The 142,895-nt window shown below is 44.5% G+C and overlaps 4 protein-coding genes and 3 long non-coding RNA genes across 13 annotated transcripts; 3 read left to right on the forward strand and 4 right to left on the reverse strand.

The window, feature by feature from the left end:
* Positions 1–3,429: 3,429 nt before the first annotated feature.
* Positions 3,430–72,339, forward strand: GSN (gelsolin). 3 transcript variants are annotated; one of them, XM_083423058.1, is made up of 18 exons: positions 3,645–3,814; positions 14,343–14,398; positions 48,774–48,975; positions 50,452–50,606; positions 53,462–53,623; positions 55,231–55,380; positions 57,544–57,633; positions 58,562–58,694; positions 60,127–60,215; positions 61,396–61,611; positions 63,041–63,174; positions 64,730–64,820; positions 66,043–66,213; positions 67,300–67,474; positions 68,220–68,344; positions 69,487–69,564; positions 70,926–70,986; positions 71,950–72,339. In XM_083423058.1, the coding sequence occupies exons 2-18, from the start codon at positions 14,369–14,371 to the stop codon at positions 72,117–72,119; spliced, it is 2,232 nt and encodes a 743-aa protein (XP_083279184.1). In that variant the 5' UTR covers positions 3,645–3,814; positions 14,343–14,368; the 3' UTR covers positions 72,120–72,339. The 3 variants fall into 3 exon arrangements, with proteins under 3 accessions (XP_083279185.1, XP_083279184.1, XP_083279183.1); XM_083423059.1 differs by lacking the exon at positions 14,343–14,398 and having other exon boundaries at positions 3,430–3,814; XM_083423057.1 differs by lacking the exons at positions 3,645–3,814; positions 14,343–14,398 and adding an exon at positions 39,828–40,121.
* A 1,746-nt stretch (positions 72,340–74,085) lies between these two features.
* LOC310669318 (stomatin-like) lies at positions 74,086–84,196 on the reverse strand. Its single transcript, XM_083423205.1, has 7 exons — positions 83,968–84,196; positions 82,035–82,147; positions 80,315–80,387; positions 79,443–79,525; positions 77,861–78,064; positions 76,266–76,346; positions 74,086–74,473 (listed from the first exon to the last, which is right to left on the reverse strand). Exons 1-7 carry the CDS (start codon positions 84,023–84,025, stop codon positions 74,291–74,293), a joined length of 795 nt encoding a protein of 264 aa, XP_083279331.1. The 5' UTR covers positions 84,026–84,196; the 3' UTR covers positions 74,086–74,290.
* A 5,538-nt stretch (positions 84,197–89,734) lies between these two features.
* On the reverse strand, positions 89,735–92,632 carry LOC310669345. Of its 2 annotated transcripts, XR_014507119.1 has the most exons (3): positions 92,495–92,589; positions 91,509–91,640; positions 89,735–90,420 (listed from the first exon to the last, which is right to left on the reverse strand). It is a non-coding gene; the product is annotated as an uncharacterized lncRNA (long non-coding RNA). The 2 variants fall into 2 exon arrangements; XR_014507118.1 differs by lacking the exon at positions 91,509–91,640 and having other exon boundaries at positions 89,735–90,415; positions 92,495–92,632.
* Positions 92,633–94,707: 2,075 nt separating this feature from the next.
* LOC310669312 (stomatin-like) lies at positions 94,708–100,093 on the reverse strand. Of its 4 annotated transcripts, none has more exons than XM_083423193.1 (7): positions 99,912–100,093; positions 99,306–99,409; positions 97,986–98,055; positions 97,482–97,564; positions 97,097–97,300; positions 95,751–95,885; positions 94,708–95,076 (listed from the first exon to the last, which is right to left on the reverse strand). In XM_083423193.1, exons 1-7 carry the CDS (start codon positions 99,949–99,951, stop codon positions 94,882–94,884), a joined length of 831 nt encoding a protein of 276 aa, XP_083279319.1. In that variant the 5' UTR covers positions 99,952–100,093; the 3' UTR covers positions 94,708–94,881. The 4 variants fall into 4 exon arrangements, with proteins under 4 accessions (XP_083279319.1, XP_083279321.1, XP_083279320.1 ...); XM_083423195.1 differs by having other exon boundaries at positions 99,677–100,087; XM_083423194.1 differs by lacking the exon at positions 99,306–99,409 and having other exon boundaries at positions 99,677–100,092.
* On the forward strand, positions 100,020–102,674 carry LOC310669358. The gene is made up of 3 exons (XR_014507136.1): positions 100,020–100,151; positions 102,072–102,213; positions 102,603–102,674. It is a non-coding gene; the product is annotated as an uncharacterized lncRNA (long non-coding RNA).
* Positions 102,675–109,330: 6,656 nt separating this feature from the next.
* LOC310669346 lies at positions 109,331–111,119 on the forward strand. The gene is made up of 2 exons (XR_014507120.1): positions 109,331–109,426; positions 110,809–111,119. It is a non-coding gene; the product is annotated as an uncharacterized lncRNA (long non-coding RNA).
* LOC310669317 (stomatin-like) lies at positions 111,088–134,242 on the reverse strand. Its single transcript, XM_083423204.1, has 7 exons — positions 133,771–134,242; positions 124,913–125,016; positions 124,094–124,166; positions 123,340–123,422; positions 116,609–116,812; positions 115,882–116,016; positions 111,088–113,478 (listed from the first exon to the last, which is right to left on the reverse strand). Exons 1-7 carry the CDS (start codon positions 134,126–134,128, stop codon positions 113,284–113,286), a joined length of 1,152 nt encoding a protein of 383 aa, XP_083279330.1. The 5' UTR covers positions 134,129–134,242; the 3' UTR covers positions 111,088–113,283.
* Positions 134,243–142,895: the final 8,653 nt, after the last annotated feature.

Genomic DNA, 142,895 nt, shown 5'->3' on the forward strand with positions numbered 1-142,895 from the left:
GTAGCCCAGAATTGCATTGGCTTTTTTAGCTGCCGCGTCACACTGTTGGCTCATGTCAAGTTTGTGGTCAACCAAGACTCCTAGATCCTTTTCACATGTACTGCTCTCAAGCCAGGTGTCACCCATCTTGTATTTGTGCCTCTCATTTTTTTTGCCCAAGTGCAATACTTTACATTTCTCCCTGTTAAAATTCATCTTTATTAAAACTGTTGCAACAGGGTCCTCACTCGCGACATGCAGGAGGAAGGAGGAACCCAGAACAATGGTGTGCAAGCCCTTATATAGACTTTTGAAATTGCCCACCCTGTAGCTCAAGACCATCCCCAAAAACATCATACATACATCACAGAAAGAGGTGGGTAAAACAAAAATCCTATCTGCCAGGATACCTGACAATGGCCAGTGATTGCTCACTTGGGCAGCCTGACCATCTTTTGTGATGGTAAATACTTTAATTCCTCAATCCAGGTCACAGGCTCCCCTATTCATACACAAAGATGCCCTAAAGACCAGTAAGCAAAGGACAATGGAGCGGCTTTCCCATTTCCTTCCTCCTTGCAGAGAAACATTTGAGGTCAATTTGGGAGCATCAAAATAGTTTCAGGATTGTTCTCCTGTACTATTTCAGACAAGTCGTTTACAAACTTATGTATGTGTTTGCCGTGTAAATTTATGAATATTTAATTTACAGTCATACCTCGGGTTGCGAACGTGATCCGTGCGGGAGGCACGTTTGCAATCTGCAGCATTTGCAGCCTGAAGCACCATGTCTGCGCACACGTGTGATGCAATTCAGTGCTTCTGTGCATGATGTTATTTTGTGCTTTTGCGCATGCACGAGCGCCGAAACCCGGAAGTAACCCGGTACTTCCAGGTTCCAGTACTTACGGGTTCAGCACGGTCCGCAACCCGAAAACGCACAACCCGCAGCGTTCATAACCCAAGGTATGACTGTACAGTGGTACCTCAGGTTAAGTACTTAATTCGTTCCGGAGGTCCGTTGTTAACCTGAAACTGTTCTTAACCTCAAGCACCTCTTTAGCTAATGGGGCCTCCTGCTGCTGCCACACTGCCGGAGCACAATTTCTGTTCTCATCCTGAAGCAAAGTTCTGAACCTGAAGTACTATTTCTGGGTTAGCGGAGTCTGTAACCTGAAGCATATGTAACTTGAGGTACCACTGTATATATTTGAGACCTTAAATTCTTATTACAGTGTACATACTGAATGATTATTTAATTGCTGCATATTTGCACCCTTGCTGTCAGAAGCAGCACATGAATATTCTGTCTCTTTTCATTTCTGTGTGATAAACCAAACTTTTTCTAAGGTATACATGTGTTTTTAATTGACGGATAGCCTGGCTCTACACAAAAGAGTGTACCCTTCTTAGAACTATACGTACATTGAGTTTACATGTTAAGTGGATATATACCTAATAACACATCCTCCCCCCCCTTATCTAATAAGTACATATTTATTACATATATATCACATCTTTCCTCCAGTGAACTTACTGTGGCACACAGGGTTCTCCACCTTCCCATTTTATCCTCACAACAACCCTGTGAGGAAGGTTAGATGATGATTGGTATAAGCTTACCCAACGAGCTTTATAGCAGAGTAGTGATATGAATCTTGGTCCCCAAGGTGCAGGTTCAACCACTAGGCCACATAATAATAATAATAATAATAATAATAATAATAATTTAATATTTATACTCTGGGCTGCTTCCAAAAAAATACTATCCCTCTGTCTTTAGAGGAGAGGGGAGGATAATGCTTAATGGATCTGATAAAGTGTTTTCTTCCAGTCCACTAAAACTTAAGGCATAATATATCTGTTTGTATTAAAGATGCAAGAAACCTCTCTGTTCTTTTTGCAATTCCAGATTAACTAACATTCATGCATGGGCCAGATCTGGACCAGCTTAGCTGCAGCAAACTGAGCCTATTTGTGATGAGGATTCTTGAGATCACACTTAAATTAAACTATGGCTTAAAGGTATATGCTCAGCATTCTAGGAATTATGAAAGTGGCAGATTTATTTTCAACCCGCTTCCAATTATGGCCTACTCCTATACATAAGCATACCAAACTATTTTTGACATTTCTTTTATCACATGTAAGGGTTGCCAACTATTTTGTGTAGCGCAGCGCCTCTCCCTTCAACAGCCAGAGCTTTTCCTGGGGAACCTGCACTGGCAGACCTTACACCAGCTGGATTTCTGCCCTCTGCTGCTAGCCACTCTGTCCCATGTCCTGCAATCTGAAAAAAGATAGTGCAGCAAGTTAGTGAACTGTGCCAACACCACATCCAATTTGTCTCAAAGCAAGAGATTCCTCACCCCAAGAAAACAGATGTTTGCATTACTATTCTGAGAGAGGTGCATCAATCAGATCCTGGGGCAAAATGGTAATAAACACATAAATAATAAATAAAAAATTCTTGCCTTTAGAAAGGTAGCACATTTCACTCAGAAGTACTGTACATCCAGCTGAGCTGGTGGTACCTACTCTCTCTAGTAAGTGGGCACAGGCAGTTCCATTCTTACTTGGAAGGCCCAATTTACTCAGTTGAGGACACACCAGATGCTGAGTGCCATGCGTCATGTACCTCCCTTTTGTACATGTATGATGCCGGTTTGGCTACATAAGGAACCACCTCTGGAGAACTGAGTTTGCTGTTAGTATAAACAGGGATGCTAAATGGAACCTCCACAGTCAGAAGCTGTCTACCTTTGTACTACACACTTGGACAAAAGAAAAAAGGAGGAACACAGAAAGCTGCCCTACTGAGTCACACCAGTGATCCCATCATGCTCAGTATTTTCTACAGGTGACTGGAAGCTGCTTTTCTTAGGGTTTCAGGGATGGCTAGTTTCCAGCCCAAGGCCAGGGATTGAACCTGTGACCTTCTGCATGCAAAGCACATGCTCTGCCCCTCTAGGCCACCCAAGGACCAGAATCATTGAAACTAAGTAGGAGGGGATCCAAGGGGTTATCAAAGCTAGTCTGAAGGAGCGTCTCCACCTCCATCGTTCTGCCCGGACACTGAGGTCCAGTGCTGAGGGCCTTCTGGCAGTTCCCTCCCTGCGAGAAGCCAAGTTACAGGGAACCAGGCAGAGGGCCTTCTAAGTGGTGGCACCTGCCCTGTGGAATACCCTCCCACCAGATGTCAAAGAGAAAAATAACTACCAAACTTTTAGAAGACATCTGAAGGCAGCCCTGTTTAGGGAAGCTTTTAATGTTTAATAGGTTATTGTATTTTAGTGTTTTGTTGGAAGCCGCCCAGAGTGCCTGGGGAAACCTAGCCAGATGGGCGGGGTATAAATAATAAAATTATTTATTATTATTATTATTATTATTATTATTATTATTATTATTATTATTATTATTATTATTACTGAGTTCCGGAGCGGGTGGGGAAAGGGAGGCGCTTTGCTGGACTAGACGGCTCTGACTCTTAGGGCTCTCTCGTCGCCACGTCTCTCCCGCCCACATGCCCCTTCCGAAAGATCAGCTACCGGACGCTCAGGACCAGCTCTCTGCAACACCAAAATGCTCCACCCCTAAGCACTTCTGAGTGGCCTGTAGGTCTTCAATGCGCTGGGCGGGGCGCACAGAGGCGGGGGAGGCGGAAGATGCCCTGCCCCTCCCAGCCCAGCCCAGCGCTCCTTTCCTCCCTCCCTCTCTCTTTTCTTCTTCTCTTCTTCCTCTCAGCTGAGCTCAGTTCGGACCGGCCCACTCGTATCTTACTTCGGTGGGTTGGAATCAGCTTGAGCTCCTTTTTGCTTTTCCATTGCAACCCGAGGTAAGACCCCTGAGCCGGCCGCTTGGAAGGGAGAAAGAGAGGGAGGGGGCGGAGACGAGCGCAACAGATCCGGGTTTGGGGTCCCCGTCCTCCTCCTTTCCCCTCCTCCGGGCGATCTGACGTGTCGGTCCCTCCCCTCTGGGTCTGGGAGATGCTCTCGATGGGGTGGGAGTTATGTGGGTTGGGGGCGCGATCTTGCTACTTTGGGGGGGTGGGCGGTTCGAGCTGTATCCGCAACTTGGAAGAAATCATCGAGGCTTTGACCAAAGAGCCCCTTAAAAGCGAACAGATTTATTGCGGAATAGAAGTTTTCGCGGACTCCCACGGTCCATGAGAACCAGAAGTTTAGGGAGTCGGCGTGTACTAGGCAGGGAAGAGGCAGAGTGGAGGGCGGGCGGGGGGTGCGCTATACGCTTTGCGGGGGGCGGGTGATACGTGGATTGGGATGGTCGTTGTTTGCAGGATTTCCAGTTTAGCACTCTCTTGATATGGGACTCTCTCTCACACACACACAGCTGGGTCACCTGTCCCTTCATCACACGCAGCTCCTTAGCTTATCTGCAACACTTGCTGAGGCTTCTGTGAAAGAATCTGGGGCTGTCAAAAGGGTGCTGGAAGGCTAGGAGGAGCGGCCAATCAAATCGCTCGCTCTGAGGTTTGAGCCCGTAGGATACAAGTTGCTCTTCGATGTAGTGCAGAGATCCTTGGTCTTCCGTGGGGACTCAGAATTGCACCAAAACATTTTCTTTTCTTTCTTTCTTTCTTTCTTTCTTTCTTTCTACCTCTTTTCTCTTTCTTTCGCCTCCTCCTTTCTGTTTCTTTTTATCTCCCTCCACAAGACTTCGCCACAAGAAGGAAGGAAGTAAAGTTATTCTTCCTTTCTCCTCATACGAGAACCAAGGGCTGTCCAGCGAAGCACTGGGGACCTTTAAGTTTAGAGAAGAGGCAACATGATAGAGGTTTATAAAATGATGCGTGGTGGGAAGAATGTAGACACAGAAAAAATTTCCTCCAGCTCTCATAGCACTCTCAGCAATGAAGCTGAGTTCAGGACAGATGAAAGGAAGTCCTTCTTCACAAAGCACATAGTTAAACTATGGAACTCACTCCCACTGGAAAAAGTGATGGCCACCAACATGGGTAGCTTTAAAAGAGGATTAGACCAGTAGTTCCCAAATTATTCCCTCATCACTTAAAAATCACGGAGGGTCTTGGTGGACCACTTAATGAATTTTCTGCTCATTATAGCAGTTGCAATGTGTTGGGCTAGATGCCACATTATCTTCTTCTTTTATTCCCTTCACACTGCTATTTTTCTGCGTTTTATGGAATTCCAATTGTAATACAATAAAATAAAATGCAAGAAACAGAAGAAACAGTAAAAATTGCATGTAAAGTGGTACCTCGGGTTAAGTACTTAATTCGTTCTGGAGGTCCGTTCTTAAGCTGAAACTGTTCTTAACCTGAAGCACCACTTTCTGTTCTCATCTTGAAGCAAAGTTCTTAACCCAAGGTACTATTTCTAGGTTAGCGGAGTCTGTAACCTGAAGCGGGTGCAACCGGAAGCGTCTGTAACCCAAGGTACCACTGTAAAAGTTGGTGTGAATATGTAATGCGGTGGGTGTTCCATCTCCTGTCTTCAACCTGCAAAACCAGAATCACGTTGGGGAGCTCCTGAGCAAACCTTGCAGACAAGAGTTTGGGAACCCTTAGAATAGCATGGAGAATGCATGGAGGATAAGGCTGTTGATGGCTGCTAGCCACGATGGCTGTGTTCAGCCTCCACTGTTGGGACGCAGTCAGCTTCTAAATGCCAGTGTGCTATTGCATTCAGGTCCTGCTTGCGGACTTCCCAGAAACATCTGTTTGGCCACTGTGAGAACAGGATGGTGGACTACATGGACCACTAGCCTTATCCATCTGGGCTCTTCTGTTCCACCTCCAATGTTAGAGGCAGTATACTTCTGATTACCAGTTGCAGGGAACCACAGGAGGCGAGAGCACTGTTGCACTCAGGTTGCCACTGTGAGAACAGGGTGATGGACTAGATGAGCCACTGTCATGGTGCAGCAGGTCTTTCTTGTGTTCTGTCTTGTGTCCTTTCCTACCCTTCCTACTACTATCCTTCTTTTTAAGAAAAGAAAGAGGGAGGAGGGAGGGAGAAGAAACTGGATGTCCAGATTCAAAGATAGATGTCCTCTATCCAAGTTCCTTAATTTTTATTTACTCACCTTGAAAATAATCTGGTTGAAAGGCAGGTAACCCCCCCCCCCACATTCAATAAGAAAATAAATACTTGTGTAGAAGAATGCATTCTGATACAGCTGTCACAGTTAAAGAAAGCTTAGATGAGTCATTTATTATTATGCTCAGGACAGGTTACAACAATTAAAGCACAATTTTAAAAACAACTTACAATCACAGAAATAAGGCAGGTGCTGAAAATATTCAGCCTGGGTGTCAAAAGCCAGGGTAAAGAGCTTAGTTTTAGTCAATGAATTGACTGTATGAATTTGCATAGCCAAAAAAAGCACTCATTCTTTTTTAAAAAGAGGAAAAACTTTTCCCCCCAAGAACTTGTTATTTGAAAAACAAAATCGCACTTTCCTTATTTTTAGAAGGTGTAACGCACAAGTTTTGCTTGGGGATGAAAAAGTGTCTTAGGTCGATATATGGGCATTTGTGGGATCATCGTCTTAACAGCTTAGTTTGTACTGAATTGTATTATTATTATTATTATTATTATTATTATTATTATTAATCTTCCTATGCTGTTGTGTTTTTGATACTACAGGGGTTGTCATGTTTGTTAGTGTATTGATGTTTTTATTGTGAGCCACTTTGAGCTCATCCTTGTTGTTGGAAAAGCAGGGTACAGATATTACATTAAACAAATCATCCAAATTGGGTACAACAACGCTGTGTTGTGCTGTGCTGACATTACCCATTCACTATAGCCACAGCCTTGCCCTATGTAATATAGGTATAATAATGGAAAATTCTGTCTGCATTGACATGCTGGCAGGATCATTTGATAAATGTGGGAGGCATCACATTTTTTTGTATGAAAGAACACCTGAGTTTGAAATATCATGAACTCCGGTTGTTGTTTCGCTACTCCTTTGTTTTCGAACTATACCCCCCAATTACAGCTGTTACCTCCCCCCCCCCCAAAAAAAATCCTGGATACTTGAACTGTTTTGTACAGGGCAGTGATCACTTTTCCAGCACAGGAGACGAGCATAAAAGCCTCAAAAGCAAACCAAGAAGTTCCTTCTTTAGAGTGTAGAAGACAATGGGTGTTTCACCCTAGCTAGCCAGATCCCCTTTCTTAAATGTCACTCATTGTTCAGACTTAATTCACCAGCTGAAAACACTGTTGAGATAGTAGCTGGAGTGGAGGTTGGCCCATTCAGGCAAATGGGGCAGTGCTCTACCAACCTTGGTCCGCTCTCAGCTGCCCCCTCCCCACTCACCTGCCCTCCTTCCTGATAAGAACCAGACCAGGGAGTGGCATTGGCTGTCAGCTTCCTCTTCCACCACCACTTCCTCCCCATTTGCAAAGCTCAATGGGAAAGAGGATGAGGACAAAGCTAAGATGAGTTGACTCTGCCTGCCATTGGCTTTGGCACTGGCTAATGTTTGGGCTTCCAACCTTCTGGCCCACCAGTCACAATGGGCGCCAGCCATCACTGAGTAGCTGGCTAATTTTGTGCAAAAGAAATAAGGAGAGTTTCACCTGTATGTTTTGCCTCATATCTCAGGTTTTACTGCTGGAAATTTACATTAAAAATAGAAAAGCCAGCTAGCTAGGAATTTAGGGATTCTGGTATACACATGGGGATTGGGGGAGCAATTGCCCCCCTTGCCCACTCCAACAGACACCCATGAGTATAATCTTCCTTGCCTCCTTCCACTCCCTTTCTCATTCTGGGAGGGGGGTGACATGCCAGTAATGGGAAAGACCAGAGGAAAAAGTGGACAGAGGAATGGATGCAAATTTTGCCTTTTTACAACTATATTAGTTTTATGCATGTTCATGCACCCCTCTCTGTCTTCCATCCAGTCAAGCAAGGGGCATTTGCAGAGTTCCAAGGACACTTTCAAAAGCACCCAAGCAGAATGTGAAGCAGGGCCAGTGGGGGGGGGGGGAGTGTGACTGAGGAAGGCATGTGGTCTGGGGAGAGACCCAAGGGCTCTAGGCTCCCAGTCACTTCCCTAAAAGTGGATCTCTGAATCCCCAAAGATCAATAATAACACTGCTATATTCACTATTAGAAAGGGGGGCTTTGAATACAAAGCAGCAAAAGTTGGGGGAACTTCTAAATTAAGAACTCACAGAAAGCTTTTTAAAAAATGTGAGCTGAAAGCGGAGACACAGTCTGGGGTGCCACACCTTTCTGGAAGGGAAGGTTTTGTGAATTAACGACTTCCCAAAGTTAAATCAAGGCTGATAATTTGTGCAAAAATGTGTGTTTTATGGCTGCCACAAGGCTAAATAGCAACTGGATACCTCTCTTTTTTAAGTAAACCTGCAACCTCTTCTGCTGCTGCTGTGCATTTAAGGACAGCATGAAATCCAGTGCAAGACATTGAAATAACCGGTCTGATCAAGCTGGTGGCCATACGCGCATGGAAGTTTTCTTCTATACATCCGTCTCTGGATGCCCAAATGTCTGTGATCGCTGTGGCTCCTCTTCCAGATCCAGCTGCCAGACTGCACACAGGAAATAACTTGGTAAAAAGCAGTCATAGTCAGCGGAAAGTAGTGCATTGGAGTGAATGGGACAGTGCCCCACCAACCTCAGTCTATCCTCAGCAAACTCCCACCTACCTGCCTTCTTACTTACCATATTTTTTGCTCTATAAGACTCACTTTTTCCCTCCTAAAAAGTAAGGGGAAATGTGTGTGCATCTTATGGAGCGAATGCAGGCTGCGCTGCTATCTCAGAAGCCAGAACAGCAAAAGGGATTGCTGCTTTCACTGCGCAGCGATCCCTCTTGCTGTTCTGGCTTCTGAGATTCAGAATATTTTTTTTCTTGTTTTCCTCCTCCAAAAACTAGGTGCGTCTTGTAGTCTGGTGCGTCTTATAGAGCGAAAAATACGGTGCATCTAGTGCAGATAGTGGCCTGGCTGCCAGCTTCCTCATCCTTATGCTCAGTGTTGCCCCTTGTAGAACTCTTTAGGGAGGAAGATGAATGCTCTGCTTGCCATTGACTCTGGCTCTGCCTACCATTGGCCTCTCTGCTGTCTGCCCAAAGGGCACCAGACACCACTGGTAATAACACCAGTCAGGAGTATGGGAGCGGGCTTGACCTAATTCTCCCATTCCCCACTCAGCCAAAGGCCAGCACAATTGCTGCTTTATCTGAAGGAGCTCCCTACATGTAGTCCTCACTACTACATGAACACACTGATGGAAATGGGCTTTATTCAGGTTCTGATTGGAGAAAAGGAGGGAGCCAGCAACTGGTGGCAATGACAGCTGCAGTATTGCCCGCCTCTTATTCTATGCAGTTGTCCCAACCCAAAGTGCAACAGGAGTTTTGTGTTTGAAATCCATTTGCAAGTCCAGTCCTGAGGTCTGTTGCACAAGTGAATCCTGATGGTGCCTGGAGTTGAGTAGCACTGCATCCAAACCACCCCCTCTGCATGCACACAGGCAAAATACGAAAATAAACTCTTAAAAAAGAAACAAGGAACGCCATGGTCCATGGCTCAAATAGATACAGAAACCACAGAGCCTAGGACTTGCCGATCGGAAGGTTGGCGGTTCAAATCCCCGCGACGGGGTGAGCTCCCATTGCTTGGTCCCTGCTCCTGCCAACCTAGCAGTTCGAAAGCACAAAGTGCAAGTAGATAAATAGGTACCACTCTGGCGGGAAGGTAAATGGTGTTTCTGTGCGCTGCTTAGTCATACTGGCCACATGACCCGGAAGCTGTACGCCGGCTCCATTGGCCAATAAAGCGAGATGAGCGCCGCAACCCCAGAGTCGGTCACGACTGGCTCTAATGGTCAGGGGTCCCCTTACGTTTACTAACTATAAATTAGAAGCTACTGTAGAAATCACCAGTGTTCCCATGGGCACAGTGGGAATCCCCACTGCTTCTTTGATGAGAAGTTCAGTACTTTCCTTTTTCTCCTTCCAAAGGCACATAGAGCGGCAGGAGGAAGTTGGAAGAACGACTCTCTTTCCCACTTCCTCTTTCCACTCTATGCGGTTTTGAAGGCATTGTTATGTCTGCTGGATCCAACTTTTATGCATGTCCCATGCAAAAGCAACATAGCATGTGCACACACACGTTTTCTCTTGTCTGTCTATCACCAGGGCTGGGGTGCAAGGCAGGAGAGAAAGAAGTGACCGGTGGAAGGGAGGGAGTGTTCACAGTATTTGCTCAAAAATCAAATTGTGCCCATAACCTAAATAGATTGGTGGCTCTTGAGTGACATCTGTTGCTGCAGATGCTCAGAAGCTTCACATACAGGAATGTGATTCTAGTCCATGGGTAGGCAAACTAAGGCCCGGATCCAGCCCAATTGCCTTCTAAATCCGGCCCGTGGATGGTCTGGGAAACAGCATGTTTTTACATGAGTAGAATGTGCCCTTTTTTAAAAAATGCATCTCTGGGTTATTTGTGGGGCATAGGAATTCGTTCGTCCCCCCCCAAATATAGTCCGGCCGCCCACAAGGTCTGAGGGACAGTGGACCGGCCCCCCTGCTGAAAAGGTTTGCTGACCCCTGTCTAGTCCTTGTGATCACATACATTTGAGTGTTTGGGCTTAAACTGCTTTGTGAATTTAGTGAAAAGAAACATGTTCCATAGGATGTGTAGATGTACACGTGTGTGTGTGTGTGTGTGTGTGTGTGTAATTACACCAGGTATCCAGTTTCTCTCATTACACCAATGACTTTTCATTTGGGCGAGGGGATTGGATTGAGACCCAAAAGATCATACAGTCCAACCCCCTTTTATTCAGTAGGAACCCATTCAGTCTTCTCTTAAATGTTTGCAGGGCTAGTTCCCCTGGCAGCCCTGCAAAATTTCAGGAGACTTTTCTTTCTAGCTGCTACAGGAGCTATGAGTCCAATCCAGCCAAATCCTCAAGAAGAGGAAGGAGAGAGATAGAGAGAATATGAGTCACTGCTGCTTGTAATTTGCACACCCACCCACCTCAAGGCTTATTATAGAAGGGGGTTCCTGATCACTGGCAGGCTGAAATCACCAGCCACTGTTAATGGGAGAGACAGGAAAAGACAAGCCTACAGAAATCAAAACTTCCCTCTTAGAAAAGAACATGAAATTAGACAGTTGTTAAAATCCAGTCATTTGGGAGTGTGCTATCATCTCAGGCAGAGGATTTTGCTACACGGAACGTCAAGGTTTAGCATAGTTGGGCATCTGCCAAGGCTCAACTCACCAGCCTGGGAGCTCGCACACAAGAACCCCCTGGACTTCCTACAGTGAGGAGGCAGATTCTTCCCCAAGTTCCCTCCAATATCTGAAGCTGATATGCTAAATCATAGTTAAAACTGAGAGTTCTGCCCTCCTCTGAGCCTGAAGAGAAAGAAGGTGGAAGCTGACGGCCAGTGCCACTCCCTAAACTGGTTGCAAGTAAGAAGGGCAGTGTGGGGCCAGACAGTTGGTGGGGCAGTGCCCCGTTTGCCCCAGTGGACCAATCTCCATTGAGTGACAGCCAGTCTCACCCCTTTTAACAGCTGGATTCTGAACACAACTGCTCCATATCTCAAAGGCAGTGGGCACAGACATAGGGAGGAAATGATGTTCTGTGGAAGGTAGGACCCAAAAGCCCTTTGGCAGTGTTTACGCTGGAAGTAATTGCAGTGTGCAGATGCTAGAGTCATCACCATAGGGATGGGATGAGGTGCAATTATTCCAGACAGGGTGGGGGTGGGGAGAGAGAAACAGGCACACCCCATCAAACACTAAGCCTGGTAGCTGTTCCATTATTCCAAGCTCTGAGATGCATCAGACTGCATGCCTGGTTACAGGAAGGCAATGAAATATTTCTTCATATGAGGGCAGGGGAAAAAATATCAGAGTTACTTTGAGAATATTTTGTGGTTTACAAGATTAAAGAGTGAGGTTGCTGTCAGGCTCGCTGTTCCATTCCTCTCATATTTTTGGGCAGCCTATAATATGACCTGCTTTCTTTGCATCCAAAAGTGCTTAAGCTAGAGTGTTCATCTTTGAAAACCCAGGGCTGCAGCCTCTCATTGTGTCAGGGCACATTTCTGGGTTGCCAAGGTAATAGCAGTGGTTTTTTTCCTAATAAACTCAAGAAAATCACCATTTTATAGTTCAAATTGGGAAAAATAAATACAGTAAATAGACAGAAGTACAAATATTCACAAAATGTTTAGGAGTATGCGTACCCCTGCGTTCCCCCAGGAAACCTGCGAGAAGTGAAGTTGCAGGGAAGCAGGCAGAGGGCCTTCTCAGTAGTGGCGCCCACCCTGTGGAACGCCCTCCCATCAGATGTCAAAGAAATAAACAACTATATGACATTTGGAAGACATCTGATGGCAGCCCTGTTTAGGGAAGTTTTTAATGACTGATGTTTTAATGTATTTTTAATCTTTTGTTGGAAGCTGCCCAGAGTGGCTGGGGAAACCCAGCCAGATAGGCGGGTAGAAATAATAATAATAAATAATAATAGTAGTAGTAGTAGTAGTAGTAATACTGGAGCATTGGTGGTATAAATGGATTTCAGCAGGAAGTTATGGGACATGCACCGATTGGAAAAGAAGCAGTATGTCTGCCCCAAAACATTTGCCAAGCAGAAACAGTGGAGTGATGTTTAACTGCCCCAATATGATAAAGTACCCTTCGCATCATGAATGTACAATCAAAACGATGTCTCAAGGGACTCTTGCTCTATTATTCATATGGATTTCAGTCAGATTATTAATGATAATATGCATTCTTTGTAAGCACTTGTATTAAAAATAATAATTGGATAACCTTTTTAGTCAATTAAGGCTGCAGTCCTTCCTAAGCATCAAGCATATTGAACTTGACAGGATTTACTTCTTCATAGCCATGTGTAGGATTAAGCTACAAGGATGCAGTTCTGTGTACTCTTAGTTAAATCTTATTAAAATCATGCATGTTTTTGAGTAAGCATGCCTAGCATCACTCTGTCAATGTTTCTTTCTGGAAGCAAACCCCAAAGAACACAGTAGGACTTAACTTCTGAGTAATCATGCATAGGATTGCATTGTCAAGTGAATTTATAAATCTACGCAGCTGCATTGTCATATCTACTCAAAAAGATAGATCGGGTGTCAAGCAAAGTATGTTTCCAATTTTAATCTAGGACTCTCTCTCCACACACACACACAGACACACACACCACTTCCCTGCATTATCAAATGTTTTGGGGAAGCTGTTCTAGAGGAATAGAAATCTGCAGGGCTGCAGTTAAAGTTGCATAAAGAGAAGCATTTATTTTTCTTTGCCGGTGGTTTTTTCCTCTCTCCTCCGTTGCCTTTGCTTTGCCTCCTCTTCTTGGTGTGCCATCAGCTGACCAGAGGGCGGAACAGCTGATGATGAGATGAATGGCAAATCCTTGTTTCCTACTGGTTTTATGACCAATTTTGGCTGTCTGCCAAAAGCTGGTAAAAATAGCCCAGAAGCACTTGAATGCCAGGAACACAAAGGGAGTTACTTGAATGCACTTTTAGATTAGGGCTATAAGCTTGGGATTTTTTTTCCTTTTACCTATAAGCGCGTTAATGAAAGCTGTCTTTGGGACCCAGTCTGTACGCTCACAAAATGAGGCTCTGTGCATTATAAATCACCGGGGTTGTTTCCATGCTAGTCATATTCAGAGCAGACCTGCTGAAAATAATGGATATTACTGTTAGAATTCGTTGGAATTCCTATTAGATTCCTTAATTTAAGTGAGTCTTCACTGAGTAGGACTTAATTGGTCTTCTGCTGGTGGGATGGAGATGGGCAAATTCAAATGGGGGGGAGTGGCCCTCCCGTCCTCTGTGCCCAGCCCTTGGAATACTCCCCAGGCCATGCTCTGCCCCAAGTGTTTTTGCCTAGATGGAATATGTCCTTGATCTCCAATAATGCTTCTTGCTTGTTTGGATGGAGGAGAGAGAGGACGTGTGAAAGTATGGGCAGAAACTCACCTGCTGTACAAAGGTTAAATTTACACTTGTTGCTTTGACCACTTTTGCCTCTGGCTCTACCCATCACTGGCATGTGAGCCCTGGAAGGTTGCCCAGAAGGGAGTGTGGCCCTTGGGCTAAGGAAACAAAAGGTTCTCCACTGCTACACTACCAGAATTTGCCCTACTCTCTGAGAGAGAGAGAGAGAAAGACTATATATACATATCAGAAATAGAAGCCCAAATGCATGTTTGGTTTAGATATGTGTCTCAGTTCTGAAAACACTGTAGACTACTGTTAGTAAATAATGTAGAAATCTGCAAGAGAAAAGAAATCAAATTAAAAATGTAGCGACTTAAACTTTATTTAAAATGTTTCCTAGGGAGTGTTATTTTTTAAAAAAAAGTTATGGGGATGACTTGTGTCAAAGACGCCAAGGTAGGACGCAAGACCTACTTTAAATAAGCTGCTTGGAATGTTAACTTGCTTTTTTATTTTTTGGATGTTATGAATCAATCTTTTGCTAACCACAGACTCTCCAACTTCCACTCCCAACTTCGCCCCCTTTCTATGCAGTTGTACTTTGTCTCCCTTCCCTGGTCATCTAAATTTCTCTCCCCCCTCCTCCAATTTTCAAAACCTACTTATATGCATGATTGAACACTTTGTCCTTGGGCATGCCTGGGGAGAGGGAGGGGATTTCTTATTCAAAGAAACAATGTGGTGAGGGAGGTGGGGAGATGTATCCTGGTACCATTGTGGGCCCCAGGCAAGAGATCTGTGGTAGTCCCCTCTCTTCTCTGCCCCATACATACAGGACTGAGACAGCTGGGGCTGACCATCTGCCCCGGCACCCTACCCCTCTGGGTTTTTGTCTTGTGCAAGGGAATTGCAACATTTTAATTTTATTCGTAAATACATGTATTTGCTCCAATCCTCCAATGTGTCCAGGCCCAAAACCAGGATGCACATCTTCCAGGCCACATGCCCAGGTGAGTCACATGACCTGCATGAGATCAAAGCCCTGGAAGAAGCACTTTTCTCAGGTCGAGATCACCCAAAATAGCCGCTGTGCACAAGTGAAAAAACAGGATGCCCTGGTTTTCCCGGGACAGATGTTTCCCGGGGGTATGTTACTGCTGTTCATTAAGAATATCGGAGCAGTTTACAACAATCATTAAAGCCATATAGTAAAAACCATATAAAAAATTACAATCCGAAACCATATAATTATTATGGAAATATGTACTCTTAATGGCCTGCACACATCTGACAGAATAGAAGAGTTTTTAATCAGGCATTTAAAAGTTGGAACCAAAGGTGCCTGCTGAATCTCTGTTGGTAGAATTCTGTTCCAGTTGGAGCTTCCAAACATGTTGGCTATTGGAGCCAACCCTGCTGAATAAGAACAGGGATTATCCTATCATTATGATGATGATGATGTTTATATCCTGCCCTTCATCCGGAAGGAGCCCAGTGCAGCAAACATGTCAGTAATAATAATAATAATATTAAAAATAGTGTTAAAACAGTTAACAATATTCTCTCAGCCAGTGATTTCAGGGTTGTCAGGACCAGTGTCTTTCAGCCATCAAATGCCTAGGTAAACAGGAGTGTTTAAAACTTTCTCCTAAAAGTCCGTAATGAGGAGGGTATTCCACAAATGGAGAGCCACCACCAAGAAGACCCTGGCACAGGTAAATAAATTCCCAGTAATACTGACTAAAGGCAGGAATGTGGTAAGGATGGGAAATGAGATAAGGAAGTGATGTCAGACCTGCCTGAGCTTGTTGGAACGGGACTGGAAATTTTGACTGGAGGGGAAAACGCAGGCATGTTAAACCTGTTTGTGTGCCCCGTAAATCAAATTTCAGTTGAAATGAGTTTGCCTCAGGCTTGCAACATGGTATGCAAAAGCACGACTGCATTCTTCCTAAGCACAACTGCAACCTAATTTTGAATCATGATTACACAGACATTTAGTCTTCTGAATCGATACCAGCTTAATGTTTAAGTGAATATGCATAGGATTTCGGAGCCTTAAAAGGATGCAAGCCCTAACCAGACACTACTGTACATCTTATTAAAAAATGATTCAGCAGTGCATAGAGAATCTGTGCATCAACTTGTATCAAGAACACACCACTCGAAGATAAGTGACTCAGCAATTGCATAGCCCCTATTGGAGCCCTCCTCATGGATGAAAGAAGACAGAACCAGCTGCAAAAATGATCTCAGCATAATTTATGGAATTCCCTTCCCACGGAGGTGCACTGAGCATCTTCATTGTGCAACTTCCATTGCATGCTGAAGATACATCTCTTTACCCTGGCATTTGACAACTGAGATACGTGTTTTAAGAACCCATCATGTTGTTCTAATGGTAACTTGTTCTAACTGATTTTGTATTGATGTTTTATGTTTTGGTAACCTGGCTTGGGACCTTATGGTGAAGGGCAAGTGAGTAACAACAACAACAACAACTGCTTACAACCATTGTACTGCTAGTTACCATTTAGAGAGCAGTATATGGCAAAGGTAAAGGGACCCATGACCATTAGGTCCAGTCGTGGCTGACTCTGGGGTTGTGGCGCTCATCTCGCTTTATTGGCCGAGGGAGCCGGTGTACAGCTTCCGGGTCATGTGGCCAGCATGACTAAGCCTCTTCTGGCGAACCAGAGCAGCGCACGGAAACACCGTTTACCTTCCCGCCAGAGTGGTACCTATTTATCTACTTGCACTTTGACATGCTTTCGAACTGCTAGGTTGGCAGGAAGTATATGGCAAACGACTGTACAATTCTTCATGGTATTTGACCTCATGATCCCCTATGTGAAATTGGCAATTCTTGTTCCCATTTCACACAGGTAGAGCTAGAGGCTGGATGCCAACTTGTTTCAACAGCATACAAAGAATCTTTAGCTAAAGCAGGGGTTGAATGAACACCAACACCACTACCTAGTTCTTGCCTTCCTAACTCAATTGCCCCTTATTTTAGATACATTTTTAAAGCAGAGAAGGTAGCCACAGCTAATAAAAGTAAGAGTTCAGTCTTGATCTCACTTGCGCAGATGGCGTGTCCTGCACACGTAATCTCTCTCACACCCACACACCACTCAGCAGTCTCCTTTCTAGACTCCCAAGTATGTCATCAGTGCAAAAAGCTGCTTCACTGAAGGCAATAGACTTGCATGGAAGTCCACTCTTTGGAGGTGCAAATCCCCTGGGTTGTTTTTTGTAAATAAGCTATGAACTGCAGATGTCCCCATTTTGCTGAGTGCATATAAGCGCTTAGGAAGTAGGAGCACAGTTTGCTCATTCATTCATATGTGCCTTAAGGGCTAAAACCTTGATTCCTGTCTGCTTGGCATAGAAACAAAGGAAGCTGCCTTATAACAAGTCTGACCATTAGTCTTTCTAGCTCAGTACTGTCTATAGTGACTAGCAATGGCTCTCCAGGGTTTCAGGCAGGAGGTATTTCCAGTCGTACCTGGAGATGCTGGAAATCAAACAGGGGGTCTTCAGTAAGGTGCTTTGCTCCACCAACCTTAGTTTGCCCCAAGCCAGACCCTGCCTCATGCAGGATTCATTCACTGTTTTCCATATGGCAGTGATTTGCTTGTAGGGAGTTTCAGCTTCTGCCAAGTGGCCCTGATATTAATAGTCAAGATCATACAGAAGAAAGAAGGGGAGGAATTAGAGCGCTCTCTTGACCATCTTTGGGCTTCATCTTGTAGTTTCCCAATTGTTGGGGATGACCGCAGTCACTTCCCCTGAGGCTCAGCTTAACTGGAAACAGTTATAAGCCAGGGAGGCGTGGCTTAGGTCAGTGTCGCAACCTCCCTTGGCCATCCTGAGTGCAGTCAGTGGAAGGGAAACTACTTCTTCTTCTTCTTCTTCAAAGAACCTTGAGTTGATACTGGAGGCAAGGAGCTTTCTTGTGGCTTAACAGCTTCCCAGTTGAAAGGGGGGGGGGAATAACCTAGTAGCAGCAGGTGGAAGAAGACAAATCAAAGGAAAACAAAAGTTTAGCAAGTAAGGGCTAAATAGAAAATTTAGAAACAAGAGTTGCTTTTCTGGATCTATCATCCAGTTTCCAAACTTGCTAGGTTGATGCCTTTGGGTACAAGATTGATGCCCATCCCCAGGGATTTGTCCCCAGCTTCCACTTCATCAAGGTATACTGTCCCTGTATGTGGAGGTTTTACCACTTCTCCACTAAGTGTTACTGATAGGGTTTGAGGTCCGTGGTTTGTTTTTGTTTTAAAAGTCATGACATCTCAGCTAGTGGCCATCTGGCGGATTCCATAAATTAAGAGTGTTGAAAAGGAGGAAGAATGAACCTGTCATTTTTTATTTCTCTCAGTTTTTCCTTTGTCCAGTCTTCAGTTTGGTTCTCCATGTGGCCACATCAGTTGTGTATGTTTGTTTTTAAGTCCTCATGAAAATTCCCCAGCATTTTAGTGTAATTTTTTCGTAATGTACACACACATCCCAAGCAATTTCCCATAATATAAGGCATTTTTGTTTGTTGCTTTCCATAATATTTGGATACACACCTTCCTGTAATATTTACATTTTTCTAAACATTTGGCTGGAGAATTGCATTGCAAAATTCAGACAAGTGTGAGTTCTGAATGAAAGGTGTGTTTTGGTTCTGTAGATGAAGCTGCTGTGTTGTTAACAACAGGCCAGGCAGGTTTTTTTCTGGTCACTGGGTACCCCAAAGATCCTATTACTGTCATATAAGAACATAAGAAAAGCCAATTGGATAAACAAATGGCCCATGTAACCCACCATCCTGTTCTCACAGTGGCCAGCCAGATGCCTGTGGGAAGGCTGCAAGCAGAACCTGAGCACAAGCAGCCCTCTCCCCTCCTGTGGTTTCCAGCCACTGGTATTCGGAAGCATACTGGTTCCAACCATGGAGGCACATCAAATTCCAAAACAGTTCCACCAAAATAAATATGTGTCCTCTCCTTTGAAATAAAAGAAACATTTAGTTAAACTGTGAGCCCATACACTTCTTAACTGTAGCTCAAAATAACAAGCTTCCCAGCCAGGGTGTCTGAATAATTTACTCACTCGCCATAAACCAGCCAAGCAAGTGGCTATGTTTTGTTGCAAACTGCCCTGTGTGCCGATCTCTGCAAGAATGGTGAGATATTAAAAAACTCTGAAATAAATATTTACAAGCTTCGATTAAACCAGCTTGTTTCTGCCCAGGCTGAGTATGAACTTTGACACAGCAGTGGCTGGTCTTCAGGGGAGAAGGCAATTTATTTGGAGCTCACCATTGCTAGTGGGTCTTCTCCAGTGGTGCAGCCCCAAAGGGGAAGCACCGAAGTTGTTCCTTCAGAGTGTGATGATGAGGATTAGGGTGCTCCTGCAAGGCTGAATGCTTCTGGATGGGCTTGGCTCCTAGGTGAGAGACTGGAGCAGTTGGGTAGAGGGAAGCAGTTCTGGAATTCCAGGGAGCTTCATCTGTGCCAAGAGCATGTATAAGATAACCTTTTCAGCACTTCAGGCAGGGAGTCTCTCCCATTCCTACCGGGAGATGCCAGGGATTGAATTTGGGACCTTCTGCATGCAGAGCAGTGCGCTGCCACTGAGCTTCAAGTCTTCCCAAATTGAAATCAATGGGCTTGAGCATTCCTGTTCTTGCATTGAGTCAGGCTGACAAGGGTGCAAAGGATGAAAAATTATTCAAAATAATCTGGTCCAGTTGTGCAGGGTGCATGGAAATTACATTGAATTGCTGTCCTGTTGCATTGCTTTGAGGGCAAACAGACATCTTTGAAGGATTCAGAATCGAATCCACAAGAGACCAAGCCTTATCCTCACTTCTCAGATAAAATTAGAGCTATGCAAGAAGGAGGGAGAGAGGAGAGAGAGAGTAGAAACCCAGAGGCGTTGGTGATTATTAGCAAGAGGGCTGCGAAATGTCCATGCCAAAACTGAAAATTCTGTGGCAAGGGATCCCATATTCCACCTCAGTAAAAGTGGAATTCTGTGACCTGCAGAAATCATGCATGTTTAATCATAGAAAGGGGGGAATTGTTCCGTGGAGAACCATAGCCTCGCTTTCTGCTGGAACTCCTTCTCATAGATTTTCTCAGACGTTTTGTTGTTGTTGTTTAGTCGTTTAGTCATGTCCGACTCTTCGTGACCCCACGGACCAGAGCACACCAGGCACTCCTGTCTTCCACTGCCTCCCGCAGTTTGGTCAAACTCATATACTGGTAGCTTCGAGAACACTGTCCAACCATTTTGTCCTCTGTCGTCCCCTTCTTCTTGTGCCCTCAATCTTTCCCAACATCAGGGTCTTTTCCAGGCAGTCTTCTCTTCTCATGAGGTGGCCAAAGTCTTGGAGCCTCAGCTTCAGGATCTGTCCTTCCAGTGAGCACTCAGGGCTGATTTCCTTCAGAATGGAGAGGTTTGATCATCTTGCAGTCCTTGGGACTCTCAAGAGTCTCCTCCAGCACCATCTCAGACATTACCACAACACATTTATTTGCATGTGCCTTATGGACAGGAAACTGTGTGCAGCTGTTTGTTGCAGGAGCCTTTCTCAAAGGAGAAAACAACTGGCAAGAATAAAAGTTTCTGTATGTTTGATTGCTTCTTCATTAATTCATGTATGCCTTAAGGGCTAAAAGCTTAACTTCTGTCTGCTGTGCTTGGGAAGCTGCCTTATACCAAGTCAGACTATTATTAGTCCACCTACCTCAGGACTGTCTACTACACTGACTGGCAGAGGCTCTTAGCTATAGCCTTTCCCCATCTGTTAAAGCAGTTAAAGGAACAGGCTTGGCAGTTCTAAAGACTTATGCATGTTTCCTTCTGGTTGCTCCTTTCCTGAGAATTCTTAATCACTGCGTGCCAACCCTGAATAGGCTGCGTTCCCCAGTCTTGCTTGGAAATAACATGCTGGCCTGGAGGTGGTTGGAGAGAGTGACTGTAGTTCCGGATCATCTTATACCACCATCCTGCCAAGTCTGACACAGCTGACCAACCAAGTTTGTGAGGAATGACCTGGCATTGCAAATAGGCAGACATTATCATCAACACCGTGCTTTGCAGGCCAGCCTCATCTCAGGACTGAGGAAACAGTTCAGATTCCTGTCTGCCAGGGCTCAGTCAGGTTTTAAGTGCTGGCCAGTTAGGTGCTTGAGTGATATTTTACCAGCTCCACATAGTCTTCCTCTGTGCAGATCATGCAATATTTTGGAGATCAAGCTGACGGGGCATTTTCTAAATCACCGTTTCCCAAATTCCTGAGAGCTGAGCTACATTTAAAACACACACACACACACACACACACACACACACACACACAAATTGAATTAAAATGGGGTAGAGGGCTCACTTGTACACCAGGTGGGGGGAGGTTTTCTTCTAGACTGCCTTTAGAGAAAATAACCTGCCCTCAAAGGAGCCCACCCTTTGATGTGTCTGCTTGAGTCTCTGTGATGGACATGCCCCTTGAAGCATTGGTTCATGCAGAGATGCAACAGAGAGCTTCCTCTGCGACAGAATAATTCTGCTAAGTCGCTGCTTTGGAACTAGTTTAATTATTTAATCATGCCCAGAATTATCTGCTCTTGAGTAGAGGCTAACTGGCAGGAAGAAGGTACAGAACAGAGACTCATAGACCCAACTGCAAAAGTCCTGAATGATTCTGACGCATCTCAGCCCTGGAAACTTCAGCTGTCTTTGCAAAGCTGTCACAAAGGAGAGTTCAGTAAAACCACTTGCCCATATTAGGAACTTGTGAGTGAGGCTTTAGGAAACTATCTGAGAGAGGTTGCATTTTAAACACACATGCTTAGTAAGTGTTTCCACCAAACTGGGAGAGAGGGGGGGGAGGAGTATTCCAGCTGCTGAATTCAACTCGAAGTTCTGGATAGACAACATTGAGAATGGGTTGGCAGCATAGATGCTAACTCTAAGGGGCCCATGTCCCTTCCCCCCCAAAAAATATTTTGGGGTGAGTTGTGGAGGAGGCTGAGCACAGAGCTGAGAGTGGCATGGTACAGCTTCAGTGGCTGGCAGCTCCTCCTGCTGCAGAGGGAAAGGAGCAGCCCTGGGCCAATGGCTGTGGTAGGAAGAGGAGATCGAGCACCAGTGCGAAGAAGCCGCCAGCCATTGAAGCTGGCTGCTGCCCCCTGACTCCTCCCAGCACCCCTGCGTCATATGCACGTCATGTATGCATCATTGCGCACGCACCCCCACCCCATCTTCTCAAGCCGGCGCCTCTGGAGGATAGATGTTTCTGATTTGAAAAGGTTTCTCCTTGTTGCAGAATGTCATAGCTCAGAGGAAACAAGGGATATTTATTATTGGTGAACACTGTGACTCTGTGGATTGATTATGGCCAATTCCCATCATCTCTCTCTCTCTCTCTCTTTTGCTTTTGGAATCTAGACCCAACAGAATCTCCCATTTTGTGCCTCTAAGCCTTTCCTGCATTGTGTGCCGTCACAATTTGCAACCAAAACCCTCATTCTGAAACAACATTGGACTCCCTCTTTGTATAACATTCCTAAAAGCTGCAGATCTGTTTAGATTTGCAACAGTTCGTCAGTTCTCTGTGTGCATACTGTCTCTCTGTGGGATTTGCCTGTCCACCCTAGCCTGTTTTTGTTTTAATTTAAGTTTCTGACTCTTGTGACTCGGGAGTAAAATACTTAAAAATCTGAATGGTAGGGCTGAAGCACTACAGTGGTGCCTCGGGTTAAGTACTTAATTTGTTCTGGAGGTCCATTCTTAACCTGAAACTGTTCTTAACCCGAAGCACCACTTTAACTAATGGGGCCTCCTGCTGCCACCATGCTGCCAGAGCACGATTTCTGTTCTTATCCTCCAGCAAAGTTCTTAACCTGAAGCACTATTTCTGGGTTAGTGGAGTCTGTAACCTGAAGCGTATGTAACCTGAAGCGTATGTAACCTGAGGTACCACTGTACCTCTTTCCCTACTGACTCTCTCAGGTACTAAGATAAACTGTGAGGCCCTCTTGGTAGTTCTGCTGCCCTCAGAAAAGGGCATTCACTGTGGCAGCCCCTTAACCCTGGCACACCCTTTCCCACAGAGGTCCATCTGGAACCTTCGTTATAAAATCTTTCTTCATTGGTGCACCTCTTTACCCTGACCTTAGATACCAGAAATGTATATACTTTTGGAGCCACCCTGTTCTTAGGATTGTAAATTGTTTTAACTGATTTCAGTGTTGTATTTTTAAAGTGCCGTAACCCTCCCTGGGACTGCATGGAGAAGAGTGGCTACTTTTAATAATAATAATAATAATAATAATAATAATAATAATAATAATCCATGTAGCAGTTAAAGGGGATTTGGTGCTCTTTCGCAACAAACCCTTAAAAAAAATAAATCCAGGCTTTTTGCATTAAGGAAAGCGATGAGAAAATGCACTGGAATGTGTGGTGTAACAGTTGCTTGATGTGATGTCGTCTATGCTCCCTGCAAGCAAATCAGAATGAATGGTCAAGAAACAGCCAGAGTTATCTAACCTTCCTGCAAATGTTGCACAATAAATAAATGAATCAGGATGAATGCTCAGTAAACAGACCAACTTTAAAGTGACTCTAGGAACTGTGATCATACTTCCTCTCCTGCCCCTACTCAAAAAGATATTGATTGTAATTTCACCAGGTGTGTTTCCAGATAACATTGCAGGTGGAGGAACCAGACCATGACTGACAGTTCCCCATTCCGGCCCGTATAGCTGACTTTGAACTTTGTGCTTAATTGTCAAGTTTGATTCCTTTCTCAATTTGTTCAGAGGGTGGATCTACTCTGTGGTTGGCTGACTCAGTGAGCTCCTAACGGTGACTGTGGTTTTAGGGTGTGAGCCTCGGACAGCTTTTGCTGTTGTACTAGGATGTTTGCTTAGGCTCTAAACCAGGCGTCAGCAAACTTTTTCAGCAGGGGGCCATCTACTGTCCCTCAGACATTGGGGGGTGGACAGACCATTGGGGGGGAATGAATGAATTCCTATGCCCCACAAATAACCCAGAGATGCATTTTAAATAAAAGGACACATTCTACTCATGTAAAAACACTCTGATTCCTGGACCACCCAGAGGCCGGATTTAGTAGGCGATTGGGCCAGATCCGGCCCCCGGGCCTTAGTTTGCCTACGCATGCTCTAAACCCTTTAAACCAGAGGGCACTATGTCTGGGGCTATTTAGTGTTTTGTTCCTGGTTTGGGGTTATTGTATCTTTGTTTAGTGAAGTGGGTTGGATGAACACAGGCGTATAAAATTATGCAGTGCACAGAGAAAGTGGCTAGAGAAAAAAAATTCTCTTCCTCTCTTGTAACACTAAACTCAGGGACATCCAATGTAGCTGAATGTTGGAAGATTCTGCAAAGATAAAAAAGAAAGCACTTATTTACACGGCTCATGCTTAAATTATGGGACTTGCTCCAACAAGAAGTAGCCATGGCTTTAAAAGAGGATTGGACGGATTCATGGAGGAAGCTAAAGCTACTCTCCACAATGGCTATGCTGTGTCCCCACGGTTAGAGGCAATGGCCCTCCCAATATCAGTTGGTGGAAATCACAAGTGGGCAAAATGCTGTTGCACTCAGGTCCTGCTTGTGGAAACTTCCCATTTGAGCATCTGGTTGGCCAATGGGAGAGCCAGTTGCTGGACTAGATGGGCCCCTGGCCTCACCTTAACAGCAGGACTCTTCTGAAGTTTTTCGTTCTGCATTCTTATCACACTGTTTCTCCAGCATTGTGCCAAATACCTTTCGTGCTGTTCGCACACATCCAGGTTTTCTGGGTACACATTCTCAGATTCACCTTTTCCTGGCAATAGGTTTTTATTCTGAAAACTGTTTGAAACTGCAATGAACAAAACCTCTTTTTCTTGTATGCTGAAATCCATAAATAGTCTTTGTGTGCCCTCTGCTGGTCTGAAGCAGAACTGAAGTATTTGCAGCTGCAGCAGCTAATTGGTTTTGAAAAGTTAAAAAACTTCACAGTTCCTCAGTTGTAAAGATTTCTGAGAATTTCAGAATGCCTGGAATTAAGGCATAAGATAGAACCTTTTAATTAAGCCCACTTTATGCTAAAAAAACACAAAAAAATAACAGCCAACAATGTATTCTACTCCATTTTGGGTGGTTAGTTGGCTGCAAATTGGTAGGATATTGCTTTTCAGTACAGTCCTGTGTGCATTTACTAATAAATAAGTTCTGTTAAACTCAATTGGACTTACTCCCAGGTTTGTGCATATAGAATTGCTGCCCAGATTATTGGGAGAAAATAATAACAATAAAATAATTTTTTAAATTTTTATTCAACAAAATTTGTATACCACTTAATTATAAATAAATCCTCTAAGTGGCATGTGAAAAATATAAACTATAAATATACAGTAATGTATACAGTAAAACCCCACAACATTTAAATCAAGTCAATAAAAAACCAATTGCATTTTGTTGTTTTGAAATTGTGCCCTGAAATGCTTCTATGTATCTTTTGGAGTCATTGTCTACCTTTTTGTCTTACCCTTACACAATTCAGTATTATTGCCACTAAGTGCACTGTGAATAAATAAAAAAAGCAAGATGAATAAAAACATCAGTTAAAAGTATACATTGCAAGTTGGAATGACAGGTTAAAATATACATTGACTTTACCTGTGTAGGTATCCTTGCCTAAGCAGAATTTTTTTTAGCAGGCACTGAAAAGAATGCAGCAAAGGAACCTGCTTAATGTCAATAACAATATAACTTTAACCAATTATTGTTATCATGATTACTCGTATGAATATTATGAATGATCCCATTCTTTTGCTGACATTCTGAGTGGCATAACAGCACAGATCAGAGACAATAATCATAGAAACTAACAATATAAAACAGATAATAATGCATTAATAGTAAAATCCCCAGACAAAGTACAATAGCTGTTTAAAAAGCTAGATGGGCGGAGAGTACTATAGCAGATACCAGTGTAAGTTTCAAAACTCTTTTCAGAAGCCTCTGGGTGGGGTTACAGCAAGCTAAGCAAGCCAGTGGGGCATAGGCCTATTTTTTGAGGATTCTTTGAGCTCAGATGAACCAAGCTAACCAAAGTCTGGAATAGGTGCAAGTCTCTGCTTGACCTAGCTGTCCTGATTGAGATCTGTCCTTGAACTGTGATCATACTCCCTCACTGCCTGGCTGGAAGAAAGAGAGGGACTGTGTGAATGTATGTAGAAACAAGAGTGCTGTACAAATATTAACATTACATTCATTGCTCTGCATACTTTTGCCTCCGGCTCTTTCCACCACTGGCATGTGGCCCCTGGAAGGTTGCCCAGGAGGATATATGGCCCTCAGAAGGAAGACTCTTTAATTTTCAGAGAAGGGGGATGCTGGCACCACTGGTAACCTCCTGAGACAGAGCTTTCCAAACTGTGTGTCGCAACACATTAGTGTGTCAGACGCAGTGTGCAGGTGTGTCACTTGAACACTCCCCACGTTCCTTCCAGGGCTGGAAAGGAGTTCATTTAACTTCTGGTTTGCTAGTAAAACTGAATTACCATGTCACGAAATGATGCATGTCTACAAAGTGTGTCACCAACATGAAAAGTCTGGAAAACTGCCCTAAGAGGAACTCCTAGTTATGAGATTTGTATTTGTGTCTCTGTCTGAATTATGCAAAATAAGAATATTTGCACGCACACCCAAATTCTGCCACTCCTAATAGGGAGGGCCTTTCTTCCATAAGGACTAGTCTCTTGTATTATTGTTAAAGTTGATGTTGCCGACATGTTTAATTTTGCACTCAGGACCACATATTGGGCTTGCACAGATTGCAAATCTCATACCAGAGGAAGGTAGGAGAAACCATAAGAGAGTACAAAACTGTACTTCAGATAGGTAGGTACTGTCTTGTCCAGAAGTAAGAGGACGCATAACTGAAAGTTTAATTGACTTCTACAATGTTGTACAGCAGGAAAAACCAGCCGATGGGAGTTACCAGTGACGTATTGATGTGTGATGCCCAACCATGTTTTGGTCCTGTGCTAGCAAGTCTGGATTGAGCCAGGCTCTTCTGCATAATCCTTCCCCTCCTACATACTCAGTGAGGGCTGGTGCACATTGGAACTAGTAGGGTAGAAGGCAGGGAGACCACCAGTAGGGGGAGCCAGAGCCAATGAGAGGCAGAACCAGCACATTCTAGTTTTGTCTCCATCTGCCTGCTGAATTCTACAAGGGGTAACACTGAGATTGGACTGGATGAAAGTAAGAAGGCAGGGAGGTGGGGGCTAGCTGGGGCAGAGTGGGGCTGGTGGGGCAGTGCCCCACTAGCCTTGGACCAGCCTCCCCTGTACAAACCGTCCAACATTTTCCAACACAAAACCAGGGCACATGGCTTCTGCACTTTATTCTACCTCTCTTTTAAATCAGAACCAGTGAAGGCGGTGAATGTCCTGTGTGAGTGTCTGGAGGCGGTTGAAGGATGGATGGCGGCTAACAGATTGAGGTTGAATCCTACAAGACAGAAGTACTGTTTTGGGGGGACAGGGGCAGGGTCCTCAATGGGGTAACTGAAGGACTAGGTGCGCAGCCTGGGGGTCATTTTGGACTCACAGCTGTCCATGGTAAATTCTGTGTCCAGGGCAGCTGTCTACCAGCTCCATCTGGTACGCAGGCTGAGACCCTACCTGCCCACAGACTGTCTCGCCAGAGTGGTGCATGCTCTAATTATCTCCCGCTTGCACTACTGCAATGCGCTCTATGTGGGGCTACCTTTGAAGGTGACCCGGAAACTACAACTAATTCAGTATGCGGCAGCTAGACTGGTGACTGGGAGCGGCTGCCGAGACCACATAACACCGGTCTTGAAAGACCTACATTGGCTCCCAGTACGTTTCTGAGCACAATTCAAAGTGCTCGTGTTGACCTTTAAAGCCCTAAACAACCTTGGCCCACAAACGGTCTTCACCCCCAGCGTTCCCTCATTGCAAGAAGTGAGGTTACAGGGAACCAGACAGAGGGCCTTCTCGGTAGTGGCGCCCACCTTGTGGAACACCCTCCCTTCAGATGTGAAGGAAATAAGCAGCTATCCTATCTTTAAAGACATCTGAAGGCAGCCCTGTTCAGGGGCGTTTTTAATATTTAACGCAGTACTGTTTTTAACACTTGATTGGGAGCCACCCAGAGTGGCTGGGGAAACTCAGCCAGATGGGTGGGGCATATTATCTTGTATGGCACCCAAAAATGTTTGTTTTGGGACACCGTGCAAGATCATGGCCGTGAAAAAAGCGCCTTTTCAGGGTGCTAGAGCATGCAGGATTGCCATCGAGATCTTATGCGAAGAAAATTGAGTGTCCATTTTTTCCGGGGCACTTGGAAACTTCCTGATTTGTAACAGACCTACACAGACATTGACATCACATGGAGAGAGAGGAGGGTCAACCCTGCTATCATGTCACTTGCTGGTCCAGTCTCCATTATATCCATGCATTTGTGGTATGTTTGCAGCTCACACAAGGTTCCAGCTCACGGGGGGAGCCTATGTAGGTTTAGCAGGCTTCCCCTTCCGCAGACGGGTCCTTCAGAATTTGTCCGTTTGTGTAAATGCATTTCAGAACAGCTTAATATTTTAAATACTCTTAAGTGGTATATAAAAATTTGATAATAGAAACAGGTAAAATACAAAATCAGTAAAAACAGCATTATAAAATCTTATAAAGTTCAGAAGTAGTAATGCTTCTGAATACCAGTTGCTGGAAAACCACAGGGGGGAAGAGTGCTCCTGTGCTCAAATCCTGTTTCCAAAAGGCAAGTTTCCAAAAGACATCTGGGTAGCCATTGTGAGAACAGGATCCTGGACTAGATGCACCATTGGCCTGATCCAGCAGGCTCCTCAAGAGCTGTTCGACAGTGGAATTTGCTGCCAAGGAGTGTGGTGGAGTCTCCTTCTTTGGAGGTCTTTAAGCAGAGGCTTGACAGCCATATGTCAGGAGTGCTCTGATGGTGTTTCCTGCTTGGCAGGGGGTTGGACTTGATGGCCCTTGTGGTCTCTTCCAACTCTATGATTCTATGATTCTTATATTCTTATGCATGGGCGTAGCATGGGGAAAAGGGGGGCCATATCCCTGAGTGAATAATAATAATAATAATAATAATAATAATAATAATAATAATAATAAATTTATTTATACCCCACCCTCCCCAGCCATGGCCGGCCTCAGGGCGGCTAACACCAAATATGAATTACAATAAAATGTAATAGAAAAACAACAACAACAAACAAACAAACAATTAAAATATGGCTTAAAATATAGCTTAAAATGCAGCCTCATGTTACCTTCTACCAGGGCTAGCCCACCCATGAGGTAAGGTGAGGCGACCGCCTCGGGTGGCAGCGTGCACAGGGGCATCAGGTCCCAATGGAGATATTTATTCCCTCCTTGTTCCTAATGTAGACCTTCGCTCACGCCTCCTTCTCTGGTGGGGAGGGGCACCATTTTGTGCTTTGCCTCAGGTGCCACAATGTCTTGAGCCAGCTTTGCCCTCTACCCAATCTAAACATATATTTCTAAAGATTTTAAACTGCTCGCATTGTAACACATCAGAGCAGGGTACAGAAAGCAAAATATAAGTATAAGAGAAAATACAGGTAAAGTCACAGAAGTACACCACCTAATAAATGGATGAAAATTAAGAGAGCCTGTTTGGCCAGAGAGCTAAAGCTGTTAAAAAGCAATATTTTAAGATGGAAACCCAACCAAACTTGATCCAAGTGTGTCCCTCCCCCCAAGGATCCCTTTCCCACCCTGCCTGCTCCAAGGGTTTCTGAGGCCCGGAGCCCAGCCTGGCCTCGCCACTGCGCTCCCAGCCCCCTCACTGAATTGGCCCCCCAGTCGGCATCTGGGAGATTCATTCGACAAGGGCTCTGTCAGGCAGCTGGGCTCCCCCCTGCCCCGGGGGGTAGGCAGCGCAGCACAGCTCTGGTGGTGAGGACAGGGCTGGTGTGGCGGACCCTGTGAACCCTCCAATTGCCGCCCCTCCCTAGCATGCAAGTCCACATGCACCCCAGGGGCCAACAAAGAACACAAGGGTGCTGTTTTTATGTTCACTTCCAGATGAGCTGTCACTGAGCATTCATCAGCGGAGATCAACATCTTCTAAATGGTTGCCTTCCCACCCTGTCTGCAGGATAGTATCTCTTAGGATTCAAAACATTTGCTTGTGGTGAAAACTGTTTTTACCAAGCCGTTTAGCAAAATTAGCTAAAATTAAGGCCTTTGAGTATGAGACAGTATTCTTGAAGGCCCTCCTTTCTAGGGGATTCAGTCGCTGCAACCGAGCTCAGCTGATTTGAAGGAGGGAGTGGTGGGAAGCATGCCAATAATTTCCTCTTGACACCTGCACTCTGGCCAGTGTTACATGAGTCACCCTTTCCCCTGAATTAGCAGTTGGAATGCTTATGCACATTCCATTGCACCAAGGTAAGTCACCCTGTGGGAAAATAAGATTTCAGCTTATGGGCAGTAGCTCATGTTATTAAGCTGATATATATTCATTGGTGTTTATATGTATTTTTAAACCCTCTTATTCTGGGCTCACTGGAATGGGAGGAGCATGTGAGCTGTGCAGACAAGAAAACTCCCTATGGAATATGAAAGTGCATCTTTTGGTGTCTGGTTGCATCATAATGTCCACTGTGTTGCCATATTGTTCCTTGAGTAGAGTGTATTGTGGGAAGCTGCCCCCTTGGCTTACAAACAGTGACCCTTCAGTAGTTTCTCCTGCCCCATGGGAGATGGGGGGAAAAGACGACCAGCAGGACCAAGGCATTAGCTGAGAAGAAAACTCTTGAGGACATCCAAGGAAGCTTTTATTTTTGTTTTGTTTCAAGAAGTTATTATTACAAAAGGTCTTGGACAGAGTTACTAGCCGCCATTTCTCTGCCAAAAAGGAGAGCAATTTCATCAGCTCAGCAGGGAAGAAGTTGAGCAAGATGAACACGGTGTTCTGCTAATATCCCCCTGGGAAGAAGCAGTTCCAGATGCTTTGCTTGGACCCCGATTTGCTTCTGTAGGAGGCCAGTCCTCATTGCCTGACCTCCAGTCTCAGCCCCACACTGTGCTACGTGCGCAGGGTATTTCTGTCAGGGTATTTCTGGATCAGTTGGAGAGTGTTATGCAACCCTGAGCTAGTCCAGTGAAAATAAAGGTTGCATTTTGTTGCCTGCTTTGTTTTTTTTTTTTATAATATATTTATTGAAGTTTTCAAATAAAGCATATATTAGATAAGCACAACTTGTCATTGTCCATTTAACATCTCTCAATTGTTACATGGGACTCCCCCACACCTCCCGCATACACTTACATCATTATTAAATTAATTTCAAACAAATTATCATTTAACTCATCTTAATTAATAATCTTAATTTGGTTTGACATATAATTCAGCCTTAAATCTAATTTAATGGTAGACAATTATCTGCACTGGCATCCAATTCAGCACTCAGCCAAATTACAATATTTTTGTAAATAAATCTTAAATTCCCTCCAATCTTCTTCCATCCTTTCTTCTCCCTGGTCTCGAATTCTGCCGGTCATCTCGGCTAATTGCATATAGTCCATCAGTTGCATCTGCCATTCTTCCACAGTGGGTAGCTCCTGAGTTTTCCAATTCTTGGCAATTAATATTCTTGCTGCTGTTGTTGCGTACATAAAGAATGTTCTGTCCTTTTTTAACACACTCTGGCCGACAATACCCAGGAGAAAGGCCTCTGGTTTCTTAGTAAAGGTGTATTTAAACACCTTTTTTAATTCATTATATATCTTCTCCCAAAAGGCCTTCACTCTAGGGCAGGTCCACCAGAGGTGAAAAAATGTTCCTTCATTTTCCTTACATTTCCAACATTTGCTATCAGACGAATGGTATATTTTAGCCAGTTTAACAGGGGTCATGTACCATCTATACATCATTTTCATCACATTTTCCTTCAACGCATTACATGCAGTGAAGTTCAGCCCAGAGGTCCACAACCTTTCCCAATCTTCAAACATAATATTATACCCAATATCCTGCGCCCATTTTATCATTGTTGATTTTACCATTTCGTCATGTGTGTTCCATTTCAGCAGCAAGTTATACATTCTTGAAAGTACCTTAGTCTTAGGTTCTAACAGTTCAGTTTCTAACTTTGACTTTTCCACTTGGAATCCTAGCTTTTTGTCATTTTTAAACACTTCTTTAATCTGAGCATATTGTAACCAGTCTCGCACTTTGTCTCTCATCTTTTCTAAACTCTGCAATTTCCAGTTGTCACCATCCTTTTCTATTATCTCCCAATATTTTGGCCAGTTGGCCTCCATATTGGCTCTTTTCCAAGCCTTAGCCTCCAGGGGTGACAGCCACCTCGGAGTTTTATTCTCCAGTAAGTCTTTATATTTTGTCCAGACATTAAAAACTGATTTTCTGACAATATGGTTCTTGAAGGCCTTATTTATCTTAGCTTTATCATACCATAGATATGCATGCCATCCAAACGCATTATTAAAACCTTCCAAATCCAAGACATCCGTATCTTCAAGAAGTAACCAATCTTTTAGCCAGCAGAAAGCTGCAGCTTCATAATACAACCTTAAATCTGGCAGGGCAAAGCCCCCTCTTTCTTTCGCATCTGTTAATATTTTAAATTTGATTCTGGGCTTTTTGCCCTGCCAGACAAATTTAGAAATATCTTTCTGCCACTTCCGAAAGCACTCTGTCTTGTCTACAATCTGCAGTGTCTGAAACAAAAATAACATTTTTGGCAATACATTCATCTTGATGGCAGCTATTCGGCCTAACAAAGAAAGATTTAGTCTTGACCAACTATCCAAGTCTCTCTTAATTTCTGACCAGCATTTTTCATAATTATCTTTAAATAAACTCAGATTTTTTGCTGTTATGTTTACCCCTAGGTATTTAACTTTTTTAACCACATTTAGTTCTGTCTCTTTCTGAAGCTGTTCCAACTCAGTATCTGTCAAGTTTTTCCCCAAAACTTTAGTTTTTTGCTTGTTTAACTTAAATCCTGCCACTCGACCAAAGTTTTGAATCAGTTGTAGTACTCTTTTCAAACTAGACTCCGGCTCCTGTAATGTCAGAACTAGGTCATCTGCAAAAGCTTTAAGTTTATATTGTTTCGCTCCGACCTGAATCCCTTCCACCAACCGGTCCCCCCTAATCATATTCAGGAGCACTTCCAGAACCGAAATAAACAGTAATGGGGAAATCGGGCAGCCTTGTCGTGTACCTTTTTCAATTTTAAACTCTTCTGTAACCACATTGTTAACTATCAGTTTAGCCTTTTGTTCTGAATATATTGCCTCAATCCCGTTCTCAAACCCCGGTCCCACTCCCATTTCTTTTAAATTCCCCTTCATAAATTTCCAAGATATGTTGTCGAAGGCTTTCTCCGCGTCTATAAAAATTAAAACTGCTTTAGTGTTTATGTTTGTTTGTAAAAGTTCCAATATGTCTATAATGTTCCTCGTGTTAGTAAACATATGTCTGCCCGGGAGAAAGCCTGCCTGGTCTTTATGGATTATCTCACTTAAAACTTTCTTAAATCTTCGTGCCAAAACATCTGCAAATATTTTGTAATCCACATTTAAAAGGGAGATGGGACGGTAGTTCTTGAGTTGTGTCTTTTCAGTTTCTGACTTTGGAATCAATGTGATAAATGCTTCTTTCCACGATTCAGGCGCCTTCTTCCCCTCCATTATTTCATTACTGACCTCCAACAAAGGTTGTATCAAATAATCCTTCAATGTCTTATAGTAGTTAGAGGTCAGTCCATCTGGCCCTGGTGATTTGCCCTGTTTCAGACTCTGGATGGCCTGTTCAATCTCTTGTCGTGTTATTTTGCCATTCAAAATTATTCTATTTTCTTCTGACAGCTTTGCTAATCCATTTCTCTCCAAAAATTGTGTAATCTCTATTTCATCTTGTGGCCCTTGAGTGTATAACTTTTTAAAATACCTCTGGAAGCACTTTCTAATCTCTCCCGGGTTCTGAATGTTCCTTCCTTCAACCTCTAAGTTTGTTACTGTATTTAATCTTTGTCTCCTTTTCAACTGCCAGGCTAGCAGTTTCCCACATTTATTTGCCGATTCGAAAGTTTTTTGTTTCATTATTTTAATCTTCCATTCTATTTCCTGATTTATCAGTTTGGAATATTGTGCCTGATAAAGTTTAATTTCTCTCAGAATCGGTTGGGACTTCGGGTTAGATCTTAACTTCTTCTCCAACTCTTTGATACTTTCCAGAATTTTATCTTTCTTTTCATTTTGCAGTCTTTTCTTTAAAGAATTCTGTTGAATCAAGAACCCTCTCATCACAGCTTTACTTGCATCCCAGATAGTTCTTTTTTCCACCGTAGTGTTCAAATTAATCTCAAAATAGTCCTTTAAAGTTTTTTGGGCCTTCTTTACAATTCTTTGGTCTCTAAACAGGCCATCATTCATCTTCCATCTAAAGGAGCCGGTTGGGATCAATGTCATATCCATTCTCAAGGCGTTATGGTCGGAGCATGTTTTAGGGCAGATTTTCACCTTCCTCACCTTAGGTGCCAGACTTCTAGTTATCCATATTTGGTCGATTCGTGTCCAAGTCAGTTGAGCTTCAGAAAAGAATGTTCCTTCTCTTCCCAAGGGGTTTCTAACTCTCCAGATGTCAACCCAGTCCATATTGTCAGTCATTTCAAAAAAGGTCTTAGGTAGTCTTCCCTCTTTAGTAATGTTCTGGTTCTGTGACTTATCCATATTTGTTGATACGACCCCGTTCATGTCCCCCATCATGATGACGTTGTTGTAATCCAGATAATCCAGCATGGTCTCGTGCAACTTCTTATAAAAATCCGATTTACCTTCATTTGGAGCATAAATTCCTAATATCAAAATTTTTTCTCCTTGATACTGTACTTCTATTGCGAGGATTCTTCCACTTTCATCTTTAAAAAGAAATTTTGGTGAAAGGCTCTCTTTTGCATAGATCACTACACCTCTCTTTTTAACTGTATCCGATGATATAAATTCTTGACCAAGCCTTTTATTTATTAACACCTTTCTATGGAGCCTAATCACATGTGTTTCTTGTAAGCATATAATGTCCAATTGTTCCTTTTTTAAAATATGAAAAATTTTAAACCTTTTTTCAGGACTGTTACAGCCATTTATGTTCCAGCTCAAAAGCTGCAGAGACATCCTGGATAAGTCTGGTTATTCTTTCTGGGGTGGTACCTTGTTCTCCGGTCCTTGAGGATCCGAGGGGGCGGGCTCCCCTGGAAGTTCTGGCGCTGGCAATCCAAGTCCTTTGTGGAGGTCTTCTCCGTGTGCTCCCAAAAACTTGTCTCTATCTTCCACTGTTTTGATTTTGATCTTTCTCCCTCTGTAGGTAAAGGATAATCCTTGTGGAAACTCCCACCTGAAGATAATTGCGTTGCTTCTCAACAGTCTTGCCAATTCCGTGTAGTTAGATCTAAGGTCCAGCAACTGCTTAGGAATGTCCTTGTAGATTTCAATTCTCTTGCCCAAAATGCCTAGTGACTTTTCGTAGTGCAGGCCCAAAATCTTGTCCCTTTCCTCCTTTGATCTCAGTGTTATCAAACAATCTCTGGGCTTCTCTGTCCTTCTGACTCTGCCAAGCCTGAAAGCAGATACGATTTTAAAGTCTTTTTCCTCTAACTTCCAAAACTTGGCAAATTCCTTAGTTAGAAATTCAATAAAATTATCTTCTTCCACCTCTGGTATTGACCGTATCCTCAAGTTGGTCTCCCTGTTTCGCAGTTCTGTCATCGAAAAGTAAATCTGATGTTCTCCAACTTGTTTGCTGAGTGGTCTTACTTCTTTCTCAAGTTCTTCCAGTCTTTGACTAGTATCTTCAGCCAGTTTACGATTTTCACCTACAGCCTCCTTTAATTCTCCAATAGACTGGGCATTCTGTGCAACTTGTCCAGTCAGCTTATTCAAGCTTTCTGTGTTCTGTTCAATTTTAGCTGTATGCAAATCAGCCTTCTTGTCCAGAGCCTCCAGTTTCTCCAAAATTTTCTCCAAGACAGAGCTACTTGTCCCTGAAGCCATATCTCCCAGGTGCAGCTCCTCTGTCTCACCCTCCCCTGCCTGTATTAGGGAGGCCGCCTCTATGTCTGGAGGCAAAGTGGAAGGCAAGGCCGGCACAGAAGATCTACGCTGTGAGGCTGCAGATAAAGTTAGAGTTGTTTGTTTGGTCCTTCCTCTTCTCCTTGCGCCACTCATTCCAAAGTTATCTGTAATCCAAGGTCAATCCAAGTTGTTCCCATGAGAAAACAGAGTCCCAGATACAATAGTCAAACAGAGGCCGGGAAAGGGAAAGTAAAACAAAGTCACTGCTGTAAATCCAAAATCCTCTAGAGGGAGCTTAATACGTCTTCAGGGAAAAGATCAAATCCAATACGTCTTCAGGGAAAAAATCAAATCCAAGTTAAACTTATAAATTTAAATTTAAATCCATGTCCATCGCCTCCACAATGTATTATTTTTAGCAGAGTAAAACTTAAAGCAAAACAGTGTTTCTTACAGTGCCTTGACTGCAACAGTGTCAAAGTATCCAGTTCCAACTCAGAATGTTTCAAAACCTGAATTCAATGTATCCAAAGTTGCAAACTGATGTTCATCCAGGCAGCTCCAGCACCAGAGATTCTTATTTATTTTGTAATCCACTGGTGCCACAGAAGAAGGATATCAATGCACCCCCAATATGACCAGCAAAAGTCAATAGCTCAAAGTCTTTCACTCAGAAAACTGCTTTAACAGGGTGCCAGCATTTAGTTAACGCATAACTTTTTGTCTCCACTCCTCCTGCTCTTTGCTTAAAGTTCAGTATAGCGGGAGATGGGCTTCCTGCTTATCCTCACTCCGTTTTCAGCCAGATTTCAACTTTTTTAAAAAAGTTTTAAAAGTTTCAGAAAGTTCTCAAAAAGTTTCAGAAAGTTGACAAAAGTTTCAGAAAGTTTTCAATGTCCAAATTTACTCACGGGTTGTAGTTTCCAAAGTTCAGAAAAGTTGCAGGAAGAAAGGACAGCGCTGACCGGCCACAGCAACGCGGCTTCACTTCGCTGTTTGCGCAACGACCCACAGCGCCGCTACCCCCTCCGCGATCCGGAGCCCCTTACGGGGTCCCTTCAACGTTTTGGGGGCTGCTTCTGGCGCCCGCCGGGTCCCGAGACCACAGGCTTCTGCCACCTGTGGTTTTCCTGAATGGGTCTCCGCTTCGCCGTAGCGGACGACCCGTTTACAGCGGAGCTCCCTTCTCCTTACTCGGAGAAGGCAGCCATTACCGGTCGCGCCGCCTCCGGAAGTCTGTTGCCTGCTTTGTTGACATCCATCTGTCTTGAGATGGACACCACCTCCAGCGGTGAAGTCAAACTGCTGTTGTTAGCTGCACCGAAGTGAACTACCCGGGGCGCAAACCTAGGCAGTGTATATGGAGGACCTGGGCTGCCGAGATGACAAGACCCCTCTCATAGCCTTACTGATGTGTTGTTCCAAAGGAAAATAGAGCGATAAATTTGGTACCAACCAGCTTGGCTGCAGGAGTTGCCAGAAGGAGGCGTACAAGGTGTCATTCAACTGTTTTAGGGGCTCCACTCCAGATTTGTGTAGGGTTTGCTCCTTAGCCTTTTCTTCTCCTGAAGATATCCTTCAAGGCAACAGACATTTAGGATCAGAGTTGTCCATCTCCTGGATAGGCTATCTTCCCAGGTTAACAAACCCCATCTGACCCTCACTTCCTGTTGGACCCACTACTGGTCTCATCCACTCAATCCACCAGAGCCTGTCTTCACATGTAGGCAAAGACTCTAACTCACTGAGAGTTTGAGACCCACTAGCTACCCCCACTTGGTTTAGCGGGGCAGTCAAAGCCACTGTGTGGCTGCTGTTGCATGCTGGCAGCTTCTAGGAGCCACAGGTGAGAGCTAAGTGCAGGTTAGGAACCAAAGGTGGACAAACTACCCCAGAAGGAGCACAAAGTCCCTCGCCAAGGTACTACCCTTACACCTCATCCACCCCTGCAGGATAGGGGTGCCATCTAGAATAAAAGATGGGGAGGGGAGATAAGCCCTGCCCTGCATAATCTATCACAAGGTGTAGTGTGTGCACATCGTTTGAATGGCAATGTCCATCAACTTTGGGGAAGCCTGACCGCCTCAAATGTTTTTTTTTAGGGGGGCAGCAAAATGACCTCAGTCCCTATGAGTTGGCTCCTTTGCCTGCAGGATCACAGAATCATAAAATGTTTGAGTTGAAAGTTGACTTTGTGGGCATTGAGCCCACTCCCCGGTTCAATACGGGAATTCTGAAACTACAAGATTCCTGACAGATAGCCAATCAGCCTCTGCTTAAAAGTTTCCCATGAAAGAGAGCCCCCTACCCCCTGAGGCAGACTGCCCCACTGTCAAACATCTCTAACCATTAGGGAGTGTCTCCACTTTATCTTTTCTTCTGGGTGCTAAACATCCTCAGTCCTTTCAAGTGTTCCTGATAGGAACTGGTGTCTAGACTCCACTCACCTTCCTAGTCGCCATACTCCTGATATGCTAAAATTTGTCAGTGTCCTTTCTGATGCACTTAAGTTTATCAGGTCCTTAACATCTGGCAGGGCTGGACACAGGAGCCTGACAGTGCAGGATAAAAGCTAATGACCCGAACAAAGTGTTTCTGTTTATGCAGCCTAAAGATTGCATTAGCTTTCTTAGCACATGCATCACTTTGCTGGCCCGTGTTCAGCTTGCGATCAGCTAAAGACATCTGGAGCCTGTGATTTGTCCTCTTTTTGGCTCCCTCCCCTCCCCCATCCCATTTATGGTTGGAAGTGCAACAGCATAAATCATTCCATTTGCAGAATAAGAGTTAATCCTGTTATTGATAAAGTCAAGAGGATGGAGGACCATCATGCTTGCCGAGGTAGCACATGGGCTCTGGAAGGTTGCTGATGAAGTAGTAGTAATAATAATAATAATAATAATAATAATAATAATAATAATAAATTTTATTTATACCCTGCCCTCTCCGACCAGAGCTGGGCTCAGGGCAGCTAACACCAGTAAAATTACAGTAAAAACATAATAGAGGGGGGAAACCAATTTAAAATGCAGCCTCGTTTTAAAAGTAGCCCATAGATCAAAACCATAAGGGGAGGGAAACATAAGGGTCAGACTGAGTCAAAACCAAAGGCCAGGTGAAACAGCTCTGTCTTGCAGGCCCTGCGGAAAGACGTCAAGTCCTGCAGGGCCCTGGTCTCTTGTGACAGAGCGTTCCACCAAGTTGGGGCCAGCACTGAAAAGGCCCTGGCCCTAGTTGAGACCAATCTAACCACCTTGCAACCTGGGACCTCCAAAATGTTGTCATTTGTGGACCTTAAGGTCCTCCGCGGGGCATACCAGGAGAGGCGGTCCCATAGGTACGTAGGTCCTAGGCCACATAATGTGACACCCCCTGGCTGCCCCCCCCAAATAGTTCCTCACCCCTCTGCTAAGGCCAAGGCCATGTCCCTCCATTCAGATGAGCAATCTCAGGCCCTGACTTAGGCCTACAGCTGGCATACTGTGAGTCTCTTCACTGCCACTCTGCAACAAATGTCCCTTTGTCACCTCCTGACTCAAACCCAGGCTCCCCAGCCCAGTTTTCCCACCAAACGTGTTGCTCTGGTCTTATATAATTTCTTGGCCAAACGCCACCAGTGGCTGTGGGTTGCTTCCAATGGCTCACAGCCTGAATGTAATAGACACCACATGTCAATGTGTTATGATGGCCCTGAGAGACGTGGCCTCTGACCCCTGCAAAGCAGAGCCTGTACACAGAGGCGTGGCTGGCTGCTGCCTTCCAGCTGGGGCAGGGCGTGCCTGGGATGGGCTTCCTGACAATTGTTGCACACTGATGGGAGATAAAAGGCAAGCCCCAGGACTCCTCCAGCCTCTCATTCCTCCAGTAGCTTCCCCGGGAGAGCAGACCAAGGAGAAGGCCGGGTCGGTTCAAGTTTGAGCAGAGGAACCTTCAGCTGCTTAAAAGCAGTCAGGTGAAGCTATCCGAAGATGACTTCCCTTTGGGGATTTGCATCTCTGCTCTGGGCTGTCGCTGTGTTTTTGGCTGCGGTGAGTGACAAAGACCTTTGGGGGTCAGCAAAAAGAGTGTTGTGGTCGCTGAAAGACTGACAAATCTATGGCAGCACAGGCTTTTATGGGATCCTTTTTGTGCGGCTCTGGGCACAATTTGTTGTGCGTGTTTAAAACAACAACAACAGAGTAAAAAATTTGGGTGGTTGGTGTGGTGTGGTGGTTGATCGTTTGAGCTGTTGGCCAGATTGCTAAGTTTTGAATCTTGTCTCAGCTCCAGGCTCCATAGTTTGCAGTGCTCTCTTAGGCTCAGGTACCCCATCTGTTAATGTGTGGATCAAAATGTTGACCTTATAGAGTGTTGCAGAAAATACTGTGTGAGTGTGCAGTAAGTGTTTTGCCCACTAAAAAAACAGGTTATTGGTATTGTCAGTGCTATTGTCAGTGCCTTTTAAAAAAAAATATGTTTAGGGGTACTCTTTTCCTACTTATACAGTGGTACCTCGGGTTACATATGCTTCAGGTTACAGACTCCACTAACCCAGAAATATTACCTCAGGTTAAGAACTTTACTTCCGGATGAGAACAGAAATCGTGCAGCGGTGGCGCAGCGGCAGTAGTGGTACCTCAGGTTAAGAACAGTTTCAGGTTAAGAACAGACCTCCAGAACGAATTAAGTTTTTAACCCGAGGTACCACTGTATTGAAATACTGCCCCTCAATGAGGCCAAACTTAGATTCACAAAATGTTTAGGGGTATGCGTACCCCACCCCAGGAAAAAAGCACTGGGTACTGTTATGATTAGCATGAATTTTGGAAAAGTCTGGGGGAAATCTGCTTTAGTAATATTAATTCATTTGATTAAGGCAAAAGATGTTTTAACATACCAGGAATTAAAACTGGTAGTCAAAGATTTTCTTTAGATTAATATTTTCAGCTGAGAAATTGGGTAGAAAATTGATCTAAGAAAGGAAGCAACTTTTGAGAATACATTTCAGCAGGGAAAGGCAAAGATTGATACCTAAGATCTATAATGCATTGGTATATATTGATGGTTAAGATGGAATAAATATTGCAATAAATGGAAGGCAGAGTTATGGAAATGTATCCCAGATAAGATGTGGGTATCTATATGAAAACAAAGTAAACAGTTATCCTCTAAACTAAGTTTGACTGAATCGTTTTCAAATATGGACCAGATGGTATATTAGGATTTTGAGGATGTATTGCATTAGAAGCAGAAAAAAGTAATAATTTATTATTCATTGATGGTAACTAAACACTAAAAGTTCAAGATTGAAGAGAAAGCAAGTTCCAAAAGTGATAGACTGGGAGATGGTGTGTTAGAAAAACAAGAAAAGTTTGGGAGACTGAATTATTTTAAAATATTATGCTAACATTAGGTTTTAGAGAATATAAATTGGAACAAAATAATATTAATTGCATATGTATTTGTAGATAAAAATAATTAAGAGGAAGTTGTTTATAGCTGGGGCTATGATTAACTGTATTTATTGATATGTGTACTAAGATTTGTATATATATATATGTTTTGTTTAGGTGTATGTAGAGTGATTTAAGTTCTGATTTTAATTAATTTTTTATAATGTTTTTATAATGTTGCACTATTTTAGTGTTGTTAGCCGCCCTGAGCCCGGCTTCGGCTGGGGAGGGCGGGATATAAATAAAATTTATTATTATTATTATTATTATTAAAACTAAAAAAAAAATTACACAACTATGGCATCACAACATCATACAAAACAAAATTACACAAAAGTGCTTTAACATAGCCATAAGAATACAGTGCAGAACAATTTACTACATGTTAAGATAGGGAAGAAACACAAATACATAATAGAACAATTGAATTGTAGAGTTGGAACCCCCTGCAATGCAGGAATATTTTGCCCAACGTGGGGCTCCAGCCCATAATAAGAGTCTCATGCTCTACTGACTGAGAACTTGGATCCACTTAGCAACTACCACCAAGGGAAGTGTCCAAGTAATACAGTGGTACCTCAGGTTACATACACTTCAGGTTACATACGCTTCAGGTTACAGACTCCGCTAACCCAGAAATAGTGCTTCAGGTTAAGAACTTTGCTTCAGGATGGGAACAGAAATCGTGTGGTGGTGGCGTGGTGGCAGCAGGAGGCCCCATTAGCTAAAGTGGTGCTTCAGGTTAAGAACAGTTTCAGGTTAAGAACGGACCTCCGGAACGAATTAAGAACTTAACCAGAGGCACCACTGTACATCTAACCAAAATATTTTCTGGAGAAGTGGCAGTTATATTACACCTCTCTGACCGGCCACTTGATGCAAGACCTTTTTCTTATCTGTCAAGTAGAGCAATGCCCTATTGCAATAGCTGTAATAAATGCCGGATGCTGGACTTGAATTGATTTCCTTTGTTTTGAACAAAGTGGAGTACAGTGGTGCCCCGCAAGACGAATGCCTCGCAAGACGGAAAACCCACAAGACGAAAGGGTTTTCTGTTTGCAGAGGCGCTTCGCAAGACGAATTTGCCTATGGGCTTGCTTCGCAAGACGAAAAATGATGAAAAATTTTGAATTTTTTTCCCGCTCCAAAACCCCTTTTCCTGAATCGCTAAGCTGCTAAAAGCATTTTAGCAGCAAAACCGCTAATCCCCCAAGCCTTAAAAAGCCGTTTTTAGCCTTTAAAGTGCCAATAGCGCTAATAGCGCTACTCCGTCAATGGGCTTGCTTCGCAAGACGAAAAAACCGCAAGACGAAAAGACCCGCGGAACGGATTCTTTTCGTCTTGCGAGGCACCACTGTAGATATAAATTACCACATCCTTGTATCTGCATACTTGGTCCCCCTGCTTTCACTCACCATTACCTTACGTTTTTGCAAATGTTTTTGAGACAGAGCAAGGGTGATTCTTCGATGATATAATGTTATTGTTTAAATGCATTAAAAAAAATAGTAGGCGAGATCTGCCTGATGCTGTGTATGCACCAGGTATCCATTTAAAGCACATGACTTTCCCTAAAAAATCCTGGGAACTGTAGCTTGTACAGTGGTACCTCGGGTTAAGTATTTAGTTTGTTCCGGAGGTCCGTACTTAACCTGAAACTGTTCTTAACCTGAAGCACCACTTTAGCTATTGGAGCCTCCTGCTGCCGCCGCGCCGCCAGAGCACGATTTCTGTTCTTATCCTGAAGCAACGTTCTTAACCTGAAGCACTATTTCTAGGTTAGCGGAGTGTGTAACCTGAAGCGTATGTAACCTGAAGCGTATGTAACCCGAGGTACCACTGTACTACAGTTCCCAGAATTATTTGAGGAAGTCACATGCTTTAAATGTATGGTGTGTATGCAATTTGGGATCTTGACTTTGGTAGTGCTTGGCTTTTGAGCAGAAGCTCAGTCACAGAGCATGTGCTTTTCCTGTAGATCAGGGATGGGGAACTTGTGGCCCTCCGGCTCTTCCTAGACTCAAACCCCCATCACCCCTGACCATGCTGGCCAAGGCCCATGGGATTTGGAGTCCAACAACATCTGTAGAGCCACAGGTTCCCCATCCCTGCTGTAGAAGGACTCGGTTTCACCCCCTACCATCTCAAGGTAATGGGTGGCAGGAAAGTCTTTTCTCCACCTGAGACCCTTCGGAACAGCTGCCAGTCAGAGTTGACGATATCGGCCTAGAGATAGACAAATGATCTGATTCGGTATAAGGCAGCTTTGTATTGTTTGAGGAGTTTTATAGTTAAACAGGGATTCAAATCTGAGTGATCCAAAATATTGGTTGGCTTTAGAAGCTGATTGCACAAGTTCGTGGAGGATAATAAGTCTATCAGCAGCTACATGCCCCTGAATACCAGTTGCTGGGAGCAAGAAGTTGCTGGGAGCAGGTTCTGCTTCCTAGAGGCACCTGCATGGAAGCAGATTCTCTTTATCAAAAGGGGAACCTTGTCTGTCTTGCCGGTGGGAAACAACAGAGCCCTGAGGCAACTTAAAGGCTCTTTGCGCTCCTTGTGATCAGTTCACCAGCTTATCCGTGCAGCGCTGTTATCATTCACTGTGTCTCCTGTGGTCTTCCTTAGCTGGGGGGTCGGGGGGGTGTTGTACATTTTGCATCGCCCTCTCATAATTGCATTATTCCAACATTGCGTCAGAAATGCTGACTCACTATTTGGAAGAGGCCATAAAACAAATCATTCATGGGTGTAGCCCAGGGAGGTGCGGGGTGGGGGGCAACTCCCCCCACCTAAATCAATAAAAGTTAATAAAAATACATAGCAAACTGAGGTTTTGCTCCCCCCGCCAACAAAAATCCTGGCTACGCCCATGAAATCAGTTGTTGATCTTTAAAATCACAACCAGGTGAAGAGTTGAAATTCGGAATCCAGTGGACCACTTTGTAATTCTCAGATGTTCCTCTTAAAGCTGTTGTTTGCTGTTCCACTAGAGGGAACACAGCTGTGATATTTAATTTGGATATGGGGAACCCCTGGCCCCCTAGCACTGTAACTGTTTTTAGTTCATGTTGCGAACTACCGTATTTTTTGCTCTATAAGACTCACTTTTTCCCTCCTAAAACGTAAGGGGAAATGTGTGTGCGTCTTATGGAGCAAATGCAGGCTGCGCAGCTATCCCAGAAGCCAGAACAGCAAGAGGGATTGCTGCTTTCGCTGCGCAGCGATCCCTCTTGCTGTTCTGGCTTCTGAGATCGAGAATATTTTTTTTCTTGTTTTCCTCCTCCAAAAACTAGGTGCGTCTTGTGGTCTGGTGCGTCTTATAGAGCGAAAAATACGGTAACTTGGATCCCTCAATGGGAGAAAGACAGGGTGTTGTGGTTGCAGTTGTTGATGATGATGATGATGATACAGTATTATTATTATTATTATTATTACTACTGATTTATTAATTGCCTTCTAAACCACCGTCTCAAGGCAATTTACACATAAGATAATTAAACCAGTTAAAATCTTGAAAGCAACAAATACATTTAAACAAGACTAATACCCTAACAAGTGGTCACTTGTAGTACAGACCCATTTATCCAGCTAGGGAAGCCCATCAGAACAAACATCTCTCCCCCCCCCCCCCAAGTAAGTGCATACAGGGGGAGCCTGCCATCTTGACAGGAATGCTATTCCACAGAAGAGGGGCAGCCCAGCTGAAAGCCCTGGTCCATGTTGCTATGGGGCTGGCTTCTGAGAACTTGCAGAAGAAACTCTCACACATCTCTCAGCAATCTTCTGGGTGTATAAGGGAAGAGACAATGTCTCAGATAACTTGGTCCTCAACTGTTTAGGGCCTTCACCTTGAACTTGGCTTGGTAGCATATTGGCAGGCAGTGCAAACCCTGCAAGCAGGGAAATTAATTAATTAAGCTCCAACTCACCATCTTTGACCATTGACTAGGTTGGGTAAGGATAATGGGAGTTGTAAAGGTAAAGGGACCCCTGACCATTAGGTCCAGTCGTGACCGACTCTGGGGTTGCAGCGCTCATCTCGCTTTATTGGCCGAGGGAGCCAGCGTGCAGCTTCCGGGTCGTGTGGCCAGCATGACTGAGCCACTTCTGGCGAACCAGAGCAGCGCATGGAAAAGCCGTTTACCTTCCTGCCAGAGTAGTACCTATTTATCTACTTGCACTTTGACGTGCTTTCAAACTGCTAGGTTGGCAAGAGCAGGGACCGAGCAACGGGAGCTCACCCCGCCGCGGGGATTTGAACCGCCGACCTTCTGATCGGCAAGTCCTAGGCTCTGTGGTGTAACCCACAGCGCCACCTGCGTCCCAATGGGAGTTGTAGTCAGCAACAAATGGAGGGTTACAGGTCCCTCTCCCACCAGTTTATTTGATAGTTTGTCTAGATAAACACACACACACACACACACACACACACCCCACACTTTGAATCAGATAAAATCAAATAAACCTAACTTGGTGACAACAAATGTCTGTGGCATCACAGACTGAGAGAAGCTGGATCAAACAGGTGGAGTTAAATAAGGGTGTGGAAGCTGTCCCTAGTGTTGCTCGACCTGCTTAGAGTAAAAAGGCTCCTTGTTTTTGACAGTGCCCAGCAGAGCTGATCAGGAGCGGCTCTTTCCATGGGCAATGGCTGGGTTGAATTAGGTTTTAAGTAACCAGAGCAACACAATGAAAACACCACCCTGAGTCACTCCTACTGTATGCAAAGCAGCTCTGCCTAACCTCAGTGTGGCTTACAGTGCTGGGTGCTGACTTAAAGTTAGGGTGCTCTTTGCCCAGAGGAATCTTATAATATCCCAGGAGGCTTTTGCATAGTGTACGCTGGGAAAAGGCCACAGTTTAGCGATTGAGAAGATGCTTTGGAGGCCAAAGGGCCCAGGTTCAAATCCTGACAACTGTCCATTATTATTACCATATTTTTTGCTCCATAGGACACACTTTTTCCCCTCCAAAAATGAAGGGGAAATGTGTGTGCGTCCTATGGAGCGAATGCAGGCTTTCGCTGAAGCCTGGAGAGTGAGAGGGGTTGGTGCGCACCGACCCCTCTCGCTCTCCAGACTTCAGGAGAACCCCAGCACCAGCCCCACAAGGTTGGGGGACAGCGGGGAGGCGGAACGCCGCCATCCCGCTGTCTCCCGATGTAGTTTGGAGGCTGACGGCGGGGAGACGCGTGCTTCTCCCTGCTGCCAGCCCCTTAAGGTCCAGGGACAGCAGGGAGGCGCAGCGCGTCTTCCCGCTGTCCCCGGACCTGGTCTGAAGGCAGGCGGTGGGGAGAAGAGCGCTTCTCCCCGCTGCCTGCCCCACAAGCTTCAGGGACAGCAGGGAGGCGCAGCGCGTCTTCCCGCTGTCCCCGGACCTGGTCTGAAGGCAGGCGGTGGGGAGAAGAGCGCTTCTCCCTGCTGCCTGCCCCGCAAGCTTCAGGAACAGCAGGGAGGCGCAGCGCGTCTTCCCGCTGTCCCTGGACCTGGTCTGCATGCGGGCAGCGGGGAGAAGAACGCTTCTCCCCGCTGCTGGCCCCACAAGTGCCTGGGGGGGGGAATAAATTTTTTTTTCTTTATTTCCCCCCAAAAAAACTTGGTGCGTCCTATGGGCCGGTGCGCCCTATGGAGCGAAAAATACGGTATTTCATTACAGTCATAAAGGTAAAGGTAAAGGGATCCCTGAGCATTAGGTCCAGTTGTGACCGACTCTGGGGTTGCGGCACTCATCTTGCTTTATTGGCCAAGGGAGCCGGCGTACAGCTTCTGGGTCACGTGGTCAGCATGACTAAGCCGCTTCTGGCGAACCAGAGCAGCGCACGGAAATGCCGTTTTCCTTCCCGCCGGAGCGGTACCTATTTATCTACTTGCACTTTGACGTGCTTTCAAACTGCTAGGTGGGCAGGTGCAGGGAGCTCACCCCGTCGTGGGGATTCGAACCGCTGACCTTCTTGTCGGCAAGTCCTAGGCTCTGTGGTTTAACCCACAGCGCCAACCTTGGGTTAAATATGCTTCAGGTTGAGCATTTTCAGGTTATGCTCTGTGGCGACCCGGAAGTAACGGAGCGCGTTACTTCCGGGTTTTGCCGCTCGCGCATGTGCAGATGCCCAAAATGACATCACAGACATGCGCGAAAATGGTGAAATGCGACACACGCAGGCGCACAGTCGCGTGTTATGTTCTACTCAGGATGCAAACGGGGCTCCGGAACGGATCCTATTCGCATCCAGGGGTACCACTGTATATTTAATTCTTGCTTTTCCCACAAAAGCGTCCCAAAGCAATGTGCAGTATAAAAACAACATGCAGACCAAATATAAGAGTGAGAATAAAACAAGAGCTCATAACTGTTCCATCTGCTTTCGACTCCAGGAGGGACCATTTTTGCATCTGACCTCACCTGTCACTGGCATGTGAGCACTGCAAGGGCATCTGACCCTTGAGCTGGAAAAAGGCTCCCCTCCTCTGCTTAAATAGAAATATAGTAAATAAATTAAAGAACAGGAAAGAGCAGAATGAACATCAGAGAGGGTGGGTGAAAGGAAAGGAATTGTAGGTGGGGAGGTCTGTTGCTTTCAGGTCTTCCCAGAGCCACCTGGTTGGCCACTGTGAGAACAAGATGGTGGACTAGTTGAGCTCTTGGCCTGATCCAGCGGCACTTTTCTTATGTTAAGCTCTAAAGGTAAAGGTAAAGATACCCCTGCCCTTACGGGCCAGTCTTGACAGACTCTAGGGTTGTGCGCCCATCTCACTCAAGAGGCCGGGGGCCAGCGCTGTCCGCAGACACTTCTGGGTCACGTGGCCAGCGTGACAAGCTGCATCTGGCGAGCCAGAACCGCACACGGAACGCTGTTTACCTTCCCGATAGTAAGCGGTCCCTATTTATCTACTTGCACCCGGGAGTGCTTTCGAACTGCTAGGTTGGCAGGCGCTGGGACCGAACAGCGGGAGCGCACCCCGCCGCGGGGATTCGAACCGCCGACCTTTCGATCGGCAAGCCCTAGGCGCTGAGGCTTTTACCCACAGGCGTCCCATATGTTAAGCTCTACTATATAACTAATCCAAGTTTATGAAGCCTGAAAGACTGGAAAGAAGGACTGGATCTCTGGAGGATACCTGGCCAACCCTGTTCCAGAGGCAGGGCAGGGATATGATGCAGTTGAACAAAGCCTTCTTTGTGCTGCCCAGACTGAACTGAGTCATTTATTTCGTTTTTATTTTTGCAAATTATTTCCTTCTCTCTTAGCCCATCAGCATGGTGGAACACGCAGAGTTCTTGAAAGCCGGGAAGGAGCCTGGTCTTCAAATCTGGAGAATCGAGAAGTTTGACCTGGTCCCAGTGCCCAGAAATCTTTATGGGGATTTCTTCACCGGAGATGCCTACGTCATCCTCAACACCATTCGACAGCGCAATGGGAACCTGCAGTATGACCTTCATTTCTGGCTAGGTAAGGTTGGGGTTTTGTGCAGGGACCCCGCAGGTGGCTCAGGGTGAAGACTTGTTGAGAAATCAGTACAGGAAGCCTTTCACTTCCTATCCCTACCATTGCTAGGTAAAGGTAAAGGTAAAGGGACTCCTGACCATTAGGTCCAGTCGCGGACGACTCTAGGGTTGCGGCGCTCATCTCGCTTTATTGGCCGAGGGAGCTGGCGTACAGCTTCCGGGTCATGTGGCCAGCATGACTAAGCCGCTTCTGGCGAACCAGAGCAGCGCACGGAAATGCCGTTTACCTTCCTGCCAGAGCGGTACCTATTTATCTACTTGCACTTTGACGTGCTTTCGAACTGCTAGGTTGGCAGGAGCAGGGACCGAGCAACGGGAGCTCACCCCATCGCGGGGATTCGAACCGCTGACCTTCTGATCGGCAAGTCCTAGGCTCTGTGGTTTAACCAACAGCGCCACCTGCGTCCCTCCTACCATTGCTACCATTCCATGATTTTAAACCTATCTCTGGTTGCTTTCTGCATTTTCAAAAACTTGTTTTATTGTTTTTATTGTATAATTGTAAATTTGCTGCCATGAAATTGCTTTGGGGGAAGGGATGTAGTTCAGTGGCAGAGAATCTGCCTTGCATGCAGAAGCCCCCAGTTTCAATCTGTGGCATCTCTAGGTAGGGCTGAGAACGTCCTCTGCCGAGATCCTGGAAAGCCGCTATTGATCAGTGAGCTAGTTGAGGCAACTGTTTGACTCAGAATAAGGCAACTTCCCATGTTTCTAATATAGATGAATAAATTATTATTATTATTATTATTAATTCACCTCATTGCAATAATATGGCTATCAGTGAGTGCTAGCCATAATAGATATGCTCTGCCTCCACCTCTTCTGAATACCAGTTGCTGGACACCAGTTAGTTGAAACCACATGAGGGGAGGTTGCTCTTGTGCTCAGGTCCTCCGTGAGGGGCTACCGCAGGCGTCTGTCTGGGTGGCCACTGAATAGTTGGGCCATGGGCCATATACAGTGGTACCTCTGGTTACGAACTTAATTCGTTCCGGAGGTCTGCTCTTAACCTGAAACCACTCTTAACCTAAGGTACCACTTTAGCTAATGGGGCCTCCCACTGCCACCGTGCCGCCGCCGCTGCATGATTTCTGTTCTCATCCTGAGGTAAAGTTCTTAACCCGAGGTACTACTTCCGGGTTAGCAGAATCTGTAACCTGAGGTGTTTGTAACCCAAGGTGTTTTTAACCCAAGGTACCGCTGTATCCAGTGGGCTCTTCTTATATTCTTCCTTTTCAAAAGTGCTGCATAGTTCACTGTTGTTTGTTTACTGACAATAAACCAAAGCAGTGAAGATGCCACTTCAAGATTGATATATTCAAGATTAAGGCTTAACCTAGGAGTAACCCCTATTGAACTTTGTGGAGTTTATTTCTCAATAGGCATGCTTCTCTCTTTTCTCTCCTTTTCTGATTCCTAGGGGACCAATGCAGCCAGGACGAGAGTGGATCCGCTGCCATTTTCACAGTGCAGCTGGACGATTACCTTGGTGGGAAGGCAATTCAGCACCGGGAGGTACAAGGGCATGAATCGTCCACTTTCACAGGGTACTTCAAATCAGGCATCAAATACAAGGTGGGTGTATACAAGTTCAGTTCCTTGCTTGGTAGTACATCTGAACCTCATTAGCAAAAGCATTTCTGGACTGCCTGCCATCCAGGAATATAAATTCAAACCAGGTGATTTTTTGATGAGCCAATCCTTGGAATCATAGAGCTTCCATTACTCCTTAATATTCCCCTAAATTGTGGAATTGTTGGAGCTTCAGACCTGCCTGCGTTAAGTCTCCCAAAGTACAGGAGATCTACGGGCACTATTCTACTAGTAAGAATTTCCGCTTGCTCAACAATTGGATCTGTTTTGTATAAATAGTTCCGTATTTTGGGGGTTTTATCCTTGTTTTGACTATTGGTTTTTGTCTGTCAGTTTCATGGGGTGGGGGGAGAGCAAGCAAGCAAACAAAAAATCTCCGGTTGTGCCATCTCCACTTGATCAGGCTGTTTTAGATGGCTAAATTGTACAGTGGTACCTCGGGTTAAGAACTTAATTCGTTCTGGAGGTCTGTTCTTAACCTGAAACTGTTCTTAACCTGAAGCACCACTTTAGCTAATGGGGCCTCCCGCTGCTGCCGCCACGCCGCCGGAGCACAATTTCTCTTCTCATCCTGAAGCAAAGTTCTTAACCTGAAGCACTATTTCTGGGTTAGTGGAGGCTGTAACCTGAAGTGTATGTAACCTGAGGTACCACTGTAGTTGAATTGCATGAACAACAACCTAGGGCACAGGTAGACAAACCAAGGCTCGAGGACTGGATCCGGCCCAGTCGCCTTATAAATCCAGCCCATGGATGGTCTAGGAATCAGCATGTTTTTACATGAGTAGGATGTGTCCTTTTATTTAAAATGCATCTCCGGGTTATTTGAGAGTCCTGCCTAGTGTTTTGACATGAGTAGAGTGTGTGCTTTTATTTAAAATGCATTTCTGGGTTATTTGTGGGGCATAGGAATTCATTCATTTCCCCCCAAAAAATATAGTCCTGCCCCCGACAAGGTCTGAGGGACAGTGGACTGGCCCCCTGCTGGAAAAGCTGGCTGACCCCTGTCTTAGGGTGTGTGTGAATTGACACACTACCCTTCTCAGCTATCTGCTATCCTCCTCCTCTCACCTTGCAAAACTCTTGCTAAGGCAATCACAAAAAGATCACAGCTCATCCTCTTCATTTACATTTCCCTGTAAACAGGGAATTTTTAAAATACTCAGGCCTGACCCCAAAACTCCACCAGACAATGACAAGGGCACAGCTGTTGTGTAAGCTTACGAAGAACAAAAAGGGCATGCAGTGCAGACTTTTCAAGCCACAGTGACCATTTCTCCCAGAATAAATGCAGCAATTATAGAAGGAAATGATAAATAGATAAAGAGGTACATTTGAGGTTCCTCCAGACTGACAGGATTTTGTAGGAGGGAATCAAGTGCATATCAAGGAAATTTAGGGAATTAAAGTGCAGTGGTGCTCTGGAGCTATATGTCCACTATGAAAAAGAAAATGGTTTTTATTTTTATTTTTGCAATTAGGAATGGGCTCCTCCAGAGGACCTGTTTCTTGAGCATTCTTCTTGATTTGCTTGCACAAGCAATATTAAATTATACCTGGTTTATATCCGAATTCTACATGGCAAAGAACATCCATTCTGATTTGCTTGTGGGTGCTTAATTTTCCCATGAAGCTTGCATTCACCCAACACTTTCCCCTGTGCATGTTAGCATTTCCTCAACATTTCCCATGCTATAAAAATTGAAATTCCTTGTATTTGTTTTGCAGGGCAGTGTTTCTCATACTTGAGTCTTTAGCTGTTTGTTGTCGGACTACAGTTCCCATCATTCCTATCTAGCATGGAGTTGGTAGTTCAACAACAGCTGGAGACCCATGCTTGAAAAACACTGTGCTAGGGTGACAGAACACTTTGATCTACTTTAATTGTGCAAACCTGAAGTTCCAGCATGCAGTTGAATTTCTCCTTTGAAATAGGGACAGTATAAAGCCAGACAAAGTGACAGGGAAATGCACTGAAAGGTATGGAATGAATGTTTAAATGGGATGATGTATAACCACCATGCAAGCAAATAAGGATGAATGCTCATTGACATATAACTCCTTCAAAGAACTTAGAACAAACACTTAATAAAGATGAGATAATAATAATAATAATTTATTATTTATACCCCGCCCATCTGGCTGAGTCTCCCCAGCCACTCTGGGCGGCTTCCAATCAAGTGTTAAAAACAAAACAGCATTAAATATTAAAAACTTCCCTAAGCAGGGCTGCCTCCAGATGTCTTTTAAAAAGAAGATAGCTGCTTATTTCCTTCACATCTGAAGGGAGGGCGTTCCGCAGGGCGGGCGCCACTACCAAGAAGGCCCTCTGTCTGGTTCCCTGTAACCTCACTTCTTGCATTGAGGGAACCGCCAGAAGGCCCTCGGCGCTGGACCTCAGTGTCCGGGCTGAAAGATGGGGGTGGAGACACTCCTTCAGGTATACAGGACCGAGATCGTTTAGGGCTTTCAAGGTCAGCACCAACACTCGGAAACATACTGGGAGCCAATGCAGATCTCCAGGACTGGTATTATGTGGTCCCGGCGGCTACTCCCAGTCACCAGTCTAGGTGCCGCATTCTGGATTAATTGCAGTTTCTGGGTCACCTTCAAAGGTAGCCCCACGTAGAGCGCATTGCAGTAGTCCAAGCGGGATATAAACAAATCTCTTCATTTCAGGATAAATTCTTAGTGAATAGGTTGTCTGCAGCAACTCTCACTCAGCTGCTAGGGACAGCTTTCTCATTGTGATGATAATCTGTCTGATACCCAGGTAGACCCAAGCAAGGTGTTCAGCTTGGTGGATGGCCAGTCAAATTGTTTCTTTGTTCTTCTAGGCTGGTGGTGTGGCTTCTGGCTTCCGCCATGTGGTTCCCAATGAAGTGACTGTTCAGAGACTCCTTCAGGTCAAAGGAAGGCGAACTGTGCGTGCTACAGAGGTGCCCGTCACCTGGGACAGCTTCAACACCGGTGATTGCTTCATCTTGGATCTGGGCCAGGTGCGTTTCTTGCAAGCCCTGAGAGTAACTGGAATTTGTTCTGTTTTCTTAAACAAACAAACAAACAAAACTTATTCGTTTTCCTTAGATTGGAATAGCTAAATCTGTCAATTTCAGTTTTGCTCAGTTTATTACATTTTTGCTAGTCTTAATTTCAGTTTTCCACAACTCAACATCGGTTTGTATTTGTTTTTGTTTTTTTAAAGTCTCTTGAACATTTTAATTAGCATTTTATTGAAAAATTCTAATATACACATTTTTTCAAAGCAGTTTTCCCATACATAATGCATTCTTGTTTCTTACTTTCATCAATATGTGCATTTTTATACACACTTTACCTCAGAATATGCTTTTTTTTTTTTTTTTTTTTTGTATGTTACATGTCTGGAAAACTGCACTGCAAAATTCGGAGAAGAGTGAATTTTGTAGGATAGTTGTATTCCGGTTCACACATTTTTTCAGAAATTACAAATTAAGTAGATTCATCTTTAAATGTGAACTGGATCTAGTTTTTCCACCATCCCTATGCATCTCTGAACCAGAGCATGACATTTTTTTGAGTTTCCCTTGGTTCTGTGCTGGTCCCCTTTGTTATGGGGCATGAAAAGCCTTGTAGGAGGTAATAACATGCTGTTAGTCCAGGCCTGATACGAATGTGTCCTGCCAAGCAAGCACATTTTCCTAGCTGATTGTACAAAGTGCTCAGCTCCAGCCTGAAGCTAGCTTTGTCTGTGACACACTCCCAGTTTGAGGGCAGGCACAGGCTTAAAGTGGACACAACTGGTCTGGCCCCCTCAAATAAATTATTAAATTATTTTGTTATTTTGTTATATTGATGATTTTGTGGAAGCTACTTTGAACTGTGGAGAAGTAGCATATAGGTGTTGTCAATAATCCAATCATTACCTTATTTAGGCTGTGATCTGGTTTGCACATAACACTAAACTATGATTTATATAGAGTTATGTGTGAACTGTGATTTGTTAGCTATGATTGCTCATTCATAAACCTTAGTTTATAAACCTTAAAAAGGTAAAGGTACCCCCTGACAGGTCCAGTCGCGGACGACTCTGGGGTTGCGCGCTCATCTCGCTCTATAGGCTGAGGGTCCCGGCATTTGTTTGCAGACAGCTTCCGGATCATGTGGCCAGCATGACTAAGCCGCTTCTGGCGAACCAGAGCAGCACACAGAAACGCCATTTACCTTCCCGCTGGAGCGGTACCTATTTATCTACTTGCACTTGATGTGCTTTTGAACTGCTAGGTGGGCAGGAGCTGGGACTGAGCAATGGGAGCTCACCCCGTCGCAGGGATTCAAACTGCTCACCTTCCGATCAGCAAGCCCTAGGCTCTGTGGTCAACATTAATTATAGCTTAGTATTGTTTCATGTTCTCATTGGTGTTTTCAACTGTTATGTGTTAAGTGATCAGCTGCCAGGTGCCTCAGTTTTAACTGCAGTTCATTAAACCATGGTTTACATTAACCACGGTCTAATGGTTTGTGAGTACAAGGTCACTTCTTTGCATCATAAGAAATCTGACTCCCGCTTCCTGCTATATAGTCATAGTATTTGCCTCTTTAACCTCCTTCTTTCTGTGCCCTGCAGAATATTCATCAGTGGTGCGGCTCACAAAGTAACAGGTTTGAAAAGCTGAAGGCCACCCAAGTCGCCAAGGGGATCCGGGATAACGAGAGAAGTGGACGCGCAAGGGTCTATGTCATAGATGACGGTGCTGAGCGGGAAGAGATGCTTCAGGTCCTGGTCTATTTACTTTCTCACAAATCCATACGTGCTACTCAGCTGCAATCCTATATGCAGTTACTTGGGAGTAAGCCTAACACAGGGAAACTTACTTCTGAGTAACTATGGGGGTCAACTTACATGTTTTGCAGAGAATCCATGACTAGATTTTGCAGGGAACTTAAATGCAGTTGCCGTTTCTGCCTATTTGCTTGCATCAGCAGAGGGACAGGGCATTCTGTTAATTTCCCAGTCTCCCGTGTGGAAGTCCAGTTGAGGATCCTACAGATTAAAATCCAGCCTCTTCTGAATATCAGTGCTCTTCACCAAATGTGGTGGGTGAGAGAAAATGGGGCAGTGTTGCTACATTCACACAGGTACCGTTTCAGCATGTTGTTGTTAATCGAAACATGAAAGCTTCAGAGCCCAGTTGATGATGAGTGTGTAAGAGCTGCCTCCTCCCACCAACCCCTTGCACATTCAGTAAAACTGCACCGGGATACTGTAGGAGAGGTTTGAATTCTGAATTTGTATAACAACAACAATTTATTATTTATGCCCCACCCATCTGGCTGGGTTTCCCCAGCCACTCTGGGTGGCTTCCAACAGAATATTAAAATACAATAATCTGTTGAACATTAAAAGCTTCCCTAAACAGGGCTGCCTTCAGATGTCTTCTAAAAGTCTGGTAGTTGTTTTTCTCTTTGACATCTGATGGGAGGGCGTACCACAGGGCGGGGGCCACTACCGAGAAGGCCCTCTGCCTGGTTCCCAGTAACTTGGCTTCTCACAGGGAGGGAACCGCCAGAAGGCCCTCGGGGCTGGACCTCAGTGTCCGGGCAGAACGATGGAGGTAGAGACACTCCTTCAGGTATACAGGACCGAGGCCGTTTCGGGCTTTAAAGGTCAGCACCAACACTTTGAATTGTGCTCGGAAATGTACTGGCAGCCAGTGTAGGTCTTTCAAGACCGGTGTTATGTGGTCTCAGTGGCTGCTCCCAGTCACCAGTCTACCTGCCGCATTCTGGATTAGTTGTAGTTTCCAGGTCACCAGAGAGGAGGGAGGTAAACAATCCTGCTTGTGGTTATCTGGTTGGCCACTGTGAGAACAAAATGTTGGAGTAAATGCACCTACGCCCCCATCCTCCTCCCTGCTGAGTTCCACTAGGGCAGGCATGACCAACTCCCAAGAGACTGCGATCTACTCCCAGTATAAAAAAACTGGCAGTGATCTACCCATTGTCATTGGCGGGAGGAGGAGCAAGGAGGAGCCTGTATGCGTGGGGTGGGTGGATTGCCCAGAGTTGTGGATCCCAAAGTTGTTTGTTGAGCTTTTTGGAGGTAAGGTTGCCCAGAGTTCTTCAGCTTTTATTTGTTAACTCTTAGCAAACTTTATTTACCGTATTTTTCGCTCTATAAGATGCACCAGACCATAAGACGCACCTAGTTTTTGGAGGAGGAAAACAAGAAAAAAAATATTCTGAATCTCAGAAGCCAGAACAACAAGAGGGATTGCTGCGCAGCAAAAGGAACGATCCCTCTTGCTGTTCTGGCTTCTGGGATAGCTGCGCAGCCTGCATTCGCTCCATAAGACGCACACACATTTCCCCTTACTTTTTAGGAGGGAAAAAGTGAGTCTTATAGAGCAAAAAATACAGTAATCCCCAAATCGATAAGGGTCACATGACCTACCAGGATCAGCCAGGGGTGTACCAGTAGATTGCCATCTACTGGCTGGACATACCTGTACTGGGGCAACATTGCGACTTAAGGAGGGAACTTGCAACCAGTACCACTCCCTGGACTGTTTGCTAACATGAAGGCCAGTAGGCAGGGTGCTGGCTAAGGGCAGACTTCAGTTGGTAGGGCAATGCCCCATTTGCCCTAATGGACCAGCCACCAATATCAAAGCCATGCCCTTTTCACTGGTCAATTTCCATAAGGTTTTGAATTTGGCTTCGCCTTCCTGTCCTCTCCATTTTCCATAACTATCCTCTTGTGCAACAGGCATAAATCAGGGTTAAAAAAAGAGAGTAAATGATTATTTTTCCATGTGGGATCCTGTTTATTTCTTCAGTTAAAGCATCTGGCGAGCAGAGAGCCTGTTTAGTCAGCATACACTCCTCTAGAAACTTTTATATATTATTATTAATAATTTTTTGCGTGTTTGCTTTTCAGGTCCTGGGACCCAAGCCCACCCTGCCAGCAGGCACTACTGATGACGGTGCAGCTGACGCAACCAACCGAAGGCTGGCTAAGCTGTACAAGGTATAACAAGATCCAGATGGCCAGTGAGCCAGAGGGAGGGAGCCCTATGAAACAGTGGAGAGAGACAGCACTCAAAGCAGTATTTTTTTGGGGGGGTGCTTTTTATCTCCCAGGGAGAACAAAGAGCTGTTTCAGCTTTGCCTGTCAGTGATTGACTTTGGTTAGAGTGCATGGCGGGAACAGTGTCAACGCCATGAATGCCAACCCACCCGATAAGCTGAACTTACATTTTATTTTATTTTTTCGTTTTGCTTTTGCAATAGAAACCTGTCCAATGGAGTACTGTATAACCAAAAATATTAAGATAAGTGGAACCTGCAGCAAAATGTTGCAGAATATCCTCATCCCTTAACAGAAGTGTTGGGGGTATGTGAAAGAGTTTATACTGTGCCGTTTAGTTGTTTAGGGTTCCAGTCAGCTGGACGTGCATTCTTCCAGGAGACTAGAAGGCCACATTTACACCGTACATTTAAAGCACTATCACTTTTAACAGCCATTGCTCCCCACAAAGAATCCTGGGAAATGTGGTTTGTTCAGGGTGCTGAGAGCTAAATGTACTTAAGCTTTGTTTTAATCAGGGTTGGCTGACTGGGGTTAAGCCAACACATTTGTGGAGGAGGAGATTTGAGCCGTGAAAAGGAGAGAAGTGGCACTATTTCTGAGAGAGGACAGTGGAGATGAAATGTGGTAGCTGGCTAGAGGGCCTCTTCAGACTGCTTTTGGGGTTTTTTAGTGGGCGGATGTATTCTGCCACATGTCATTAATGCAACAATAGGTTTGTATCAAACTGAATTTCAATCAGAGTAGACCCATTTCAATTAACGGACCTAAGTTAGTCATGCCCATTAATTATGGCTGGTCTACTCTGAGTAGGACTAATGCTGGACACACCCCAAGAATAACAATCTGTTCTGCTGTACTGTTACAGGTATCCAACGGCGCAGGGAATATGGCAGTCTCTCTGGTGGCTGATGAGAATCCATTCTCTCAATCAGCCCTGAGCTCGGATGATTGCTTCATTCTTGACCATGGCACTGATGGCAAAATCTTTGTCTGGAAAGGTAAAAGGAGAGAGATATACAAAAGTCATATGGCTGACACAGGCCATGTTCACACTACACACTTAAAAGTGCTGTTATAACACGTTAAACTGTTGCGGCTTCCCAAAGTGTGTTGGGAACTGTAGGAGCTGTTAGGTGACCCCTATTCACCTCAGAGAGCTACAATTCCCAGAGCTGGTTTAAGAACCAACTCCTCTTCCCATGAATTGTAGCTCTCTGAGGGGAATAGGTGTTGTCTAACAACTCTCAACAACCTTAACAAACTACAGCTGCTTTGAAGGGAGACCATGAATGTTTAAAGTGCCATCATTGTGCTTTAAATGTATTTTCTTTGTGTGTGCTAGTGAAATACATGCAGCTGTGGAATCAGGGGTGGGTTCTCAATTTCTATGGAGAGTGTGCCTTATTGTTTTGTTGTAGGGGTGTGAATTTTCTATAGGGGTTAATAGGCAGCATTAAATACACATAAAGACACCCACTGTAAACAAAAGAATGAGTGTACAACAGATTTGGGGAATCTGTGGTCTTCCAGATGTCATTGAACTCCAGCTCCCATCAGTCTCAGTTGGCATGGCTGATGGAGGTTGGAGTCAAACATCTGGAGGGCCAAAAGTTCCTAATTCCTGGTGTACCAAGAAGCACACCACCTGATAATATTACTTTATGCTCTTCTCTAACTTGATGTTACATTGAGGGATTGTGGAGGGTGCTGTTTGTTTGTTTGTTCAGGTTTATTTTAAAAAAATTATCCCACTTTTCTTTTTGAAGAAACATACTAAATGCCATTTTTGGCAGCAAATTTAAATGTATTGTCACATCTAACTTGAGGGGAGAAATTGGTGAGGGTGTGTGGAACAGCATAAGGCCTTGCCACTAGACAAGATTTGAAGGTATAATTAAAAGATGGCAAATAGTTATTTCATTTGTTGCTTATAAATTTCCCCACCATGGTTTGTGTGCATGCACACACATATTTTTTTGCTGCAGGCCTCAAAATGTCTTCATGTATTTAAATTTTATCTATTATTATTATTATTATTATTATTATTATTATTATTATTATTTTATACCCCGCCCATCTGGCTGGGTTTCCCCAGCCACTCCGGGTGGCTTCCAACAAAAGATTAAAAATACATTAAAACATCAGTCGTTAAAACCTTCCCTAAACAGGGCTGCCTTCAGATGTCTTCTAAACGTCAGACACTTGTTTATTTCTTTGACATCAGAAATACATTCTGCCTCATATGATTGATTTTTTTTTGCCTCAGAAATATGTTCTGTCTCACATACTTGAATTTGTGCCTGAAGCACAAAATGTCCACATGAAGGACTTCTAAAACCCTTCCCCTTTAAAAATCACTCCATCTGGTAGCAAATTTTATATTCTCTTTTAATATATCTATCTTCACTCACTCCTGTTGCTAACTTGAAGGTAAAAATGCCAATGCTGAGGAAAGGAAGGCTGCCTTGAAAACCGCTGCAGAATTCATCACCAAGATGGGTTATCCCCGACACACACAGGTAAGGATACAAGAAAAGTTATCCATAGACTTCCTTCTGTTATAGCAGGGATGAGGAACCTGTGGTCCTCCAGGTGTTTCAGCTCCCATCAGCTCCAATAGCCAGGGCCAGCTCACCCTTGAGGTGGGGTGAAGCAACTGCCTCAGGTAGCAAAAGCCCCTGAGGCGGCACTCCTACAGGCACACCATTCACCGCCACCCCAGTCAGTGGTGGAGAAGTGGCACCAGCAGCAGTGCCGATTTCCAGTGATATCTCACAAGATCTTACTAAAATCTCATGAGATCTCAAAGAGTGCGAGTCATCTCACAGGATTTTGACAACATCTCGTGAGATAGTGATGGAAATCAGCAGTGGAAGTGGCACAGAGGCAGTGCTGGTGGGGGGGGGCACAACAGCAGTGCCAGCTGAAGAGGTGATGGGGCACATGATGCAGCAGAGCAGGGTGGCACTTTCCATTTTCCCCATTTTCCATTTTGTACTTGAAGTGACAAAATGGGACACACCACCCCTGCCAATAGTCAGCATAGTCAGTGGGCAGACATTCTGGGAGTTGTAGTCCACTAGCATCTGGTTCCCCACCCAAGTTAAGGAATGAGGTTAGGATTCATGGAAGGTAAGTGGGAAAAAGAGATGTTGCAGAAAACACACAAGGTTCAATTCAAAGCAAGATGTGGGAGGGCTGAAATGGGATGGTTGGTTCTCACACCAGGCTTAAGGAAGGTTTGTTGAGTTTTGGTTGATTTCTTCAGTTGACAAACCATGAATTGCGATTGTCCAGTAAGCCAGAATGTGAAACTATGGTTTGAATTTGACTTTCAATGCTTTTGTACTAACCCTGGTTTGCGGTGATGTTTACATTGTCATAGTTCGATCACCACATAGATTGCTGGTAAGTAAAGGGAGTGAAGTTAAGAACCTAAGGGTTGAGATGACAGAATACAAAAGACGACTAACAAGGTTAAACCATGGTTTGCTTTGGGTACATCTGGAACCTCAAACGACGGTTTGCCATGCTGTCTAAATTGAGCCTATGTGGCTCAATAGCTAGAGAACTGCACTGAGGCCTAGTGTCAAGAATAAATAAAGCTTTTTTAAAAAAAGAACACTAAATAAATACAATTCTGTCCCAGTTTGGCTTCAGCTGAGACCATTCCATCTCAGGATACTTTCTTTGTTTCAGATCCAAGTCCTTCCAGACGGTGGCGAGACTCCTCTGTTCAAGCAATTCTTCAAGAATTGGCGTGACAGGGACCAGACAGAGGGCATGGGTGTGGGCTACATCAATTCTCACGTGGCCAAGATTGACAACATTCCTTTCGATGCTGCCACACTACACACCTCCCCAACAATGGCAGCTCAGCATGGCATGGAAGATGACGGCACTGGAAACAAACAGGTAAGTGGGGGAGATGGTGGTTATGCAAAATCGTCACTCTATTAGGCAAAAGGATCTATCCAGCATTTGGCAGCTCAGGACTCCGAGCAAGAAAGATAAAAGCTGAGTGTGTATTGTACTGCAGTCAGTGAGTACAACAACAAGAGAGTATTGTTATGATTTGGGGGGTCAGTGTGAATGATACCTTAGGTCCCTTCCAAATCTTTGATGTTGTGTATGTGGGGTAGAATACATAAAAGTTAAGTTAATGGCTTTGGCTGGCCAGTTAAGTGCTGTGAAGTCTTGAAGAGGATGCCATAGAGATAAATGGGTTGGCCTTTTCCCACCTCACCTGGCTGGAGGCCATGGTCATCCTAGGAGGAAGAAGAAACTGACCAAGGAAGGCTGTCTAAGTGACGAGTTGTGTGAGTGAGTTTTGGCTAATGTTGGAAGTGGAGACAGAGAGCAATGTTTTGCTCTGTGCTGAACCTAAGCTGTTGACTGGGGGCTTCGCTGGAAACCTAACAGGGAATTGAGACCTGTTGGGGTGTTAATTCTGTGGGCCCCTCCATCCTGTGCTCACGTTGTGTATATATGTAAATAAAGCCACCTCTCCTAAAGATGTCTCCATTGGCCTCTCCTGTGGCTGTTCTCCATCCACTGCAATTCCTAGACATGCTGTCTTCAGTGGTAGCTTGAGTCCTTTGGGACTGGGAGGACAGAAGGCAGGGAGCCCCACAGTAGGTGGCGCCAGAGCCAGTGATAGGCAGAGTCTCCTCATTTGAACATTGCCTTCATCATCCTCCCTGCTGAGTTCTACAAGGGCAGCACTGGAACTAAGGACAAGGAAGCAGGCAGCAGGGCCACCCCCTGGACTAGTAAGTTGAAAGCCAGGCAGGTGGAGGCTGGCTGAGAGCAGACTGTGGCTGGTGGGGCACTGCCCCATTTGCCCTAAAGGACCGGCCTTGATCCTGGAGGCAGATCACTGCCATTTCTGATAAGTAGCCATCAATAGCCTTTTTTCTCCCTTAATCTGCCTCATCTCCTTTTAAAGCCGTGAGTTTGCCATTTGAACCATCCATCAAAGTTGGCAACTTTCAAAGCATTCTAAGTCATGGCCACAGCTTACATTAAAAGCGCATGGCTTCCCTTAAAGAATCCCAGAAACCATAATTCGTATCTCTGTGAGGAGTAAACTACAGTTCCCAAGATTATTTTGGGATGGGAGAAGCCATGACTGTTGAAATTGCTATAAATGCACTTCAAATGTGTGGTGCAAATATACCTGCCCATACACCTGTCTCTCGCTTTCCCTACTCCTTTCACTTACATAATTTGTATGTCTTCGTTTATTATTTCAAGAAGCTGGAACTCATTCCACCAATGGTCTCCTGTTTGCCATTTATCTGATTTGGATGTCATTTCTCTTCTCTCCCCCCCCCCCCTTCAGATCTGGAGAATAGAAGGTTCTGCCAAAGTCCCAGTGAGTCCCTCAAATTACGGACAATTCTATGGTGGGGACAGCTATATCATCCTGTATGATTACAGACATGGTGGAAAACAAGGCAAAATCATCTACACTTGGTATGATAACTTTTTTTCTTATTAGTATTTTTTTAAAAAAATTAAGACAACTTTTGCCCTCCAGATGTTGCTGAACTACAACTCCCATCAGCCACAGCAAACATGGCTGATGTCCAAGGTTGATGGGAGTTATAGCTCAGTAACATCTGGAGGACCAAAGCTTCCCCACACCTGATTTAAGGTTTTCTAACTCATAAGAGTGGGTGGGACGCGGGTGGTGCTGTGGGTAAAAGCCTCAGCGCCTAGGGCTTGCCGATCAAAAGGTCGGCGGTTCGAATCCCCGTGGCGGGGTGTGCTCCCGTCATTTGGTCCCTGCTCCTGCCAACCTAGCAGTTCGAAAGCACGTCGAGTGCAAGTAGATAAATAGGTACTGCTCCAGCGGGAAGGTAAATGGCGTTTCCGTGCGCTGCTCTGGTTTGCCAGAAGCAGCTTAGTCACGCTGACCCGGAAGCTGTACGCCGGCTCCCTCGGCCAATAAAGCGAGATGAGTGCTGCAACCCCAGAGTCGGCCACGACTGGACCTAATGGTCAGGGGTCCCTTTACCTTTACCTAACTCATAACAACGTAAGAAGAGCCTGCAGGATCAAGTCAAAGCCCATCTAGTCCAGCATCTTGTTCTCACAAATGGCCAACCAGGTGCCCCAGCAGGAAACCTGCAAGCAGGACCTGAGCACAAGAGTCCTCTCTCCTTCTTCAGCTTCCAGAAACCAGTATTCAGAAACACATAACCTCTGCCCATGGAGGCACAAAATAACCATCATGGCTAGTAGCCATTGATAGACTTATCCCACATCATTTTTAAAAGCCATCCAAGTTGATAGCCATCACTGTGGGAACAAGTTCCACAGCTGAACTTGCATTGTGCAGAGAACTACTTTCTTTTATATTTCCTGAAACTTCCAACATTAAGCTTCATTGGATGCTCATAAGTTTCTGGTGTTTTGAGAGAGGGAGAAAAAAATTATTTTATATAACGTCTATTGTGTCACTGCTTACTCCCCTTACTCTCTAAACTAAAAAGCTCCAAACCGGTTTCCAACAAATGTTTCCAAAGCAGTGTAAAAGAGGAATATAAAAAAAACCCTACATATATAGCAAAAACAAATAAATGTATGCATAACCTTAACAAAAAGTTATTGAAAGCATCAAATCACACAAATAGTGTTTATAATATAAAATGACCAAGTCGCTTTCAGAAAAAGCCATTTTTAAACAGTAAGTTTTTAATCATCAACTAAAAGCAAAAATGCTAGGTGGTTGTCCATTCTATTCAGAGCTGGTTCTATAGATCCAGAGCCATAGTGCTAATGGCCTGATTTCTAGATCCACATCCACACCATAAATATAGAGTTCTATCACCTGAATAGCCATGACTTTCCCCAAAGAGTCCTGAAAACTGTTGTCTTTAAGGGTACTGAGAGTGGTTAGAAGACCTCTATTCCCTTCACAGAGCTACAAGAGCTGCATGCAATCCCCAAAGGACTACCCCTTGAGAGGAAAAAGATTCCCCAATTATGCTGTGTACACTCATATTTTTGCCCTTTGTTTTTTCAGGCAGGGTGCTGATTCCACCCAAGATGAAGTCGCAACCTCTGCTTTCCTTACTGTCCAACTGGATGAGGAGCTGGGAGGCACTGCAGTGCAGGTATTGCCATCTGGGCCAGCCCATGTGGCTTAACTACAGATGGGTTCAGTTAGATTGAACTGAAATAAGGGGACAAGAAACGAAACAGATCTGTTAATGCCAGAGCTTGTAGCATACTACGAGAGATGATGAGTATGTACCTGTGATCATTGAGATTTTAAGACTACAGAACTACTTTTAAGACTGCTTTCATGTAGTGCAAAGTATAACATACGTGAAAAAATCCAGACCTTTTAATTAGAGCAAATGAGAGTGCTAACAATATAAGATTGCCATACGTCTGGAATTTCCTGGACATACCTGGAATATCACAGATGGAAGCAGTGTCCAGGCAAAAATCAGCCAAATGTCCGGGAAAATCCAGACGTATGGCAACCCATGTTGGCGGTGTCATTTTTGCCGATTTTTCTTAAAAGTAGCTAAAAGCTAAAGGTTTTGTGTCTGATTTTTCACTTTGTGAAATATGGCAACCTATAAGACGAAACCTGAATGTTGAGCAGATATTTCAATAAAAATTGTCTGCCCAGATCAGGAAAATGGACAATAATTAAATTATATGGGGAAAGTGTTTAGAGAGATCACAAGAAACAGAAAAGAGATGGGGGTAATCTAGACCAGTGGTTTTTTGTAGGTGCATTATGCAATATATAATTGACACAAAGAAAGTGGATAAGTGGTGGATTTATACTGGTTCCACTTTTTCAGTTATTTTGCAATGCTTCCCCAAGGTTTCCACATTATCATCTGGAGGGGCACTGTTGTGCAACAAAAGCAGGAGAAAAAATAAACCAGAATATTTGTGGTATAAAAAGTTACAAGATTCCCGCATAAAGTTATAGGGCACACACTGATTAAATTAATCAGTATGTCTGCCCCGAAAGCTTCACAGGTACAAATAGTACTGAAAGTGGAGTCACGTGTAACTCCCCAGATACCATCGCAAGCACAAATAAACATGAATGCAGAATCAGGAGAATGTCTGGAGGGCCCTTAATGTCCAGTTAGCTGGCTGTTTGGTTAAATGGCAGATGATTTGCTAGCTTTTCACTCCTCCTGCAGATTCACCGCCCTCAATAGTTTTGTATGCTCTGTGGATCCTCTGGTCTGTTTCCATGGTAGCTGCACATTGCAGGCATTCTGATGGTAGGTTGATGCATGACAGAGCTTGAGCCCTCAGGTGTTTTCTTCCTCTGTGGAGTGACCATGGCCTCTTTTGTGATAGAAACGAGTGGTCCAGGGCAAAGAACCGCCTCATCTCATGAGCTTGTTCGGTGGGAAACCTCTGATTGTGTACCAAGGTGGCACCTCCAGAGAGGGAGGTCAGACAAGTCCTGCGTCCACAAGGCTCTTCCAAGTCCGGTCTAGCACGTCTGGCACTACCAGAGCTGTGGAGGTAAGTGACCTGTTGATACCTGTTGATCATGGACACGCTTCATAGCAAGGCCTTACTTTTGGGACCTTCTCATAGTCAGTTGTTCTTTTTTCACCAGCTGCTTTCTTAACTAGTGTTGCTGTCAAATTCTATCTAAATAAAATTTGGGGTTCCATTGATGTGGAATCCTGTTCCAAAGCAGGCAGCCACCTAAATCCAACCTGCTGTTCTTGGAACAGGTGTGTGTTCAGCCCAGGAAAACTGGTTTACACTATTTGCAATCTGAGCAAAATAAGCATGCACAAGAGCTGTTGCTCACAAAAGACTACAAAACCATTGCACAGTGTGAGTTCTGTGCAAGTATGTGTGTGCAATAAAAAAAAATATTGTGAAGAATATACGTGGTTTTTAATTGGAGCGAATGGCAGTGTTGACAAGATGGAGTTTGAAAAATGAGCGGGCAGCCTTGGGTTTCTGCTGGAAAAATGAACCACGGTGACTTCCATTTTTGGGATACTTGACACACCATGCCCAAATGTTCAGCTTTAATTTCTCAAAGCTAAGTCTGCTTTAGGAAGAGCATTTGGGCATTGTATTGCCTATGGCTAAATTATTCCAATGGAATTTTGTGACTACCTTCACTTACGTTCTGGAATACAGTCATACCTCGGGTTAAATATGCTTCAGGTTGAGTGCTTTTGGGTTGCACTCTGCAGCAACCTGGAAGTAACGGAGCGCGTTTCACTGCTTGTGCACGTGCAGACGGTCAAAATGATGTCATGCGCGGAAGCGGCGAATCGTGACCCGCAGACACGGGTTGCATTCGCTTCAGGATGCGAACGGGGATCCGGAACAGATCCCGTTTGTATCCAGAGGTACCACTGTAATTCCACTCTCACATCCCAAGCCTCCTGTCACTCCTAATGCCTGGTTGCCCAATGTTCCTCAGGGAGTCAGTGTTCTGTTTTTCGAAATGGCCTCTGCCTTGTTGAAAAGGCAAGTCGAATTGGCACCTCTAAGTTCTGTAATGTTGGGGAAGCCACTGGGTGGCTAAAAAGTGTCTGTGCTGGCAGCCCTGATGGCAGGCTTACATTTGTCCCTTCACAGGTGGATGCGGCTGCTAAGGAGCTCAATTCCAACGATGCCTTTGTGTTGAAAACCCCCTCTGCTGCTTACCTGTGGGTTGGCAAAGGAGCCAGCGAGGCTGAGAAGTCTGGGGCCGGAGAGCTACTGAAGGTCTTGGGAGCACGTGCAACCGAGGTTGCTGAAGGCGGAGAACCAGGTTTGAAGTGTGGACCATCCACACATCAGAATGCTTTATTAGTTGTTCTGTGATGCTTTCCCTAATGTCATAGCTGTCAACTTTTCCCTTTTTGTAAGGGAAATTCCCTTATTCCGAATAGGATTCCTCTCAAGAAAAGGGAGAAATTGACAGCTATGCCTAATATTACAGCATTATTGCTCTTTGGAGGGCCATTCTTGTGCTACAATGCAACAAAAATGCAGCCAAAAACTACCTGGGAATACTTGTGGTAGGAAAAAATAAATCAGGATTTTTGCAGGAGTTTATGGGTGTGCATCAACTGGAAAGAAAGCAGCACGTTCACCCCTAAAGTCTTGCAGGTGTAAACAGCCCTGAAAACAGGATTGTGTATCACTGTCCTAGTACCATCACCCCACATGGACATTGGGGTGTTTTTAATTTTGTTTACTGATAAATTTAATTGTTTTTATTATATATATATTTTTTAAAAAAACATGCAACCTGCTTAAGAGGTTTTGCTGCAATCAAATGATATATACATTTTGTTAAATAAAAATAGATAAGACCATGAACATCAATCATTATGAAAGAAGAATAAAAAAGACACGGGGACAGGCCATAGTTCCGATTAAAGGCACTGGGGTTTGCATGGTTCGTTTCAGGTCCTAAATCTATCACTGCGCTGTCTCAAAGCCAGAGGAAGCCACTTTCTTCCTGGCGATGATGGCAAACCTGTACGTTTGGTTCCTTTCCTGTCTTGCAGCTGGTTTCTGGGAAGCACTTGGTGGAAGAGCTGCCTATCGCACCTCCCCACGGCTAAAGGACAAGAAGATGGACGTTCATCCACCTAGACTGTTTGCCTGCACCAACAAGAGTGGGCGCTTTACTGTGAGTACCTCATGCATTCAGGGCATTGCTGAGAACTTAGACCATCTTCAGGCTGTCAGTATTTTTCAGGAGAGATGCAGGCACGTACCAAGATATTTTGGTTTGTGCAATTACAGTGGATTAAAATGCACTGGTTTGTAGCCAGCTAAAGTCATTGGAACTAATGGACCGAAGTTATTCATGTTCATTAATTTTAATGAGTCTGTTCTTAGTAGGACTAACATCGGATGAACCCCTTGTCACCCTCGCACAACAAATCCACTTAAAAAAACCCAAGACTGTTTCTGGTTAGGAAAATGCACAGAAAAGTGTGGGATGAATGTCTACACACCACACACACAAATATGGACAAATGCTTATTGTTGCGTATCTTCCCCACACATAAATCTCAGCAAACACTTAATGAAGACTAGATGTAGTCTAACCTCCGCACAAGCTTTGTGCAAGGAAATCAGGATGAGTGTTCAATGAACTGGTTGCACATATAGATTAATATTGTACTGCATTGAGGAATTAAAACCAAAGGAAGGTTTTGGAGGACAGTGGCAATGACTAGTACAGTGTCAAGGGCTGCTGAGTCTCTGAGTGTGTGCTTAAGCCAGCGAGTGAGAACCTGTGGCCCTCCAGCTGGTAGTCGACTACAAGTTCCGTCATCCTAGACAATTGACCATGTGGTCTGGGGCTGATGGGAGCTGTATTCTAACCACGCCTATAGGGCCTCACCTTCCCCATCCTTAGCTTAAAATAACCCAGTCTCATACCTGCTTGGCAGACAGGTGTGTGGCACCTTGTTGTGTTTGCTCAGTGATGAGGGAAAGTTACTCTGCACATGTCCCCTTTCCTAGGAGCCAATCCGCAGTCTCCTTTGCGATGACTTAGGCCAATCAGGGTGAAAGGAGGTGGGTCAGCCTCTGAGGATTGGCTCCCTAGGGTCACTCTGAAGTAGGCTCCTGGGAAGAACACTGTGCAGGACAAATCTAAGCATTTAGGAACACCAGCAACACAAGGTGCTTCAGTTTCAAGAGAATGGTGTTCAGGTTCCGTTACGTACAATGGAGCTTCAGGGATAGCGCAAGCCTCTTTGTGCAAGCTTCGGTTGTTTGTCCCCTTTAACATATCACCCTCTTAAATATTTGGTTTAGATTGAAGAAGTACCTGGAGAGCTGACCCAAGAGGATTTGGCCACAGATGATGTGATGCTCTTGGACACCTGGGACCAGGTATGTCACTATCTCTTCGCTAGCAATCAGTTCTTTTTGTGCTCCATATCAAGGAGACCAGTGTGGAACAAGGGAAATTCAAAATAGAGTCACATTCAGTGATGCACCATGAGAGCCAGTGTGGTGTAGTGGTTAAAGGTAAAGGGACCCCTGACCATTAGGTCCAGTCATGGCCGACTGGGGTTGCATCACTCATCTCGCTTTATTGGCCAAGAGAGCCAATAAATACAGCTTCCGGGTCATGTGGCCAGCATGACTAAGCTGCTTCTGGTGAACCAGAGCAGCGTACGGAAACGCCGTTTACCTTCCCACCAGAGTGGTACCTATTTATCTACTTGCACTTTGACATGCTTTCAAACTGCTAGGTTGGCAGGAGCAGGGACTGGGCAACGGGAGCAAGTCCCAGGCTCTGTGGTTTACCCACAGCACCACCCACGCCCTTCTGGTGTAGTGGTTAGAGTGTTTGAATAGGATCTGGGAGATCAAGATTCAAATCCCTACTCAGCCAGAAAGGCCACTGGGTAACCTTGAGTTGGGCACAGCCCCTCAGCCTAACCGACCTCACAAGATTGTTGTGAGGATAAAAGGAAGAAGGGCAGAAGTATATGCGTTGCCTTAAGCTCTTTGGATAAGACGATGGGATATAAATTCAATAATAAGGATGGGAGGGAGATAATTGATTCAGGTCACACTTGAAGGCAAACCTAGTTCACACTTTCTGAAACAAAACGCAAACTGAAACACAGCCATCCTTCGAAAGAGACATCACTTTGAATTTTGCAGCGCAGGTTTCCAGCCAAGTTATGTGTACAAAAATGTATATACTGGGGTGAAGTGTGCCTAAAACCTAATGAAAATAGTATACAATATTGGGGGGAACTACCTTGCAAAGATATGTATATTAGACAAAATTACATTAAAAGCAAACGTATATATTAGGATAAACTTGCACTAAAACGCTGATGAGCTATCATGAGGACTTTAAAAATGCAGAGAGCAGAACAAGACAGGAAAAATGAGACCCCCAAACAGACTCAACCATCCCTAGTTATGAAATAAGCTTCTTTATACCAGCTGGTGGGAATCACAAGTGGGGATACGACTGTTTTCATCAGTCAGGTTCATAGGCGTAGCCAGGATTTTTGTTGAGGGGGCAGGACTTTTTTTAGGGAGGGCTGTGATGCGATTGGTGAGTTAGTAAAGTATTTTTATTTATTTACTTGTTCTGGGGGGCAGCTTCCTGCACCCCTCTGGCTACACCAGTGGTCGGGTCCTGCTTGCACCCATGGTCGGGTCTGATTGGTCACACTGTGACAGTACACATACGGATATTAACATTTCTCATTACCTTTTTTTAAAAGGTCTTTGTTTGGGTTGGAAAAGATGCAAACGAGGTGGAGAAGACAGAGGCTCAAACATCAGGTAGGATGGATATACACCTCTCATTTCTGGATTTATTTCTCACTGACCAATCAGGCCATACACATCAGCACATAGTAAAGCCACACTGAAATAAGTGCATGCAGAATGCATTACCATAAGGTCTAATTCTAAAGAATTCCATAACAGTGGCCACATTCACACCATACATGTAAAGCACTCGGATACCACTTTAAACAGTTATGAGCTTCCCCCAAAGAATTATGGGAGCCCCATCACCATTGGCCATGCTTGCTGGGGCTGATGGGAGTTGTAGTTCAGTAACATCTAGAAGGCCCTGCAGCCATCAGAAAATGACCCTCAGTCCATCATCTGGAGACCTCTTTGTTGTAGCCTCTCAAAATTATTATTCCATTTATTAGTCACATTTTTGCACTCAAGTGCCTCAAAGCAACATACACAGGGAAAAATAAAGCAGAGACATTAGAATTAGACACAAACAGCGAAATGAAACAAGCCCCACCCACCACACTTAAAGGATGGTCACAACAAAGGCCACAGACACATCTAACTACCCTCACAATTAAAAAAAAAAAGAGTTGTATACAACTTACGTTCTATTCAGAGTACACCCACTGAAATCAATGGATCCAAGCTAGCCATGTTAATTATTTACAGTGGTGTGTGTTGAAATAGCACCAGCATTATATGCAGGCTCAGAAGCCTGGATAAATAAGAATGTTTTAGCTTGGCACCTAAGAACAGACAGCAATGGCACCAGGCATGCTTCCTAGGGAGCCACCACTGAAAAGTCTTTCTTGTGTCATTACCCTCTGCACCACCCTCAGATATAGAAATGGATTCACAGGGTCCCTCCCCATGTCCTCATAGTCGCCAATAAAAGCTCATTGATCCCTCTTAGGGGATTGCCCCCTTAGGATCTCAGCAAGAGCCTCATTTTCTCTTGTGTTCTCTTCTTTTTCGTCTTCACTTGCATCTTTACAGCCAGGAGATATATTGAGACCGACCCTGCCAATCGTGACAGAAGAACTCCCATCACACTCATCAGACAAGGGTTCGAACCACCCACCTTCACTGGCTGGTTCCTTGGCTGGGAAGATGATTACTGGAGCACCGATCCTCTGGACAGGGCCATGGCCGAGCTGGCTGTGTAAAAGGAACAGCTTTTCTTTTTTAAATACATATATACAAGTTTGGTGCCTTCACTGCCTCTAAAGAGCTACTCCTTTCCTCTACCACCAGCTGCAGAATTATGTCACTCTTTTTTTAAAATAATAATAATAAATAGCCTAAGTAGCTGTGCAGTACCATGAACTGTACTGGCTTTTCTGCTGCTTTGAAAATGGTCTTTAATAAAGCTTATGTGGAAACTCAGAAGGTTTGTTGGTTTCAGATAAAACTTATTGAGAGACGCTGGGGTCTATGTCTTCCAGGAATCATCCTAAGAACATGTGTAGAGTCTGGCTGGATCGAGCCAGAAGTCCTGTTCTCACTGTGGTCAACCAGATTCCCCCTGGGGGAATCTGTGTAGGTGGTCATCACTACTGCTTGTGGTAGAGTGTTATAAGCCTCTTGCCAAAGTCCTTACCAGCACAGGCAGGGTCGCAGGTGCTGCACAGTCCAAACAGACAGTCTTGGTCTAAAGGTTAACAACATCAGGAAGCAGTCCAAGGTCAATATCACATGGGGTTCTTCTAGCAACCACATGGGCCACATTCACACTGTATATTTTAAGCACTACGATACCACTTTAAATAGTTATGGCTTCCCTCAAAGAATTGTGGGAGCCGTAGCTTCTCAAGAGTGCTGAGAGTTATTAGGAGACCCAGTATTCCCCTCACAGAGCTTCAGCTTCCAAAGTTCCCTGTGAAGAGGGATTGATTGCTAAACCACTCTGAATTATAGCTGTCTGAGGGTGAATAGGGGTCTTCTAGCAACTATCAGCACCCTCATCAATCCTGCAGATGACACCAACTGGGAGGGGTAGCCAATGTCGCTAAAGACAGAATCAGAATTCAACAGATTGGAGAGGTTCTGCATATAGGCAGGAAGAACCAGATGCACAAATATAAAATAGGGGACATCTTGCTTTGCAGTAGTACATATGAAAAGGGGTCTTAGTAGACCACAAACTTAACATGGGTCAACAGTATGATGCAGCAGCCCCCCCCCAAAAAAAAGCTATTCTAGGCTGCATCAAGAGAACTATGGTGTCCAGATCAAGGAATGTAATAGTCCTTCTCTATTCTGCCATCGTCAGACCACACCAAGAGTACCATGTCCAGTTCTGGGCACCAACATTTAAGAAGGATGTTGACAAGTTGTAACGTGTGCAAGTTGTCAGGTTGTAACGTGATCTAACTCTAGTTAGATCAGCAGGGCACCAGTTCCAAAGTGTGAGCAGCTACTGTCTGTAGAGCTACATCAGTGACATTGGAAGAAGCAATGAAGTCATTACTTGGTATTCTCAAACAAAATGAATGCAACCAACATTTTGCTTGAAACATGAGAAGTTCCACATGTCCACAACTGAAGAACTTGAAGATGTCATCAGAGATATTTGATGAGGGAGAAAACCTCTCCAAATGCCTCATTCCCTGAACACCGAAAACTGATACTTTAGTATTGTTGTTTTTCCAGTGCTCATAACTTTATTTCAGTGGCATGTATGTTTACGCTTGAACCAAGCCAAATCATTATGAATGCTCAGTAAACATCATGTTCAGTGGTAGAGCCAACAGCTTTGCATGCAGAAGGTGCTGGGTTCAGCAGTAAATGGTCTGATACTGTAAAAAGCAGCTTCCCACATTCCTTTGCTCCTATTTAATTCATCCTACTCTTCAGAACCACAGAATCGTTATGCTGAGGGGGAGGACATAATTTGGTGGCAGAGCACATGATTTGTATGCTAAAGGTCTCAGATTCAATTCCCAGCATCTCCAAGTAGGGCTAGGAGAAAGCCCTCTCTGAAACCTTTGGGAGTCTTTGCCAGTCAGTGCAGACTGTATAGAGCTACATGGATCGATGGTCCCACTCAGCATAAGGCTGTTTCCTATGTTCCTAAGTATCGCTGTGTTGGAGATGAGAGAAAGGGTGTAAGGATGGCAGATTGAGAATATATTGTCCATCATATTTCTACTTTTATTCATATTTTGGGATGAGGGGCAATGAAACAACAAAATGTAAAACTTTAAAAATAGGCAAATAAATAAAATCACTTCATGCACTTAAAAGGAATCTAGCCTCCTGTAAAAGAGCATCTCCCTGTGCATCAGTGTCCTGAGTTAGCACTTCATTCCCACAATGCCTTGCAGCTTATCTACTGTTAGTGGAATATGACAGTCTGTTGATTGATGACAGTCTGTTGATTGGTAACGCTGGCGTCCTCACAGGTCCTGGTCTCCGTCTTCAAGCAGTGAAACTTGAGAGACTTGGGAGATTCAATCATGACAACAGAAGATTCCTTCACAGTCTTGGGGCTTGTCCTTTCACTCTCTCCCATAGTGACCTGAAAGAGATAAAATCACAAGGCCAACAAGCCATTTGAGGCCCTATGCTACAAGGATAGGGGAGGAATTCGATTCAGGAAACAACTTAATTTGCGCTTTCCAAAGCAATAAAAGTATCAAATGGCACTCATCTCTTGACATTCACATTTTTCTGAATTTCGCAATGCAATTATCCAGCCAAGTTGTGTGCCTAAAATGCATACATTTGGTGAAGACAACATACAAAATTGCATTCTATTAGGGGAAACTGTTTTTTCAAATAATGTGCTTGTCAGGCAAAATTACTTACAAAAATGTATATAATAAACCTGCACTCCATAGCTGATGAATTTCCATGAGGGTTTGTTTTTGTTTTTTCAGTGCAAACTGATGTGAACATGAGTGGCTGGGAAACCCAGCCAGATGGGTGGGGTATTAATAATAATAATAATAATAATAATAATAATAATAATAATAATAATTACTACTACTACTACTACTACTACGATCTACTACTAATACTACTACTATCTTCTGGTCCTTCTCATGATTTTTTTCACCCCAGAACAAGCAACACATGATTCCAAGGGGGTTGACTACAAACACACTGGTGGCAGGAAATAAGGAAAGAAAAAGAAAAGACTGAGCACTGTCATCCTTACACTGGCAAAACACCAGATAGTGCAGATTGAGTGATGAGCTGTTGACCAGGGGATTCCCAATAACATTTCTGGTTTTGACCAATAAAAGCAAGAGTTAAAGAGCTGATCAGGAAACTATTTTGAGCTGCAACATTGGGTGGGGGTGGGGAGATCCACACTGTCAGTATTTTGAAGCTGGGATTCAAGTTCCTATCTGGTGGGGAGCTTCATGGAAAGCATTATTGTGTAATGCAATAAATCCACTTTGCCATCCAACAGTGGAGGTAGAACATAACTGTCCTGACAAGTAGCCATTTAAGTACCTGACTTGGTACAGCTAAGGAAGTATTTAAGAGAAACTTGATCCTCAAAAGCAGGGGGTGGCCTGCACAGAGGCTACAGTTCCCAGATGAACAGCCCCCATGCCATTGAATCTTTGGGTGTACACAAACTAAGCCATTTCCTCCACAAAAATGTTGTTTCTCTCAATCCAGAAACATTCCTGCTCAACATGCTGCTGCTCTCAGCCTAGATTGATTCTATGGGAGGACTGCCATATTTCAAAAAGAGAAAATCCGGACGCAGAAGTTGTTGAGCTTGCCAAAGAAGCTTGCCAAGCCGGTTCCTTTGACCAGGTAATGGCTTTGGCTGGCTAGTTAAGTACCACAATTTAGCATATCCAAATAAGTTGCTCTGTGCTATAGAACAAATAGGTGGGCCTTTCCCACACCCTCCTCTCACGTAGCTTGTAGTTAGAAGAACAAAGGCCACAGTTGGTGGAGTATGAGAGAGCTAGAAGGCAAAGGACACATAAGCATCTCTTGTTCTGTGCCAAGATCTGTTGCAGTATTAATGCTGTGAGCCTCTTCATCCTATGCTCAGGTTGCATATATGTGTAAATAAAACTATATATCCTTAAGATACCACAGTCTCCTCTAAACCTTCATTCCAAGGAAACTGGGCCCTAGTAAATGTGTGTGGACTATGCGGAAAAAGCAAGTACTCCATGTTGTGTGTACCCAGCCTTAGTTTTCTTTTGCGGCTGCACCACTTTCCAAGTGACAGTCCCACCATCTTAGCAGGCTATTATTAACATGCTATTATTCCATCTATTTGTTGCTTTCCACAAAACAGCTTCAAAGTGACACACAGTAGATACAGAGTCTCCTACCTTTACTTTTGCTTTCACGTCATTGATCTCCACACGCTCCACCTTTATGCCCCAGTCACCTGTGGTGTTGTTCAGTGTGGTCTGTTAAAAAAAATGTGAGGGAAATATAGTAGTCAGCCATCAGCCATTATACATACTGTATAGCAATTACATGAGCCATGAAACTCAACAGAACAAATGAACAGGACTTAAGTCACACACTAGATATTTTGGTTTTTCTGCAATTAAAGTGGATTAAGGCACCCTGGCACAACAGATCCATTTTAAGAACTGTAATATTGCAGTTAGGAAAGTGGCCTCTAAATGCACTAAAATGTATGAGATAAATGACTGACTAATGGGAAGACATAACCACCAGGCAAGTAAATCAGGATGAAAGCTCATGGTCATATAACCTCGCAGCTGAAACAAACAAACAAACAAACAAGCCCTAGAGCAAATTGCTCAGTAAAGATCAGACATAGTCTAACCATGGTATAAGCTTTGTTCAAGTGTTACTTGAAAAAAAAAAGACATTCAAATCAAGAGTTCTTAAAGGCCAAAGTGTGTGTGTGTGTGGTAAGATTGTGTAATGTATATTAATGTGCAGGGACAGGGACGGTCCCTTTTAGTGGATTTGGATGATCTGAGTTCTATCTGTGTTCATACCTCCTTTATAGAGTTCTTAATTCTGTTACCCCCACACCCTGAAATGGAAAAATGGGCAAATTTTAGAAATCTGTTCAGATATTTATTTTATGTAGTTACCTGAGTAAATCCCTTAATGAAGGTATTTATCATATGCCTGTCCAGAAAGTTAACATTACTTCAAAATTTATTTGCTGTAACTAGATTTTGTTTTCCTTTCTATGTAACTTACGCTAAAATGTATCTTGTTTTCCTGCATGTTAATAAAATAATATAATATTTAAAATAAAGTATTATTTTAAAACACAAAGAGACTTACTTCTGAATAGACATGTATACAATTGCACTGTAAGCTTATTACACTGTATAGTGGGTTCTTAACAAGTACCTGGACAGCAGCCTCTGCACAGCAAGAAACATGCTTTAAGTCTCTTTGCAAAGTTTTCAGATTTTGCATTTGCTGTTTGATTATGGGAATCTTTAACATCCCCCTCCACTTATTTTGTAGGAGTATTTGTGGGAAATAACCTCTAGGAAATACCTGATTGCAGATGAATGCACTACAAGAAAAATGAATCCTGCTTGCTAGCAAAGGGCAAACTACAAGGACTTCTAAAAAATAAGTCAGAAGTAGGAAAGGTGCGCTAAAGGGGAGAGGAAAACCGGAGCTCTTTAGGACTCCAGGGATTTCTGTTGCCTGGTGTCCACACAACTCACTTAACAATCAGAGCTCTGACTTCAATTACTGGCTAGAAACACTGATAGGCAGGAGCAGCCAGGCTAGTTCAGTTCACAGCAATCCTTAGAAGGGGGCCTGCACATTTTGCTTCATAACTTTCTTTCTGGAAGGCTAGAGACTTTTTTTAAAATGAAAAGCTCAGAGTCTGAGGCACCTGCCTTGCGGGGGGTGGGGTGCTCCAATGAAGGCCTTGGCGGGCACTAGGTTGGGAACCGCAGCTTAGCCATACCTGTACAGTATGTGCAATTTGTTCCCGGTTGGAGATGATTTCAGATAAGTTCTTAGTCCCCAAAACATTCTTGAAAGTGGTTTCAGCCAAGAGCTGAGTGGCCATGACTGCTTCAGTGGCATTTGTGACAGCAAGGATGGGATTCTGCACTCGGAAATAAATCACACCATCCGCATCCACAGTCATTGGATCTTTGGTAAAAATCTAAGGGAGAAGCAGCAGTAAGGTAAGGACAAATAGAAAAACTCCAACATATAAGAATGATAAAGAGATGTAAAGTGTTTTGGGGTTTTTTAATTGAAAATATTTTGGGTAAGCAAGATATAGTGAAAAAGGAAATAAAAATGCATTAAAAATACAAAATCCCCCACTACAATTATACTTGTCTAATACAAAGGTATATAAATGAAATTATTATTCTAATACATATAGATCTATTTATAACCTATTATATTTTTTATAAATGCTTTCCAAATATATTTATTCATACATCCATTCACATGTTGTAAGAGTTGCCATGTTTTGTATCTATTGATTAAAGGGAGCCATAAATTAATCTTTCCAGTGGATCAATATCAGTCTTTTAGTCACAGCAAGGGCACAGAGAATCCATTTACAATCACTAATTGTCAAATTCCATGGATACAATTAATAAAATACCATGAAGTAAATAATATTCTATTCTAACAATGCTAGCTTCCCCCTCTAAGAAGTAATATTGATATAATCTAGTACTCTCTCCCCAAAACAATAATAATTATTAATTAAACTTATTAGTCACTTTTTTAAACAAATGTAACTCAAAGCAGTAGGGACGCGGGTAGCACTGTGGGTAAAACCTCAGCGCCTAGGACTTGCCTATTGCATGGTCGGCAGTTCGAATCCCCGTGGCGGGGTGCGCTCCCGTTGTTCGGTCCCAGCGCCTGCCAACAGTTCGAAAGCAGTTCGAAAGCACCTCCGGGTGCAAGTAGATAAATAGGGACCGCTTACCAGCGGGAAAGTAAACGGCGTTCCGTGTGCTGCGCTGGCTCGCCAGATGCAGCTTGTCACGCTGGCCACGTGAGCCGGAAGTGTCTGCGGACAGCGCTGGCTTCCGGCCTCTTAAGTGAGATGAGCGCACAACCCTAGAGTCTGGCAAGACTGGCCCGTACGGGCAGCGGTACCTTTACCTTTAACTCAAAGCAACTCACAGCAACATATACACTAAGACCAGCATAAAACAGAGCAAAGAAAAATCTAAAAGACAACCACATTTTTTAAAGGCAGCATTAAAACATCCCAATCACTCAAAGAGGCCACAAAGAATTAGAAGCCAATGGCTTGGTGGAAAAAAAATGCTTTTCTCCAGCACCTAAAAATACGTAATGATGGTATGTTCCAGACCTCCTGAAGAAGGGCCTGAACACAAAAGCAGCTCTCTTCACTTGTGATTCGCAGGAACTGGTATGCAAATACATATACTGCCTCTGATAACCTTATCCCCCATGATTGTGTCTAATTGTCTTTTAAAGCCATCCAAGTTGATGGCTGTTACTTCCTCTTGGGGGAGTCAATTCCATAGTCTGGGAAGCGGACTACTTACTTCCTGGAATGGTATAGTAAATGACTGTGTCCTCATGTCCACTCTGATAAGGGTGTCTGTGCAAGGCAAAAGGAAATGGATGCCTGCAGGAACAGAAATGACAACCGTTCAACTCACAAGAGGTCATAATCACAGCAGTAAGGAAACCCTTTTCAGTCCGAGGGCCCATGTTCCCTTGTAGGCAATTTTCAGGGGGCTGCATGCCAGTGGAGGTTGGGGCTGCCACCCTCTGGAGAGGCTATAAACAAGATGGCAGGCCAACTGAAGTTGGCTCAAATAGACCAGCCTCCACTGCCTTCATTTCATTTTCATTTAAAAACCAGGACACTCCCAGGTCACTTGTTTATTGAGCACTGTTCCACCAGGAGGCTAAACAACATTGACTCTTTAGTTCCCTGACTCTGGTGCCACCTACTGTTGATCTCTCTATCTTCCATCCTATGGTAATGGCACCAATCACCACTGGGTGCAGGTTCGAGTTGATAGCCCTGTTGGTTGAGGCCAAATGAGTGACTCTTGTCCAAGAAGTACCAGCTCAAAGCTCCTTCGGCAGATTCATGGTCACATCCACACCATACACTTAGGGACACTCTCTTGCCGCTGTAAGGATCATGGCTCCACCCACCCACCAATAATCCTGGGAACTGTAGTTTGTTAAGGACACTGAAAGCTGCTAGGAGATTTGTAACATATTACAGTTCCCAGGATTCTCTGGGGAGAGCCATGATTCTTAAAGCAGCAATTTGAATATATGACCAAACCACAATCAGGGGGAAGAATGAATAATTGCAACAAGCCTTCAGGGCATTCCCATGAAATTGATCAGCATTAACGTTCTGTCACATGTTGGAACTATAATATGAAACCCTCACCTGGCCCTTTTGTACCTCCTTTTTGTATGCGCCCCAGTCTTACAACGATAGCTTGCTCATATTCATAGACAACCTGTTATAGGAAAGGGGTGGGGAGTCACAGGTTGATTTCCATCTTCTACATTTCAGTCGATTTTTGTGGGGCTTTTGCACCTTTTACGAAATGGGGAGGAGGAGAACCACGTGCACCATGTAGAGGTCCTTGGAAAATAAAGGCGGTATATAAATGAAATAAATAAATAAATAAAGCCCTATATAAGCTTAGGGCCAGGATACATGAAATATTGCCCCACTCCTTATATATTCAGTTGGTGACTGAGCTATGCAGGTGAGGGCCTCTTGGAGATGCCACATCATCAGAAGGTCCATCCTGCACAATATTGGAAATGGGCCTTTAGTGTTGTGGCACCTGCCGTTTGAAATGCCCTCCCCTTGAATATTTGACAGGTGCTATCTCTGTCTTTTTGGCACCTACAGAAGTCCTTCTTTCAAAAAGCCTTTTAATTTGAGATCTTTCCTAATTTTCTATCTAGACGCATATAAAAAATGCTGTGAAAATACTTTTTAAAAAACGTTTTGAAAAATATATTGAATTTGCCATAGCACACCATCGCCGTCTTAGTATCACAATTGTATCATGCACTTTACAACACACTTAAAACTTTGCAGCTGTAATAGCAGAGTCCCTGGTCTGCATCTGTACTACATTAGAATTGCCTTTAGTTTTCAAGATTTTTGCTTTGTTTTATCACTTATTGTTTACCCCCCATGGCTCCTCTGGAAGGAAGAGTGATATATAAATTTCATGAATAAATAAATAAAGATTTGTGCTCATTGTGAGATGCTCAGGGTGGCTAGATACAACCCTGCTTTTAATATTGTGGAAACACTATTTGTGTGGGCTGGTGGGACACTGCTTCATGGTACTAATCAGTACCGTGTTTTGTTAACTTCCTGCTGAAAACTAGGATTCAATTCCTAATTTGACCATGAAGCTCAGTGGGTGATCCTAAACCAGTCACTGCCTCTCAGCCTAACCTACCTCACAGGGTTCTTGTGGGGATTAAATGAGGATGGGAGAACCATGTATGTTACCTTGAGCTCCTTGGAGGGGGGAAAAGATGCGGTATCAGTGCAATAAATACATATAAATAAATAACCACACTTTTGCTGAACTACAGTCCCTTAAGACAACAATAATGCAGTTGCACTGGGGAGGCATCGCAAACAACTTTTCATTTATTACTTTGTTTTTACCCTATCCTTCTCCTTGACGGGACTCAATGTGTCTTATAGATAAAAACAGATAACTAAAATAACCAAGAATAAATCCATCACTAACACTCTGCCCTGCCACCTCTGCCGCCAGAATCAGCACTAATTTCTGGCAATATCTCATGACATATGAGAGATCTCCACCAGCAGCAGAGGCAGAGCAGTGAAAGTGTCAGTTAAGGTGGATGGCCAAGCCAGGGGGCGGCAGGCAGTGCACACAATGGGGTGAAATGGGATGTGCAGCCCTTGTGTCAAGGGCAAGTTGCAGAATACAACTATGATAAAACACCAGATGGGCACATATATTTTCACTGTATGAGCTTCAATCTGAGGGCTCAGAAAAAAGAAGAAAATCTGAGTGCTCAGCTGTATGTGAGCATTCAATTTAAGTAAGGAATGCATCTATTCTCCTTTTGGGGAATGTTATTAGCAGGAACATTCTTACCTCTACACACAGCCAGATGGATATGGGAAAAGTCAAGAGCGCGAAGATGAATGAAAGGATAACTAGGAGCCACTCGATTGGCTGGAGGTCTTGGTCAGGCTTCTCTGGAGGGGCTGAAAAGGACATGTACATTCAATTATTTTTCTCTTTCATTCTCTCCCTCTCTCTTCCATATCTGGCAGGGAGGGAAATTCTGTGATCCCCATAAATTAATTGCACATGTGTGTTTTATATACATTTACTTAATGCAATATATGTTTATGAGGCTGCCTGCTTATTGTGCATTTGTGCTATCACAACCAAATTCTGCATGATGGCTCATGGAGCAGGTTTTTGTCTATGTTTGGACACCATTGGATGCCACTTTGAATCAAGACGGTGGGCTGAGCCTTTCAAAGCCGCGCTGGTTTTAACCCTTGATTAAAAAACTGTACTGATTTCAAAAGTTCTCTGGAAAGATTGATGGCTAAGCCACTTGGACAATTTCACTCTGGAAGGGGGAAAGGGTCCTCCTGACAAGTTTCAGCACCCTAAAAAAACTTCATTTCCAAGGATTTGGGGGAGGAGGCCCACTGTTTAAAGTGGTACGGTACTGTTTTAAATGTACAGTGGTACCTCGGGTTAAGTACTTAATTTGTTTCGGAGGTCCGTTCTTAACCTGAAACTGTTCTTAACCTGAGGTACCACTTTAGCTAATGGGGCCTCCCGCTACAGCCACACCGCCAGAGCACAATTTCTGTTCTCATCCTGAAGCAAGGTTCTTAACCCGAGGTACTATTTCTGGGTTGGCGGAGTCTGTAACCTGAAGCGTATGTAACCCGAGGTACCACTGTATAGTGAAACCAACACCCAGCAAATCTACCAGTCAAATTAATTTATTGCCGCTGAACTTTTGCTGTACTCAGAGCACACCATCAATCCATCCTTCATCCAGTCAGCTAGTTGCTCAAAATATTACCAGGAAATCCAGTATCTGCCAGCACTGTGGAGTGGGATTTCACTTCCTCAAAGCAGCTGCTAACCTTAGCCTATAAACTCCATTCTTATATGCCAGGGGTGGCCAGCTCCCAAGAGGCTGCGATCCACTTTCCTTACAGCATTCAAATAAAGCCCAGGCACGTCCAAAGTCCGTTTCGGGGGCCTAATCCGTCCCGCTGATTGGTTTAATCCAGCCCCTGTGGCAGTTTATTTCGTGAGGTAAAAGCCAAAAAAACAAAAACAAAACCTCAACAACTTTAATCCTAAAAGAAGCTCAACAACTCCAGTCCTTAAAAAAGGTCAACAACTTTGGTTGGCCCTTCGGTCGGCCCCCACAGCCCTTCACTTCATCAAATCTGGCTCTCTCAAATTTGGACACCACTGTGTGGCTGCTGCCATTCCCTGAGGACAGCAAAATAAATTCCCTTCCTAAGGGCTGTAGTAGCTCAGTGATTAGGGGGACACTTTGCACATCTTCAGAAACCCTTATTCTTCCCTCTGTTTCACCCTGGATAAGACAGAGCTGCCTTCAGGATATGATTCCGTGCTCCTGAGACCAGGAAACTATGTGCATGCTTAAAGGGTAACCTGGTTTTATAGTTAACACGCGGCGCCGCAAGTAACAGGAACAGAAAGAAGAAGTGGGGATGGGGGTTCCTCTCGCTTGGGGAAGGCAGAAAACCTCAAGGAGAAGCCCACTTTCACAGCAAAGTTCCTTTCTCCTTAACGGCGAGGCCCCTTTTGGTCGCGATGAAGCACGGCAAGGCTCAGAGGCACGCTAGGCTTTATTGGTGTGCGTTGAGGGAGAGCGGGAGGTTTAGCCCTGCCTGGGTTTCTAAGCAGAGGAGCTTTTCACGGAACAGAAAGCAGACTGTCGCCCCCTTCCCCAGATCTTTACACACGCAAGCCCGCCTGCCCGGCCCGCCTGCCCCAAACTGCAAAGCCAGTCGCTCACGTGGCGGAGCATCGACGACTTGCGTCTTTTCGGAGACATCCTTCTCTCCCTCTGTCATGAGGGCTACCGACTTGACCAGCTCCGCACGAACTAACCGACCCAACAGGATTCCTGCACAGCGATTCGAGGACGGGGCGCCAGCGGTTGCTCCAGCAACGCTCGATCCGTCAGTTACTCGCCCAGGACCTAGTGAGCAGGCTGCGAGGCCTCGGCTGCTTCATTCTGCCCGCAGTCTGATATACAGTGGTACCTTCAGGTTACAGACTCCGCTAACCCAGAAATAGTGCTTCAGGTTAAGAACTTTGCTTCAGGATGAGAACAGAAATCATGCTCCGGCGGCGCGGCGGCAGCAGGAGGCCCCATTAGCTAAAGTGGTGCTTCAGGTTAAGTACAGTTTCAGGTTAAGTACGGACCTCCGGATTGAATTAAGTACTTAACCTGAGATACCACTGTATATCCATTTACCAGGACTGTGGCCCTTGGTATCATTAGGTCCACCAGGCCTCAGAAGGGTGCTGTACAGACTGACCTTTAAAGGGCACAGTTTTATACAGATTACTTAGCCTTGCAATTTAAAATAAATTTAGTAGTTTCAAGTTTGTGCTTTTCGTTTTTTTCTATCAGACATCTTTTTTCTTTTCTTTTTTTTAACTGAAGTTAGAAAGTTGGTGGTGTGTGCAACTGTGCCTTTCCCTAGAGCACAAAACAGCCCTGCAACCACAGGATGTATGCCTGAGACTTTTCTAATCCCTGGATCCAGCAAATGTTGAAATCTAAGCAAGGTTTCAAATACCTGGAATAGTTATTCTAGCTTCCTGGTGAGGTAATGGCCTAATTATGTGCCCTTAAGGTAACAGAATTAGGGACATGGGTGGCACTGTGGGTTAAACCACAGAGCCTAGGACTTGCCGATCAGAAGGTCGGCGCTTCGAATCCCCGCGACGGGGTGAGCTCCCGTTGCTCAGTCCCTGCTCCTGCCAACCTAGCAGTTTGAAAGCACGTCAAAGTGCAAGTAGATAAATAGGTACCGCTCCGGCAGGAAGGTAAACGGCGTTTCTGTGCGCTGCTCTGGTTCTCCAGAAGTGGCTTAGTCATGCTGGCCACATGACCCGGAAGCTGTACGCCAGATCCCTCGGCCAATAAAGCAAGATGAGCACCACAACCCCAGAGTCGTCCGCGATTGGACTTAACGGTCAGGGGTCCCTTTACCTTTAAGGTAACGAAGTGGCTCTGTGCCAGAAAACAAATGGGTGGACCAACCTCCCTCAGCTGGCTGGTAGTTAGAAAGACAAAGGCCAGAGTTGACAGTTGAGTGATGGGGGCTGGAAGGTAGAAGTAAGCTACAGGCTGGGAAGCCAGGTAGTCAGAGCCATGCCTAATTTCTGTAGGAATCCAAGGCTGTAGCTATGGGAGAAGCAAGACTCTCTTGAGGTGTTAATGCTGTGAACCCCTCAATCGTAGGCTCATGTTGTGAATATGTGTAAATAAACCATATTGCATAAAGACACCACTGTCTCTGCTATCCCTCATTCCAAAGGAAACCAAACGCTGGGTAAAAGCCCAAAACTCCACGAATCTCACACTGGTTTGGCATGTGTTTAATAGACATACATCTACAGCAAACTCAAAAAGCAACCATCTGTGTCTTACCAACCTATCTGGAAGAACATTTGATTTGCTTAATTGTATATCTTGTTTATTACATTTCCCCCATACTTTAATTTTCAAAATATGAATGGTAATTTCCAGGATATTCAACCAGTTGTCAGAGAGAAAACATAGAATTCTTTATTACTGCATATTCCTCAGGCATATGTTTGGTTTGGACTAGTTTACATTCATATGAATAATATTGTTATTCAAGTTATGTTTAATTAATAATGGGGGGAGAGTTGTTGTTTAGTCGTGTCTGACTCTTCGTGACCCCGTGGACCAGAGCACGCCAGGCACTCCTGTCTTCCACTGCCCCCTGCAGCTTGGTTAAACTCATGTTGGTAGCTTTGAGAACACTGTCCAACCATCTTGTCCTCTGTCGTCCCCTTCTCCTCGTGCCTGCAATCTTTCCCAATATCAGGGTCTGAAGATGCCCTAAGTGGTTTTTGGTGATAATCGGGGTGGGGAGAGTCACTTTTAAAAAATGCTTCAATCTGAGTGCTCAGAAAAAAGAAAATATGAGTGCTCAGCTGTGTGTGAGCATTCAATTTAAGTAAGGAATGCATCTATTATTTTGGGGAATGTTATTTACCAGGAACATCCTTAGCTCCATGCGCAGGTAGATGGATAAGGCAAAAGTCAAGAGAGTGAAGATGAATGAAAGGATAACTAGGAGCCACTCAAACACCTGGAGGCCTTGGTCAGGCTTCTCTGGAGGGGCTGAAAAGGACACATACATTTGGAAGTAAATATAATTCAATTATTTTTCTTTTTCTTTTTTTCATATAATATTTTATTAAGTTTTACAATAAATACAAAACGACAATAGGTAAAAAACAACACAACAAAAAGGAAAAAATAGGAAAATACAACAACATACAAACACAAAACAACAAAAAGTATAAAAAGGAAAAATAAAGATATTAAAAACAATTTTTGTCTCCTTGTATTCTTTGCATTAACTTGTTTCTCCGACTTCCCCAGACCTCCCTTCTCTGTATTCCAGATCTTATATTCTGTCAGCAAATTCCTTCCCTCTGTCATATTTTGATTTTATCATAATCTTAATCTCTTAATATAGTTGCATTTCCTTATATCTTAAAATATTAGATCTTTTTCTTTACACTTTTTTACTAATAACCTTTTACATTCAATCTGGTGTCATCAAGCATTCGTTATCTTATAGTGTTTCTGTAAATAGTCTTTGAATTTCCTCCAATCTTCCTTCACCGTCTCTTCTCCCTGGTCTCTGATTCTGCCAGTCATTTCTGCCAATTCCATGTAGTCGATGACTTTCATCTGCCATTCTTCCAGCGTGGGTAACTCCTGTGTCTTCCAGTGCTGTGCGATAAGTATTCTTGCTGCTGTTGTAGCGTACATAAAAAATGTCCTATCCTTCTTATGAACCTGTTGGCTGACCATGCCCAGGAGAAAGGCCTCTGGTTTCTTCGGGAAGGTGTATCTAAACACTTTTTTCAGTTCATTATAAATCATCTCCCAGAAGGTCTTAATCCTTGGGCACGTCCACCAAAGGTGAAAGAATGTACCTTCAACCTCTTTACATTTCCAACATTTATTGTCGGGCAAATGATAGATTTTTGCCAGCTTGACTGGTGTCATGTACCATCTGTATATCATTTTCATAATATTCTCTCTTAAGGCATTACATGCCGTGAATTTCATACCAGTGGTCCATAACCGTTCCCAGTCAGCTAGCATTATATTATGACCAACATCTTGTGCCCACTTAATCATTGCGGATTTCACTTCCTCATCCTGTGTATTCCATTTCAACAGCAAGTTATACATTCTTGACAAGATCTTAGTTTTGGGTTCTAACAGTTCTGTTTCCAATTTTGATTTTTCCACCTGGAAGCCAATTTTCCTGTCCATTTTATAAGCCTCCATTATCTGGTGGTAATGAAGCCAATCACGGACTCTATTTTTTAATTTGTCAAAACTCTGTAGTTTCAATTTTTCTCCATCTTGTTCCTAAATCTCCCAATATTTTGGCCAGTTGGCCTTCAATTATTTTTCTCTTTCATTCCCTCTCTTCCATACCCGGCAGGGAGGGAAATTCGTGATTGCTGTCACCATCTGCAGTGATCATGGAGCCCAAGAAAGTAAAGGACAAATGCTGAAAACCGAATGGGGGGCATTTTAACCTCCCAGGACATTGTATAACTGACTTTAAGGAACACAGGAACTTCAAAGTAAGACTGCAATCATTGCCTTATAACTATTGTAAGATCAATCTTGTGAGTTCGAAACACCCCACCATGCAATTCTAAACTCATTTACTCATCGAATAAGTCCAGATAAGTTTAATGGGACTTACTCATTAGTAAGTGTGTAGGATTGCAACACGTTGGTCTCACATCAAAGTTTCATTAAAGTGTGACCCCAAAATTTTGGATCCCCTCCCAACTGATGCCAATGTTTTGTGCTCATTTTGTGCTGCAAACCATGTGTTTTGTGCCACCCCCCAACGGAGTAATTGATACTCAACCCAGGGTTATAAATTGACACCCCAAAATTCAATTTTTTATGATCTCCTTCAAACTGATGCCAAAGTTTTGTCCTAGTTTTGTGATGTAAAGTAAGTGGTCTTTCCTGCCCTGCCCCCCATCTGCTGCAATCCACGGAAAATCTTAGCAATACAAGCTTTTAAATGTTTGTTTAAAAAAGAATTTATTGTAATCTTGTGAAATAAAAAGATACAAATACATATAACAAGGTGAAAAAAGAGGCACGAGCCTTGAATGGCAATTCCTGCATGGATAAGATTGGAAAAGATGGAGGGGGGCAGATAGGGGCTGTTGTTGCTTTTTTTGCTATTATTTTTGTTAACATTTATGATTACAAGGATTTGGTTGGTTAAATTCGGTTGATTGCAGTGTGTGGCTTGTTTGTATGTTGGGGGGGGGGGTAAGGTTGGGTCAAGTTAACCACACTGACGTGGTCATTGTCTTGTTGTGCAGCTACGTGATAAAGGGGAACCTTTATTGGAAAAGGTAGGGTGGGGAGATCTATTTTTGTTATTATTTTAATTAACGTTTATGATTGCAAGGACTTAAACATGTGCTTATAAAGTAAGGGTTCAGAATCTCCTCGCCCCCCTTGACTATGGAAATATATAAGTGAGGATTTTTAAACAAAACGGGACGGGAAATCTGCGACGATGAGGTTCAGAATAATGTGGATGCTGCTGCAACAATGGAGGACGGGAAGACTGCTCTGAGCTATACATGCACCGTTATGTCAAGAGAGAAACACCATTCCCTTACTAGATTTGAATATTAAAAGCCCTTAAGTGCCGGAGCACATAAAACATATAAAAACCTTGCCTCCGAGAAAAAGAAAAATAGAAAGCCCGGCCGCGAGCAATCCCCGTCATGTAATTGAAAAAGAATCTGTGCGTCTTACCTCGACGCCATCTTCCTCCACCCCAACCCCCTCCTTACTACTACTACTATTATTTATTTATTGAATTTTATATACCGCCCTATACACGGAAGTCTCAGATTGATGGGATTAAAGGAATACAAAACTATTAACGAACTATAAGGAAGCAAATTAAAATTTGGACTGTTGGCTCGTTGGACAATTTATGATGGAGGAATTAAAAGCAAACCAGCCAGAAAGGAGCAGATTTTTTTTGCACAGAGAACTGGAAAGTCTAACGGTGGGGCAAATCTGCTCGAGTACCTCGAATCACGGGGAGAGGCTGTAATAAGAATTTGAACTGAGGAGGAGAAAGTGATTAGCCCGGCGCGCCCCACCCCCGCCGATGATGATTATGGGCTGGTTGGAAAATGCACCAAGCGAGATGGTCGACCTGGGAGTTCCTGCTGTAAAAAAGAAAAGAAAAAGACCCCCGTTTACATGCGACGAGGGACAAAGGAGTTGAGCAGCAAGAAGATTATTGTTTCTACACACGCAAATGAAAGGAGAGGAAGTTTTATTCAATGTTATATAATATTATTCAATAATTCAGCAGGGACTGATAATCTGATAAGTAACCTCACTCCCAGAAATTGGAAATGTTAATTTAATATATGTGCAGGAATTGATTGATGGATAGCTGTTTGAAATGGAGTTGGTTTTTTTAAAAAAAAGCAAATATAATGTACTGGAAGGTTATTTGTAATGTTTGAAGGCAAACTAGAAATAATTGGGGAATATGATGCAGCACTAAGAACTACTGACATATCCAGGAGGGTGTGCGGGAAGTCAGATTTGGAAAAATGTTAAACTGATTTTTCTTTGGAAAAATGTTAAATTTGTTTCAGTTGGTGGCCGGTTTGTAAAAAATTGAAAATCAATAAAAAAGATTTGGCAAAATAATAATAATAATAATAAATGAAATAATAATAAAAAATGGTCAACAAGAGCATACACACACACACACACACACACACACACAATCAGTGTTCTGGAAAATAGCACCAACCATTTTAGGAGCGTCCAACTGATGTGCAATTGCTGACATGCGGATCCAGCAGAACGCAGGCGGACATGCTCGTGTGTGTGTGCCACTGGCAAAAGTGGGCAATTGATGGGAGATAAACAAAGACTGGAGGTGTTAACAGTTGTATATCAAGGTATCGAAGTCACCACAATGTTTTGGTTCGAGGGCAGAGGTGTCTACTTTGCATAATCAGTGGGTCTCTTTCGCAGATGACAGCCGCTCATGGAATCTTCTGTTTCCGGAGTTGCTGTCCTCCGCAGAGGATGGTTGTAGTTCCAGATCTTCTGATGTTGACCTTGCTGGTTTGCAGCTACTGCAGGTGATCTGTACTGAGGCAAAAGGGACTAATTTCAGCAATGTAAAATCCAAGTAGCCCACCAGATTTCTTTGTTCAGAACTCACAGCATGAGATGTGGTGTAGCGTGGGAGGGGCATGGGGGACATGGCTCTGGGTACAGAACATGGGGGGGGGCTGAACCAGATAGCCTCCCCCCCCCCAATTCTCCTCGCGCCCTACCAGAGGCGGGGACTGATGGCTACAGAGGGTGAAGATCTCTGTGTGTCCTGCCATGTGTGTCCTGCATTCCCAGCCTCAACTCCTCCTTCCCTAGGTCAGGAAGGAGAGCAGCTGTGGGGCGCCCAGCCGAGGCTCCCCCTTCCCTGGGTCAAGGCTGACCTGGGGCAGAGAGCAGCTGCGATGTCCAAAACACCATCCGGGACAGTAGTGCCCCTTAGCCCTCCCTCAAATCAAATTAAAAGCAATTAAAAGCCACCTTGAAAATGGCACGCAACACAACATTCCTAAAATCTGTGTGTGTGATGGTAAATTGATGCCCCCCCCCCCCCCCGTGGCATATTACCAGACGGGTGGTGCAGGAAATGCACCAAGCAGTGGAGCCTATGAAATGGAGGAAGAGTGCCTGTCTTGGGGCCAGAGAGTTGTTGGCCCTTTAAAGGCTTTGAAGTTCTAACAATCTGTGTTGTCCTGTCCTTCTTCGGACAGAGCTCACAAGGGCTCGTCCACAGCTCCGTATGACCTGCCCGCACCTGTGTTTTCTAGGCACGGGACAAGCGGACGTGTGGACGAGCCCTGAGATCCCAAAGGTGGTGTAAACATGAGGGCAGGGGAAGTAGTCCCTTTAAACAGAATGTATTTACAGCTGGGTCATGCAACGAAACGTTGCAGTCTGGAGTGCTGCCCTTCGGGATTTCAACCACTCCATTCCTATCCCGCCCCCTCTGCCAAGCATTCAAGCTTCCATGGCTGCACTCAGTCCTCTTTAGGCTACTTTTAAATCACTCCCCTCCACCAAGGTGGGTGGTGTTGTTTTTAAATCAAAATAAAAAACCAACAACAATTATTCTGTGCTTCTGTAATCCTTGGGTCTTGCAGGCAATGCATTCCTTCCAGGCTTACATTCTTTCCCGGGCAGGATGGGCAGGAGATTTCAGAGGGTTTGTGCAGCCTGCTGGTGGCAGGACCCAAGGCACAAAGGCATGAAACTGCCACCAGCAGACCCAGCATGGATGTTGGAAGCTCCAGGGAGGGCTGAGGAGAGACCCAGAGAAGTTACTGTTAGGACAAGGAGCCAGCATATAGGGAGTGCTCTGGTTCACTAAATGTCATCATCACCACCACCTCAAGTCAGTGGCTGAAAACAGTGCTTTCCCCCCTAAAAATATGTTTAGGCGTACCCTCATTTTCCTACTCATATTGAAATACTGGCCCTCAATGAGGCCAAACTTAGATTCACAAAATGTTTAGGGGTATGCGTCCCCCCAGAAAAAAGCACTGGCTGAATATATATTTTTATTTTTCTGTCTCTTCCTTTCCATGTTATACTAGATTAGAGGGGGCCAGACTCCCCCCAAAGTTGATGAGCATTCCCATTCAAATGGTGTGTGTGTCTGCGCGCACACACACTGTGTCATGTGATCAAGTATGTGCCCCCCCATATTTCATTCAATTTGGCACCCCTAACTATATATATATAATACCAACATTATTAAAGGAATACTAACATTTCCTTTAGAGCCTTCATTATTCTCTGCCAAAAACTTGCCTTTCTTTGACCTTTGATAGCTACAGTGGTACCTTGGGTTACGTACGCTTCAGGTTACATACGCTTCAGGTTACAGACTCCGTTAACCCAGAGATAGTACCTCAGGTTAAGAACTTTGCTTCAGGATGAAAACAGAAATTGTGCTCTGGCGGCGTGGCAGCAGCGGGAGGCCCCATTAGCTAAAATGGTGCTTCAGGTTAAGAACAGTTTCAGGTTAAGAACGGACCTCCGGAACGAATTAAGTACTTAACCTGAGGTACTACTGAATTTGCCAAAGTTTGTGATGCCAATATTTTGGACCCTAGAGGTAAGTCTGCTAGAAATGTCAACATTCACTTACAGCCAGAAGTTTGTCAGATGCCATATTGTCAACAAAATAAGCAAAGATCACCACAGCAGATCTCTCTAAACCCTGTAAGTGCTGAGGATACAAGAACCTCAGTTCAAACGGACGCACATTTCGTTGCTAAGCAATGGCTGTTGGTGACATCAAATGCACAACCACCACACCAAGATTCTGCAAGAGTCAGTGTGGCATAGCAGTTAGTGTTGGACTAGGACCTGGGATACTAGGGTTCAAATCCCCAGGGACTCAGCCTTGAGCCAGTCGTTCCCTCTCAGCCCAGCCTGCCTTGCAGGGTTGTTGTGAGGATAAAATGAGAAGAAGGAGAAATAGGTATGTCACTTTGAACTCCTTGGAGGAAAACTGGGATATGAATGTCTTAAACAGATCAATAAACATAACAGCCACGCAGTACTCCTTAACCTGCATTTTGTACCTGATGTTCATCTATGCTTGTTGTAAAACTAGATTGACAATATCACTTCCAATTTGCCTGACTTGGGACACAGCTGCAAGATTGAAAGTTTTTGTTTTAGCTTAACCACCATCTTGCATGTGAACAGACTGGCTTCATAAGGACGCAGACTTGGTTCAACCACGCTCTCCTGTATCTAGGATTATTTCATGTTGCTAAATACCTGGGACATGCTCATCAGCAAATAGGCTTGCAATGTATTCAGAGCCACACTGTCTGTATCTGATGCTGGGGGCTACGCACATGAGTGTTAAAACACAGTGATAGAACTGTAGAGTTGGAAGGGACCCTAAGGGTCATTTTGTGCAACCCCCTGTAATGTAGGAATCACAGATCATTTGCCCCTCTGTGTGTTTCAAGTCACTTTTTAATGTTGCTGTACACACAGCATAGAGGCCCTTCTTCATGTGCTTCCTCCATGATAGGTCCAGAGAATGGCAACATGAGAATGGGCCTTTTATGCTTGTGGAATGCTTTCACTAGGGAGGCACCAGGCAAAAACATTCCTCTCTTCCCAGGCCTTTTTTTATGGCCATTTAAAATGTGTGTGTGGTATTGTTTTTGTTTGTTACTATGGTGTGTATTTTTGTGTTTTTATATTGTAAACCACCCTGTGATCCTCAGATGAAGGGCAGTATTGAAATTTTAACAGCCACCATCCACCACCTGATTTGTTCCACAACATCAAACTCCTTTTAAACAAAACTGACACCTGAGCATGTGCAACAGTTGTCTCAAATGCACACACCTCCGGATGGAAGATGGTTTGAGGGAAATTGCACCAACAGTATTTCCCAAGCCATTATAGGACACCTAAGAATTGTAGGTAAGATCATTTGTACTTGGCTTCAAACACTAGCAGTGCAAACAATAATGTGTGCTCTGCTTAAGTTGCTGGTCACCACCGCATCTTGTGACAGGAAGTTTCATAGTTAAAACATGCCCTATACTGATTCACCCATCATTCAGGTTCTTTGGATGGTTCTTCAAATATCTCTCTGTGTGTATTGGGCTGCAGGGATGTAGGAACAGAGGAAGCTGCCTTAGACTGCATATACACTCCCATTTACTCTGCATCCAGTGCATCTCACAGCTTTTTGGGGAGGCAGTATACATACGTTAGCCACAATTCATATTCCTCCTCGTGTTTCTTATGAAATACTGCATCTTGATGTTTTTTTTTTCCTCCAAACCTGCTTCCATCTGGATTGGGAAAAAGAATCACCTTGTTGTGTTTTAATCTGGTAATGTCTACACAGTCTTATATAGACCGAACTGGTCCATCTACCTCAGTACAGTCTACAGCGACTGGCAGTGGCTCTCCAGGGTTTCAGACAGGAAGTCTTCTCCAGCCCTACCTACAGATGCCAGGGGTTGAACATGGGACCTTCTGAATGCAGCCTATAAGGCCCTTAGAGCCAGTGTGGTGTAGTGGTTAAGAGCAGTGGATTCGTAATCTGGGGAACCGGGTTCGCTTCCCTGCTCCTCCACATGCAGCTGCTGGGTGACCTTGGGCTAGTCACACTTCTCTGAAATCTCTCAGCCCCACTCACCTCACAGAGTGTTTGTTGGGGGGAGGAAGGTAAAGGAGAATGTTAGCCGCTTTGAGACTTCTTAGGGTAGTGATAAAGCGGGATATCAAATCCAAACTCCTCCTCTTCTTCTTCTTCTTAGAAATCAGAAATGGGACAAAGGGGGACAAAAGGGACATGCGCAGATGACTGAGAATACAGGGTTAAAATCAGTAACTTTATTCCTGTTTGGGAAGAGAAGTGAAAAAACAAAATGTAAAAAAACCCTCTGCTAACAAACAATTAAATTAATGTTCCTTTGTCCAACACTGCACTGCACTTTTAAGAAAATCTGGGCTCCTGAGAAACAGCCCCTCACCCTACATCTACATCCCCAGTTAACGTTTTGTTCCAATGAGACAATGCAGCATATCCAATGGCAGCGGAAATATAATGGTAGAGTTCTTCTCAGCAGCGATAGTGGTCAGAGTCTGTAGGTAGCGAAGCTGGAGGGCTGCAGGAGACTCTGTGATCACGATGGCGGCTTCCTTCAAGGCCAGGGAGGAGTTCCTTTCACCTTCTGCTGCAATCACCTAGAAGGGAAGAAATTCCAGGTAAGGAGTTTGGAGTTTTACATCAGGGTGGCCTTATGTAACAGCTGCACCCATTCCTAAGTAAGTCAAACCTAGTCATAGAGATACATCCCACAGGCTAGGAATGAACTCATTCAGTTGAATGACTCTCGCCTTATTTTGATAATGAAAGCTAAGTCTGTCAGACATCTATAAAGAAAGTTAGCAAAAATGTGGAGGCAATGTTCTAAGGCTTATTAGGCAGATGTGGAGGTGCTGCTGTGATTAAGGACACTATAGTCAATCACTGTTGCTAGGCAATCAGAAGGAATGGGAGACATTTCTTCTATCTTCCCCACCTGAAAGGAATAATTATCTTCCCAGGAGTTGCTCCCAGCAAAAAGTACAGGTACAGGAACAAATAAATGACACCTTGTGCCTTTAATGGCTGTGGGACTAGGAAAAAATGTAACAGTATGGAAACAGACTTGTGGGAAATGGAGACTTGGAGGGCCATACTTGGCCCTAGGGCCTGAGGTTCCCCAACCCTAATTTAAAGTCATAGACCCCAGGTTAATAGCCCTACAATGCCAATGTTGGCCTTTACTGTACTTCCTACTGCCCCTTTGCTGTCTTCTGGATGATGAACTTTCTGGAAAGTCACCAGCTAAACCAAATCTATAGAACTCCTGTACCTTTGCTCTTGCTTCACGGGTAGCTTCTGCTTCAGCAGCCATGGCTCTCTGGAGTTGGATGGGCAGCTTCACATCTTTGATCTCTACCCGCTCCACCTTTATGCCCCAGTCATCTGTGGCTTCATCTAATGTGACCTGTTTATTAAATATAGATAGATATGCAGGAATGCACTTGTCCATCAAGATATTATTATGCAAGAGGTCAGGCTGGTCCAATGGAAGTCACAGAAGCTGGGATAAAAACAGGGAACTATATTAACCCCACGGGTCAAATGGCTATCTTTTCCACACTCCTCCTGGACTACAGTTATGTCAGGTGACCCTTTTGCCCTTCAAAATCCCCTTCTGAAGCTCTGTTTGGAGTAGCATTTTGAAAAGGCCCGCAAGAGCATAAGATGAATCTGCTACATCAGCCAGTGTTCCATCTTGTCCAGCATCCAGGCCAACTAGATGAAGTGGTGGAGCTTCCTGCTCTGGCACTGGGGTCGGAGAGCAGGTGGGAGCATGGCTGGCGCGTGTCCTGGGGGCGTGGCACGCCACCCGCAGGGGCATGGTGCGTGTCCAGGGGGCATGGTGCACAGCCTGCAGGGGCATGGCACATGTCCTGGGGGCATGGTGTGGAGGGGCAGCTGTGATGGCACCCCACCGGGATCATGGTGCTGGTGGCAGTGCTCTGCCCCTGCCCCCCCCCCTTCCTCTGCCAGTGACTAGATGTCTTAGCCCACAAGCAGGACATGAGCACAACAGCACTCTGCCCACCTGCAATTCCCAGCATCTGGTATTCAGAGGGAGATTATCTCTGACAGTGGAGGTAGAACATAGCCATCAAGGCTAGCAGCCGTTTATAGTTTTGTCCTCAATGAATTTGACTAATCCCTTTTCAAAACCATCCACGTTGGTGGCCATCACTGCTTCCTGTGGGAGCAAGCTCCATAGTTTAACCATGTGGTGCATGAAGGAGTCCTTTCTCTTATCTGCCCTGCATCTTCCAACATTCAGCCTCATTAAGGTCAACTCCTGTTGAGTGCTTTAATTCCAAACACCAACAGAATGCTACTGTTAGATTATATAGTTCCATCTCCAAGTAACATATACCCTTCACACTATAGATAGACCGGTGATTATAATCATGCTTATAATCCAAAGACAGTTGTTGTTGTCACATTCCAGCATTTCATGCATCTGAAATTAATTAAAAAACATGCCGTGTTCTACATGCTTTCTGCTCGTCCCGACATATAAGTCAAAGGCTTTTTTGTTAGTCATATCCCCTCAGAACAGACTTTCAATTCCATACTCCAAATGGGGACGTGAATCACCCCACAACTCAGCCGTTGCTGTCATACCTGCATGCTGTGGGCGATTTCCTCCCGGTCAGAGAGGATCTGAGAGAGGCTCTTGGTCCCAAGAACGTTCCTCAGTGTGGTCTGAGCCAGGAGCCGAGTGGCTGAGTCCGCATAAGCAACATTTGTCACAGAGAGGATGGCGTTCTGAACTCGGTAGTAAACCACACCGTCCACAAGAACCGTCACCGAATCTTTGGTAAGAATCTAGGGTAGAAGCAGGAGCAGGAGGAGTTACAAAATAAAGCAATGAGTCAAAGCATGTTTCTAGTAGCAGCTGCTAAGAACATGTCAGGAGGAACCAACTGCAAGCAGATGAGTTATTAGACAATGATTCTATCTGGTATTCAAAACAGATTGAAAGAGATCAAGGACCAGAAACACTTACTTCCTGGGGGGCTATATCAAATGACACAGTCCTCATGTCCACTGTGACAACATTGTCTACGCAGGGCAGGATTAAATAGATACCTGCAGGAAAAGAAATTATAACCACCACTGGAGACATTGGTTTGCACAATTATAGTGAATTAATGCACTCTGTCCCCCTTGTTCAACAAACCTGCTAACTTCTTTTCCAGTTAGTAAAGTGACAGGGAAATGCATTGAAAACTGTCACAACCACACCATATATTAGCGCACAGCCAACCCTGAAGAATCCTGGGAGCTGAGGTTTACCCTCTGCAGAGCTGCAAACCCCAGCATCTTTAACAAACCACAGTTCCCAGGATTCCTTGGGGGAAGCCACGTGCTTTAAATTACCGGTAATTGTGTGGGCCTGACCTGAATGAGATGGTCCTTGGAATCGTGGGTAGGCCAATGGCAAGGGTAAAAGAGAGGAGAAACTTGCAGCAAAATCCTGTTGTATGCTAGAACATAATATAATACTCACCTGGGCCTTTTGCACCTTTTAGGATGTGTCCTAATCTAAAGATGACAGCTCGCTGATATTCCATGACAATCTGAAATGGAGGGACAGCGGGGAGTCACATATAATATCCTAGAGAGTTTTTGCCACCCCACACGTTACAGATTATACATTCCCACCAGCGACTGGAGAGCAAGAGGAGCTGGGGCAACCACAGAGCACATAAAACTTTTACCACCCGCCTGCTCTGCTTTTCCTGCTGCTCCCTCCTGAAAGGAAGGGACACACAGCAGCTGCCCTTGACATCACACTTCTTGGTGGAGTGGGGATTTTTTAAAACAAACAGTGGGGTGTTGTGAATTATTTTGGGACTATGGAGGGCTTTGTTAGTCTTTTTATTTTTATGTATTAGTAAGTGGGAATTTTTTTTTATTGTTTACATACTGCTAACTTTTTCCTATTACTATTAAGTGTGTGTCTTGTTTTGTTTTGTTTTGTTTTGTTTCCCTAATAAGTTGTATGAAACATTAATGTGTTATATGACCGCCCCCCCTTTCTATGGTGTAATGTATTTATGCATATACATTTCTCCAGTGTAAGTTGCTTTGAGACCTTTTGAGTGATTAATAAGGTTAATAAAGAAAATAATAATAATAATAATAATTTAATAAATGCAAATTGTATTTGCAATGTCCATGCTTGCGGTTTACAGGGTAGAACAGCTGTCCCAGAAGTTTGAATAATGAAGCACGGTGACTTTTGGCAATGCTTGAAGCTGGGATATGCAAGCAGTGGGGGCTGGTGCCCATTAAGACTGGTGGGACAGAAAACAGGGGGCCCAACAGCAGGTAGCACCAGAACCAATGACAGGTGGATCCATTCTACCTTCTTTTGAATTCTGCAAGGGCAATACTGAGACTGAAGAGGAGTAAGTTGACAGGCTGTGACCCCCACCCCCAGTAGAAATACAGTGGTACCTTGGTTTGCAACCATTTTGGATAACAATCACGTCAAACCCGGAAGTGCATGTCCCTTTTTTAATACAACCCTTTTTGGGGGGATTTCAACCCATTTTTTTGGAGAGGCCCCATTAGCGAAAGTGCACCTTGGGTTACAACCTGTTTTGGTTTGCAACCAGACCTCCGGAACAGATTATGGTTGTAAACCAAGGTACCACAGTAAAGAAGAAGACAGGCAGGTGGGGGCCAGCTGAGGACAGACTGAGGTCGGTGGAGCAGTACCCCGTTTGCCCTAATGGACCATTCAACCCCTAGCAACCGTAATAGCAGCGTAAAATCCCAGAAGCAGGACTGCTTCCCAATGAACTTTCTTCTTCTTCTTTACCTCAAAGCAGAGAAATGCAGACAGAGGGAAGGTCACAAGGAAGAGCAAGAACGAAAAGCAGACCAGGATCCAGCCACATGCCCCAAGGTATCCGCTGGAGTTCTCTAGAGGAGGAGAGGCACATACATTTGGAACGTGTATATAGTTACCTTATTTCTGCTTGTTAAAAAATAAAAGCAAAAATTCTGCAGCTGGAAGAGGGGAAAATAATGGTTGTGATCACTACAAAAATAAAACATTTGCCTGGGAAAACTTTTGGCCTTCAAGATATTATTACTGATTATCCTCCCTGCACCCAAAGGACCCAGGGTGGGTTACTACAGTTAAATCAGAATATTTAAAGAAAACAACAACATTTTAAAGCAACTTACAGAAATAAGGTGGGTCCTAAAAATGCGCATAGTGGGTGTCAAAAACTGTTGTCAGATTCCAACTCCTACCAGCCACAGGGAGGCCCACACGCTGCAGGATGAAAGCAAACGCCCTTCCCCGTTGCCTGTCCCTTAGTAAGGCAGACTGCTCTTTTACAAGGCAATTCCATTTAGCCACCATAGCTATTTACTCATTTTTAAAGCGTTGGCTTCCACCTTCATAAATCTGCCTCACCGTTAAACCTGGCGTTCTCCCGCTTCTCCCGGGCGTTCATCCCCTTAACCTCCACCAGGACACCGACCGACTTGCCCAGCTTGGCGGTTTGCTGCAGCCCCAGAGCAACAGGACCTCCGGATCACAGCCCCGCTCCAGCTTACTCGCGGTCGACGGCGGTTGCTCCACCAACGCTCGATCTGCCTCTCTTTCTTCCGCCCAGCCCGACGGCCCCTGACGACCCCCGACGGCTCCTCCTGGGTCCGCACTACACGTGTCCCCTTGGCAGAGGGAACGCGCGGCAGTCCTGCTTTGCGTTCCCTTTGTTGTTTATTCGTTTAGTCATGTCCGACTTTTCGTGACCCCACGGACCAGAGCACACCAGGCACTCCTGTCTTCCACTGCCTCCCGCAGTTTGGTCAAACTCATGCTGGTAGCTTCGAGAACACTGTCCAGCCATCTCGTCCTCTGTCGTCCCCTTCTCCTTGTGCCCTCCATCCTTCCCAACATCAGGGTCTTTTCCAGGGAGTCTCCTCTTCTCATGAGGTGGCCAAAGTCTTGGAGCCTCAGCTTCAGGATCTGTCCTTCCAGTGAGCACTCAGGGCTGATTTCCTTAAGAATGGATGCGTTTGATCTTCTTGCAGTCCATGGGACTCTCAAGAGTCTCCTCCAGCACCACAATTCAAAAGCATCCATTCTTTGGGCTATCAGCCTTCTTTATAGTCCAGCTCTCACTCATCACTACTAGGAAAATCATACCTTTAACTATATGGACTTTTAAAACCCCATATTAGAAAGCATACAGAGGACGCGGCTCTCAGAGCGCTCACTGAGCACTTCGCCCTATGGAATCCACTGGGGAAGGAAGGCCAGTCATTCAGCCGCCTAGGGTGCAAACCTGAGAGGGGACACAGTTCTATACAGATGAGTTTTTGTTATATCTTATAAATTTCTGATAACATTTTGTTTTGTTTTTTTACCTTTTGAAGAATTTCATCATATCTACCAGTCGTCTGTTTTTGGAAATTGAAGTTAGCAAAGCGGGTCAGGGAGGGAGCGGGCAGGCGCAAGTGCTTAGCCTTGCCCAGGGCGCAAAATAGTCTGGTGCCGGCGCTGCTGAGAACTTGCTTAACACGCACTGGATCGCTCAGGTTTGCCTACTTGGGAGTGCAGCCCCTCTTGGGGCTTCCTTACTTCCTAGTAAACGCGCACAGGACTGGGCTGTAACAACTACAGCTACAGCTTCTGGTTAGCCACTGTGGGGACAGCATGCTGGGCCTTTGGCCTAATCCAGTGGACTCTTCTTATGCCACTATTTTAACAAGGCAGTCCTATGCATTCTACTTGGAAGTAAAAGCCTCATCGACTTTAATGGGGTTTAGGTCAAGGTACAAGACTTCAATCTCTTCATCCCCGCCTGCAGTGCTAATATTCTAGAAAAAGAGGTGCCGGAACTCACCATGAATGGCAATCGTGCCCACCTGAGAGGTGCAGGAACTAAGTTCCTGTGAGTTCCCCCTGAAAAAAAGGTCCCCCCCAATCAGAGCAGCCAATTTAAATTGCTTAGAGCATGGGTAGGCAAACTAAGGCCCGAGGGCCAGATGCGTCCCAATCACCTAAATCTGGCCTGTGGACAATCCGGGAATCAGAGTGTTTTTAGCATAGCACTGTAGAGTTGGAAGGGACCCTGAGGATCATCTAGTCCAACCCCCTGCAATGCAGGAATATGCAGCTGGTCCATACAGGGATCGAACCTGCAACCTTGGTGTTATCAGCACCATGGTCTAACCAACTGAGCTATCCAGGCTCATTTTTACATGAATAGAATGTGTGCTTTTATTTAAAATGCACCTCTGGGTTATTTGTGGGGCCTGCCTGGTGTTTTTACATAAGTAGAATGTGTGCTTTTATTTAAAATGCATCTCTGGGTTATTTGTGGGGCATAGGAATTCGTTCATATATATTTTTTCAAAATATAGCCCGGCCCCCCACAAGGTCTGAGGGACAGTGGACCGGCCCCCTGATTAATAAGTTTGCTGACCCCTGGCTTAGAGCACTGGTTCTCAATGCTTGTGGCAGGAGAGGGAGGCAAGGATAGGGTGGGAAGATTCAAGGACAAATAAACATTTTAACATTTCACTGTAGTGTAGTATTGTAGCAAAATGTTTATCTTATTTGCAGAATATGGATAAATGTCTTTTCAAAATGAGAGCAAGAGCATCAGGCAATACCAAGGACAATCCTAGTTGTGATCCATAATCACTCTTTGAACACAGTGGAGAAGACTTGCTTAATGTGAAACCAGTGAGATTACCCAGCAAAAGCAAGCTCACACCTCTCATTGAGTTTGTATACATATTTAAGGTGCTCATATAAAAAGATCATTTTTCATTATAGTTTGGGAATGACTCATGTTCTTTTGTAGCTGATTGTGGCATCCACTTTCTGGATGTCCTGTAATTATGTTATCAGTGGCGTAGCGTGGGTTGTCAGCACCCGGGGCAAGGAAACTAATTTGCGCCCCCTAACCCGTGGATTTGCGCCCCCTAACCCATGGATTTGCGTCCCCTAACCCTAACCCCCAGATGTTGCACCCGGTGCGGCCGGCCCCCCCTGCACCCCCCATGCTACGCCACTGCATGTTATAAAGTAGTTGTGTTGTAGATTATAAATCAAGCAGTGCTGAGAGTTGTTTCTTTTCATTTCCCCAAGTATTTCTTATCAGTCAAAAATCCGGTGTGGTGTGTGAGCAAATTTTTATTCTGAAGGTGTTGCCTGGAGAAAAAAGTGTGAGAAGCACTGGCTTAGATGGTTGTTTTCGTTGCTGCTGCTATTGTGCAGCAGCACAATAAACCTTGTTATATAAAATTAAATACACCAAGAGCGCTTTGAAGACTAACAAATTTATTGTGGGATAAGCTTTTGTGGGCTGGATTCTAGTCATCAAAAAGTATCGTGTTGTTATTATCAGTTATATTATGATCAGTTAAATTTGTATCCGGCCCTTTCTCTTTAAAGCAGCCTAGGACAGCAAACATCAAAATGCTAGAACAATGCAATTTAAAGCAAAATAAAAATGTATTTTAAAAATTTTATAACAATGCAAAACTATTTTTTTTAAACCACGTAGGACATCTAAAAATATCTAGAAGCAATCACCTGCCATCACAGTTTTTAATTTGCCGTGGCCAATATCCAACAGTCATAGAATCATAGAATCATAGAGTTGGAAGAGACCACAAGGGCCATCAAGTCCAACCCCCTGCCAAGCAGGAAACACCATCAGAGCACTCCTGACATATGGCTGTCAAGCCTCTGCTTAAAGACCTCCAAAGAAGGAGACTCCACCACACTCCTTGGCAGCAAATTCCACTGTCGAACAGCTCTTACTGTCAGGAAGTTCTTCCTAATGTTTAGGTGGAATCTTCTTTCTTGTAGTTTGGATCCATTGCTCCGTGTCCGCTTCTCTGGAGCAGCAGAAAACAACCTTTCTCCCTCCTCTATGTGACATCCTTTTATATATTTGAACATGGCTATCATATCACCATATCACCACTATCATATCACCACTATCATATCAGTCACCAAATGCCTGGTTAAACAGGAATGTTTTAAAATTCCTCCTGCTAGCCAATAATGCACCTCACCAGGGAGGGCATTGCACAATGGGAAACCACCACTGAGAAGGTCCTATAGCAAGTCAACACTAGTGATCAGGGGTTACTTTGATCCCTCCCCCCACTGTATTTCTTTGTACAGGATCAGGACATTTCCCAACAAATGCAGTACTGATGGAGATACCAGGGATTGAACCCGGGGCTATAAGAATACAATGCAGATGGTCTACCACTGATATAGCTCACTTTCCCTTTCATATAGGAACTTAGGGAGCTGTTTTACACCAAGTCAGACTAGTGGTCCATCTAGCTCAGGATTGCCTACACTGGCTGGCAGTGGCTCTCTGGGGTTTCTGACATGTTTCAGTCCTACCCAGAGAGGCCAGGCATTGAACATGGGACCTCCTGCATGCAAGCCAGAAGCTCTGCCACCAAGCAAATAACCCCTTCTCTATCAAGCAGGGTGTGAATGCCACAACACTCCTATGTTTGTCACCAGCATCTGACATACTGATCTGATATACTGCTGCCGAACATGGAGGTTCCACTTGTCCTGATTTAGAACTATAAATCTGACCTCTTCTCTTTTCAATTAATTTGTCTAACCCTTTAAAAAGATGAAAAACGTTGTCTAAGCTATTAACAACCAGCAGTGTTTCCATCAAGTAATTCTCATTAGAATCCAAATGGCCACTATGAGAATGGGATGGTGGTTTAGACCTCTGCCTGCATCCATTCTTTCCAACTTTCCAACTCTCCCCAGAAGGTGGCAGTGCAGGACTATGTTTTAAGAGGATAAGTGTAAGCAAAAGGCACATGATGCTTCCTGACTTCCAGTTGTCATCTTGCTGGCTGTGCAATTGCACTAAAGCAGAAGTGTAGGGACCAGCAATGTATAGGCAACCCTACATTGTGGGCGGATGGGGACGGACGGACGAGATGACCCTTAAGGCCATTTCCAACTCTACAATTCTATGATACTTTTGCTTAGGAGAGGAAAGGGGGAATTCTTTAAAGGGTGGGTCCAGCCTCCTTAATTCTTATCTTGGGGGTCTCAGGTTTGTAACCAATGTTAGTCCTATTCAAAGAAGACCCAGTAGCAAGGATTACACCCAGCAGCCAGGCTCCCCAGTCACTTAAACTGGGTCTTCCCAGTGGCTCCCAGAATTAGCATGCATTCATATATGCATTTTAATAAAATTCACATTTCAGAACATAAGAAGAGTCCTGCTGGATCAGGCAAGTGGCCCATCTAGTCCAGGATCCTGTGGCCACCTAGATACCTGTGGAAAGCCCACTAGCAGGACCCAAACCGAAGCAGCACTCTTTCCTCCTGCAGTTTCCAGCAGCTGGTATAATAATAATAATAATAATAATTTATTATTTATACCCCGCCCATCTGGCTGGGTTTCCCCAGCAACTCTGGGCGGCTTCCAACAGAACCCTAAAATACAATAACCTATTAAACATTAAAAGCTTCCCTGAACAGCGCTGCCTTCAAATGTCTTCCAAATGTCATATAATTGTTTATTTCTTTGACATCTGATGGGAGGGCATTCCACAGGGCGGGTGCCACCACTGAGAAGGCCCTTTGCCTGGCTCCCTGTAACTTGGCTTCTCGCAGCGAGGGAACCGCCAGAAGGCCCTCGGCGCTAGACCTCAGTGTTTGGGCAGAACAATGGAGGTGGAGACGCTCCTTCAGGTATACTGGGCCAAGGCTGTTTAGGGCTTTAAAGGTCAGCAGCAACACTTTGAATTTTGCTTGGAAATGTACTGGGAGCCAGTGTAGGTCTTTCAAGACCGGTGTTATGTGGTCTCGGCAGCCGCTCCCAGTCACCAGTCTAGCTGCCGCATTCTGGATTAGTTGTAGTTTCCGGGTCACCTTCAAAGGTAGCCCCACGTAGAGCGCATTGCAGTAGTCCAAGCGAGAGATAACCAGAGCATGTACCACTCTGGTGAGACAGTCTGTGGGCAAGTAGGGTCTCAGCCTGCTTACCAGATGGAGCTGATAAACAGCTGCCCTGGACACAGAATTGACCTGTGCCTCCATGGACAGCTGTGAGTCCAGAATGACTCCCAGGCTGGGCACCTGGTCCTTCAGGGGAATAGTTACCTCATTCAGGACCAGGGAGTCCTCCACACCCGCCCTCCTCCTGTCCCCCCAAAACAGTACTTCTGTCTTGTCAGGATTCAACCTGCCTCTGACCATGACAGCAGAGCATATGGCTAGTAGCCATAGCCTTATCCTTGGTGCAATTTAAAAATCCATCCAAATTGGTGGCCAGCACTGCCTCTTGTGGGAGCAGATTTCATAACTGAACTCTTTGATGTGTGGAGGGTGGCTTTCTTTTATCTGTCCTGAATCTTACAACATTCAGTTTCATGAGAGGCCTCCAAGTTTTAGGGCCTAGGGGCTTTTTTTTGCAGAGCAGACAGAAGGTGACTGACAGATGAGCAGATTGTTTGAACAATGCAACAATAAAACAACATAATCCTAAAAGGCCTTAACCAAATAAATACTTGTTGAAGCAAAACAGACCTAAGAACCTGCTTCAAAGTGGGCAATAGAGGAGAGCAAAAGCCTTTCTTTTGGCGAGCTCCACAATAAAAAAAAGACCCTCTCCCATATGCCCACCAAACAAACTTGATTGCCGTATGGGACAGCTGCATATTCCTGCATTGTGGCAATGTGAGCAATTCAGAGGGTTAAGTAAGTTTTACCCAAAGCAGGTTTGAAGAGAAATGGCATGCCAAGAGTTATAGCATCTTCAGCAGAAGATGAAAATAACCACTGTTAATATTGTAGCTTTAATAATAATAATAATAATAATAATAATTTATTATTTATACCCCGCCCACTCTGGGCGGCTTCCAACAAAACACTAAAATACAATAACCTATTAAACATTAAAAGCTTCCCTAAACAGGGCTGCCTTCAGATGTCTTCTAAAAGTTTGGTAGTTATTTTTCTCTTTGACATCTGGTGGGAGGGCATTCCACAGGGCGGGAGACTACAAAACTACAAAACAAGACTACAAAACTCATTATACGCTGTGTACAAAGTTTATTTGGAAAAAACGGCGATCATAACAAAGCACAAATGATACCTGAAAAATGAGCAGATATTCCAAGGAAATCCATCTAGGCCAGGAAAAAGGAAAGCGATTAAATTTATACGGTAAACCATTTAGAGGCACCAAGCAAAATGGGGTACTGAGCCAAAGAGTTAATCTCTAATTAGATGACTCTCTGGTTTCATGATAAGAACATCCACCCCAGAGATTTTTCTTGTTCCATGGTCATCCATATCTTGACTCTAAACAGAAATGTAGATTTGGAGGGAAAGCAGCCTCACCTTCTGAGCATGTTTGGCAAGAAAACTCTGATCATGTATGAAGGTGGCATCTCCAGGAAATGAGGTCAGATGAGCCCTCAGGCAACATAACTCTTTTACGACTGTTCCAGCACTACTGAAGCCCTGAAGGTACATAGCTCTTAATAAAGAGTTCATAGTCACCTTTCTGGCAAGAGCAGATCTATCCCTGAGAGTTCATTTAGGAAACACATCTTATGCATTCTCAGATGTGAGCACTGTTGCTGATTCAGGCTCAAAACCACAAAACTCATAATGCAGTGTGACTGTGTGTGTGTGTAGTATGTTTATATGAAAACATCCAAGATTTGTTTGTTTAAGTGAAACCAACAGCAGCCTTACCAGAATAAATCATGAGCAGGTGTTCCATGAAGAACTATTCCTCTAGATCAGCAGAATAGACAATCCCTTTGGGGGGGGGGGCGTTTCCAGTATGCCTAATGTTTATTTTGGAGAGGGAAGCCCATATTTGGGGCACCTGAATGCACTTAAAGGAATATCTGTTTTGAGTTTGAATTGGATCATTCACTGATAACTGCCTGCAGTCAACGCAGCTGCAGACCAGAACGTCACTTCCTGATAAAGTCCAAAGAGCATTAGATATGAGTCTAGCAACCTTATTCTTGTGTACTATGCAGTGAACCAAACTTGCAAATAGGCTGAAGGTGGTTAAGAATGATATATAGCCTGATACGTGAAGTACCAACTTGAGATAGCTCATCAAGGTCACAGCTGCATTACATGGGAGATTCCTCTTTTCCTTCTGATAAGAATGACTAATTAGCAACATATTCCCATGAATACTGTGTTCTATGAGCTGTTACAGCGGGCAGGGTTCCCTGGGAAGAGGAATTATTGAACCGCTCTGAGCATAGGAGCCAATTCCTAGGGTCTGAGGTCCCTTTGGGCCACCCCAATAACATATTTGAGGGGGACAGCCCACCCACTCCCAAAGGTGATGGGCATTGGTGCACATGTGTGATTGATTATGTGAGGCAGAACTTACCTGCGCCCCCCTATTTTGTTCAAGTTGGCACACCTGACTCTGAGAATTGTAGTTCTTTGTGAGGAAAGGGGACTCCTCTCAGCACCCTTGGCAAAGCTCCCAGAATTCTTCAGAAGACGGTTTAAGAAGCATCATAGTGCTTTAAATGTATGGTGTGAATGGTGCCATAACATGCAAGACCTTGTATGTTCTCAAGACCGATTGAAATAGAGAAGCAGGCCAATTCAGCCACTGGCATGAGACCCTAAGAACTGAATTGGGGATAATTTTGTAAGCTGTTTCCCAGCTACAATTCTCACCTCAGGAGACACTGATGTCCAGCACAAACATGCCTGCCACACACCGCTTTCTGCCACTGTAGAACAAGGCTCAGCATTGAAAGCCAGCCAGCCATTCATAATGAAGTTTTCAGCTGGTAAATTCCAATACCCCAGCAAAGTCAACATTCAACCTTGTTGCTTGGGAGCGAGATCCATGAGGGGGGCCTGGTTGGTAGCATAACAATGTCCTCACTACTCTCTTCCTTTTTCCTTTTTCCTTTTTCTCACTGATTATTGGCAGTGACCAGAAGAGCTATTATTATTATTATCATCATTATTTTTAATTCTATGCAGCCTAATATTTTAAAGAAAAACATCTCAACGCAGTTTACAACACATCAAAACATCAAAAAAAACCAATCCGGAGGAAAACATTGCTGAAGGAAGTCAGATACATTCACAGCAACATAAATAACAGAAAACGAAAGTATTATCTTAAATATTTCAAAACAAAACATTACAAAGGAGGTTGACTGCAGAATGCACATTTAATGCAACAAAGTTGATAAAAGCAAATTTATCTTAAACATTTCAAAAGAAAGCATTACTTAAAGATGTCAGATATAATGCACATTTAAAACACCACAATTAGTAAAAGAATAAATAATGAATTATCGTAAACATAGAACGTATCTACTGCTGTTGCTGCAATCCTTCCAATGGTGATTCATGGTGGGTGGCAGCTGCAGAAGCACAGGCTCAAAGACCTGGGTCTGCACTAAGAGAAAGACCAGATGGCCTCTGGCCTCTTCAGCAGGCTGTGTTTTGTAGTTGGAGTCAGTCAGCTGGAGCCCTTTCCTCCCAGGCCAGGTAAGAAAAAGATCTCCAAGACAGGGTGCAGGCAGGGCTCACAGCAAAGATGCGATCATGCCATTTTTTAAAAAAGCATTGACTGTCCTGTTCCTACCCCCACCTCGAAAGCAGCAACATTAACTACCAAATCTTGCTTGTGGGTCAAGGGGTGTGATGGGCTTATTCAGGCAGTAAGTTCCTGTATCAGAGACCTCACTGGGGACCTATAGAGTGAACAGTAGAGGCTGGCCTCTTTGAGCACATGGGGGTCCCGTCCCACCAATTTCTGTCCTCCCAACTTGCCTCTCTACTTACAACAGGTCCAGGTATGACCCTGGCTGTCAGCTTCCTTCTCTGTCTCAGTGTTGCCGATTCAGCAGCAATGAAGAGGAGGATCAGGACAAAACTCACCGTGCATTCAGACATGGGTAATATTGTGCTGATTTTCCTGATTATAATGCTCATGCTTCTGTTTCATTTAATAATGTTCCTTTTATACTTCAGTACCTGTTGCATTAAATGGGACGTGGGTGGCGCTGTGGGTTAAACCACAGAGCCTAGGGCTTGCCGATCAGAAGGTCAGTGGTTCGAACCCCCACGACAGGGTGAGCTCCCGTTGCTCGGTCCCTGCTCCTGCCAACCTAGCAGTTCGAAAGCACAAAGTGCAAGTAGATAAGTAGGTACCGTTCCGGCAGGAAGGTAAACGGTGTTTCCGTGCGCTGCTCTGGTTCACCAGAAGCGGCTTAGTCATGCTGGCCACATGACCCGGAAGCTCTACGCCAGCTCCCTCGGTCAGTAAAGTGAGATGAGCGCCGCAACCCCAGAGTTGGCCACAACTGGCCCTAATGGTCAGGGGTCCCTTTACCTTTTTACCTGTTGTATTATGGAACTGTGGCTTTTTGACTGATATACCTGCATGTTGTGTTAAACGCCAGTGTGTGTGGTTTGAAGCAACAACAAACTTCACTGGGAAATGTTGCCGATCTGCCATCCTTTTCACACCTGTGATTCTGTTCCATGAAAACAGCAGGGAAGAACTGCATGCCAATTTACACCCCCCCCCCCAATTCTATGACTTTACCCCTGCAATATTCTGGGTTATTAGGGTTGCCAGCTTATTTTTTTGGTGGGAAGCCACCATCATTAAAATGAGTGCTAAATTTCCACTAGATTTCATTAGATTTCCGAAGAGGGCATTTAACTGTGTGAAAGTTCAGATATAATGCAGAAAGTAACAGTTAGGGGGAACATCAGGGAAACGAAATAAACTGCTGCCTAGAATTAGTCGGCTCCATCCATCATTGCCTCTGATGGGCTCCCTGCCTTCTGCCCATCAATCCAGTGGACAGGTGCTAAGGTAAAGGTAAAGGGACCACTGACCATTAGGTCCAGTCATGGCCGAATCTGGGGTTGCAGCGCTCATCTTGCTTTATTGGCCGAGGGTGCCGGCATACAGCTTCCGGGTCATGTGGCCAGCCTGACTAAGCAGAGCATGACTAAGCATGACTAACTAGAGCAGCGCACGGAAACGCCGTTTACCTTCCCGCCGGAGTCCTAGGCTCGGTGGTTTAACCCACAGTGCCACCCGTGTCCCTAGGACAGGTGGTACATTCAACCAAAACAAATGGCTGTTCTCTTTTACACACACACACACACACACACACACTCCCCTCCATCCTGCTGACTCTCCCTCTCTTATAACACTAGAGCCGTGGTCACCCAATGAAGCTGAATATTGAGTGATTCAGGATAGACAAGAGAAAGAGCACTTCACACAGATCAGTTGATCTATTGAATTCCTTCCCACTAGATGTAGTGATGGTAACCATTTGGATGGTTAAAAGACAGTAGACAACAAATCCATGGAAGCTTTCAGTGGCTATCAGCATGGACATCTGGCTGGCCACTGTGAGAGCAAGATGCCTGGAACAGATGGGCCACTGGCTTGGCCAAGGAGACTGTTTTTACAAATTGTAAACTGCAAGTTCCTCTGGGCAGGGACCTGTATGACTAATGCAGAGTAATGCTCTGGTCTGGAGTAACCCTTGCCGTGGGGACAGCGGGTAAAAACATCGAATGCAACGGCAGATTAAATAAAGATATTTATTTATTAAAATAACAGTACAGTAATCATGTGAAAGAATATATGTTTTAGACTTATATTTTGATAGGGAGAGGGAGGTAAAAAAAAAGAGAGAAAGAAAGCATTTTCACAAACAATATTAACTGCACTTCTGGTGGATGGGTGTTCAGCATAAATTGTGTTTTTGTTTCTTCCGAGGGAGGGGCAAGTCCATCGCTTGCCTCTGCTTGGTCCACACTGGGGATTGGTTGCCTGTGGCCATCCAGTCGTTGCTGGGCTGCAGCCCCTATCATCCCTGACTACTGTCAAAGTGAAAGGGGCTGATGGGAGTTGGAGTCCAGCAACGTCTGTTAGGATGTAGGTTCCCCATCCCTGGGCTACACTTTGCAGTGTAGCTGCAAAGCGTAGTTGGTTTCAAATGATGCCCTGCACCAGAAACTCCCTGCATGTAGAAAACCAGGACAACAAGGACAAAAGCCTTCCCATGCTAGATTTCTGCATGCAGGGAGCATTTTGCATGGAGAAGTGTGAAAGGCACCTGGAACCTGAAGTGGCATGGTCCATTCTGTTACATGTAGAGACCAGGCTCTGACCAAAGATGCTAGGGAGTTATGCCCCGAATTCCTGCCTCGCTGGGCTTCCTTTAACTCACCACTAGTTCCAGTCACAGCAGTGTTTGCTTTTAACAACACGTGAAAAGCAACAATCTGGACCACCAATTCATCTGCAGCCACAAGTAAGGATGGCAAATGCTATTGTTCCCCTGTTCCTTTTCCCTTTGGGGCAGGTGGGTGTTTGTTTACCGGCACAGCAGTGAGTATGCCCTGCCTTTCGCAGCCAGAACTGATCAGGGTTTCCAAGCCTCACATATCTTTCCTCTTTGTAATTAAGTGTCTGAAGCAGCCGTTCCAGCTAAAATCAGTGTAAGATGGGGGGTGAAGAGGCCCGGGGGCAAAAGCTCTGAGACTTTGCATAGCAACAATGGCATTTGATCACATGTCCACATTTGAGATGCCAGCCACATCTTCCTGCAATGCTCCTGTGCTTTTCAGCTCCCATGGAGCCTTCCGTTACCATGCTGGGATATAGCATCAGGTAATGAATTCCTGTCTCTATAAATGTTAAAGGCAGAGGCAAGGTGGGGGTGGACCGCTCTCACCACTTATTTGAATTATTATACAAGTAATAAAGACCACAGTAGCCACCCCTTCTCACAAGTTTTTCTGTTATTGAAAGCTCACACACCATGCTAATACTATAATATTGTACCTAACCTCAGTGCTGTCTGTTAGAAATTAAATCTACTATTCTGATTCACACTGGATACAAAACGTACGATGCAAATATACCAGGAAACCTTCAGTCCTGGCTTTTAGCAAAAAAAGCTGAGATTTAACAACAATAACAACAACAATAGAATCATGTGGAAAGGAAAATTCCTTCACATTAAAGGGGGGGGGGAGTTATTCACATTAATATTCTGGAAAAATTAAATGAAAAATATAGTAAGTATTCTAAAATGCTGAAAGACTCCATTTACAGGTTCTCCTGGCTGTAGAATGTCAAACTTTCTGTTGATCACATTCTTAAAGGCAGAACCAAAGAAATAGGCGGAAATCTATTTTTTAAGAAAGTGTTGAAAAAATAGGTGTCATTTTATAAAGTGCAAAAGGTATTGGGGAAGTGTTTGTAACTGTGTTTGTAATTGTGTTAGGTTAGAAAAACACACCTATAAAAAGGAATTGGAACATCGTTAGGCTATAAGCATATTGCCTCCGTAACTCCAGCGTGCTAATTCTTTCCCTTTGATTGGAGCAAAACAGCAGCGGAAAGTTCCACTGCTGGCTCTCTGACAAGAAAGAAGTTTCCCAGGAGCGAGGAGGAAAACATTATTATTTTAAGGCAACCCCCCTGCTCCATATGGTAGCTGAGAACCTCTTAAACCCTCCTCTCTAATTTTCTGGGAGATGCAAGCCCTCCAAACCTCTCTCATCAATAAGAAGGGGCGGCAGAGCAGGGAACAATGAATTTTCGGAAGTGGCCACCTACGTTGAAAGCAGAAATTTGTTGGGATGAAACACAAAAAGGATCTGAGCTTATGAGAGCCACAAGAAACAGGCACAAAGGTCACACTGAAATCATCACCCCTCTCCTCCACAATGCCTCACGCTTTTCAATACACCTGGCTTCCCATCAGCACCTTCAGCTCCTCCTTCCCACAATGCCTTGCAGCATATCTATGGGCAGCGGGAATACAATGGTGGAGTTCTTCTCGGCGGCGATCGTGGTCAGGGTCTGCAGATAGCGGAGCTGGAGAGCTGCAGGAGACTCTGTGATGACAATGGAGGCTTCCTTGAGGGCTCTGGAGGCATTCATCTCGCCCTCTGCTGCGATGACCTGGAAGGGAGAGAGGCACAGGTCCAGCAAGATGTTTTGAACACAGAGAAAACTGCATAAGGTTCAGAGAGTGTGGTGTAGTGGTTAGAGTGTCAGACCAGGACCTGGGTGCAGTTGTGAAGCCCACCGGGTGACCCTGGGCAAGTCAGTGTCTCAGCCTCTACAGAGTCCCTGCAAAGTTGCAGAACCCCCTGGAAGGGAACTAAGAAGGGATGAGGAGAAAATTCAATTTGGTTTACAAGCGAGCCTATCTAATTTGCACTTTCCAAAATAATATGTGAACCAAACCATAGCCATTCTTTAAAATTTGCATTTCTCCAAATTTAGCAATGCAGTTCTCCAACCAACTAATGTGTAGAAAATTGCATATATTGGGGCAAAGATCTAAAAACATATATTGGAGAAACAGCTTACAAAAATGCATTATACTAGGAGAAGCTGCTTTGCAAAAAATATTAGGCAAAATTCCTAATATTAGGCATGAAATATTACGCATTAAAATGCAGGTGAATTTCCATTTTGAAAAAATCAGAGTGATGTGGATATGTGGAGACCTGAATTTAAGAGCAGGAAAATGAGAAAAACAAAACAAAACTGGCATTCACCCATCTTACAGCATCCAGTTTAGACAGGGTGCTCAGCAGGACTTTCAGGTATCAGCACCAGTTCCCCCCCTTATGTAGGACACAGCAGCAGAAAACAAGACCTTTGGGAAAGGCTGAAGCTCTGTGAGTAGAACATCTTCTTTGCATGCAGAAGGTTGCAGGTTTAATCCCTGGCATCTCCAGGGAAGACAGAATATGTACCATCAGAAACCCTGGAGAGTCAGTGCCAATAAACATAGACCATGGGTAGGCAAACTAAGGCCTGGGGGCTGAATCCGGCCCAATCGCCTTCTAAATCCGGCCCGGAAATCAGCGTGTTTTTACATGAGTAGAATGTGTGCTTTTATTTAAAATGCATCTCTGGGTTATTTGTGGGACCTGCCTGGTGTTTTTACATGAGTAGAATGTGTCCTTTTATTTAAAATGCACCTCTGGATTATTTGTGGGACCTGCCTGGTGTTTTTACATGAGTAGAATGTGTGCTTTTATTTAAAATGCACCTCTGGGTTATTTGTGGGGCCTGCCTGGTGTTTTTACATGAACAGAATATGTGTTTTTATTTAAAATGCATCTCTGGGTTATTTTTGGGGCATAGGAATTCGTTCATTTCCCCCCGCTTCAAAATATAGTCCAGCCCTCTACAAGGCCTGAGGGACAGGGGACCGGCCCCCTGCTGAAAAGGTTTGCTGACCCCTGGCATAGACAATACTAAGCAAGATATGCAGGTGGTATGAGGCTGCTTTCTATGCTCAGGGGTGGGGCATCTGCTTTGCATACAGAAAATTGCAGTTTGCTCTCATTCATTTCCAGGTAGGACTGGGAGAGACTCCTGCCTGAAACCCTGGCGAGAGTCAGGGAAGCCAGTACCCAATTAGATGGTCCACTGGTCTGATTCAGTATAAGGCAGCTTCCTATGTAACAAGTTGTGTCTTTTGGGAGCTTGCCTTCTGCTGCTTGATCTTCTTAAACATCCCCAGAAAACCTGCTGAGACACTTCAGTGAAGTTTGGAAACCTGTGATGCAGAAGGAACGCCCTCCGACTGAGTTTTGGCACAAACTCAGTTTTGTTTTGTTACGTAAATGCAATGCAAAGGATTCTCTACTATGGGGAAATAAAGATAATGAGACCTCTGGAGCCAGTGTTTGTACAGCAAATACCTGAGTCATCTTATATCACTGTGGGGAAAAACAAGTGCTACCATCAAAGCAGTCCAAAGTGGCTGGGGCAACCCAGTCAGATGGGTGGAGTACAAACAATAACATTAAAAATTATTATTATTAAAGGAAATATCTGAAGAAGTTCAATATTCACTTGATATTTGGATTATGTGAAAGTTACAGGAAGGGCTGTAGATCGGTGGGAGAGCATCTGCTTGGCATGTGTAAGTTGTTTTCAGTTGTGGGGTAGGAATAATTATGGTCACTTCCAAGACATATACCCCAGGGTCAACTAATGGCCTTTGTTTCCTTGTACTGCTCCATCATCTTCTGGGTCATGGATGGGGAACCTGTGAACCTCTAGAAGCTGGTGGATTCCAACTCCCATCAGCTCCGGCCAGCATGGCCAATGATGATGGGAGTTGTAGTCCAACAGCATTTGCAGTGCACCAGATCGGGGAAAGCTGGTTTAATAGGAAGTTTAGCCAGCAAGCTGGTTTATGCCAGCATTTCTAGTGGTCAGTGATAATGGGATGTGTAGTCCAACAACAATAGAAGGGCCGCAGCATCCCCATCCCTGATCTGCGTGATGGATCTCCTTTGAAAGTCAGCGGCTAACCAAATCAGTAGAGCTCCTTACCTTTGCTCTTGCTTCACGGGTAGCTTCTGCCTCAGCGGCCATGGCTCTCTGGAGTTGGACGGGCAGCTTCACATCTTTGATTTCCACCCGCTCCACCTTTATGCCCCAGTCATCTGTGGCATCATCTAGTGTGGCCTGTTTAAAAGGGTGGGGGCAGGAATGCATGTCACACATCAAGGTATTGTGCAAAGATGTCAAGCTAATCAAACAGAGGTGGCTGGAGGTTTGAACAAGTCTCAACAGGACAAATGAACAGCCTTTTTAAAGAGCCTTCCATCCTGCAAGGTGTTAAATATCCTTCCTTGTTGTGTTTTCAGCTGGCAGGTGACCCAGGCTCTGAGCTTTCATTGAAAGATAAAAGACTCTTAACAAACTACAGCTCTCATAATTCTTTAGGAATCCCATGTGGGGCTTTAAAAACATGATGGGAATGTGGTCAGAGAGTAAAGTAGAGGGAGCTACAGGCAGTGTCACACCCCCTGAACTGGTCATAAGGAAGAAGGCAGGCAGGGGTTGGGGGTTGGCTGAGGGCAGATTAGGACTGGTGGGGCAGTGCCCCACTTACGCTAAAGGACCAGTTTTCACTGGATTTTTGCGTTGTATATTTAAATGCAAAATTTAGTGGCTGATGCAAAAATAAATAAATCATCTGCCTAAACGGTGAAGTATGTTTCTCAACAACTCCCCACCCCCCATGGGAATGCAGCTCAACATTGCTTTGCTGTACCTGCATGCTGTGTGCAATTTCCTCCCGGTCAGAGAGGATCTGAGAGAGGTTCTTGGTCCCAAGAACGTTCCTCAATGTGGTCTGAGCCAGGAGCCGAGTGGCTGAGTCTGCATTGGTGATGTTGGCAACAGCAAGGGTTGCATTCTGAACTCGGTAATAAACCACGCCATCCACATTAACTGTCACCGAATCTTTGGTAAGAATCTAGGGCAGAAACGGGGGGAGGGGAGAGAAGAGAGAAATGTGGAACGGAAGAATTAAAAAAAGAATCTCCAAGTCACTCATGCATCAAAACATAACCACAAAGAGGTGCCACAAGTAGCATGCTGCTAATTAGGCGGTCATGATCAGACTGCCTGCTACCTGACAGTCACAAAGGAACTTCTTTTCAAGTTCCCTATTTCAAACACCATGTGAGTTGTTCATTTGGTGCAGATGCTCATTTCTCCGAATGGGCCATCGGTGGACTTGCAATAGGGATTCTGCACCTGGCTAAGTTATTGGAGAAGCCACCTTTCAACAGTAAGGTTACACAACACTGAGAAGCTCCATACGGACCTCTATTCCATGGCACCATGCTTTTTTGGATAGCACTCTGCTATCCAAAAGGGGGGCATGGGTGGCGCTGTGGTCTAAACCACTGAGCCTTGGGCTTGCCAATCAAAAGGTTGGCGCTTTGAATCCCCGCAACGGGGTGAGCTCCTGTTGCTCGGTCCCAGCTCCTGCCAACGTAGCAGTTCGAAAGCATGCCAAAAAGTGCAAGTAGATTAATAGATACCACTCTGGCGGGAAGGTAAACGGTGTTTCTATGCGCTGTTCTGGTGTCAGTGTTTCATTGCGCCAGAAGCGGCTTAGTCATGCTAGCCACATGACCCAGAAAAACTGTCTGCAGAGCGGACAAACGCTGGCTCCCTCAGCCTGTAAAGCGAGATGAGTGCCACAACCCCAGAGTCATTCGCGACTGGACTTAACTGTCATGGGTCCCTTTTACTGCCTTATGCAGACACCAGATAAGTTCCCTGATTCTTTAACTGCTACATGCTGATCTTTGGCAGATCTGCAGAAAGCACAAGTGATTTTTGAAATACCAAAAGGTAGCAATAATAGAATACGATGCTTTTAAACAAGCATATTTAACCCACACACACACACGCACACACACTGCCAAGTTGTTCAGCACTTCACCTCTCCCATGGCATCTGCTAGGTTTGAATCCAGCTACCGCTACAGATGGGCTGTACACTGCCAGCACTCAAGACACTGGTTGCCTGGGTGCTTAAATGCCCAATTCCCTTGAGAATGGGATGGGGAAGATGTTGTGGCAGCAAATAACTTGAGCAATGCCAGCTTTCGCAGGGCACACACTGGCACCCAACTGCCTCAGGCTGTGCCAGTGTGCCGTGCTTGTAGCAGCCTTGTAACAAGGAAGATGCAGCAAATTCCAGAGTGTGCCTTTCACTAATTATATAGCACCAAGCACACACGTACACATTAAGGAGTTAACAGAAACCAGAAGGGTGGGGGAAGGATACCTGCCCCAAGGCATTCACAGCTTATATCATTTTATAAAATCATCATATTCTATTAGAGAAAATTGCTTTGCTGAAAGATTTTCACACAGCTTCGGGGGGGGGGGGAGCATGAAAATTAAAAAAAACCATTTGAGGAAACACAGCAATTAATTCCAAGAGGTTTACGGAGAAATTTGCCCAGGGTTGACTATCTCATCTGCATGCAGAACCTCCCAGGCTCAGTGATGCCTCACCATCACACTTTCGAACACACCCCAACTCCCCCTGAGAGGCTGAATGCCACAGGATAGGATTGGCATTATGGGATAAGCTGTCCTGCAGGAAAACGTCTGCCTCTGCGGATTTGCTCACTGAGGGATGTCCAGCAAGCTTCCAGTGCACTGCAGGGCCTCTCCTGTGCTGTACAGTGGTACCTCGGATTACATACGCTTCAGGTTACAGACTCCACTAACCCAGAAATAGTACCTCAGGTTAAGAACTTTGCTTCAGGATGAGAACAGAAATCGTGCTACAGCGGCGTGGAAGCAGCAGGAGGCCCCATTAGCTAAAGTGGTGCTTCAGGCTAAGAACAGTTTCAGGTTAAAAACAGACCTCCAGAACGAATTAAGTACTTAACCCAAGGTACCACTGTATATCAACATTGCAGGTCTGAGCCTGCAGATGTACACTCTAATAAGACACAAACACAAGGAATGGAACAGGAAGAGAAGGTGGAAAACTGGCCTATATTATTTACATTATTAATTAGACTTGTAGGCTGCTTGTTACACAGAGGTCCCCAAGCGCCTTGCATCATCTCTAAAAAGCATAAACACAATGGGTTGTAGCCAACTGAGTCAGACTAGACCTATTGATGTTCATGCACCTATGTTAGTATGGCTCATCCATTTCAATAAGTCTGCTCCGAATAGGACTAGCATTGGATACCTTCAACATTGGGTAAGGCAAGCATGTGGGCAGGCTTGCCTAAGCAAGAATTTTTAGCAGGCACCGAAAACAGTAAAGTGAAGGCACCTGCTTGATTTCAGTAGGCAGGAAATTCCAAAATGCAGGTCAGACTTAATGACTGCATCCTTACAAATGCAGAATGCGTATTCTGTGGTACCAGTAGTAGTGCCAATTCCACCAATCAAAGCAGTCGAGTGGGCACATGTGGGGTAAGGCGATCTTGTAGGTAAAATTATCAGAAGTTGTTAAGCTAGATGGACCAATGGTGTGAGAGTAAAGAGAGAGAAGCAAAACTGAATGTCATTGAGGCTGTGTATACAGTACACCTTTAAAGCACAATTGAAATGCATTCTTCCCCTTCAAGGAATTCTGGGCACTGTAGTTTGTTAAGGGTTGCTGCGAAGTTTAACTCTGGGAAGGCTCGACCACAGTGTTCAGAATTATTTGAAAGAAAGAATGTGCTTCAAATGTGCTTTGAAGGTATAGTGTGTGCACAAAGCCAAAGGAAGCCACACACATCTAATCATTTCTTAAAGAGACCCAACAGAATAAAGTTCCATGTCACCTTTGAAATGACCAGGGATATTACTGCTCCTTTTACTGATACAGTGGTAACTCTGGTTGCAAACAGGATCTGTTCCGGAGGCCTGTTCAAACATGAAAAGAACCCGTAGCAGTGCATCTGCGCACGGGCGGGTTGCGATTCGCTGCTTCTGCGCATGCATACGACATCATTTTGCGCATCTGCGCATGCGTGAGCGGCGAAACCCAGAAGTAACCCTTTCCGGTACTTCCAGGTCGCCGCCGGACATAACCTGAGAGAATGTAACATGAAGTGGATGTAACATGAGGTATGACTGTACTGCAGAGATGAGAAACAGGAGTGTGTCCGACACCTCACCCCCTGTGCTTTCTCAGTGGCAGTATTGCAGTTGAAGCAGAGTTATCCAGAGAACATCCCTGCTGGATCAGACCAATGGCCCATCGAGTCCAGCATCCTGTCCTCACAGCAGCCAACCAGGTACCTGAACAGGAAGCCCAGAGGCAAGACCTGAGCGTAACAGCAGCTTCTCCACTTGGGATTCTCCACAACTGGCCTTCAGAAGAATACTGCCTCCAACACCGGGGTGTGTGGGTGGAACATAGAACATCTCCAAGTGGAATGGCTATGATTATATTAATCTTATTTTAATGTTATTTAGAATCAAGTCCTAACAGAGATCTGTGTAATGTCTTTGCAGTCACAGCCACAGCAGTTTCTATTTTAAGTAACGCAAGCAAGGTAATTACAAGCCAATAGCTCCTTTAATTGGCTTCTGGGATACACAGAAGAACCAGTACCACCCTCAGCTTTACTAAGTGAGATATGACCCTCTTATTGAGGAACCAATGAGGTTAATACAGCAGCCCTACTAGTAGCTTACTAGTCCTCAGTGTTTGACAAGAGCATTGAGAGTTGATAGGCAACCTCTATTCTCCCATCACACAATTCCCATGGTTTAACAGCCAGTCCCTTTTCCCCAGGGAACGCTGGGAACTGTAGCTTTCTGAGGGGAATGGGGACTGCCTAGCAACCTTCAGCATCCTTAACAAACTGCAATTCAGGAAGCCACAACTGTTTAAAGTGGTATAATACTGTTTTAAATGTGAAGTGTTGATTGGGCACTAGTGGCAGTGAATTCTGTGGTTTAAGTATATGCTGTGTGAACTTTCTCTTGTCAGTCACATAGCATGCAAACTGGGAGTTTATCTTTATGTAAACAATGAGGCAGGAGCGCCTGAATTTGCTTGTTTTCCTTATCTCTTCCTGTCTCCTTTTTCCTTTGGTATCATGTCTATTTTATTGGACGCTGTCAGCAAAGGGCTGCCTGGTTTTCTTAATCTTTGCTCAGCCCCTAGAAATCTTGAGATGGTTTATGAATGAGCTGCCATCCTCTTCTGGAAAGAAACCAGAGCAACTGCAACAAATTGTAGCATGAAAACACAGATTCTATGGAAACGGGGAAATAATTAAAAGCAGCAGCAGACATGCAAAATCATCAAACAACTGGGCAAAAGTCATCAAAAGAACAGAGGCTCATGAAAACAGTGAAGAAGAAAGGAGGAGGATCAAAGGAGCTTTTTAGTTTAAAGAAAAGGCGAGTTTCAAGAGACATGATAGAAGTTTATAAAATTAAGCATGGAATGGGTTCTCTCTGGCAGAAAACCCAGCCATCGCCCACTAGTGTCTTTAACAAACCTCACGGGACTCATGGAGACACCAGAAGGAATACAGCAGTGGTGGCCAAACTCGGCACTCCAGATGTTTTGGGACTACAACTCCCATCATCCCTAGCTAAGAGAACAGTGGTCAAGGATGATGGGAATTGTAGTCCCAAAACATCTGGAGGGCTGAGTTTGGCCACCACTGGCATACAGTGAAGGGGCTAGGTGAGCTTCCCTAAGGAGGGCATTCCATGGGATTAGTGCCACTCCAAAGAAGACTGTGCTTCTCATGGCTGCCCATCCTACTTACATAGGCTGAAAAGACAGAAGCAGGATCTCAAATGCTGAGTGGAATGCATTAGGACTGATGGATAGACAGATACAAATGGGATCTGCAACCAAATGTTGCAGCATGGGGTGCTCCTGTTCCAGTAAGTCCGTCATGCCCTCCTCCACGATACTCCTTTCTATTCCGCCTACAAACTAGTTTTACACCTCCCTGCCTCCCTTCAACAGTTAGTCAGCATTCTCTGCTCGCTAAGCATACTCAGTTCTTACTAGGCTGATCAGGGTTTTCCCCCTCCACCCACCCCCTCATCATTCCCTCCCTAAAGATGTTTTAATAACTCAGCAATTCTTAGTTCAGGGATGCAGAAACGTTTCCAGCATCTGCTTCCGGACAACATTCCAGGAGCCACATTCCAGTGGTGGGTGGGGCCAGAGGCAAAAGTGGGTGGAGCTAGTTTACACACACACAGAGAGAGAGAGAGAGAGAGAGAGAGAGAGAGAGAGAGTTCTCTAGCCTCTATCCAGAAGACCAAGAGCCATAATCATAGTTCAAGGATGCATTCCAACCACGCAAAATGACTCAAGGAGGGTGCAAAGCAAGACAGGTGAGGGGTGTGGCCTGAGAGAAGAGGGTGTGGCTTCAGAAGAGTTCCAAGAGTCCTGGAAGGTCGCATTGACCCCAGGCAGCCAAAGTTACCCAGCCCTGCAGCAGAACTGTACCCTGGGGTTTTCCAGCATCTTGACAACATCATTAACTTTCAATTAAGGAGGCAAGAAAAGAAACAAGTAAAAGAACCCCATCCCTACCTAATGAAATAAATACCCTGCAACCCTGTTGCTTGCAAAAACCGCAGGCACAACGGAATTGAATTACAGAAAAGCCAGGAGGAAATGAGGGGCGGGGAGGAGGCTCACTAAGGGTACATTCCTGGCAGCAAACACATTAAGCCTAATGATGATTATTAGATTCCTAAGCAATTCATTCTGAGCCAGTTCCACAACAGTTACTGCCAGAGGAAAAAGTCATTGCAGGATAAGTGGCAGGCGGCTGCCTGGAACAAAACCGAAACCCTCCATGCTGGCCTTTCATTCCAAACGGTCTGCTTTGACAGAGGCCATGGCAGAGACTGCCTCACTGCATGGAGGAGTTCCAGACCAAGCTAGATGACATGTTAGCTATATATCTGAGCCCTTAAATGTAAGGTACTATCCATCTTGCAGATGGATTGCTGAGAGTCACAGCAGCGAGGGAACTGGTGGCAGAGAACCAGAAGGGCCACAAATACTCAGTGTCAGAGCACTTGCTCTGCATGCAGAAGTTTCTGACTCCAGTCCCTGGCATCTCCAGTTAGGGCTAGGAAAGACTCCCTCTCTGAATGTCTCCTGTAGGAAACCCTGGAGAGTGTTGATAATACTGAACTAGACCGACCAATGGTCTAACTCAGAAGAAGTTTCCTATATTCCTATTTAGTTCATCCCTTTGAGAACTAGAATATTACTTTATATTTAAGGGGAAGTGCCGCAATCTGGCAGCAGAGCACCTGCTTTGCATGAAGAGCATCCTGTGTTTAATTCCCGATGGCACCTTCAAGTACGACTGGGAATGTCTCTTGCCTGAAATTCGAGACCATGGAAGAGGGGCAGCGGGTGTGAGAAAGCCATGGGGTGGGGGTGGGGAGAGAAACTTGACTAGCCTATTTATATCCAGTATTCAGTAGGGGGCAGAGCAGAAAGAGGTCAAGGAAACGGAATACTCACTTCCTGTGGCGGTATATCAAATGATATGGTCCTCATGTCCACTTTGATAAAGCTGTCTGTGCAGGGCAATACGAAAAACAGACCTGTTGGAAAATAAAAGTGCAATTGTTGGACACAACAACTCTAGGGCATTAACTGCTCTGCATGTGCAAGGAAGAGGTCGGAAGGTATACTGAAGTGCATGGGACAAAGTCAATTCAGCGACACTGCACCAGGCACCGCTCTTGGTGAAGATGCATTGGGGCTGGAGCACTGATGGTGCCCTCCTCTGGGCTAGAGACCTAGGGGAGGGCACCACCAGTGCTCCAGCCCCAATGCAGCTGACCAGCCACACGGGAATTCAGCCACATGTGGGACCATGTATGCGAAACACAGCAGAAGATACACTGTACATCAAGAAGGTGGAGTGGCCTGATACAATTGCTCCTTCGTGCCACCAATATGAGGCTTCCCCTAGGCAGCAGTTAGCCTTACTAAACAGCTTAATGTTGTTAAATTGTGTGACTTCTCCTGGGGTGCTACGTCGCTTGGTGGCTGACTACAGCTGGGGTCCTCTCTGCTGCTGTACCTCTGGAGCTCCCAGCAGGTAAACAGAGGTATTGCTTGCTTGGGGAGGTAAATTCTTATCTATTATCCGCATGCTGTCTAATAAATCTTAAGACTTCTTCCCCACTTGTGTCTTGTCTTGCTTCCAAATCCCACAGAAAGAATCCCCTAGCCTTTGGCAAGACAGAGCATAACAGCAAATACTCACCTGGCCCCTTTGCTCCTCCTTTTAGGATACGTCCAAGCCGAAATATGATGGCTCGCTCATATTCCTTGACAATCTGCAATGAGGGAGGAAAGCCAGTGGGGGAGGGGTTGTGGTTTTGTTCCCTTTCATTCTGCACATTTCAGGCTATCCTTGATGCTATTTGGGCCACACTTGTAATTAGCTCATTCCAGATAAGAAGAAAGGCCTTTTTAAGGGGGCAAAATAAGGCATAAGATTCTGCAACTTATGTAGAGAGACTGCAACTTCGTGCTCTTCCTATCAAGCTGAAGGAGGAATGAACTACCCCGATCCTTTTCATATAAAAATTGTGCTTCATGAGATTAGGAGTTTCTTGACAAAGAGGCTTGTGGCACTTTAAAAACTTAACACACTTCTTTATTGTTGACAACACAGGCAGCCTGGCATTGGCAAACCAATTAATGCATGCTGTGGGTTGTTGGGGTTTTTAAAACACTTTTGTCCAGATTCAGTTCACTAGAGAACCTCTTGATTAATTGTAACCTGGTGGCCTCATGATGCAGTCTCACTCTGAAATTCTCTTCTGCAAGAATAGCCATTTAAGGAGTGGACTCCCCCAGAAGGTAGTGAAATCTGCCTTCATTGGAGGTTTTTAAACAAAAGTTTGAATGGCCATCTGTCAGGGATTCTTTATCTGCGATTCCTGAATTGCAGGGGCCAGACATGACCCTCCGGGTCGCTTCCAGCTCTAAGGTCAGCTACAACGTACAGTCGCTGCTCCTGTTTAGAGTGGGGAAGGAATCCTAGGTCACAGCTGCTTTCCAACCAACTATTTCTTACCTTTATGCACATCCAGATGGATAATGGGAAAGTGATGGTAACCAAAAAGAACGAGACCATAACCAGGATCCACCCGCAGACTCCAATGCTTCCTTCAGAGCCCTCTGGAAGAAAAGGGAAGAAAAAAGTGCACATGTATTAAATGGGCTTCTATTGCTTCTGTGTAGGGAAGAGGGAGAAATTCAGTTATGCTTGCATTTTAACCTAATTTGCACTTCTGGAACAAATACATGAGTTGTATCCCTTCAAAGTTTTATTTTATTTCTTACCACATTTAACAAAATGTATCAAAGTGATGCACAAACTGTCAAGCAATAAAACTTTGAATAGACACATCATAAGGTAAAAGGTAAAGGGACCCCTGACCATTAGGTCCAGTCGTGACCGACTCTGGGGTTGCGGCACTCATCTCGCTTTATTGGCCGAGGGAGCCGGCATACAGCTTCCAGGTCATGTGGCCAGCATGACTAAGCCGCTTCTGGCGAACCAGAGCAGTGCACGGAAATGCCGTTTACCTTCCTGCTGGAGCGGTACCTATTTATCTACTTGCCCTTTGATGTGCTTTCGAACAGCTAGGTTGGCAGGAGCTGGGACCGAGCAACAGGAGCTCACCCCATCACGGGGATTCAAACCGCCAACCTTCTGATCGGCAAGTCCTAGGCTCTGTGGTTTAACCCACAGTGCCACCCACGCCCCAGACACATCATAAGCAGCCAATAATCAGTAACAAAACTGATCATTGCATCTAGAACAAGAATGTATCTGACTACTGACAGGGACACATCACTCAAGGTGAATCTCTAAGAAGAAACTGTTCCATAATGCCACACTGTAGGTGCCACCACAGAGAAAGCCCTTTTCCTGCCCGATACCAGATGAATCAATTCAAGGTGCATTGTTCTCCATTGTCAGTCGTAGCCCTTGCCAAGTCAGGAGTGGTAAAGCATAAGGGAATTTGTACAAGGAGCATGACCAGTGATCTCCCTTATTGCTCAGACAGACATGGCATCTTTATAGGATGCAGGAAGTCAAGTTTGGCTACAGCTCACACCTGCTCTGTGCCACGGCCCAAACAGAGGTAAATGCAGTCTAGCCAGAAATTCACACTTATTCAATTTTTGCAATGCAATTTTCTAACCACCGTTCATAAAAAGTGCATCAGGGCACACATTCATGAAAATGAAACCTGCTTGCAAAAACAAAACAAAAACCTGCTTGCAAAAAAAGGGGAAACTGCTTGCAAAAAAATAATAATGTGTACCTTAGTCAAAACTGCACACACAAAAAAATGGGTTTCTTATGACACATTTGCACAAAAATGCTGGCAAATTTTCATGAGGATTTTTCTTTTTAAAAACATGCAATTTATTGCAAAAATGTAGAGAAATGAATTTAAAGTTCGAAACTTGAGAAACAGTGAGAAGCAAAATTGATAGTTCCAGACATCCCTGCATATGTTAATCCCTCTTCCCAAAGGAACACTGGGAATTGTAGCCCTGTAAATGAAGGAGCCTTCTAGCAACTCCCAGCACCCAGAACAAACCACAGGATTATCTGGGGGGAAACACGGCTGTTTAAAGGGGTGTGATAGTGCAGATGGAGTCTATCACCATCATAATCGCCCCTCCCAGAGAATTTCGGCGACTGCCCAAAAAATGAAATGCTGCATCTAAAAAAGGAACATGAGATCATATTCAGGAATGTGACACAGAGTTCACACGGAGATTTTTCCTGGCCTTGGATTCAGTTACAGGAAAAGGGAATCAAGTATGTAGTATTTGTCTTCTACTGCAACAGCAGCTCAACTAGATCAAGCATTCGATCCAGCATTGCACAGAAAAGTAATTTTCTCCCATATTTTCTCTGGGAGTTCTGTGGAGATGGGGAAGAATATTTATTTGATCTTATTCCCAAGGCTTCTGCAGACCAAATGCTTAACCAGGGGTTGTTTCCCTTTAACCATGGTTAACCTATTCCACATGAATACCTAAGCCAGGTGTAGGGAACCCTTTTTGTCCAGCCTCCCACCCCAAAAAGACACAAGTGGAGGCTCTTACTTAGGAAAGTAAAAGTGCAAGCTCAGGGTTCAGGAGTCACGGGTTCAGGAGCAAGGGCAAGAAATTCAGAACTGCAGGTGTCCCTGCAATAAGTTCCCAGTACGTGGCTTGCTCACCAAGCTCTTAAAGACAAGACAAGGGCAGTCTTATTCTCGAGACTCTCTCACTTTGTAAGAATTATGGGACTACAAGGGCATGTGCTTTTGGGGTGGGGTTGTCTGTGCCAACAACAAGGGCGGCATCTCGTTCTAGATAACGAGACTGCACACTTTTGTCACACCTTGGTTATCAAAGCCTCCCCAGCCTTCATTGAGTCTCTCTCCTCCACAGGAAGAGGCGGGGAGGCACAGCAGTTCCACTCCCCTTTCAAAGAGTCTGGTCGGGGCAAATCAAACCAGACCCCCCACCATTCAGCCCCCATCCTCATTTCTTCCTCCTCCTCAATCCAAGCCTGCCAATCCAAGCTCAGTGGTGCTGCAGGGCTCAATACACCCCTGGTCTTCCAGATGTTGCTGGACTATAGCTCCCACTGGCCTAGGACCCTCATACCTACGGGACTGCCTCTCCTGGTATGCCCCGCGGAGGACCTTAAGGTCCACAAATGACAACATTTTGGAGGTCCCAGGTCGCAAGGTGGTTAGATTGGTCTCAACCAGGGCCAGGGCCTTTTCATTACTGGCCCCGACTTGGTGGAATGCTCTGTCACAAGAGACTAGGACCCTGCAGGACTTGACGTCTTTCCGCAGGGCCTGCAAGACAGAGCTGTTCCGCCTGGCCCTTGGTTTGGACTCGGTCTGACCCTTATGTTTCCCTCCCCTTATGGTTTTGATCTATGGGCTACTTTTAAAATGAGGCTGCATTTTAAATTGCATTTTAATCCGTATTTTAAATTGTTTTGTTTTTCCCCTATTATGTTTTTACTGTAATTTTACTGGTGTTTGCCACCCTGAGCCCGGCTCTGGCCAGGAAGGGTGGGGTATAAATAAAAATTATTATTATTATTATTATTATTATTATTATTATTATTATTATCATCATCATCATCCTTGACACCTGGGCATGCTGGTTGGAGCTGAAGGGTCAAAGGTTCCCCAACTCTGAACCATGATTGAGTATGAGCCACAAACAATGATGCAAAAATGTAAGTTTGGTGGGTATGTAAACAATAACAGCCTTCTGTGTTTGGTGGGCATTATATATATGTAAAATTATATATATGTATTATATATATGTAAACATACCACACATTTTATTATTATTATTATTATTATTATTATTATTATTATTATTATTTATTATAATTGCTAAGTAAACCCAAATGGATAAAGAGCAAGGTTCAAATAAGATTCCAGGGGCAACTGCAGCCCACCAGGGATCACTGATCTCTTCCCATGCTACACCAGCTCTCCCTCCCTGATCCTGCTTTTCAGTTTCCCCAAGTGCTTTTGCCAAGCTGGTGTGCATCTATGAACTACAAGAATGCCTGTTGCTTGCCTAGATTTCGATCTCTCGCCCTGATTTTTGTTTAAGATCTTTTATTAAGATTTCCCCGTAAAACAGTAAAATTACAACTACAGAATATACAACGTGAATAAGTAAAACCAGAAGAAAGAAAAGATACAAAAGCTAAAGATACAAAAGAAACATTACTGATTTTCCATCTGCTGGTTATATAAAGAAAGAAAATATGATTACTCAGCCCATGACAACATCCATCTTCACCACTTTCTGTCTTTTAAGTCAAAGTGTCAAAAAACGGAATACAGAAAGTACATTCTACCAAGTGCCCCCCCCAAGATTTCTTAGGACACCCCCATTCCCCCTCACAGAGCTATAATTTCCAGAATTCCCTGCAAAGAGGGAGTGGTTCTTAAACTACTCTGATAACTGTAGCTCTCTTAGGGGGAACAGAGGTCTCCTTAGAACTCTTAAAAAACTACAGCTCCCAGAATTCTTTGGGGGAAGCCATGATTGTTTTAGTGGCATAACACTGACATAATACTGTGCAGATGGGCCCAATACACTTTTCAGTTTAGTTATGTTTTAAGTATTGCACAGGTGCAATGATTAAGTGTCCACAGAATCTTTGCAAAAGAGGAGGTGGACAGGAAGAAAACCAGAACAAATAGGTTGCACTTGTTGACTTCCTAGCAACCCTTACCAGGCACTAGCTCACACTTCTCTTTTTCTTTACAAAAGAAATCATAAAATAAAGGAGAAGATGTGTTTTCACTTCTGTGGGCTGGATTGCAAAATTCCAATGCCAGGAATGAGAAAATGAACTCAGACTGCATTGAGGGAGTCTTTCCTTTCCACTGGACTTTTGCAAGAGGCAGCAACAAACTGCAAGATATCATTTTTGCAACATTGTGAAGCAGGAGAAAGGATATTATCAAACTCTGTCTCCTTCTCCACTTCTCTTCTGTTTGCATTCTCTGCTCATGCTGAAGACAGCATTCTGGGAAAACAGGCACCAGCAGCACCCATAAATATTGGGGCTTCCCCTTCCCCCAAACACAGCCAGAAACAGATGGGCAGTATGGCTTAGGGCAGGCATCCCCAACCTTCGGCCCTCCAGTTTTGGACTACAATTCCCATCATCCCTGACCACTGGTCCTGTTAGCTAAGATCTAAGGACTACAATTCCCATCATCCCTGACCACTGGTCCTGTTAGCTAGGGAGTTGTAGGCCAAAACATCTGGAGGGCCGCAGGTTGCAGATGCCTGGCTTAGGGCATGGGTCGGCAAACTAAGGCCCACAGGCCGGATCAGGCCCAATTTCCTTCTAGATCCTGTCCAGAAATCGCCGCGTGGATCGCCAGTGTGTGGATCGCCAGTGTGCACGTTCTTTCCCTCCCCCTCCCTCCCTCACACAGCGCCGTTTTTCTCCTCAGAGATGGAGCAATCTTGTCCCACGCCGGGTGCCATCGACAGCGAGAGTCGGCTTGCCTGCCTCAGCAGGGTGGCGCTGTGAAGGGGGCGTATGATGCTGGCAGCTGCTGCGCTTTCCTCCTGTTCCTCCTCCCTCTCCCTCAGTCCACCCTTCCTTCCTTCCTTCCTTCCTTCCTTCCTTCCTTCCTTCCTTCTCCGCCCTGCTTTTCCACGCCACTTCCTCGCACGCTTTCTTTGTTGCTGCCTGCCTGCCTGCCTCCCTCCCTCCTTCATTCCTCCCATGGCGTTCAGGTGGGTTGTTGCAGTGGCCACAGACGCCACTTGTGGTGGTCAGCTCTGTCTTCTTCTTCATGGTTCCCCTCAGGAAGCAGCAGCACCAGCAGGTGGTAGGTAAAAGCTCCGTCGACGCCCTGATTCCCCTACCTCTGCCAGCGGCTCCTCCGCCGGGGCTGCTGCTTCTGTCTTCACCAGCCAACACAGCCTCCTAACCCTCCATGGCGCCTGGCTGCTTGAGAAGCCCAACTGCAATCATTGGGTCAACAACTGGGACAGGTACAGCAAAGCATCTTCAGGCCTCTTTGCAGGCAGGTGAAAATTGTTCATATTCCCCCCCCCCCAAAAAAAAATATAGTCTGCCCCTCCCAAGGTCTGCAGGACAGTGGACCGGCCCCCTGCTGAAAAGGTTTGCTGACCCCTGGCTTAGAGGGAGGCGAGCATTGCTTAGGGCGGCCCATGAGTAGGCAAAAGACAACATCTGTGCCTGCAGCCAAGGCCTGCAGGTGGTCACCCTGGCCTTGACCCATTCCACTTGCTAATGTTTGGGAAAGGGCCGTAGCTCATCAGCCCTAGAGCACCAGCATTATATGCAAAAGTTCCCACGTTCTGCATCTCCTGGTAGGGTTGGGAGGGAATCCTGCCTGAAATACTGCTGCCATTCAGCACTGAGCTCAGTGGCTTAAAAATCTGATGGCTGGTGGTCCTATGACTGTAAGCATCAAAATTCTAGGAGGTGTAGCCTTTTATACTTAGCAGAATCAACCTTAGCCCCCTAATATTGACTGAGGATTAGGCTGGGGCAAAGGAGGCTGCTTCCCCTCCCCCTCAACCTACCCCCTCCCTATTGGGACACCCAAAGAGTACCAATGAGACTTGAATCCCAAGATGTTGCCTTTGAGCAAAACGTCCAAAGCAAACTGGTTGGATTGTTCTTGGTTGTTCTCTAGAGCATTGCCACTGCCCTTGAGACTTTCATATAAGATTGTTAATGTGATGGGTATAAACTCATTTTTAATAGATTCACCTTCTAGAACAGGGGTCAGCAATTTTATTCAGCCGAGGGCCAGTCCACTGTGCCGCAGACCTTATGGGGGGCCGGACTATTTTTTTTTGGGGGGGGGGGGATGAACGAATTCCTATGCCCCACAAATAATCCAGAGATGCATTTTAAATAAAAGCACACATTCTACTCATGTAAAAACACACCGATTCCCGGACCGTCCATGGGCCGGATTTAGGTGATTGGGCTGGATCCAGCCCCCAGGCCTTAGTTTGCCTTCCCATGTCCTAGAAGCTTGATGCTTAGTGAGAACATGTATGTACCTGTAAGAATGCTTTTGTTTTCTTTGTATCTGGTAAATCTTGTACCCAAAGTTTTCCCAACCCCATGTGACCTGTTCATACTAGAAGAACTGGAGAGTCCAACTTAACACTCAATAACTGGGCATCCTGATTATAACTGGTAATATTTGGAACCAAGTACTTGAAATGGGACAGTCTTTTATTTTTTACATGTGTGCAAAATATACATAGATGTGTGGTTCTCGAACCACATAACTGCAGGCAGAGAACAACATGAAATCTTGCTACTTCACAATTGTTCCTAGCACATGATCTGCATTTACAATAAATGATTAGTTTCCTTCATCAAGTTTTTCTTCTTAAGTTTGTCAAAAGCTATGGTTGTGACCAGGAACTTGGATCAAAAGCCATTGATCCTGCAAAGGGCTGGATACTGCTGAAAGGCTATCAGGCTCCAGATCCTTTATGCTGCATATGAACTTCCTATTAAAAGAATATTTAAAGTTCACATATATTTAAAGGAATTAACTCTAAGTGAATCTCCTTCTTGGCTCAGATGATAAACCATGGTATTACACAAATAATTAATGTGAGCATCAATACAGTGGGAGTAACTGATTTGTGACAGCTGTAATAACTACAGTGATCTCCAGTACTGAAAACATCTGAGTAGCTAACAGTTTCACTTCACCATAAGTGATATTTACTATTTACAGTTTGCAGAAATCCCCTCAGCTTAGATTTTGAATTAGCTGACAAGCTCATGTATTGACAGGTTTTGTTGAGTTGGAAAAGGTTCAGAAAATGGCAATGAAATTATCAAGGGGCTGGAGAAACTTCTCCTATGAGGAAAGATTGCAGCATTTGGGACTTTCTAGTTTAGAGAAAAAGCGTGTAAGAAGTGACACAATGTAAGTTTATAAAATTATGTGAGACGTGGAGAGAAATGTCTGTCGTAACTCCATAACTTGTGGACACCCAATGAGAAGCACAATGATGAAAGATTCAGGATATATAAAATAAAGCTATTATTCAGGCAGTACATAGTTAAACTATGGAACTCATTCCCACATGAGGCAGTGATGTCCATCTACTTGGGTGGCTTTAAAAGAGGACTGAATGAATTCATTGAGATAAAATCTATCAACAGCTGTTATAGCACCATTGTCAGAGGAAGACTCTCCAAACTGAAATTTAATTGTACCCAAGGCACATTATCAATCCATCTTTCACCTTGTTTATTAAAATAAAGTTCCTGGAAAAAATAGTTAATAACTGTTTTGCTTTTTAACCCATCAGGTAGCCAGTCACCAAGATAGAAGGTAACAGCAACATTCTAGTAGGGCAAACAAATGAGTCCCTGGATGTATGTAAAGGTTGGCATTGGTTCTAGAATTTCTCCAGGGGATTAATTTCATCTTAAGTATACATAGCTTTGAGCTTTGCTTCTGTAAAGAGTCAATACAAATTTCAGTTGTAAAAGGAGCCAAGGGAGATTTCGCAAAGCGAAGACAGATTACGGGCTGCTGAATATGTTTATCATATGAAAGTTTGACCACAATCTGAGCATTACTGAGCTGAAATCAAGATTCTAGTCCATAAGATAGTAGCCCCCTCCACACAAAATCCCTTCCAGAAACTTAAAAAATCAGGTCTTGGGGAGAGTGAAATTCCAGGCTTCGCACCCCAACAAGCCCATGAACCTCAACTCCTGCTACAGGGCTTATCCATTTTCAAGCAAGTAGAAGATTCTGAAGATTCAAACTCCTGCAAAAGACCCTGAACCCTCCTGCAAAGCGAGGCCAAGGAGTACCTTCACCGCAGGCGTGCTCTCATCCACACCCACCCAAATAAACTCCCTCCAGAGGAAAGCAGATTACATTTGTACATTATCTGAGGTTCTTAGCGTTTCCTGTGTTTCACCACAGAAAGCAAGACTTCGACCGTCAGACGCCGTAGCTTAGACCGAGCCTCCCCTAAACGGAAATCGCACGCTCATACACGCCCCTTTCGCCCCTATCTCAAAACCTCCAGATTTTTTAAAGTACTCATTTTAGGGTGCGATTATCGGAAGTTGAAACAGGCACACACTGTGCAATGCTCGAAAGCAACAGGTGTGTAGCCAACCAGGTTTTACTTAGTGTAAACCCAGTTATATTAATGGACCCAAGTTCGTCCTGTCTGTTCATTTCAGTCGGTCTGACTACTCTGAGTAGAACCAGGCTGTCTGCCTTTCCTTCCCCCAGCTCTGCTCGTACCCCCAGCCTCGACCAAAAAAGAAAAGAAGAAGGATAGGGCTGCCCCAACTTTGCAAGCCTCCGCTCGTCTCACCTCCGATCTTGACGGTCTCCCGCTTGCCGCGAGCGCCTTTCTCCGCGTCCTCCATGACTCCCACCGACGCAGCCAGCTTCCCAAACGAGGCGGCTACCCGTTTCAACAGAAGGTATCTGGGGTCCGCGGCGCTCCAGCGGCCGTGTTTGATTCGAGTGGGCGGCCTCGCTTCTTCTCCGCCCCGCACATCATCAAGACCCGCCCCCCTCCCTTTGCACAATGCTTTACAGTTGTCTAAGGCGGGCTGCAGTTTTGTGTGTGCGCTCGCCAGACAATTCCGCAACTGGCTTTCCTTCTGAGTAGACCAGAGACAGGGGCATCGGCGGCCCTCCAGATGTTGTTGGACGCCAGCTCCCATCAGCCTCAGCCAGCATGGCCAACGATCAGGGATGATGGGAGCTGTAGTCCAATAAAGTATATATTTATACCTGGAAAGTCACATCTTTCTCATCACCTCTGGAGCAGACACGTCGAAACGGCAGGGCAAAAACAAAAATCTTACTGGTTAGCTAATTCATGCAGGACACTCTTTCAGTTGTTCCAAACTGGTGGTGTTGTTTGATTTTTTTAAAAAAAATGTTTCATTTTACTGATCGATTGACTAAATATTGAACATCTGTCTCCACAGCATCTTTGGGTTTAACAATAAATAAGGTTTAAGTTGTGGTAGGAGAGGTTGTGGAGAAATGTGGCACGATCTATGCATGTCTGAACAGAAATAGGACATAATGAGTTCCATGGGACTTGTCCCATGATCAGTATGGGTTGATTTTGTTATTCACAGGCAACACTGGGTTGGACGCTGTGAGTACAGGAGGCTGGACTAGATGGGCCATTGGCCTGTTCCAGCAGTTTCTTCTTAAGTTTGTTTGTCTCTCTCTCTCTCTCTCTCTCTCTCTCTCTCTCTCTCATCATCAACGCTAGATTCATTTTATTCAATGCTGCTGTGCGCCAGTGGCGTAGCGTGGGGGGTGCAGGGGGGCCCGGCCGCACCAGGCGCAACATCTGGGGGTTAGGGCTAGGGGCGCAAATCCATGGGTTAGGGGGCGCAAATCCATGGGTTAGGGGGCGCAAATTACTTGCCTTGCCCCGGGTGCTGACAACCCACGCTATGCCACTGCTGTGCGCTACTCCAACCTACAAGCTGTTTGAGATTCCAGGGTTCCAGGCACTTACCTAGTGTTACATTTCCTTGGAATTAGGGGCAGCAGAGACAGTGGTGTCTTTAGGATATATGCTTTATTTACACATGTATTCAACCTCAGCCTATAATGCAGGGATTCCCAGCATTAACGCCACTGAAGGTCTTGCTTCTCCCATAGCTGCAGCCTTGGACTCAAGCAGAAATCACAGACCCTCCAAGTGACCGTCTTCTCTAGGGACAGTCCCAGATTTACAGAAGTTTCTGATCTGATCCTGGAATGTCCTGCTTTTCCTTAGGACGTCCATATTTTGATTGGAGGAATGCTGGAGGGTGTGGAGCTATGCGACCCCCGAGCCAAGGAGATAAGTAACTATGCAACCTTTAGAAGACATCTGAAGGCAGCCCTGTATAGGGAAGTTTTTGTGTTTTATTATGTTTTTATACGTGTTGGAAGTCACCCAGAGTGGCTGGGGCAACCCAGTCAGATGGGTGGGGTATACCGTATTTTTCGCTCTATAAGACGCACCAGACCACAAGACGCACCTAGTTTTTGGAGGAGGAAAACAAGAAGAAAAATATTCTGAATCTCAGAAGCCAGAACAGCAAGAGGGATCACTGTGCAGTGAAAGCAGCAATCCCTCTTGCTGTTCTGGCTTCTGGGATAGCTGCGCAGCCTGCATTCGCTCCATAAGATGCACACACATCCCCCCTTACTTTTTAGGAGGGAAAAAGTGAGTCTTATAGAGCAAAAAATACCGTAAATGTGATGCTGATGGAATAGGACATCCCTATTTTCGTCAGAGAAATGTTGGAGGGTATGAAATCAAGCATATCTCTCACTCTCAGGCTTCTAATCCTAGTTCTCTCCCACACTCCAGTCTGCCTTTATCTTTCTCACTACTGGCCAGAGGGCACCCACACACGTGCCCCCTGGCACAAAGCAGATTCCTTTTGTATACTAAGGAACCCTGTACTTAAGGCCTTACCAATAAGTTGGCCTGGCTATTCCAACAATTGAATCCCCCATTGGATTTTGACCCTTTCTGGATCTAGGCAACCAACTCCCTCCAAACTCACAATACCGTATTTTTCCATGTATAAGACAACCCCATGTATTAGACGACCCCTATTTTGGGGGAGGTCACCCTTCGGTTGTTGAGCTTTTAAGTTAGCCAACTTCCATCTGAAATTTAAGCTTGGGGGGGGGGAGTTGTTGAGCCCGCATGCATGCCTGCTTGCCGCAGCCCGCAATCGCACCTGCCTCACTCTGCATTCACTATCCATGTATAAGACGACACCCAATTTTGGCCTATTTTTTTTTAGCAAAAAAACCACCGTCTTATACACAGAAAAAAATGGTACTTTTACTTCTCAAGGATATAGTAGGAGACCATCTCAGGCACACAATCAATTGTAGTGTTGAGCTCTAATGTGATTATATTCTTATAGTTTTATTTTCAGCCGTGTTTTGTATTTTGTATTATGCTGTCTGTTACTAACCACTTGTTTTCTTTTTATATATCACCTTCCTCCCCACTCCACCCTGGATCTCAAGGTGGTTTACATCATTTCCCCCTTCCTAATTTATCCTGCCAACACCCTGTGAGGTAAATTGGGCTGAGAGAGAGGGTGATTGGCCCAAGGTCAGGGATTTTCATGGCTTCCCAGGTCACAGCCCAACACACCAACCCAACACGTCACACTTGTGGACACTCAGTCTTGTTTGGAATCATTACACTCTTTTGTTTCATGTTGTTAATTGGTTTTGTAACCAGTTAAAAGAGGTATAAAATTATTATTCATAATAAATAACAAGCAAAGTCTCTTTAAACACTGATAGATTTATTATGGCACAAGCATTTGTGATCAAGCCCTATATTTGTTGTTCAAATTTTATTGGATTTTTCTTTGTTTTGAATCATGATGGTTTATGCACGTTTATTTTACTGTCCCTTTGTTTTGAACAACAATGGCTTAATGCATATTTGTTTCATTGGAGGTATTAAAGCAGAGGTTGGATGGCCATCTATCAGGGATGCTTTGGTTGAGTTTCCTGCATTGGGTGCCATTGCAATTATAAGAGAACAAGGGAGGTATTCATGGTGAGTTCCAGCACCTATTTTGCTAGAAAAATAGCACTGGTTTTTATATATGCAATTAAGTCACTTCAAGATGCCTTATAGGAAGCACATTATACATGAAATAAACAAAAAAGCCAACACCATGTTGGCTAACCTTGATCTAGCCTAATTTTTCTACTTTTTAAAAATAAACATATTCATCATTAGAAGAAGAAGAAGAAGAAGAAGAAGAAGAAGAAGAAGAAGAAGAAGAAGAGTTTGGATTTGATATCTCACTTTATCACTACCCGAGGGAGTCTCAAAGCGGCTAACATTCTCCTTTCCCTTCCTCCCCCACAACAAACATCCTGTGAGGTGAGTGGGGCTGAGAGACTTCAGAGAAGTGTGACTGGCCCAAGTCACCCAGCAGCTGTATGTGGAGGAGCGGGGACGCGAACCCGGTTCCCCAGATTACGAGACTACCGCTCTTAACCACTACACCACACTGGCACTCCATATTTCTGGTAAGCTTTCCACATCTCTGTGACAGTTTGATTTATTCCAGTGAAACTATTACCCAATTTTGATCCTGCCATCAATGAATCAGTTAGGATATTTTAGCCACGAGATGTAAGGGGAAGGGCTACAGTATATGCCAGCAGCAGAGAAGCTGTTTTGCATGCAGAGGGCCACAGCTTCAATCCCTGGCAGCTTCAGCTTCGGCTGGGAGACACTCCCTGCCGGAAACCCTAGAGAGCTGCTGTCAGTCAGTGTAAACAGTGAGTTAGAAGGACCAATTGTCTGACTTGATATAAGGCAGCTTCCTGTTATACATATATATATATATATATATATATATATATATATATATAGCATTTATATTGCACCTTGTTCTCCGAGGAGCTCAAGGTTAGTGTATACGGTTCTCCCTGTCTTCATTTAATTCCCACAACAAGCCTGTGAGGTAGGTTAGGTCAAGAGCCAGTGTCTAGCCCAAGGTCCCTCAGGGGGCTTCATGGCTGAGTGCAGAGCTGGATTTAGGGCAGTGTGAGTGGTTCAGACACACTGGGCAGCCAGCCAAGGAGGGCACATTTTCAAAGCCTGGTAGACACTTGCCCAGCTTTGGGAAATAGGCATGAGGGCTCCGACAGGGTCCTAAAGTCCCCCCTCTTTCTTCCCAAAGCTGGGCAAGCGCTTACTGGGCTTTGGGACTGGGGGGTAGGAGGGCTCTAGGACCCTGCCAGAGCCTGACACCTCCTTCCTAAAGACCGGCTTAAGCTGGGAGGAGGGGTCATATTACCAAGGCCCAGCCCTGCTGAGTGGGGATTTCAACCCTGATCTCCCAGGTCCTAGTCTGGCATGCTAACCACAACACCACATTGGCTCTCTGTTTGCTTGTTTGTTTGTTTGTTTGTTTGTTTGTTTGCTTATATTCATTTATTATTATATTAGTGTCCCACCTTTCCTCCATGGAACTCAAGGTGGCATACAGAATTCTTCTCCCTCTCTTTTTATCCTCACAACAACCCTGTGAGGTAGGTTAGGCTCTGAGACAGTGAGTGGCCCAGGATCACCCAGTAAACTTTGTGGCTGAGTGGGGAATTGGAGCCCTGTTCTCCCAGGTCCTAGTCCAGCAATCTTAATGTGGTGTTACAGGCATGGGGAGCCTTTGGTATGCATGATGGGGCTGATGGGAGTTGTAGTTCAGCCATATCTGAAGGTCCCCACCCCTGTGCTGTTGCTCCACATTGTGTTTTACTTAATTTGCCCTTTACCAAATGTAGCAAGCTGGCCCTATGGCATTAGTTGGCCCTGGTGCACATTCTACTGAATGGGGCCCAGACATCTGTCCCAAAGTCCAACTTTTATAGCACCACTACCTGCCAGGATGGGATTGGGAAGGGAAGAGGAAAGGAGCCTCTGTTTTTGGACTTCCTTTTCATTCATTGCTCAATTTCTTCTTAGAAAATTTCCACAACCTTTGCTGCATTGCTATCCACTCACTTCCTGGTATGAGTGACTGTCTCTTGCAAGTTAAGAATTGGTTTCTCTAGGTTTCTCTGTAATTATGTCATGCAGACAGGAAGGCAAAGCTGTCATGAGGTGCAACACGCCTTTGCGTAGTTCTTTGTTACCGATGTTCTTCTTTACACAGTGTTTTTAGTGTATATAGTGCTTTACGGAGCCTTATTGCTGCCCTTTTGCTCCCTGGGGTGAAGTAGCAAAATGATTGCTTCCCACCCCCTACCTTACCCCAAAGCAAAGTACAGAGTACACAAAAGCAGTCAAGTTATTTTGGCACTTGAGCCAGAAATTCCAAAAACCGCTCCTCTCTCCTTCCTGGCGGTAAAGAGAGAATGATGATGATGATGATGATGATTTGCCGCTCTTTAATTTATTCTCGCCTCCACAAGTTTTACTTTACCTTTTTCCACAATTGGAATATAAAGCAACTGACACAACTCAAAGGGAGATCATGCAAAACAGTACAGAAATGCAGTTTCTTCTTCATCCTTCTTCTCCTGTTATAATATTGCCTTCCACATTATATCTCAAGGCAAAGTAAGAAATCATAGAATCATAGAGGGACAGTGGAACAGACTCCCACAAGAGGTAGTGGACTCTCCTTCCTTGGAGGTTTCTAAGCAGATGTTGGATGGCCACCTGTCATGGATGCTTTAGTTGAGGTCCCTGCATTGCAGGGGGTTGGACTAGATGACCATTGGGTCCCTTCCAACTCCAACATTCTGTTTCTATGATCTAGTCCAGCCCCTTGCAATGCATGAATCTTTTGCCCTACGTAGAGCTTAGACCCACAACCCTGAGATTAAGAGTCTCACGCTGTACCAACTGAGCTATCCTAGCTGCTATGTATCACTGAAAAACACAGTAAAGTGATATTGTTGTGCCAAAATAATAAAATAAAATAATAAAATAAGTGTCCCCAGTGTTGTAATGGTAAACTTGGTGGCAGGTAATAAGAGCATGACCAATTCCTTATACAACAATAATAATTTGTTGCCCTTTCTGACACCCAAAATCAACTACGTGAGGCAGACACTCACTCTGTTTAATGGGAGAGACAGTTACCATTAAACTGCATGTTACCCTAACATGAGGGGGGGACCTAACCTCTATACATTTCTAATACGTATATACAGGTGATCAGGAACATCTAAGTTATTTTAGTACCAGAGGCAGAAAGGCCCACAAGCACCTTTCCCTGCCCCATCAGCTTCAGTCTGCTGTCTCAACTCCCCCACACATGATCACCTACCGGCATTTTTTTTCTTACTACCTGTCTAGGGAGTGGCACTAGCTGTCCATTTCCTCCTCCTCAGTCTCCATGTTGCTCTGTCTGTCATTGACTCTGTTTGTGACAGTTGTTGGCTCGAGCTCCCCCTACTGTTGGCCTCCTGCCTTGAACCCTACCAGTCCTAATGGAAACAATCCACCACAGAGATTTTCACAAATTAGAAAGCTTAATCATTTGCTGCCCTTTCATGATACCCCAACATTTCTGCTTGAGGTGGTGTTCTCACCAGGTCTAATGATAGGGCTGGCCAGAGAGAGGGAGCCTTGTCCCAGAGAGTTTACAATTTATATTTTGGCATAACAATGATTTTGGCAAGGGTGTGTGGCTGGAGCTGGCTTTTTCTTTGGTTCATTTTGATGGAACAAGGCACCAGTCTTGCTTTGTGTTGCAGTGTGGTATTAGCCCCTCTGGGACCCTCACTCTGTTTGTGACACAGAATACCAGACCAGACTTTGTGACTCCAGAAACTACAAGGAGACCAAGTATCGATAAGTCATCTGTGGTGCTGGAAAAACTCCCAAACTAGTAATTATCAGTCCCCTCAGAGAACACATTTCCTCCCAACAGACACTGGTGCCAGTCTGGGTATAATTTATGGCCTGTTGGAATCAGTAAGACAAAGCTTGTTTACTGCAAATGCAGGAATTTATACCACACAGAGAGCACGTAGGCCACATCATAATTCTGAAGCCCATATAGTCGGAAAGGTACAAACTCTCAGAATATCCCTTCTCCTTCTCATGTAAGCAAAGCCCTCTTCTTTCCATACATGCGAATGAGACCAGTGGGATTGTGTTATGGGGTTGCAAGGTGTCAGCAACCCACCACTATACCTGCAGCAGGGTCCCTGAATCCATCAGCATGAAAGGGGAGCTTTCTATCCATTGTGTGCTCCAAGTCTAAGCATTTAGGATCACTGAAAACACAAGGAGCTCCATTTTCAAGCTCTGTTAGGTATGATGGAACTTCATAGAAATCACAGCTTAAGTCACTCCTTTTGGAACACTCCCAATCATTTGCTCATGTACATGCACAGAAAATATTAGATCTAGCTGAAAGGCAACACAAGGACACATGCATTGATTGTTGCAATGCACCCCTCATTATTATTATTGATCATTGCAAGATTACTATATAATCTTAGATTACAGTATTGTCTAATCTAATAAGGGTTGTGGCTATATCATGAAGGGTCCAGACTCTGAACTTCTGAATTTGTCACTGCACTACAGAATGAGACTGAGATTTTATAAATTTGAGAATTTTTAGTCCATTCCGTCTACACCCATTCCCATCATTCCTCTTCCTCTTCTTCTTCTTCTTCTTCTTCTTCTTCTTCTTCTTCTTCTTCATTAGAAGCAGTGCCCACCAGACTGAATGCTGTGAGGTGAGGAACTTATTTTGCTGAGTGTCTTTTTTATATATATATAAATATTTATTGGAAGTTTAGAAATTACAGAAAAAAGAAAAAAGAAGAAGAAACAATAAAAAGTTTAACAAAACATACATTACAATTACAATAAAAAGGCAATACAACAATACAGAAAGAAGGAAAAAAAGAAAGAAAAGAAAAAAAACCAACACATTAAACACACACATCCAATATTCCATATCTTTACCTTTCATTAACTTGTTTCATTGACCTCCTCACACCTCCCTTTTTTGTATTCTATTTCAATTAACTATTTCAGCAAATTCTTTCCATTTGCTGAGTGTCCTTCCATAATTGCCAACCTATAACTCAGAATAACTGCACTAGGCGAAACTTATGAATTTCAAGAAGAAACTCAAGTATGGAAGTTCTTGATCCTGCCCTCTCATGTTGGCTGCACCACACGTAGAAAGACACACTGAGGCACACACAGTTGCACTTCATCCTTGCACAACCTTTGGTGTGACATGAATCAACTGTTTAGAAACATTTTCTGAGCAGGGCTTGGTTTGACTCCCGAAAAAGTTCCCTCTTCTCATAAGCATGCTTTTAAGATCGAGTGTGAAGTACACACACACACACACACACACACACATGCTCCCCAACATGTGACATGAGGCTAAGCAAAAACACAGAGTAAAAATTGAACCTTCACGTAACATTTTAGGAACAAAGAAGCCTTGTACCAAGTCAGGCTATTGGTCCACCGAGCTCACTGTTGTCTACACTGATTGGCAGTGGCTCCCAGGATTTCAGAGAGAGAGAGAGTCTTTCCCAATCCTACCTGAAGGTGCCAAGGACTGAACCTGGGATCTTGTGCATGCAGAGTAGATGCCCTTGAGCTGCAGATTCTTCCCAAAGATAAGCAGGGGCACAAAACACAAAGAGGACTGAGCCCACATTGGTTTTCCAAAAAGTACCTTTACCCCCACCCAACTTCCCTATTCAGAAAGTAGAACTTTCATATATATATATATATATATATATATATATATATATATATACAGGTTTGATGCTTAGGAAGCCCAGGTTGTACCAGTCAGCAACTGAATCCCTGATTATATAACTTACCGTAATTGTTTGAAAAGCAGTCCACCTATAAATTCTCTGCCTCCCTTTTAGCATTGCCAACTTTAATGGCAGATTCTCTTTTAAGAGCAATTTCCTCTGCAG

Source organism: Podarcis tiliguerta, assembly GCF_965153285.1.
Source record: "Podarcis tiliguerta genome assembly, chromosome: Z".
NCBI lineage: Eukaryota > Metazoa > Chordata > Lepidosauria > Squamata > Lacertidae > Podarcis > Podarcis tiliguerta.

Bases quoted from the DNA above. Each gene is read 5' to 3' on its own strand.
- GSN (XM_083423057.1), top strand. From the start codon at position 40,062: ATGACTTCCCTTTGGGGATTTGCATCTCTGCTCTGGGCTGTCGCTGTG. The intron at 57,634-58,561 runs GTATAACAAGAT...GTACTGTTACAG, and splicing joins GGCTGGCTAAGCTGTACAAG to GTATCCAACGGCGCAGGGAA. The intron at 66,214-67,299 runs GTAAGTGACCTG...GTCCCTTCACAG, and splicing joins GCACTACCAGAGCTGTGGAG to GTGGATGCGGCTGCTAAGGA.
- LOC310669318 (XM_083423205.1), bottom strand. From the start codon at position 84,025: ATGACAGAGGGAGAGAAGGATGTCTCCGAAAAGACGCAAGTCGTCGAT. The intron at 80,388-82,034 runs GTAAGAATGTTC...TTCCTATAACAG, and splicing joins CCATCTGGCTGTGTGTAGAG to GTTGTCTATGAATATGAGCA. The intron at 79,526-80,314 runs GTGAGGGTTTCA...CTGTTCCTGCAG, and splicing joins AGGAGGTACAAAAGGGCCAG to GCATCCATTTCCTTTTGCCT.
- LOC310669312 (XM_083423193.1), bottom strand. From the start codon at position 99,951: ATGAACGCCCGGGAGAAGCGGGAGAACGCCAGGTTTAACG. The intron at 98,056-99,305 runs GTAAAGAAGAAG...CCTCCATTTCAG, and splicing joins CTGCATTTCTCTGCTTTGAG to ATTGTCATGGAATATCAGCG. The intron at 97,565-97,985 runs GTGAGTATTATA...CTTTTCCTGCAG, and splicing joins AAAAGGTGCAAAAGGCCCAG to GTATCTATTTAATCCTGCCC.
- LOC310669317 (XM_083423204.1), bottom strand. From the start codon at position 134,128: ATGGGAGCTGGCGTCCAACAACATCTGGAGGGCCGCCGATGCCCCTGT. The intron at 124,167-124,912 runs GTAAGAAATAGT...CCCTCATTGCAG, and splicing joins CCATCTGGATGTGCATAAAG to ATTGTCAAGGAATATGAGCG. The intron at 116,813-123,339 runs GTGAGTATTCCG...TTTCTGCCCTAG, and splicing joins TTGATATACCGCCACAGGAA to ATTCTTACCAAAGATTCGGT.